Genomic DNA, 144179 nt, shown 5'->3' with positions numbered 1-144179 from the left:
CCACCAGAGATGTGTAGTTCTGAAGTAGCCTTCCCACAGGAGCAATGAGAAGAAAAATGCTAAGTAATTTCATAATGGAATTTTTTAGATTTTTAATGAGATTCTATGACATGGTCACCTGAACAGGAAGATGCTTCATAACTTAAGAGATCTCTTCCACTTCTGTATATTTATATCCCTAGATGCCTGTCATAAGTGAAGTTATGTTTCATTAGAAGAAGTGGCAATATTTAAAATGTCGTAGTCTTCTTTCCCCATGTAGGAAGGATACATTGGAGATTTCTCTCCTGGGTCTGTTTGACAAGCAAACTGAGCTCAGCAAGGTTAAAAATAGGTGTTTGTCAGATAGGTCATTTCTGGCTTCTGTGGAAAGAAGCACTCCAAGGAAAAAAAGTAATTGGGAAGAAATATTTTGGTTTAGGAAAAAAACCCCAGAGGTGTGAGTTGCATAGTGGTTTAAGTTGATTTTTTCTTCTTTTCTACTCAATTGTATTAGTGTTTTAGCATGCTAGGCGTGATGGCTTTTGAACTACATTTTAAAATCCCAGAGTTTGAAAGGTGAGAGATTTTCCTCCACCTACAGTCTCCTCTTGTAAAGTGTGGCGGGAAGGTCAAGGGGACTTAATCCAACTGCTGGAAGGTTGGGAATTTATTCTGATAGAAATCTTGGATAGATTTTATCTAAAATACAGATAAAAATTTATTGTTTGTAATCAAGCATAAGAGACCAAGCCTTTATCCTCAGTAACTTAAGTATCGCAGGTTTTCTGCATGTGAAAAGGAAAAGAAGGAAAACAGTATTTCTTGCAAGTATTTTCCTCTATAAGAGTTTCAACTAGCCAGAAGTTCCACAAGGCAATTGCATAAATAAACAATTGCCTTTTAAAATAAGGCTTAAGTAATTCAATTGAGCCATGGGAAATCCAGTCCAAGTTTTGTGCTAATGAGGAGGTGTCATAAATATTCACATTTTCTTACCATTAGCCTTATAATTTACTACCTACAGGTATGGAGATAGATGAAGAATCTCACACTTAAACTTTCACTGCAGAATAATGAAGAAGGAAAGAAAGAAAATTAGCTTACCCAGCTACATTTTTAGTGAGCAGCCAGTAGCAACAATTGTGCAGGAACATCATTGATCTCGGGTGGACAGACCAAGAAAGTCAGAAATAGAGTGATATAAAAAGTAGAACAGTGGAAATACACAGCAAACGGCGTCGCCAGCAGGATATGCTGTTATTGTGATAGCAACTCTAGGGGTGTCTATTTGTTATTTGTATACGATATCTCGGGGACAGAGTTCACAGAAATTAAATTTACCAAGACCAGAAAATATATTCTATTTCTGCATCTGTACTGCTGAGGCCAGCAAGTGAAATAATAATTTTGCCTTGACCCTCTGCAGTCTGCAAATGGTTTATGAATGGGAATTATACAGTCTCCCTGTTTTGCATGAGCATTCACTCCCTTTGTTTGTACACACAAAAAATGGTGATGGACTATCATTATCCAAATTGATAGCAGCTGTGCTTACTAAAAAAATGTTTTCCTCAGATCTGTTGACATGTCAGTGGTAATAAAAAAAATAAAATATGTCATATGGTACACTGAAACTCCTGAATTACTTGTCACAGCCCATTTAAATATGTATTGCATACAATCCAAGAAATCTTCTGTTAAATTAATATATTTGCTAGGCCCCTTAGTAGAGATTCTACTATCCTCAGGGGAAGTATTTTGAAGATATCCTTAAAAATCTAAATATTTAACTTCCTTTCACATTTGCATAATTTAATTGGAAGTTTTCTTTCAGCTCTTTTTTTTTTCTTTCCCAAATTTCAAGTGGCCCACCATTTTGTTGCTTGAAACTAATATACTCTCATATTAACTCACCAGGGACCAACTCAGGAACTCCCTCTGTAGTACCAGAAATTTATTAACAGTGTATTTTGCAGGAGGAAGCAAACAAGCTCTCCTTGCATTCAAAACCAACTGAAACCCATATGAATAAAGTATTGGGTCAAGTCGTAGCTAATAAGCCTTGCTGAGTCACTGGGTGTATGAAGTGTTGCTCACTCATGTGTCCTGCCTGGCTAATCACGGGTGTGGCTTCAATAACACAAGGAAAAAAAAAGAAGCACCCAGCACTGCTTGTAGGCATCTGCAATGAGGAGTTTGTTTACTACAGGTTACTGTGAATCTTTGAGCTTTTAATTTTGAAGCTTGCAGTCATGGTCTATTAAATTGGATGCCTATCTTACTTCCTCCATGGGCACGACCTTGGGTTTCTGGTGAGATGCAGACATGACTAGAGGAAAAAAGCAAATGGGGGAGAGGGCTTTTTGGGGTCATGTTGCAACCTTAAAGAATGTATAATATTCCTTGAAGTTCAAAAAGTATGCATTTTCTGAGGAAACCTTGCTACTACAGGGAGAGTCTTATCTTGTTTGGGTGTCTTTTGATGGCATGTCTGATTTGATTGCATATAGACAGTAAGTGCAATTGAGACCTTTTTTCTAGTGATGCTACAGACACAGGCAGTGGATGTGTGTCCCTGCTTGGTGCAGCTTACGATACCAATTGAACAGACAGGGAGACCTCAGGGAGATGAAATAACTTACCATTGTTCAGGTCCTGAGCTAGAGTTAATTCCAGTCTTCCAAACCTCCATGCAGTGACTTGTTTAGTGCATCACCTGGCCTCCTATTCTTACCAAAAAGCAAAATAAAATGTACGAAACCAAGTAATGTAGATAAGATAGTCTCTAAAACGAGGATATCAGAGAGAGGCAAAAGCCATTGGAAACTTAAGTTCAAAAGAGGGAGCACGGTGGAAATACAGAAGGTCACAAGCAGCAACAGAAAGAAAAGGGAAAGATACTGTAAGAGAGAAAATAGTGTGCAGGTTTCCTATCCTGAGAACAAAATACCTGTTTGCTCACTGTGCCCTCTCAGAGGTTTAAAACCTCAAGTAACAGAAGGCACCATTAAGCCAATTTCACTGGCTGTATCGTGATGGGCTGGCCTAGTCCTCCCTTTACAGGCCTGGAAATTGTGACTCCCTGCTCAGGGACCAAAATCAGGAGATGAGGTCACTCGTTACCTGATTTCTATGGCAACAAAAGGCACTTCAGTCTCTCATCTGTTCCTCCTGCTTCTTCTGTTTTTTTCTGGGAACTGAAACTTCTGGCTGGGGATTTTATGCTCCAGTTGATGCTGACTTCACTTCCAATGTGTGCTGGTATTGGCTGGGACAGAGTTAATTTTCTTCAAAGTAGCTCATATGAGGTGGTGTTTTGGATTTACAGGGAAAAAATAAGAAGTGACTCCCTTAGAAAAACTGATACGAAAAATTCAGAAGAATGACGTTTTCTTTCACTAAGTAATTGAAAAAAGGAAGGAGATGGTTTTGAAGGAAGGGGGCTGGAGACAGAGGCTACCTATTTTTGTCAAGACAACGTAGAGTGCGAAGATATATGGAGAAAGTATAATTGTCAGTCACTTTCCCATGAAGGATATTTTATGCGGTAATAAATGAGACAAACAGGCACTGAATAGGGCTTTATGGGAAGCAGTTTTGGCTCGGTTGTACCTCTGCCTCTCAGGGTGTCTCCCATTAGTCACTCGGCTGATGAATTTGCTCAGCAGTGGTGGCAGTTTCAGGAAAAGAAGAAACAGCTCTCAGAAGATTCAGCAGTTTAGTTTAAATACATTTCGTCTCCCACGCCTGCTCCATGCTGAGCTCCTGTCTCTCTCTCTCTGCAGATGTTGCCTGTTGCACGAATACCCTCTCCCTCCTGTTCATCACCCCCATACTTCCCTGGAGGCATCAGAATCAACCAGCACCATCTTTTCACAGCTATGTCATGGGAAGATATAAAGGTTTTAGAGCCTGCAGACTTTAGTTTAGTCTGAACCAAGAAGAAACTCAGATTTTTCTTGAGGATTCAAAAGTATTCAGTGATTTATTGGGATTCAGAAGTTTTGAGTTCAGGTCTGATGTTTCCCATGAGGTTGTGGTTGCCCTCTGGTGTGGCTGGTGTGGTTAGCTGGTAAATGAAGCCTCATCAACGTGAGCTGGTTCTGCATGAGCTAACGAGAGGCATCTAATGCTAAGGATAATGGTGCAGAAAAATTCAAACTATCTTTGCCCAGAGCTTCCACCTGCAACCTGCAGTGCATGGTGCTTTTCTCAAGTAAGGCAACCTGATCATGAATTCCTTCTTGGCTTGAGCTGACAGCAGTTTGAGAAGCTCTGCACTGCTTTCTATAATTTGTTATAGATGCTGTTTCCCTGTATTTAAAGTAGAGATAATGTTACTTGCAAAACATGCTGAGATGTTTGCTGGGATGTAAATTTGAGGGAATACTGCAGTTTCTTTAATAGCTTCCTTTCAAACTCTGAAGCAGGGCCATGTGAATTGTTTTGTCAGCTGAATTAGGGGATTTAAGTCAATTTTTGTGACTGACAAACACTAATCCCTCATGCTACAATATATATTTTCCCATTTACCCTTTACATTTCATTTGATGAAGTAAGCTATTAAATAATAATTGTTGTAGTGAAGGGCAGTGTATTTGCCCACTCTTAGAGAATTCTGAAATATTAATACATGGAGTTATTGCTGCAGCTGTCTCAGATGTGCCTGCCCTGTTTATGGCATGTACTGGATGCTCTAATTAAACTCATTTTCATTTAGTCAGTGAAAAAAAAAATCAAAATTGCTTTCTGCACCTTGTTGGTTATTTAATTGGGATGGGGAAAATAAGGAAGCAGAGGAAGAACAAGCGAGTTATCCACAGCAGGTGACTGAGAATAAACAATTTTGCTCGGACAATCATAGATATCAGTCATTATATCAAAATTAGCCCTTTACTGTTACTCACTGAATTTTGGTCACAAGCTGGTAGTGGTATCTGAAGATGCTGCAGGAGTTACACAGCTGAGGTAAGATGAAGTAATTTCTTCAAGGATAGTGGCTTCCACTGGGACTTGGATAGCTAATGCGATTGAAGAGTTTTCCCTAGAGGCCATCAGTTGTGACTGAACACATTAAAATAAGAAAACAGTTCAGTGGCTTATGTAAAATGAGATGGTGGCATGAGTCCAACTATTCAGTTCACAGGTATCTCCATCTACATGCTAATACTGGAGGTTTAGGCTTAGTGTGCCGTGAAAACAATTCACGGTGCAGAAAGACCACCTATTATCAGGGACTGCAAGACTCCAGCTTTCTGATTCCTGCTGCAGGGAGGACCTTATTTTTATACAATTGGCTCCATTTGTATAAAAATATTGATATGCTAATAAAGAAGAGGCAGGAAAATATACATCTCTCCCAGAAAATGATTTCCACATTGAGTCTTAGAGTCACCTTCATTTATGTTGTTCCAGGGAAACCCAAGTTCTATTCCGGGTAAAACAGTTTCAAGAAATGGGGCTGAGAGAATATTCTATATGCATTATAGTATATGACATCACTACAGAAGCTCCTGAAAACCAGAGTCACAAGTGCTATCACAATCACTTTTAATTCCAGGTGCAACCTTACTTAAGAGGACAAAATCTAATGTCTTTAGGTAAGAAAATTAAGCTTCTATGGGTTGGTAGTGAAAAAAAGATATTATTACAGTTCTGTCTGGAATTCTGTAAAAAGGATGTAATCAGTAATACATGCTTTAAAATGTACCTAATGATAAGGGTATTCTTTAAATTTCTGAGTTTTCTATAAGTGCTTGTCTGGAGTTTGGAAATGTTAAATCACCTCACTTGTGAAATGCCTCCTTCACTGCATGTATGGATGCTTGGGGAAATATTTTCTACTGAACCTGCTGTGCAGATACATAGACCTCACTCATTCGCTTGGTTAAAATAACAGTGTCATCATAGGCATGATGATTTAAGGCTATAATCAATTAAGAAAGATAACATTGTTTGTTAGGAGAAACTTTCAAGCTAAATGCAAGTTCAGGAACCACTCTTCTGAATATGTAGTGTTCAGTAGCTATTATGCCTCCTTTTTCTGCTCCACAGGTACCAACTGTTTTTCTCTCAATGGTTTTAACTGGTTAATAAAATCAAATTAAATGCAAAACAGTTGTTCTTTACCTGTATTTAGCTGGAAGGCTGGTGTCTCTGGTTCAAAACTGGAAAAGTGTACTTAAAACATGTTTGTTTTTTCCGACTACTGCAGTTAGTTGATAAATTTAACACATCAACAAAAAAACCCTCTTCTTGCAAACCATACCTAAATTTTTTTTTTCTTTTTTCCCTTTTTTTGCTTAAACTGTTCCCATATACCACTTTATAAAGAATAAAAATGCATTTTACTGCTCTCAGATTAAGGTCAAAAGCAGCTTCACACTTACTTCATTGACAGAATCATCTTTCTGACTCTGACCCTCTAGAGGCAAACTATTTCTGAAATGTATTGTGTTTACAGGGCTTTTGGAGAAGAGATGAGACCTACTGTGTAAGTGCAATTTTGTTGGAACATGCAACTGTCATGTAATGCAGCAAACGAATTATGAAACATATTACAGGCAAGGCTTTGAGATTTTTTTAAAGTCCAAATACAACTTTTTTTTTGCCTTTTGCTTTCTAGGTGATTGTCAGTAGAGCAAAGCAGTTTAGCAAGTTGTAGAAACACTGAATTTTATATGATCTCAACAGAGACTCAGTCCCGTTATTATTAATTCTCTCCTTTCAAAACATTGATTAAAACCTCATCCATTCCATTTGACCTACTAGCTATAAATTCACTATCTCACACCCATTCTGAATCTGTGTATGTATATGTATATATATATATATACATACATATATAATTTCTAAAACCTGTAGATTGGGCATATGGCTCTAATTTTAAGGGGGATATATTACTCCTTTAAAACATAGGTAGTATTCTACAATGAAATGAGCTGTATTTCAGTTCAGTGCTTAAAACAAACCAAAACAATACATTTTAATGTTTGCATTGATCTGAATTGATTATATGGGAAAAGGAACAGTGAAAAGGGGAGAATTGCTCCATTCCTTGCTTCACTGAATAAATACTTTACAGTAAATAGAATTGGAGAGATAGAGAAAATCCTAATCTCTATTTTGACTTGCATTTAATCATGAAGGTGGTAAAAGGGAAAGCTCATTGATTCGAGTTGGGAGGCAGCTTAAATGGGTGCCTTAATAGTATAGTAGAGCATATAAAGACTTATCCAGTCCTTACTGGCCTTGTGAAAGGCATCTAAAGCCTATGGCTAATCTGGCCTGAAAAAGCAAAATGTTTAGAGAACATTAAAATGAATCATATTGACATTTTCAGAAAACAGTGCCTGTTTTCAGTTGAGTTGGAACCATTTGCTAAATTAATCTTTAGTTTCAGCATAGTCCAAACCTGCAATTTTTTATGACTAATCTACCCAAACTACTGCCCAGACATTTTTGCAAGTGTAAGGGAGAAACATTTTTCCTTAACTCAATCTAGCACTGTTGATTGCTTGTGTCATTAATGCACTCTTACTCACCAATGATCCAAATCAAGGAATTAGGAATGTGTAATTCTAGCCAATATGCGTGGGAAAGGTGACATCTTCCCCAAAGGACCTTATGATTTTGTCTGTGAGTTGAGGAACAAGATAGATACAACAGAGAGATAAAGGAATAAGAAGGCAACAGAATGTGATTAACATTAGTGTAGTAAGCAGTGATTAAAGCACAGGAGGTTTTTCCACATGTCAGAACATATCCCAGCAGAGGTGACTTTTAAAGGCCTCAGCAAAATTACCCTGTAGATGTCCCACAGCTCTGCTCAAAGACAAAGCTGTGACTCTGATGTCCACATTCCCTGGCTATGACTAAGCCAGATTTGTCATCTCTCCAGCTGCAGGGATGGACAGAGAAGAGGGCCCTTTACAGGGCAGTGGATCAGGACTGGGGGCTGCACTGGGGGCTCCCCATAGTGTGTGGGGCTCCCCAGTACAGACAGAAGATGGAATAGGAAGCTCAGTGTGCTTCTCTCTGTTTCTGAGACCACTATTAAAAGTGTGGTACCTCATCAATCATTGGCCTCGACAGAGTAGAAAATAAGCCATTATGAACCTTTTATGGTCTGTATTAGCTCCAAAGCACTACGTAGGTGTAGGATGTGATTATAAAATCATAAAATAAATGTATGTTCCTAGATGTTAGGCTTTTTTTTTTTTTTTTTTTTTTTGAATAACAGTGCAAAACTATATTTCCCAACATAAAATTTTTATTTGTTTTTAAATTATATCCATAGGAAACAAGCTTGTTTCCAGCTTCATGAAGGGACAGGAATGGCATAGGAAAAAAGAAAATATTTCAGTGAAATACTATGATTCTAGTGTACTTGCTGCTGACCTATTATTTTGTGGTTTTGGCCACTATAGTATAAGAATTTTGTATACTTCAAAACAAGGATAAGGAAACCAATTCTATTACTACTGAGAAATGAACTACTGTATGAATGCAGGATAAAAACCCCATAAACCTATGGTAGCCTAGAATTAGGAAGAGTGTGGGGGGAGTTTAAATTCTAAATGGTACAGACTATATCAAGCCAAGTTAATATTTTCAGTCATGCACAGATAACAAAGCTAAGGAAGTAAAAATGGAAATTAAAAAGGAAATAAACCTCAACATTTGGAGGAGATGTAAGGCAACACTTTTTTATTTAAAAGAACATAAATGTGTGAAGTGGCCTACCAGGCAACACTGTTGAACTTAAACACTAAGGCTATTCAAGACACTACAAGGTAGTGTCTCAGAGGGATCATGGTATTGGAAATGTAATGAGGCGTAACTTATCCCCAGAGATCTCTGATCTTATATTATATATGAAAGCTATTCTTACAAAACAGTAGCTGAGCCTGCATGCAGCCTTGCAGGAGCATGCAAAGGCAAATCCACACTCTCTGTTTGTGTTGGTTTTTTTTAATGCTGCTTATTTGTATCCTGAGACTTTCCCTGCTAGCTCTGCAGAGAAATTGTATGCAGATTTTGTCTCTGGTGCAGCTTCATGTGCAGTTTTGGCAGGAGGTTCAACAGGTTAAGGAGAACAGATGAAATCTTAAAAGGGAAGGTTCAGGCAATGCACATCTACATCTTTCTGATCATACTTCTGCTGAGGTTAGAGACAGGATTTTGTGCTAAGAAAAGTTCTGATCTGTTTAAATGTAAAGACGAGTGGGAGATATGATGGTAAAACACTGTTCTTGTTAATGTGGCCCCCTATGATCTCAATGCTGATTCTTCTTATGCTCTGACATTGTGAAAAACGTGTAGCCTGTTTAGGTTTCCTTTTGTTTGTTTGTTTGGTTTTGTTCAAGTTGGCTTTTTTCCCCTCTTAGATCTGGAGTTGGCTGAGCTAGTACAGGAGGGGACAATTTTCCATGTATTGAGTAAGGTTAAGTTGAAGGCAGGGAGTCAGATGGGGCAGAGGGAGGGCAGGGAGAAGAGGTGAAAAGGGATCTGGGAGCACAACATAATTTTATCCAGAAAAAACAGAGGGCTCTGCTTCCTGACATTCCTCTGCTTTGCTGTTAGAAAACAGGGCAAGGAGATGGATGTTGTGTTGTCTATTAGCTGAGGAACATATAGGACAGCAGCCCACTTCTGCTACCTGGATTAAATCAAAAGAAGGATGTCTGTGCTCTGGTGTATTTCATTTATCTATGGATTGCAACACTGTCCCCAAAAATGAAAGGTAAAATGCAGATAGCCTGCTGGCAGAGATGGTATCCAAACCCCAGGTAGCAATGTGGGCTGCCTTTTCTTCAGCAATTTCTACACTTCTAAGACTCAGTGGGTTCCTTGTAAACATCCTTTATGGACAGTGGAGAAAAGGCACCACTTTATTATCTGTGTTTAGTTGTAGCCCAGATTTAGGAGCATCACTAAGTTCCATTTCTGCACAAAGGAGGCCAAACAGTGCTCAGTTCTTTTGATGTCCCTTCTGGCAAAGGTGGATGTGTTTGGTCCTGTACCTGGGAACCTGCAGTCTGGACCTTTCTCTCCTTTGTGGGTTTTCAACCCACAATTTCTAATTTCCAGTACAGTGTCTTAACCACCACATTGCAGACCAAGCCTTGGGGGAAACATTTTCTGTCTCCTCTTATGTAAGAGTGATTCAGACTCAGATCAATGGTCCATTAAGCTGTTTTTCCTATTTGCAACATTACCCTGTAGTGACTGCTCAGGGATGACCATAGGAACTCAACACATCTGTGAAGCAGTTCATTCCCTAATATATCACCTGCCTGTACAGCAATATGTGTAATGGGGTTTTTGAAGTGGAGTTTTCTTTCAGACCACTGGATTTGTTAATGTTTCAAATATATTTAAAAAATATGTATTTATATTAATTGCTTCTCAACCTCATCTCGTGACAAAGAGGCCAATATTTATTTGCATGCCATATATAAAAAAGCAACTTTTTTTGCTTAAACTTGTTGCTTATTCATTTCACTGGTGCCTCTGTAATATGTATGTTACCCTGTTCACCTACTCGATAACTGCCTCATTTCTTATCCACATCTAAGTCATCTCAGTCTGTTCTCGTGGAAAAGACAGACCATACTTGTAATTGACTTTCTTTTTGCCTTTTTCTGTATCTTTTCAAGCCCTGATGTAATCTTTTTTAGTTGGGTGGCTGAAACTGTGCACAGCATTTGAGACGCAAGCATGGCAAGTATTTGCATAGAAACATAAAAATGATTTCTGTTTTGTCCTCTTTTCCCAATAACTCCTACTATTCTGTTGCATTTTTTGACTGCTGCTGACCACTGAGTTGATGTTCTCAGAGAACTATCCACAGTAACTCTAAGATCTCTTTCCTGAGTGGTAATGGTTTGTTTACAGCCCATCATTGTGTATGTATAGTTAGGACTATTTTTTCCTATGGGCACTTATCAACATTGAATTTCATCTTCCATTTTATTGCTTATTCACTCAGTGTGTTCTTCAAGTCCTTGCAGTCAGCTTTAGATTTAAGTATCCTACATAATTTTGTATCGTCTCCAGCCTTTTTTCCTCCTTGTTTACCTCCTTTTCCAGATAATTTTTTAATATGCTGAACAGCACAGGTTCTCTAGTAATCTTTCTCCATTGTGAGGACTAACCATTTATTCCTACCTTTTGTTTCTTGTCTTATGCTGGATATTAATTTGTAAGAGGACCTTCCCTCTAACTCAGGCAGCTCAGTTTCTCTAAGAGGCTTTTGTGAAGGATCCCATTAATAGCTTTTGGAAATCGAAGAGTGCTGCACATATTGAATCATTGTTTTCCATGTTCTTTTAGGCATCCACAAAGAACTCCTTCTGAAACACAGCTTCTCTACACAGGAATTATGTTGACATTTCCCAGGCATGTCATATTTATCATTGTCATGATTTTTGTTTTTCTTTTTAGTTTTCCCAAAACTCCAGGATACTTGTTACTTGTCAGTTTTTCACCTGATCACTCTGAAACCTCTGTTAAAGGCTGAGCCACCTCCTGTTTCTCTGCTATGGAAACAATTAATGGATGGGATAGAACTGCTATTAGTTCAGTAAATCCACATTGAGGACCCTAGCAAACTGTTGCTTTTCAATTTATTATTTTGTTTGTTTTTGTTTTTGTTTTGTTTTTTTTCTCTGACACATCTGACATTGTCCACTTGGAGACAGTTCTTTAAGGTGATTTCTCATACAGGCCATCTGACCCTGTGCTTCCTAAATGGTATTTGATGCACATTGATCACCCATTGGCAATCACTAGTAAACTTCCCACTTCTGATGTCTTATGATTAGCTTCTATGCCTTTAACAAGTTGTTCTTCAAAAATCTTTTCTGCCTGTCTTATTACAATTCTATATTCAGCTTCCCAAGGTTTACATACTTTTCTTTTTTTCTTAAGTAGATACAAATCCAATTTTTCTGAGGGATTTTTACTTCCAATAAACTCCTTTACTGTTTATCCATACAAAGGTTTTTTTCTGATCCCTTTGGAGTCGGATTTTTTGTTTGTTTATCTTGCACTTCTAGTATATTGTTTTTAAATACTCCTTAGTGCCACTTGCAAACAATTTATGTTGTTACATATTTCTAATGTTTTTCCAACTATTTTTTTTAATTCCCTTTTAAAGTAAATATGACTGTTGTAGATTTTTCTCTTCTTTTTTTTTTTTTTCCATTACTTTTTGTCGTTAATTTTTATTACTGACTGATTTTTTTCTGTAGTGTTATTTTGAAGCAGGTCCTGAAAACACATGGGGATACTTACTGTCATCTGGGTTTCTGGCTCCAGAAAGCTGTTGTTTATGATTATTGCAAATGTAGTCTTCCAGTAACATGGGAGTTTTGTGTTGTTTTTCTATGGGATTTTGTTTGTTTATCTGTTTAGGGTTGGTTTTATTTTTGTTTTGTTTTGGTTTATGTTTGTTTTGGGGTTTTGTTTGTTTGTTTGTGTTTCGTTTTTTTTTTTTGGTCTCCTCAGTGGAATCTATTGGTCTTTGCTATCAAACTAATGCAGCCAATACTACAGGTCTGGCAATCTCCTTATCTGAGCAGAGAAATTCTGTCCTGTGATTTCTAGGGTGTGGTTTGGTCTCACTACCTTATTTTGCTTCTGATCTTGTTAACTTATTGACTTTTTGGGTGTAAGCATATCCCCTCCACTACCTGCACATTTGTCATTCCTGTCCTGCAAGCCATGAGCTGCCTTTACCATCAACACAGAAAACCTTCAGTGTGACCATTTGGGCACCCACCACTGTCTTGTGGCTTTTGGCACTATTTAGTTTTACTTCTCTCACCTTTGCTTTCTATGTATTAATTTATTGTACTTTCATTCAAAGAGTTTCTTTAGTTGACCTCTCCCAGATATTGAACTCCCAGTGTGCCCAAACCTTCCTGGTCTTGATGATTGTCTTAGTCCTTAAGCAGTCGAGAATGCAGGAGTAGTGAGGCTAGAAGGACATCAGCTAAAAGAAAGACTTGAAACTTTGTTCAGGTTTTCTAGGATGCTCATTTCACATTAGACAACTCTCAGGAAGACTGAACCCCAAACCCTTTCTTCTAAGGTTCACAATTCTCTTTCCAGATAAATAAGAAGTCAGAGTTACATTGTTGAGGCAACAAAACAGGCAACAAAAGTTTTAAGCATCGCGCTGCCTGCTGCCTGGGATTTTACTCTTGCTTTAAAAATTATATAGAATCTCACTGTCAGAAACAGTTTCCTGAAATTTATTTTAAGTTTCCTTTTTTTTAACTTTGACCCACTATTTCTTGTAAATTTCTCTGGTAACATAGGAAGTAATTTCTTTCATGCCTAAGGGGAACACAAAAATCTTTCAAATGTTTGCAGATGGTTTCATGCCCCCTAGTCATTCCTCTGCACGCTACATATGATATTTTTTTAATCCTAAGGCACAGGTTGTGCTACAAAGATGAAAACTCATAACAGCACTAAGGTATGTGTCTGTTTTTGTTTTATTTTCCCTTTTCCTTCTTTTCTGCACAACCTCAGCTGGTTTCATTGACATTGGCAAATATGCATCCACAGGCAGAACCTGTCCCTCTGAATATGAAGGAGGCTCTGGGCCAAATGAAGCTTTTAGTCACACCAGTGGGACCCTGTTGACTTCACTTTTACCTTCAGGTGGTGGCCTTTCATGTGTGCTGGATGAAAAGACACAGCTCAGAAAGTTCTTAGAAATATTCTGCTCTGTTGAGGGCAAAGTGCCACTAAAGCTAAATCCCAGACAATCCCCTAAATTGTCCATCTGGAACAGGTGTTTACAGTCATATAAATGAAATAAAATTAGTTTCTTTGCAGATGTACAGTCAGCCCTCTACTAAAATGTCTGGCACCTACTTGAAAACCTAGCAAACAGCAAGAAACAACCTGACAACCAATCTGAAAAAATGAGAGGAGGAAAAGATTGAGGGAAGGAAGGCAGTACTGAGAAAAGAAATAAAAAGACCTTCAAAGATACAAAGGGGGAAAAATATCCTCATCAGACTTATTAGAAAATTTATGTTAATAGTATCATTATTTCTAACTTTCCTACAAATTTTTACCTCATGGCAGTAAGTACAATTGTTAAACTGAATGTGAAGTTATCCCCCATAAGATAAGCCACAGAAGTGGGATATCCCTATTTTGGGCAGGTAAAAATTTGTTGTGGGGGCAAAGGAGGTTAGAATAAAGACTTAGATCAGAAGAAATTATTTTTTTCTGTTTTTGCCTGACCTAACAACCTGTATTTTTGGAAAGCTCCTATTGCCTTCAGTGGATCAAGCTCTTAAACTGGTCTCTTTAAACTAACTTAAACACTATTGTCTTGACCATTCCTCTTGCTAATTGTTAAAAGACTACATGCTACTTGATGACATAAACCACAGAATACAAGCAAAAGAAAAATAATATTATGTTCCATATTTGGAATGTTTTAGCACCCTGAAACAAAAGAGTAACAGATTTGGATGTCCAGATGTCTGAGATTTTATAACTTATCCATGGCTACAGGTTTCCAAGGGATTTTGGAAGGGAAAACTAGAAGTGGGAAAGAAAAAGGGAAGAGGTGAGAGACAAATAATGGCCTTAAAGGCTGAATAGAAAGAGGAGAGAGTTTTCTGAAGAAGCGTGAACACAGTCACAACCCGCAGACAATGACAGTCTAGAGCTGGTAGACTGAGGATTCAGCGTGTCTCAATGCCTTATTTCAGTTTTGGGAATACAGTTCTCATGATTTCTGTTTTACAAGTTTACATTTACAGACAAAAGAGGATTTAAGTACAGTTGAATTTCTTTTTAAGCTTCAAAGGATTCACCAAATTGAAAAGATTGAGGACCCGTAGTCTAGGAACACGTCTGCAGATACCACTGCTTTTACAGGCTCACCTCAGCTAGCTTTATACTAGTTAATCCTGGTTGGGGTAATGCAGTTGTGATAACAGTTGATTGTAGAAAGGATCAGGCTGAACTGTTTACCTGGATGTCAGTCAACCTGAGTCCAGCTCAGTGGTGCCTGACTGCACTGGTAGTCGTAAATAGCTTAGCTAGTTTAGAGCTATTATGGTTTGATCTATTTACACGAGATTGTAATGTAGATGTAACTACAGTAGCCAAGCTCTTCGAATGTCTTTAACCACAGGGATAAATTACTGCATCTTTCCCTTTTAGCCTTTATATATTTTTTTCTGTAATGTTGCACTTCTAAAATAGATCTACTTTGGCAACCTTTAAGGCAATGTCCAGCTGAATTGAAAATATTTACTCCCATCTCTTCATACCGTAGTTTATACAGGGTATTCTGTTGCCTTTTTTAGCACCTTGACAACTGTATGAACAAGATCAATCTATCCACTGCAGTCTACAACTCCCACAACATGCTGAAGTGTTGCGCAGATTTCTCATGATTTTTCCCATTACCTGTATTAAATTTTACATTAAAATTACTTCAACATGGTCCCTTAGCAATATTTTCAATATCTTTTTCTCAACTGAAATGAGACTTAGAGGACTTGTCCCCTGAATCTTCCCTTGATTCTTTCTTGAATCTGGGAATAGCTTTAGTACCCTTTAAGTCCTTGGTATGACTGAACTCCTTAGTGGCCTGTCAAAAACCTTTGCTGAAGGCTTTCTTATTTCCTTTGTTACTTCCTTCAGGATTCTGGGACACAATTCATCTGAGCCTGGTGCTTTGTCAAATGTAACAGTCCTAATTGCCTTATTATCTTCTCCAGTGGAATAGCAAAGCCTTTTAACATTTTACTTTCCCCTCCAGGAGAATGTCTCTCAGTCATGGTGATGCTACCTTCCTATTTTTTAAAATTTTTCTCCCCACCTCCCCATAATGAATAATGAGGTAAGAATTCATTTAGGCCTGCAGCAGAATCAAGCCCATCTGTCACTGACTTACCACTTATGTTCTTCAATGTCTCTACTGTCTCACAGCCTCTTGTTGAATTCTGAAAATGTATTTAGAATCACAGAATCATGGATGTAAGGAATGGAAAAGAGTTATTAGGTCATCTAGTTCATTGCCCTGCCACTGGAGGATTGTTCTGTGAAATATTTTTCTCACTTTTTTGTTCAATCATTTTTTTAACATCCCAAATGTTTCTTTTGGAGTCACTTTAATGTCTCTCACAAGCAGAAAGTTTTCCCTGATGGTTAGCTGTTCCCTCTTCCTTGATATTAAGAATCTTGTCTAAATTAAATGGTCTTATTTCACTTACATTTTTTTGTTTATCTTTTGTTTCATGTTTTTTAGTATTTCAGACAGATAAAGATGACCCTCCTCTTTTGGGGAGACATTTTGGCCTTACCTTCATACTAACCCTCTGGAGCCTGAATTTCTCATAGATTTATAGTGATATAAAGATGACAATGATTTAAAAGATCCTAGAATAGGTGGAAACTGTTTCTTGAGTGGTATGCCATTTCCAGCCTGTGTGAAGGCACCGTGAGTGCATTTAGAATATCCTGCACTGTAGGTGTTCCCTGCTTCCTACAGACAGCATGAACCTCACTGAACGCAGTCTGCTACATCAGTCCTGAGCCAGGCAATGTGTTTTACATCACATTCCAATCCTTCTTCCAAAGCCCTGAACTATAAGGTTATGTGGATATCAATTGGCATAGATTTTGTATTTATCCGTCCCAGTATCATGGCTCCTGGTGTCCAGCAATGGGCAGATATCTAATGCAGAGCAATAGAGAGCTCACCTGTGAGCCAGAAGGAAATTGCTTTCTTTCTGCAAAAGGGATGAACACAAACTATCCCAGACAATCACAACAGAACTTGTGCCTGAGTTATGGCACCTTCTTTATGAACGGGGTGACTGGCTCAGATTTCCCAGTATCTGAGGCTGCCAGGAACAGGCTTCTCACACAGAGACCACCAAGTGTAATATCTGACACAAACAGCCATAATTTGCTACCTACATACCAGTTCTTCACTACAAATGTAATAATGGACTCTCTAAACTTCCCACTTGAATTTGAATACCATAGCATAGAAATTTATTGTAGGGATGGGACCGCATCCCTAAATGCCTTTGGCCTGTCTTTGTCTAGGTCAGACTCAAGTTATTTAAAGGTGAACACAACATTCTAGATTCCGGTTATTAGAACCATTTTGTCAGCTTTCTGTAGGTCATGAGGTTTTGCTAGTTATAGATTGTTTATCTTTCTTTGATATTACGTATAATTTATTACTCTACTGAACCTTATTCCTTTTTACATTTCATAACTTTTTCATGCTTTTTCCCATTTATCTTCTGTTCTTTGATATTTTCAGGTGTTCAGCATGGTTCAGCAAGGTTTTAATTTTCCTCATCAAGCTGTGAACCTCTTCCTTTTTCTTCCTGGACAGCTTAATATGGTTTGACATTTCCTCACATTTCCAACAGTCTGTAGCTGCTTCTACTTGTAGCCACTGTGATTGGAAATGACTGCCTAAGATTATTGTTACACATATTATTGTGATTGTACTGCTGCTGGGCATTGCTTTGAAAGAATGGAAGCCCAAAAGAAAACATATTCTTCTCACAAATATTTTATTCCTAAAACCAAGGCCAAATCATGAGCCAAGTAAGCTTACAATGGCGCATCAGTGAAAAAATACTGAACTGTTAAAAAGCAAGCAGCCAGGATTACAAACATCTTTAAGAGCATTAGGGTCAACCTAGTATACTTTTAAAGGAGGAAACTATGAAAAGCATATATTCTGCATTATATTTTGTATCTTTTCCACTATTCCCATCCCAGGACTTTAATCATTCTCTTTAGGACATGTCCCAGTCTGCACTGTATGTGAGGAAATGCGTGGTATTCACCCTCATAGTATTTGCATTGCCTCTTACATGAGAACAAAGAATGTTACCTGCATCACACATTTCTCATTTTTATTTCTTCTTTATGTGGTAGAAATTTAGATAAGGTATGACCCAGCAGCAAACATGTTTGCAATTTCCAAAATTATTTGCACATTTCCTGTAGTCAGTTCTAGTATAAATGATAGGGTTTTTTTTCTGAAAACACTGTGAGAAAGTAATGTCTTGCTATAACAAAGTGGCTTACAACTTAACTGTGTACTTAATGTAGAAATAACTAAACCTGAAACCTCTGAGAGTCAGTTAGCATTCCCTGGCTCGTGTCAAGAACACATAGTGAAATACTGTTTCTTGCTCACCTTTTTCATAATTTTTATGTATTTGTACACCTCTGAAATGTATCTCCATAACCATGTGTTAATGTTTCTGGGTAAAAAGCATTTCTTATTAAATCAGAGATCTTTCGGTCAGGGATGGGTTTAAGTATAACTGAACTGCGTTGGAACAAAGGGATGTGCTGGATGGTCAGACTCCTTACCTGCATGACAGCTGGGCTGAGCTGTACTGGGATGGGCTTTTACACCACCTGGGCAGTGGTGTCTGAGTGTAGATGATGCTGTGAAATCAGGGATTACAGTTACTTTGTGCCAATCAAATAGCACAGAGAAGCTGAGTTAACCTACTTCTGACTGGAATCAGAGACAACTTACAAAACCTGCAAAAGTCAGTTCCCTTCTAAAATCTGTGAGCTTAATTTACACTGGTGGGATATGTGAGGGAATTGATAAGAACACACAGGTGCAGATGCTTGGTGCTGAGAAAAGGTATTATCCTGGAAAGCCATTGGCAGGGATTTGAAGGCAGTGAGAGGGTGTCTGGTGTATGAAGAGAGCAAAAGGAAAAGACAAAATGAGGTTTGTCAAGAGGAGGAGTTATCAAAAGGGGTTCCCAGCTATAAGAAGCCTTTTTGTTTAAAAGAAGCCCCATATTTATCATGATTTCAGAAGAATCTGCCCAAGAAGGAAAGGCACTTCATGATGACAAAGCGATGAGGCAAACCCAAGCTACTCTTTTAGAAATTTAATATCCGTTTTACTTGGTGGTTTCTGTTAAGAATGGAGATAAGCACACACAGCTGCAGATCAAAAAAAGACTTGAAGCTAGACATGCTTACTCTGTGCTGTGCCAGACTATTTACTGGAGAAGCTGCCAACACTGTGAGTAAAATACATCCACTTTGCACATACTAGTCAATTTAGGATCAAACCCATTTAACATCCTCTGCAACAGGGACTCAATGCACCTGCACAACATTTGGTTTTATCAGAACTATTTAGCCCATTTAAGCTAAGAAGGTGGGAAAAACTCTGAGACCTGGTGTTGAGACTCATTGCTTTTTATTATGGATACGCTGTCAATTAGCCTTGCCCTCATCAGCATCAAAATTAACCAGGTAGTGCTAAAATGATGGAGTTGAAAAAATAATTGGCACTTACCTGTCATTTTCATATAAGTGAAGCCAAAGACAAAAAATCATCGTCACAAATCTTTCAGTGTAACTTGGCAAAGGTTTAGCTAGATTTGTTTTCAGAAAGCACTTCCTCTATTAAAAAAACCCCACCAGAAACCAAACAAAATCAAACGAAAAAAACCCCAAACCAAAACAAAAACCCCTACCTTCACCAAAAAACACTGACAGAGGAGAGATAATCCAAATATAGCTATTTAGCTCTAATTTCCAACCACTGAATGCAAAACAATTCAAATTTAATCTGAGTGCACTTACGCCAAATTCAAATCCTTTTCTTTCCTCTACATTTGACAATTTCTGTTCTAAATGTCTCTAAGTGTTCTCTCACCACAAATTCTTGCCACAATGGCAGCTGTTTAGCAAATAAACTCAAAAATAAAAATGTTGTCATTGTGAAATAAGATATATTTAATTAAATAAAATAGAGAAGTGCTATTACAAGAACATAAAACTGTAAGGCACAAGATAAAACTAAATTACTACATGGCTGCTCAATTCAATCTAATCCTTGAAGATAAAGATGGAGCCAGAAAATTGCATGTATTGTGAAATCAACATAAGCCCTAAGCAAATATTAACTAGGGATATATAAACTGATTTATTATAAGTACATGTGTGAATGCTAGGATTAGTTAAGGAAATGCAAACTGAGACACAATAAAGCATAAAATATTCTAGTATTTCTCAAAAATATTGGGAAGTGTACACAAAAAAATATGCAGTGCCCTGGACATAAGTTTTGTTTACCTGATTTGACACACTGTGGAAGGGAAATTATGGGATAGAGGGGAAAATGGTGCATTTGTTTCTAACAATTTTTGATAGTACTTAATTCATAGTATTTCCTTAATAGGGTATGATTTAAAAAAAGGATTCTGCTTTGGTTTTTTAATTGCCTTTTTTTATTGTTCTACTTACTAAGTTATTGGGAGAGCATATTAGACATTGCAGACTGTATCAGATGCTTCTCAGTATCAGAGAATTCGTATTTTTGCATGGTATGGACAGAAGACTATCTCAAGTAGTTTTACTTCTACATCTTTCCTGACAACGCAGAAAGAATCGTGCCTTGCAGAATATCCCATCTAAAGAGTCTTTCTTCTGTACCTTTTGCAACCGGACATGCCTGTCTCTATTGGCCTTTTCAGCCACCAACGCGCTTGCAACAAACGTGGGTAGAGCCCTTCCCAAATCTTCGTTCGCGAAGCCCAGCCATGACATCTTTCCTGAGAAGTCTGCAGAATATGCATGAGAGATAATGGTCATTTTTGTCCATGATAATAACATTTGTATACTGCAAATATTTATATGTACTTACTTTAAGCTTAGGTTTTATCTTTTGGGAAGGTAAAGATGCAAAATCCTTAAGGCCTGACTCATCTCAATCACAAAATGCTGTCAGTGAACCTTACTGCTTACATTATACTGATCCTCAAGGCAGATTAATGCCCGTTAGACTGACCTTACTGTATCTATAGTGAGAGAATTTTATGTAGTTTGCAGTGGATCTTTCCTGCCCCATTTGTTTATTTTTATGACAATCTTTTCATGGAAGGATAAAAATGATAAATTGGAAGCTTTAATGGTGTATCTTGGTATCTCATTTCATATTACAGAAGAATATCCTGAACTATTCTGAAAGATCACTGCTTTGTTTGTGAAGTTGAGACCCCAGAAGTGATTGCCACAGGCAATGACCAGAGATCAAACAGGCATGATCTGGGCACTGTCTATTCTCTTCCTTGAGCAAAGCAAAGGTTACAGTGTACCTGAGAGCAGGAGGCAATGAGGCAAGCAGGCATCATGCCTTACACACCTGCTTTATAGCAGGGCTGGACCCTGCAGGCTTTCTCTGCTTCCTAAGTGGAACCAATAGCAAAACCAGCTTTTCATTGTTTGTCCTCCCAAGCTCCATCCCTCCCTGTTTAACTCTGCTGTCCCGGCCCCTCACTTGTGTACAGTATTGATCTGTTAAATCACATGCGGCCTCTGAACCGCATTAGGGAACTATTTTTCCCACTTTGTCAGTGGAATTTGGCAGTGGGCAGTACACTACCCTGAGAGCCAACTCGAGCCAATATTCAAGCCAGGTTTCTGGTGTGGGCAACCAGAACTGTGACTTTCAGGTGCACAGCAGCAACTACATGCCCCAGGCTAGCATACCTCTCTGATTGCTCCTAAACTTTTCTTAGAAAGTCTTGTTCCTTTTTCTGATTTCCATTTATTCTTTTTCTTGTTCCGATTATGAAGCTTTCGACATTATTTTCTAGGCAAGGACTCTTTCCTTAGGAGTCTTAGTCTTCAATCTCTCTGCTTTTTGCACCAGCTCTTAATCCAAAGGACTCTGATCCCTCTAGTGAAGTCTATCCCAAGACTGCTATTTCTTTATCCAATTCTGGCCTGTCTCTTTTCTACACTGATGTTCAATGCTTGTCTCCTTTCACAATCACTCCTGGCCAGGAGTTGTCTTCTATCCTCCTTATTTCTACTTCCTTGCATGGCTGGTCCATCCTGTCCCCAAATCCCAGTGACCTGTCCCCAAATCCCAGTCCTCTCTTTCATTCCCTCTACCCTCTATCCTTTCCTTCTTGATTTGAAAACAGATCCCTGAGCGCTCAGAGAGCACTTCCTTGGGTTCCAGTTGGAAGGAGACTAAGGAAGTCATATTTTCTGTTCTTTTCAATCCTATTCAGCTTTATGCAGTCTCCAGAGGGAAAACTATGATTTCCTGGAAACTTGAGAGTATTCAGCCATTTCATGACATCAAGGTGTCTATGATATGGAAAACTGGAAAAAGGCAAAAGCAGTCACCAAAGAGTGAATAGAGCCTTTTGCTGTTAAAATTGCAGAAATCCTTTATATTGTTATGAAAACTAAGTTATTTATTTTAATTTTTTTAAATATAATTTGACATCTACTTTGAGCAAATTCCAGCAGCTTTTCCACAGAAGTGTCAAGAAGCATGTCAGACATGAGAGACAGCCTTTTCCTGTTTAAATTATTTACCTCCATCCCAGAGGATGATGAGCGTTTCAAAGAGGAGTTGCCATGTGTGTTGATATGTTGATAAAAGATATATGTACTTACACTAATCTCATTCTCACTGTTAATTTAAATTTGAATAAAAATTAATATGCATGTGGAATAGCATAGATGATGACACCATGACAGCTGATATTTATATAGATTTGAAAAGAGAATTTTAATGTGAAATTTTGGGCAATTTTACTTTTAATGCTGGCATGGATTTTAAATACTTATTTTTCTGAATTTATTTAGGACAGGTGAATTCCACTTTCTACACACAACACATCCCGTCCTTCTCTGCTTAGCATGTCCTGAATATTATCCATGAGGTTAGTCTGAACGTTCTCTCTGCAGCACAAAACCTGATGAAGCTCTTCAATCTTTCCTCTGGAGACTTTGGTTCACCCTGGTTTCACGTATGAACGATTTGCTGCTCTAGGGCAGAAAAATAAAAAAAGAAAAGACAAGGAAAAAAAAGGGAAGTAATGCCAGATGGAAAATGAGAACACTAAGTGACTAAGTGAATGGATGCCGATCTCTTGTCTGACAACATTTTCATTTCTTTTGACTGCTACTCCAAAATCCTGATATCCCCATGCAGTAAGCCGTTAATGCTTTTTGGATTCTCAAGTTCACTCACACTGACACATCTTTTTTTTCTTTCCCTCTTTCTCTCTTTCCAACTGCCTGTCTGCTGATAACTTATACTTTCAGGATTTCTTACGAGGCCCCTAAATCTTTTTCCCAGTCAGTTCAGAGCATGATTTTTTTATTCAGCATTGCTCTGGAAGACATCCCTTTTCCATTATTATGCTTGTTATGATGAAGATAAGGCAGAATAATCTACTAACAAAAGTTAGAATTAATAGATGACTTTTAGTTCAGTTTTTTAGAACAAAACAGAAGTAACTGAAGAACAACAAACACCTAGGAAACTTCACAACTGGGAGAAAAAAATGAAGCTTCTATTGTTTCATTCATCTAGGAAGTTATTATATCTGCACCTTTGATGTTACAGGAAGATTACCTGGGTTGTTTTGTCCCAATTATTGAGAGTAAAGTTGAAGAACTTCAATGATGCATTAAGTCTACCAACTTTGATGTTATGCTGAACATCCCTGACTCAAATATGAGTTGTCAGAATTGGCTTAGAATAACTGGATTCACATCAAAATACTTGGAATATAAACAGTGCAACATCAAAGTATATATTTTGATGTTATTTTCAAGACCAAATAAAACAAGTTAGAAATGTTGATCAGGTGGTTACCACTGGATTTTGTGACAAATTGAAGAAACCACCCCTTTGCTTCTGTCTCAGGCATTGAGCTGGATTGTTACCACCAATCATTGCTTTCAAAATACAGCCAGGTAACTGTGAAGTATACTGTGAAGGCAGGATACAGGAACGGACTTGGGCACTGGGACATAAATACTGAGATGCCTCAAATTTAGATTTCCAGTTGTGGGAATGGAATTTACGATACTCATTTGAGTTCAACACTCAGTTGAACGGAGAGGTGAGGCCTCCAATTTGCATTCCCAGCAACCAGCACAGTGAGGGGTGGAATTTAATTTCTTAATTTCTTCCTCTGTTTACTAGGGTATGAAACCTGGATCCAGAACCTGGAAAGTTTTCCAGTACCTGTGTCATCATCACCTTGGGTGGTGTCAAGACTTCTCGTGCCTGGTAGTGCCTGTAAGGTGACATGTTGTTTCTTTTAAATTATTGCATGCTTTGGAATATTCAATAACTTCTGATTTACCTTCTGATTGCAATCAACTTTAGAATCCAAAGCTCCAACTGAGTGAAAAAGAAATAACTCCTTAGTTTCTTTCCTTGAGCATTCTGTTATGCCAGAACAAATGTTCCAGCTTTCATATATACATTCTGCTTGATTTCAGCCTTCTGTGTGATTTTCTTTCTTTTTAACTTTAGATATTTACTGTGAATCTTGCACCAAGGAAAATAAATCTTGTAAAATCTTAGAAAATTCAAAATTTAACTTTCCAGAGCCTGGTAATTATTTTCTGAAGCAGAGTTTTGAAGATGAGCGCTTAGGGACATGATTTAGTGGTGGACTTGGCAGTGCTTGGTTAATGTTTGGACATGATGATTTTAAGGGCCTTTTCCAACCTAAATGATTCTATGATCAATTTCTTAAGCAAGGTAAGTTACCCCTTTTCAATCAAAAGCTGAAAAATGGTAGAGTTAATGAAAAAAAAAATGGTAAAAATGTAGTGTCTTGTGCTCATAAAATTGTATTTTGCATCAAAAATAGTTTCAAATTTTGGAACCTTGCAATCTAACCTTTAAGACATGTATGTACTTCAAAGAAGGTTGATTACAGCTGAGGATTATTTGTATTGCAAGATGGACTCCTAATGTCTGGCTGTAAATGGAAGAAAATCATGAGGACCCTAAAATGACATTATAATATGTCTTATGTAGCCATTTTCTTTTTCATTCAAATTCTGTCTAATAACCAGCATTTCTCTGAGACCGGGTATTTAGAATTACAAAAACTGGCACATGAGATTAAAGTGGTTTAGTCTTGTGTCCTGTTTCTGATACTGGACTGTATCATCTTCCTGAGAGAAGCACAGAAGGAATCTTCTACAAAATTATAGAAATTTTCTCTCTATGCATTTTTATTGTATTTGTCCTGCTCAGTTAGAATTTAGCTTTTGAGCGAAATCATAAAGATTTTGAAAATCTTAAAATTTTAAGAATAAAAAATTCTTATAAATGCCTTCATCTGCTTCACTTTCTAAGCTCTCTGAAGTGCCACCGAAGGTCTTTTTGCTCTGCTTGTCTGGACTTTTCCTGTGCTTACTTGCATCCAAAATAGTTGACACAGATCTGATGGGTTTGCTGCTTCAAACCAATGCTGTTGTCATTAGCTCTTCCCCCAGATTTCTTTAGAAAAGAATAATAATCAGATAGTGAAAAAGTTTATGTCTAACCTTATAATTTTGTCTCAGTATTAGTAAGCTTGTTCTATCTTACTGTAGTTTTACTCACACTTCTGCACTCTGCTCCGTCTATAATGCAGCTTCTAAAATTAGAACAGAAGAGTAATTTAGTTTTTTAATCACAGAATCATAGAATGGCTTGGATTGCAAAGGACCCTTAAAGATCATGAAGTTCCAAACTCCCTACAACAGACAGGGATACCTTCCACTAGACCAAGTTGCTCAAAGCCCCATCCAACCTGGCCTTGAACACTTCCAGGGATGGGGCATCCACAGCTTTGAGCAACCTGTTCCAGTGCCTCACTGCCCTCACGGTAAAGATTTTCTTCCTAATATCCAGTTTAACCTACCTTTTTTCCAGTTTAAAGGCATTACCCATGTCTTGTCACTATATGCCTTTATAAAATGTCCCTCTCCAGCCTTTTTGTAGCTCCCTTCAGATGCTGAAAGACTTCACTAAGTTCTCCCTGGAGCCTTCTCTTTGCCAGGCTGAACAGTGCCAATTTTCTTAGCCTTTCCTGAAAAGCCTTCAGGAAGTTGTTTAACCCAACCTCCTGCTCAAAACATGGCTTCAATGTTATATCTCGTTTCTCAGGCCTGCATCCAGCTGAGGGTTGAACATTTGCGAGGATGGAGGTCCCATAGCCAGTGACTGACCACTCCCTTTTTGGAATTTTAAAAATAAAAATTTAATATATTTACTCTTTGGCCTAACTATCTCATATACACATCAGCTCTTTGATGGAAATTAATGTGGCCTAAATTCTGTCTCTGTCCCCATTCACAGTATTTGCTATTGTCTGACTGCAGACCTTTAGAGGCACACTGTCAATAGGGAACAGCAGGGGCTGGTCCTCGTTTGAAATGTAGGGCATCCGAATCCAGACTTTTGACTCTGTCATACCCAGCTGCAACTTTCCACCTTCCTGCTAAATACCAAGCACTTTGTCTCCTGTCACATAAATCAGCCAGAGCCAGATTTTTCTATTCTAGCTGGGTTTGTGTGCCTTACTCCTCACTGGGTGCCTTCCAGGAGTACATTAATCAATATGACTCAGAGCTGTCTCTGGCGTTTTTGTTGTTTTAGTCAGCTTCTCCTCAAAGGCTACTGCCTGGACACCTTACAAGGAGTACTGCTTTTCTCAGCCTTTTCCAGTTGCAGGAAGGAGGGAGCACTGGGAGAGAGGATGTATTTGGTTTGTGAGAGATGAGACTTTTTTATTTGAATGAGAGATGGCATTTTTTATTTGAGAAATCTCTTTCTTTTGATCTAGTGCTGTCACTTTCAGTATGAGTTTCTGATTTTGCATTATCTGCTAGAATGTCAGATCATTGTGATGGAAGCCATATATTGAGAGAGATAGATACACATATGCAGAAGGAAAGGCATTTAATTGAGACCAGTGGAAAACTAATATTGTGGTAATATTTAAAAATGGTAAATGGGACAACCCAGGTAATTATAGTCTTGTCAGGCTGACATCGATCCTTGGTGAAATAAGGGAACATCTGATATAGGGCTGAGTTAGTAAAGAGCTGAAGGATGGAATTAATGCCAATCAACATGAGTTTATGGAAAATAGATCCTGTCAAACTAACCTGATATCTTTTTTTTTCAGATTGCAAGCTATTTTTTAAAGTAATAGTATTGATGTACCCTACCCTGCAAGCTATTTGACTTGATAGTGCATAACAGTTTCATTAAGAAACTAGAAAGACATAAAATGCACATGACACACATTAAATGGATTCTAACCTTTTCTTACTGATGGATGATATGATCTAATTGTAAATGCACTGTCATCCTATGGTAAAATTTTTCAGAATATTTATTCCTCAGTCACATGCAATTTAACACTTTTTCAGCATCTAGGAAGGAGTACAAGATTATCACTGATGAAGTTTACAGATGATCAAAGCAGAATTTACTGGTGAGGGGCATAGTTCACTTTTCCAGTGAGTCTGTGGATGTTTGATGAGCTAAACATAAATCCCATCTAAGACCAACTGCGAAGTCCTACAGCTTAGAAGAAAGAGTTTACAGTAATACTATTTTTGTATGTTTAACGGTCAAAGGCTTTAGAGAAAGAAAAAGGTAGAAGTAATATCCTTTAGTAGGTCGAAGACTGCAGTTAAAAATGTGGACTATCTTCCTGGCTATGTGTGTGACTTCATTTCTCCATCTATATCATCCATTTTAATAATGAAATTTGCTTTAACTCTAAACCTTTCCTTGAAAAGAATGCTGGCCATACAAGGTTGAAGATTATCTTGGAGCACATTATCTTTGAAAAAGCCAGGAGGTTAATCAGTAGTTAATCTGTGGTTAATTAATCTATCACAGTCTGGTTAAGTGAGTTAATCTAATTCTCAAGTATATAAGCAAGGGACTCATGTGATGCCATTCCAGCAGTTAATTTTTATTGGTTTTAAAAATATATTGGAAATTTAGGGAGAAAAAAGGTGCAGGAGCAACTGGGGCTAGGATGACAGTTTTTCAGCCAACACTGGATGATTTTCTAAAACAGATCCCTGAGAAACAATGCAGAAACACACTCAGGGCAGTTATGGACTTCTCTCACCGTACACCTGCTTACAAACCCTTCTCAGCCTTCATGAAATCCCGGTATCTCAAACTGTTTTCCATCCTTTCCCAGGAGGGAATGTTACAGGTAATACTGGTATTACGTTTTCTTCCTTCTTTTTTTTACCCACTCTCCCAAAGTTTTGTACTGTGATTTCCATCAAAACAATCCCTGAGTAGCACATTCTCCCCTTTCCTCCTCAAAAGTACATGCTGTTTGGTAGTCTCTATCATAGTATTTTGTCTCCCCCTCACTACATCCCTTCATCTTTCACTAAGGTTTTACCTGTAGCACCTGAAACCCTTCACAGGCATCTTGTAACCTGACGTGACATGACTCTTGGAGCACAAACTGGCGTTTATGCAGCATGACAATGAAGTAATCAGAATAAATTGCAATGTCTGATTGTAATAGACACTACCACATGTGTGTCCCAATGTGACAAACTTTGAAGAAACATTTAAAAAAAAATATCTCCATTTAAAGACCTGAATGAATCAATTGACTACAGGATATTTCTATTACTTTGGCATTTTATCAATGTTTCTCTTAGGACTTGTCAGCAGTTGCAAGTTAATTCAAGCGAAGGTGGGCTGTGAATTTAAAATGAAACAACTACTCCTGAGTAAATTCACATACTGTTCTGCTGGAAAAACAGTGATCTACTCTTATTTAGTAAAATCATCCAGAAAGTTTCCTCTTTTGCATCTGAAAAAAATCGAAAAAGCATTTCAGCACCTGTGTAGTTTTGCAGCAATAAAATAATTTCTGTATAATTTCATCAGTAAAAAGCACTTTTCCTTCTTCAAAGTCCAAACTTAAGCAGGACCTACTCTGTGCCTACTCCTCCTCACTTCCACCTTGTCTACCAGTCCCACTGAAGGTTGCTGCACAGCCACTGGTTTTTTTTTTCAAGTAAATTTGTCCTACAGTAAACAGCAAGTGCTCCAAGAAATACCTTAATACCTTAATACCTCCAAGAAATACCCTAAGTCCCTTTTGTTTCTTTAGAAGCTGTTGCCATTGACATCCAGTGAGCTCCTGCTTTATGCCATCTAGGCATTCATTTCCTGTTATAAACATATTTCCCCTAGGAGAATTTCCCAGTTTTCTGTTACACTGAGTTTTCATGTCCTTCAAGACCTCCTTTTGGGGGAACTTTCCACAGAGTAGTGGATACTATTTTACCTCCTCTCATTTGTGTATTTGAAGTTCCTCTGACAGTTTATTCTCGTGCTCATCATCTTCTACACTTCCTTGGGGCTAATTTGCTTTTGAAGTTTATGGACTGGAGTTAGTTCTCTTTTGCTGCACATGGACTAGTTTTGAACTCAAAATTTTTCTTGTTAAAATTGCCCCATGGAGCAAGTTTTCATCATGAAGTACATGTGTGTCAGATATCAAGCTTTCATAACTAAGAGTAATATTGTATAAATTGTGTCTAAGTACTATAATTGTGCCCAAAGGCCAAAGTGATAAAAACCAGATTGGTGTTGTGTAAATGAATAGATAATAATTGCTTGTGTCCCAGAGGTCTTACAATCCAAATTTTTTTTTGTCTTTTAACTTAATTGGAAATAATTAATATTTATCACTTTTAACATCAAAATCCCAGACTGGGATCTGTTTTCTCCACCCCACTTCCCATTCTATATTCCTGTCTGCTTATTCAGTCCACCTGAGAAATAGTAGATAGAAATACTGCTTTAATCAGCCATTTTAGGGCACATTAAGAATACTCCTGACTGGGAATGGTAATGACTATCAGATTCAAATATCTATTACCTGCTACAGAGCAATGAGGGCGATGAAGCTTGTGCAGGTACTGCAGATGTGCTTGAGATTATCCAAGTTCAATTGAGTGAAAGTAGCTATGGGTGATTTGCCTACTTAAGCAAAGAAGTGATCTTTGCCTTTTCTGCGCTTAAGGACTCTTTAGAACCGAATTAACACTTCTATTTTGTGTTGAATTAAAAGTAATGTTTTTAGTAACATGATTTCTTCTGTATCCATCCCACAGTATAGGAGTTATAATAATGATAAGAACTTCTACTCAGCAAGCTGTACTTTCACTGTTCTGTAGTAGCCAACATCTAATGTTTTAAAGAGCTTTGCCTTTTCTTTTGTGTGTGTGTGTTGCAAAGCACTATCTATCTAGAGAGAAAACATCCTAAAAGATCCATACTAAGAGGCATCATCCATGATGATGACTGGATCAGACCAGAACAAGGTTTGCTAGAAGTTAAACCAGAGCTATGCTAATGTAAAGCAAAAATTAGGGGACCACTTATCTGACACTGTTGCAATTACTTTCACGTATCCCTGTCCTGATAGAGCAGGTCACAGGCCTATATTTCACTAATGAGGTTAATCAAGACCCTGGGAAATGGGTACAGACACTGCTTTCGGGGTTAGGTTATACACATGGGGTCTGGTATCAAATCTCTGCAGTGATACTTGTAAAACTCCCCTGGCAAATCATAAATCACAGACCATTTATTTCTATACCTTGTTATTAATCTGTGAAGGACTTAGATTCTTTAAGAAATATTTTAGTGGAGAAAATATTGTACTTCTATTTCTACAATAATAGGTTGCAGTCCTCAAACATGCTATTTGATTTTTCCCATTCTAGCTAACTCATCATCAAATTATTTTAATAATGATAAAATTATTCAGCCTTTAAAGAAATGAGAAAACAAATAATCAATGCTGAACCATATTGGTTGACTGTGTTCCTTTCTTTAATAATAATTACTTAAAATGAAGCACATATTCTTTTTTTCCTTCATCCTTACAATTTTGACCTGTTTTAGAAATTGCTTACTTTTCTACTGTAAGGAATTAATGGAAGAGATGCAGTTTTGAAGATGTCACCTGTGTTCTGAGTTTTCAGTGAAGGCTAATATAAATTTTATTTGTTAGATTAGGATTTTTGTTTTTATCCTACTCTGTAAATGACTGATACCCTGATGTGTAGCAATCTAGGTCTTTCAAGCTGCTAGAGAAACAAAATACTAAAAATCCAATGGTGTAATGTAGAAATTCTGCCTCATGAAGATTTTCTTTTACATGCTCCTATGGAGCAGCCAAAGTTTCTATGGGGTCAAGAACTTTGAACTAAAGGTGCAAACTGTGAAGTATGTTTGTCCTTATGCTGGAGCAGGAATATTGGTAGAAGAATATTTCATCTGTGGGTTGGAAAATGTGATTTGTCAAGTGAGGACCATCAAAAAAAGGTATTGGGTACGAGAAAATCCACCCCAATTACAAATGCAAGATGTAAAAACTTTGCTATGTAAACCCAACAGAGGAGGACAGCAGAAACAATCTGCTACGGGGTTCTAAGAGGCCTTCATTGTGCAGATGTGGAAGGATGGATGAGAGATCAAGTGACATTGATATGGTTTCTCTTACTCTTGCTAAGGAACAGCCTGAATGGTCCAGTCCTCAGCTGGCAAACATTTATGTTGCTTCTTGGTGCAGATGATGTCAGCCCAGCTGAATGCAGCCTTGCTCTGGCAACATGGGGTGCATCTACACTGTAAGTAAAACAGGCTAAAGATCACCAACCACCAGACAGTTTGCACACGCACAGATAAATTCTGTGAACCCCTTCGATAGGGTGGCTGCGGCCACACTTCATTTTGGGGATGTTCCCTGGGCTCCACGATATCTAGGCACAGTGCCTAGATGTTGTCCTTCTGGAGGGAAAACACACCAGAGATTGTGCTGGCAATGAAATAATATCAACTACTGTGTAATTCTTGGGCTGTGCCCAGACTATGCTGGTTGACTGTCATGGACACAGCTCCAGGTGCTAAGTACAGCCTGTATACCTGCCTGGGCCAGAGAGAGTCTTGCTCTGGATGCAGCAGAAACACTGCACTGTGGTACATGGACCTGCTTCTCAGCCTGGGCACAGCTCTGAGCCCACATACGTGGGTGACCTCTGCTTCTGGAGGTACCTGTGGTGGGTTGTAAATGTGACTGCTGCCTTACCTGAGAAGGTCCAACAAGCTCTTGAGTTTGCGGCAGTGAATAGTTCAGTGAGGCATCCATGGAGTGAAGTTGGTTTTGCATTTAAGCACTTCCCAGCCCATTTTCAAATTCAGACAAATTCACGATAAGCAGAGTTTGTCAGAAGGTAAGTTATAAACAGAGGAAAGGATTACATTTGTCAAATTGGTGATTTTCTACCAATTTCTCACTCAGCTTCAATTCTCAACTATATCCCAGCTGTCTTGAGGATTAATTAGTTAATATTTATGGAGCACTGTGAAGATGAAGACTGCTAGAATGGTGCTAAATATTTTATTTACATGGTTTATAAACAGCAGCTTGTTGGTCCCACATGGGGTTCAGCCCATCACCATGTTCACAAATTTCCACTGCAGGTTGAATCAGGATGGCTTTTATCATGATGTAATGTATTTTTATTGCTGTAGTAGAGCAAATGTATCCTTTAAATTATGTGATTAGTTTCAGTACAGCTCACTCTCCAGAATAGCTATCATAAAGTGTGAGACTTTGAAAGCATTGCCAAATTTAAATTTAGACTTCAGTCTATGATTTCATGTCAAAAATTTATGCACAGCCTCATTTGTCAGGCAGCATTATTGATTTTATAATGTGTAATGTTTTTCTTATTGAAAAAGTGTTCCCGGGCCTGAGCTTATTAACACAGTGTTGATTACTCTTTGGGGGCAAGCAAACGGTTTTTCCATTTATTAAAGATGATAAGAAATGGGAAATCATGGTTTTTTATATACACATTATGTGAATGAAAATTATAGTTACTGATTAAATAATATGAGACTTGAAAATTAAAGTATAACACAATGTTTTCCCTTTTCAAAGTCGCATAAGTTGCTAGAAAGTCTACCTGTATTTAACAGACATATTAGGAACGTTATTTTTTCCTCTTTTTTTTTTTTTTACTACTTACAAAGTTTACATCAAAGGACAATATTATATAAGTTCTTTCATCAATGCCTGCATCATCTAAAGTGATAACTCCCTGCCAGGGTCATCATCATCATGGCCATAGTGAGCAGACAAACACACCAGAGGATTATAGCTTTTGTAATGAATAAACAGCAAGAAAGTAGTGAAGGGTTTGGGGGTGGGAGGAGGGTATTGTGTTGTGTTTGGGGTTTTGTTTCTTTGCTTGTTTTGTTTTTTTTTTCTTTTTCATTTGTGTGATGATGGCCTGCGGAAATCTCAGTTATAGCTCTTACTAACTAAACAAAGAAGGAAGCAGCCTTCTCTCTTTACCAGAACTTCCTGTAGGATTATAAAGATATAAACTGTATAAAGCTGCAGTAGTGCAACATGGCATATTAAATCAATGAGGCACAGATAGAGCTTCTGGCCCTACTAGAGTCTTTCTAAACACCTCTGGTTTCAGTATGGCCAAGATTTCATTAGTTATTTCCCGTGACACTGCTCAGCAGGTACTCAGTCCTGTGTACCCTGACACGTGCTCAGTTCTCAGTTCCTCAAATGAAGATTCAGATAGAAGAGATGCTCAGCTCATGTTTTTCCCTAAAAGCTGTCTTATTTGCACATTCTGGTTTTCACCAGGGATGTTGCTGGCAGGAGCTCCTCTTATGTTGTGTAAACACATAAATAAGCTTTGCAGCAATTAATATTGGTCCACTTTCAAGACTATCCCCACATCTCCACTCCTTTGGAATCCATTATCAACTTTTTCATTATTAACACACCACTCAATTTGGCTTTATAGATTGCCTATAAACTCCTTCTATTACGCCATGTTCATGTTTATATCCCAAGTCTTTCTCTACCTCCCAGAGGAGCCTAGGGAAATACCTGTTACTTTCAAAATATGTAGCACTGGGCTATTATGTTGCAGGATAGATAGTGGCTGAATAGGCAACTTCATAGAAGTAATTCTTCATGTCCTCTCCTCCTTGATAGCTCAGAGTCTTGGTCTCCTCTGGAGACTCAGTGGCAGATGGTGGTAAAGTTGAAATTAGCTGAAATCTTGTACTCTTCCAATGATTATCTTCCTCCCTGGAATGCAAAGCAAGAGTAGATATATACCTTAAAGGAAGCCGATATGGGTCTTGGGCAGGCACATCAGGGAATTCATTGGAGGATATTCCTGTGAGTTTTCAGCCTTCTCTCCTCCTTAAGTCCACTTGGATTTTTAATTATCTTTCAGATCCGCTTTTCATTTTGCTTGCTCAGAAATACAGAATAAAGCCTACCCCCTGTTTTCCATCCATTTCGCTCAGTCTTCTGTCACAATTATTGTACTATAATCCTCTCTCTCTGTTTTAATCTTTTTTCATAGTCAGTTTATTTCAGAATTAGGGTTCTTATCCTTTGATCTATTAATTTACAGTTTAACCTTATGCTCTCTTTCTGCTTTTTATTTTGGGCATTACTGAGGATTGCCTAAGTGACGAGAAGGCAGAGCAGGGCCTTCTTATTACACATTAAGGATCTCTAAAAGGAAGGCATTAGGGGAGTTCTCCTAAGGGATGGCTACTGAGAGAAAAATGCAATTTGGATCTGGATTTGAAAGCTAAGCAAGAGTAGGGAAGCTAGAAATGAAAGAAAAGAACTGGGCAACATTACTCTGATGTTCATTCATTGAATGAAACAACTTATGGTTTAATTTGCTGACTATCTTCAAATAAAATGCAGCTGATATATTTTAAAAAGCAAATTCCCCCTTCTCAACACACACGCCACATCCTGTAAAGTATTTTGATTTTTTTCCAAAGTGAATAGCCTGGCTTTGGTATCAAATGCTTGAGAATGAAAATAAACCCCCACACCTGTTATTTTTTTTTTCCCAAAAAGTCAAGAAATACTTGGGAATGAAGTGAAACTTTAAATTGAATGAAACTTTTTCTTTCAAGTTGAAAAATCTATTCGTTGCAGGAGCCTGTTCATGTATCGGAGGTAGCAAGCTTAACAGCAATATTGTTTAATAGAAAATGGGGGAACACACAGAAAGGGAAAGACAGAATGGTTGCCTGAGTAGACAAGACAGAGAGAGCACTGTACAGTTAAATAGGTGGACCTAGCACAAGTACTGACCCATTCCAGGAGTTCATAGCTTTTTTTTCCTCATTTTCTTTTAGGTGCTGCTTTTTGGGGTAGAAGGCTAAAGGAGAGAGGTTGGAATCAATGAACTGATTCATATTTTTATTGGCAGAGATGTCCATTGGGAAAGAGTTTCAGGAACCCTGAGGTGAAATAGTTCTTTAGATACCTACTTTCCAAGTAACTACAAGGAAGCAATCCCATGATTCAATCCCCCTCCCACAAAATGGGAATAATACATCTCTTGCTCAGAGAGGTGCTGGAAAAGGATAAACCCAACAGCAGAAATAAGGCATTGCAGTTAGAGACACCACTGAAAGAATCTACTCAGTATTCTTAACTCCACCTGGCCTCAACCACAACCTCAGCCCTGTGTGGGCTCTTCTCACAGCAGCATATACATACAACTTAGAAGAACCAACAATGTCAATGCAGGAATTTTAAAGTAGATAATAAAATAGAAAAGAAAAAAAAAAGAGGAAAGTTGGAAAGATTGCGTGAAAATGAGAGTAACATCATTTTCAGAGTCTCTGTGATCTGTGATGTAAATAGAAAAGATACAGACATCTGCAAAGAACTTTTAGTACATATGGGGACACATTTCAGATTGTTTATCCTGCACCCAAAACATTGCACTGTGCTCCTTTGCAGCAAGGCAAGGTGAGAAAAGCTGCAGTCACCACCCTCAATTTGTCTGCACAAATCATGTGTACTTCAAAGTCTGTCCTTAATGACTTAATTATTTGTTCCCCTGACACACAGCACTCTAAAAGTATGTGCCTAGAGGTGAGCAACAGTCACACCTCTCTACAGGAAGAAACCAGTGTGACAAAATATCAGACAGAGAAAAAAAATCTGCTTCAAAACCAACTCTTTGCAGGCTGTGACTTTTGCCGAGGGGAAAAATAAAAAATCATGCATTTGCTTATCCAGATAAAAATAGTGCAATTTCCAAAAATATAAAATCCCTAAACCTGAGAGTATAAGAAGTGGATCAGCTCCTTTTAAGTCACATCTTCAAATTTGAACAATGTTGTGGCTCAATCTTAAAAAACCTTGTCTGTAGTGACTTGTATTTTAAATAACTGACGATTCCAGTGGTATCTCTTTATTTATCTGATGCATTTTTACAAATCATTGTAATGTCTGAAAATCCTGATGTTATAATGAATTCTGATTCTAAAATAGATATATAAATCCGTATGTGAATATTTATTATCAGTTTGGAACCTTGGTCTCTCTGGTGTGATATTCTGCTGTAGTGATGCCAGTGGCCAAAACAGTAAGAGTGACCTCTCTTTATCTGGACACAAACTGCACATAGTTTTATATATTTTTTTCAAAGTTTTTATAAAAATTAGAGCAAGTCCCAAGATTTTTAAAGTAGCTGAAAACTGATATCAAAGAAAGAACTCTGCTGAGTTGTGAAGCTGGCTGTGGCTTCTAGTTCTGGGCCAAGAGGTCTTTGTGAGCACAAGGAGGCATTTTTCTGAGTAGCATTTGCTTTTTCTGCTCTGAAAAGGTTGGTGGTCTGCTGCTTTTTACTGCATATTTTTCTGTGGCAACTAGAGAAATATTAGTGGTGCATATACCTCTGCTTTATAGCATATAGACACTCAAGGAGATGGGAAAAGTTGCCCTGTAGTCTAGACCGTTATTAATGTGTCTGCTTCTTTAAAAGGTCAACCTATTTTAACGATCAATTCTGTGCGAGAAATGTTTTTTGGAATGAGTGCTCTGATATTCTTCTGATTTTGATTCTCTTAAACCACCTGTAAAGTAATAGAGGTATAAATATTAAATATCCCATTTCCTTTACAGCTTGGATTGATTGGGGGTGGAATTCTGATGGCCAATATGATTCATTCTCCAAAACCAAAGAAAATCACTCAGAATAATAGAGTACAACAGAACAGATTAGAACATGCCTCACCAGTGGTGCCAGCCCAAAACCTAAATTGCTATGGTGTTAGAATTCAGACAGCTGTTCTGCTTAAGGCAGAGCTGTGGATTTGTCCCCACAGATCATCCTTTCTTCCACCTTTCTCTGTTTGACTTTCCACTGGTACCTTCTACTTGGACTTTAGTTTTGCATTTGAACTCCACATGAACAAAATTTCTCAGTAGAGATCTTTGTAGGCTCAAAACTTCATTGTGTGAGTTTGTTGTGCAGGAGCTAATACTGAAAAGAGTGTATTTGACAGTGACTGTAAACCTGCATGCCGAGTTGATTCATTCTTTGATAAAGGACATATTTGGTCAAAAAAGGGAATGGTGCATTTTTCAGCAAGTACAAACACTTTTTGATCTTTTTTTGTGCTTGTTTGTTGAAAAAAAAAAGGGCTTTGATAGCTTAGAGTCTTTGAGTAGAGTGTAATTTAACAGTATTTGTCCTATCAGCTATGAGAATCTCAGGATCAGGTTGCGTGCCAGGGCAGCAGTGAAATTGTTCTAATAAATATACTCATTCAGCTGTGGGCTTTATTGTACAACCAAATGGTAATTGTCTGACTTCCAGAAACTGTCTCACAGACTGAGCCGCTTGAAAATGTGCTCTTTCCTCTTTTATTTCCAAATTCCTGCTCACAAATACCTTTTTTCTTTTTAACTGCTTGTTTGACAAAGGCTGAAGAAAGGCTAAGATACTTAATGTCTGCTTTGCTTTGGTTTAAAAGTGTTGTTCTTCAGGTACCCAGCCTCTGAGCTGGAAGAGAGGGATAGGGAGCAGTATGAAGCTTCATAATCCAAACAGAAATGCTCCACCACTTAGGCACAAACAAGTGTATGGTCCCAGATGGGATTCACCCAAGGGCACTGAGGGAGCTAGTGAAAGAGCTTGCCAATCCTCTCTGCATCATTTACCAGCAGTCCTGGTTAACCAGGGAGGTCCCAATTGACTGGAGTTTGGCCAATGTGATGCCCATCTACAAGAAGGGACTACAGACCTGTCAGCCTGACCTTGGTGCTGGAAAAGGTCATGGAGCAGATTATCCTGTCATCATGTGAGATGTACAGGACTATCAGGAGATCAGGCCCAGACAGCATGGGTTTCTGAAAGACAAATCCTACTTGACCAGCCTGATCTTCTATTACAAGGTGACTCTCTTGGTGCCTGAGAGACAGGCTGTGCATGTTGTTTACCTGAACTTTAGTGAAGCCTTTTACACCACTTCCCGCAGCAGTCTCCTCGAGAAACTGGCTGTTGATGCAATGTACACTGGGTAAAAAATTGTCTAGATGGTTGGGCCCAGAGAGTGGTGGTGAATAGAGTTCAATGCAGCTGGTGGCTGGTGACTACTGGTGAGTAGTGCTCTGCTCTGCAGAGGGATCTGGATAGGCTGCATGGATGGGCCAAGGCCAATTGTGTGAGTTTCAACAAGGCAAAGTGCTGGATCCTGCTCTTTGGTCACAACAACCCCCTGAAGTGCTACAGGCTTGGGGAGGAGCAACTGAAAAGCAGCTTGGTGGAAAAGGACCCGGGGTGCTGGTCAGCAGTGGCTGAACATGAGCCAGAGTGTGCCCAAGTGGCTGAGAATGCCAAAGGCATCCTGGCCTGTATCATGACCAGTAGAGCTAGGGCAGTGATTGTCCTCTGTATCTCAAGGGACACCTTATCACTCTTTACAACTGTCTGAAAAGGTATTGTAGTGAGGTGGGGCATGGTCTCTTTTCCCAAGTAACAAGCTATATGTTGAGGGGAAATAGCCTCGAGTTGCGCCAAGGGAGGTTTAGATTGGACATTAGAAAAAAAAAATTGTCAGGTATTGGAACAATCTGCCCATGAAAGTGGTTGTCACCATCCCTGGAGGTATTTAAAAGATGTGTTGATGTGGGACAAAGTTTAGTGGTGGACTTGGCAGTGTTGGATTAATTGTTGAGTTCAGTGATCCTAAAGGTCTCCCAACCTAAACAATTCTATGGTCTATGTCCCTAAATCTCAGTGACCTGGAAACCTTTTGTTACTGTAGGTGAGTATATTTTGAATATTTATTTACTTGAGACATCTGAAAGTGATGTACAGTGATAAACAGATATTCTTCATACTTCAGGAAAAAAGCAATCTTTGTAAATGCTGAATGGTTTCATGTAATACAGCTTATCTGCTAAAAAAAAAAAATAAATTCCTCTGACTAAAAGTCATCAGGGAAGAATTAAAATAACAATTACACATACAACATTTTTCACTATTGCTCATTTTGTGAGTTTATGTGACTGAGATATGTTTAAAACAAACAAAACTAAAGATGCTTTAAGTGTTATTCTGCCTACCATCCTAGTGCTGAAGTTATATTCCTGTGGAAATACATGAATGGTCACCTTCACCTGAACTAAAGGGAAAAACACATAAAAAATCACAATTTGGATACCTCTAAGGTTTACCTGTGTGCATGTATATGAATGATACAGAAGATATATAGTATCTCTCTATCTCATGTGCCTATAAAACACACACAAATGCATATACTTAGATATATATGCATACAGGGCTTCCTACAGAAGATAATTTACCTTTCATGAAAACTTTTTCAGTACTTTTTCTATTAAGAAATATGGTAAAATATGGTTATAAATTATATGATACAACAGTGCAAGGTTGGTGGCCCTTGGCAGTTTTTCATTCCAGTTATCCCTGTGTCTGGTGAATAGTTTGTCCTCCTTAAAGACTTAGTGTCCCTGGCTAGCCTATCAAGGAGGAAATTGCATGTTGATTATGTGGTTTGGGGGCTGTGATTATTTGTTTAGAAATTGGATTAAAGTCATCAGCTTTTTTCCTGTTATTGCTCATTCAGAAAGTTGTTAGCATAATACCTTTAAATCACATGAAAATAATTACTAAGATGGAAATGAAAGATTTCATATTTCAGCACATCTCTACCATTCTTTACTCTTCCTTACTTCTACACAGTATTTATAAGTATTTAAAGCTAATTAAAATGAGGATTGAACTGAGTGATCTGAGAAAAAAAGAAAGAGTTTCATTTACATTCTTTTTTATGATTTCTCAGTGAATCTCTGCAAGGTCTGTCTTCCCTAGAAATACAATGGAGGGGTAGCTGGATTGCTCTGGGATTGGTAATATGATGTAGGGTCTTTTATTTCTGCATTGTCAGTACAATACCAGTCTATGTCTGTGACTAAAAGTTGTTACCATCTGATGGCTCTTCAGTGGGCTATAGGAAATGAGTTTCATGGTTCCAGTTTCCAGCAGTGAGGCATCCACATCAGAAGAGCCATCATTGCACTTGGCAGTACTAATTGGCACCCTTGTCACCAGCCAAGGACTCTAATGGGCTGATGGTAGTCCCTTCTGATCAGAGCTTAGGAACATTGCTGTTGAAGCTTTTATTCCTGCTCCCTGTGCAGTACCTTTTTTTGTGGACAGACAGAGACATTTCCAGAACTGTCAGTCTGGTACTTTTTTTCCACAAGTTACTATACTCTAATAAAAAATATTTTTGTCAAAAATTTTTTGTAGAAAGTTACAATGTGCTTATTTTGCTTTACTTTTAAATACTGCCTTTCAACAAAGGTGTTTAGAGTGTATTAGGACTTCCTATATTGTACGCTTGTATGTTGTTAATAATTTTGGGGAACATAATTAAAATCATGAACTATCTTAGGTACCCATGTGGCTTCTACAGTGTCACTGAATTTTATCTTCTTAATGTATTCTTGCTGCATCCTTTTGAGGCTAGAACACCTAGTCTTGTCATTTTAGAAAAGTGGAATAAGGGATGTGGACAGATATCTTCTTCCAATTCCAAATGCGCTGGTTTGTAGAAATCTCTGTCCTCCGCTGCCCTTCTCCGAGAAGTTATTGACTCCACTGCTGCTCTGGAAGAGCAGGTTATATGAATGTCCCCCATGTTGCTCCAGGGAAAATCAGACTAACTCTTTCAGACCACCCAATTATTCTACTAGAAGTAGCCTTGCAAATTTTGCCTGAAGGCAGTTGGAGAAATTTCATATATGCTTTCACCAGCGTTTACATGAGCTCAGCAAATTCTTGTAGTGTGTAACAATGAGGCCTTAATTCCTCTTCTGATAAAGATATGACCAAAAGAGAAAGTTTTTCCATACTGGAGGCACAAGAAATCTTATTAGATCTTTAGGGCAAAAAAATAAACTTAGGCAAGTGCTAGGCTAGCCAAGTGACATTAGCACTTAAAAAAGAATTAATGCTACTAAACAGAATTCATTCCAGAGACAAAATAAGGCTCAATTCAGAAGAGTACACATTTTTTCTTTAGAGATATGAATATTTCTTTAAGGTCAATGAGATCATTTACATATTGAATATCATATACTTGCTTACACACCTTACTAAACTGAGATTTATGATAATAGCAACATTTAAAAAACCATTAAAAGGGTTAAAGAAAGTTGGGGTGGTGAAAGACAGAGGGCAAGAGGAAAAAGCAAGAAACAACATGAAAGAGAAAGATGGAGATAAGTAAGGAAAAAGAAAAAAAGGAAAAAGAAAGAGAAAACCTTACATTTCTATTCTGTTGTTTTAAAAATTGCTTTTTACTTTCAGTATTTTGCCTGTGATCAGAGCTGAAAGTGCTAAAATGCTATGAAAAAGCTGTTTTATTGTTAATTTTGACCATGGACAGAAGAAGAAGTGTGAAAAATCTCACCGGCAACAATCTTTCACATTACATTTCCTTCCAGTTTGAAGTTTCAAGCAGTTCGGATTAACACTTGATTTTGGATCCTAATCGCAATCAAACTTCAACCTTTTCAGGTACTGTTATCATTAATTAGGAGAGCTGAGTTTGTGTTTACATAATAATAAATAGATATTGAGAGCTACCTCTGAGAGGATGTGAGTTCCAATGAACTTCCATTATATCACTCGTTCAGCAAGGTATGATAAATTAACTGGTGGAAGTCAATACCATGAGCTCTGATCAGAGTGAAAATTTTCTGGTTATAATAAAGGTCTTTTACACTCAAACTGCTTAGGTCCTTTTGCACTGTTTATAACTGTGACAGTCGAACAATACCCATGATCTCTGTAAATCTACTTTTCCAGTCACTGACATTCATTAAGAATGAATCTGACAGTTTGTATTCTAATAATTATGATGCAGTAAAGACTAATTATGTATTTTTCTTATTAAGCAGTCTATATTATTGATGAGAATAGTAGTCATGACAAAACTTATGAATTATCTGCACATTTACTTTGAAGAAAAGAAGAAAAAGGATAACAAGTAACTTCTTGAAAGAGGAGGAGCTTTCTGGTTTCCATGGTTTTAAAAAATTGCCAATTTTGAATTTTGATACTTCCTCCAGTGCATGTGCCATAGACCACTATATGAACCAGAATAATGAACTAGACGTAGGCTTGAAATGCTAGATATATGTTTGAATCTAATATTTGTAAAGAAAGCAAAATCTGTAATGATACAAAGCACTCTAGCAAATGAAGTTCCCTCTCACACATAACAAGGCTAAAGGAAACAATTAAAAAGAGACTTTTTCCAAAAGGGGATAATCAAGATTGTAATTTCTTTCTGTAACTAGAGATTAGAAAATGATCAAAATTTGTCTCTCACATTTAATAAGGAGTATATAAAGCACATTGCATGCCAAAATAACTATCCATGTACCTAGACCTGTTTTCCCTGAAAATTCACCAATTGAAATAAAATCAATCATATTTTGTCATTTTGAGTCAGATTCACTGCTGTTGCTGACCAGCTTTATTGAGGTTAGGGAAAGGATGGTGTCCCATAGCACCTGATGATCCATCTCCTTTTGTAGGTCCCGTAATTATACATGGTGGGCTGTGAGATTGGTGGTTTTGCTGTCATCTGCCACTCCTTTTCAATATCTTGCCTCCAACAAATATATTTTTCTTCCACTGGAGTGGTCACTGGAACTAAGTTCAACAGCATATTTTTTGCACTATCTAGACTTATGATGCAGTAAACCCTTGTCTATGAGGTAGTAAAAGAGATTTATTTACCTCTGATTTATTTACTTCTACTGACCATAACTAAGTGAAAAACTGTCTTCAGAACAATTCAATATTAGATTCATTATAGAGTCATGAAGCCCCAGTGAAGCCTCATAGAGACCTTAAAGGATAATTATGTCTAGAAAAAGTTTTGTTTATGCATAATGCATTAATTTATTTATACATATATATATATATACATACATCCACTGGTCAGATTATGTGACCAATACATCTGTTCTAGAACAAGCAGCTGTCACAAGTATTGAGGCCATGTTGCTGAGAACGCAGCTGCACTGGGCAGGGCACGTCTCAAGGATGAAGGACCACCGCCTCCCTAAGATCTTGCTTTATGGTGAACTTGCTACTGGCTGCCGCATGAGAGGAGCCCCGAAGAGAAGATACAAGGACTCCCTGAAACAACATCTTAGCCTTGGCCATACTGATCAACATAACTGGTCTACTCTGGCCTCCAATCGGGAGGTCTGGAGACACGCCATCTATAACGCTGCTGATGCCTTTGAGAAAGCACGCAGGATCACTCTTGAGGAGAAAAGACAATGCAGAAAGAATCGTGTCTTGCCGATACCACCTAAGGAGTCTTTCTGCTGTGCCTTTTGCAACTGGACTTGTCTGTCTTGCATTGGCCTTTTTAGCCACCAGCGTGCTTGTAGCAAATGTGGGTAGAGTCCTTCCCAAATCTTTGTTCGGGAAGCCTAGCCATGAATGAGTGAATGAATGAAAATGAATATATATGTGTAAGTGTATGAGAGAGGAGATCTTCAGCTAAGTGGTTGCATGCATGGGAAAATTGATAGGAACACATTGGAGGGACTTTTGTGATATATCAAATCCAAAAAGAGAGAAATGAAAGAAAGGATAGCTGCTTCTGGAGGAAACACTCCTTTCTTGGTTTTCAGTCCATGTACAATACTGAAATGCTGATTCAATTTGAGGGCTTTTTAAAGTTACCACACTAAAAGAAATGGAACATCTCTGAGGGATATTTTTGGACTACAGAGTAAAGTAAAAATTCAAGCAGTATTTAGAAGACTACATTTCCAATCTATGCTGTGTGTTTTGATAGTCGCTTCCACTAAAATTAAACATTTTCTACTAATATTTTCTTTCTAATCCAAGGCTCTTGGATGGTACTGGAATATTGTCTGTCCTCATGTTGTGATCTAGTTGCATGCCAACACAGTTGTTGCTGAGGGATGAAAATGGGATATCACACATCCTTCATCACTAATTCAGATGTCACTCCTACGTAATATCTAAGACTTTGCCATTAAAATAACACCATCTGAAATTAAAGTTTCAAGAGTTATTGGTACCATATTGATTGTCCTTCATCAATGAAACCTTTGTAATAGAATTGAATCATAAAATTGTTAAGGTTTGGAAAGACCTCTAAAGTCATTGAGTTCAAACCATTATACAGTTGAAGTTATGTGACAGAGAGTTTATCTTCACATACACAAAGAGCCCCAGACTTACAGGAAAATAATAAAGCCAAACGTATGGACTTCATGTCTTTTAAGGTATTTTTTTTCTGAATGCTATGTGCTTTCTCATTCTTTATGTCTTTATGGAACAAGTATTTTACTGTAGAACATGCTGCAAAATTGCACATGTAGAATGTGTGCAAAACACAAGACTTGTGTTTTGAATAGGATTCTAGAGAGTGTGATAGGACTGAAGAAGCTGGGTTGATGGCAGTCATTTTGAATACTGTGGTCACAGCTGCTGCATGTTCTCTTACTGTGTAGTTAATGTAAGACAATTCAAGGTAATTTATCTCTCAAGAAGATTATTTACCTTGAGTACTTAATTTTAACAGCATAGCAAGAATAGTTATTGTGAGAAGTGGATACTCCTGAGTAAGGTGGTTTTTTGTGTCGAAAGTCTCAGCAAATTTCTGGTGGTTATTCACAAGAAAGATTTAGCAAGCTCACATGTAATGACACTCTTCAGGGGTACGTCTTCAAATGAAATCAAATGTTGAAAGCCATGACCTAAATGTGTAATATGGATATGTGTCTCATATAATGACTGACACAGAATTAGGCAAAGCCATCCATGTTTGAGGGTATCAAAGAAATTGCACTATTAGCATAAGATCTGGTAAGCATTCCTCTAGAATGGGGAAAGAACAGACATTTACAGTGGAGTACAGACAATCTCCCTCCTTCAGATACTGCTCTGGTTGTGAGGATTAGATTCTCCACATTTTCAGCACAAAAAAATGCAGAGGAATGAGTGTCATGATGTTTTGTGTTGTCCCAGAAGAGCTAAAGATGTGGAGGCACAAAACAGCTCTTTTGAGTATTGAACATCTGAAAACTGTAAAAGGAGAAATTCAGAGCAATGTCTTTTCCCCTTATTTCTGGAGCTCATAAAATTGCTCTGAGAAAGAAATATATACTTTATAATAGACTAGATAGTGATAAGCAGAAAGTTTTTGAAGAAAATAGCCTATTGGGAAGAAAGCCTGAGATAACTTCAAAAGGTTTTTGTCGACCATCTTCTCTTTCCCACACAAATAGAATACTGAGTCAAGGATGAACCATATTTTCAGAATAAAATATAACCACTTCTAGAGAGTGCAATTCCTATCTCTCTGTTTACCAAAGATTGTCCTCCTTCTTTATTTTGCTTATAACCACCTCACCTCTTTACTCCTTGTATTTGAACAGTACCATAAGCCGATAGATTTCTTGAACTGTGTTCTGCAAGTGTGTCCTCTGGGGCCACTGTGTGGACCTGTCACATGCTGAGGTGGTGTTCTGGGTAGAAGATGACTTTTTCTACTCTGATAAAACATTTCTGGTGCTAAAACATTTAATGACTCGGGCCACAATGTCAGATAAGACAGAATGGAAATATTCTGTCTTACCTGACCCTGTGGCCCAAGTCATGAACCGATCGTGCTTGCTATTGGGCACTTGCCATCTCTTAGGACTTCTTTTATTATTATAAGATATCACAGTTTTCCACACCGTGTTCCATCAAATTGTTCCCGAAGTCCTTTCTGGCTTGGATTGATCCACTTCTTTATGAAAATAAGAGAATCCTCTTCTTAAGCAGCTGCCATTTATCAGTGTTTCTCAATGTGTGTTCTGTAGTCTGCCATTAGTTTGTAATACCTGAGATGGAGGCTAAAAAATGACATTAGAATCTTACATTTTTTCCCTATATAAAAGTACTCTTACATAACTGGGTGAGCAAGCAAACAAAAACACAAACAAAATAATAATTAAAAAATAAAAAAAAAATGGAAAATACAAACAAGGATTCAGAAACTAGTCAACTAAAAATTTGACTAATAGAAAATGATAAAAGATGATGTATGAGTATTTTTTTTAATAATACATGATGTTTTGGTTTAAAAAAAAATGGGGAAGTACTGATCTGGATCATACTGAGTATAGTAAGCCATGTCATGTAGATTCAAGCCAGAAAAAAGAATGATTTTCTACAATGATCTCTGACTTCATGTGTCTGTGGCTTTTCTGAGACGTCTTAAAAGATAGCTACTAAAAGCAAATCTTCAGTCAGTTACATTCCCTGACTCAGAGGTTACACACTGAGCTATACATAATCATGCAATGGTTCCAAAACCAGCAATTTGCCTTAATTCTCCTGTTCTATTATCCTGTGTGTATTTGTCTTTTGTTGCAGTTTTTGTTTTAAATCCATAGTGATTGCCACTACCTGCCAAAAGCCTGGCATGGCTACATCACCAACTTCTGTGAGGTAAACCATCAATATGAAACATCTGCCATTGTGCTGCATTACCCACTGAAAAATGAATCGTTCCTGCAAGGATCTCAGGAGTATTGTGTTTATTTCAATAACTATTTCACAAGTTTTTTTCCATTGTGTGAGAACAGTTCAGCCCCGTTGGCTGTTCTCTCATTTTAAGCTGAGAATGCTGCATATATGCTATTACTGTTCCATCTGCAGTGCTCCAGCCACACACAACTAGTTTGACTAAGGACAGGGTCAAAGGGACCTACCAGGGAGAAAGCCAGGAACAGAATTAAGACACAACATGGTTTGTTTTAGTTCTCATTGCTCTGATTTTTTTCTTCCTTTCCTTGGTGAACAGTTTCTCCTCTTTCCTGTTATCTACAATTTCCCCCTGCATTTCTCCAGTGATGCTCACCACCCTGGGCTCATGGAGTTCATTCAATCTGGAGAGCTGATTTCTTTTTTTTTTTTTTTCTGGGAGCTTGCTTGCCAAGCAAGTCTTCCAATTTCTCAGAGCTCTGCATGCAACTGAAGTAATTACAGGATTAAACTCATTAATAATATACATAGGAAAATCACTCTTACAGAGGGAGCTCTGAAAAAGGGAGAGGTATTTAAATGTCATTGATGCAAATTTCTGTGTATAACTCTGTATGTATGTGGACATCCCTAGAACAGGCTGCCCAGAGAAGTTGTGGATGCCCTGTTCCTGGAAGTGTTCGGGAACCCACCAGGTTGGGTGGGTCTTTAAGCAATATGGTCTAGTGGAAGGTGTCCCTGCCCATGGCAGGGGTCATTGGAACTTGATGAGCTTTCAGGTCTCTTCCAACCCAAACAATTCTATGACTCTATGATTCTATGATTTATAACATATGTATGCACTTTTGTCTGTGTATGTCTTATGTACATATCCACTGTTATAGATAGTGTTACAAAGTGTTGTTTCAGATGGAGCACTTTCTGATAACAAATCTAAACCTCACTTTATATACAGCAAATTCTTTTAACACCCTGTACTTACATAGTACAGCAGATTGCACATTTGTTACCTGATGACACATGAAATAAGACACAGATAACAAGACTCAATTCTCTGTACATTTATGCTGGTTTTTTTCTTTATTTTTTTTTTATAATTTTTTTTTGTGTGGCTTTACTATATTTTTTACTGTACTGTATTCAGAATAAACAGTGAGGAAATTCAAGTAATCTCAAAACAAGGAGGGGTGGGAAGTAAAAAACTAATAGCTATAGAGTGCTGTACAGGCAGGGGCGAGGGGTAGGATTCCACAGTGTGTGTTGAAAATTGCATATCACTTTGGGTGTGCATGAGTGCACACATGCAGACAACATTCTTTATCATTGATGCGGCCATAGTAATTATTACAATGAATTTTAATAGTGAAGTAAAAATTAGACCTTTGCTGCCATAATAATAGTTCTTAATGTAACAAAATCAACCCAGCAAGATTGGATTTTAGTTATTCATCTGCTCTGTTGATAATATACCACTGCATAGAGTGATGCTTCAAAAAGGGTTTTGTGTCACAAGTCTATTTTGGTCTGTTCTCACCATGGTACCTCATGGTGCCTTCTTATTAAGTCAATTTTTTTTCTTTTTTTAATCTCAGACTAAATGTGATTTAAATATTCCTCACAGGTGTTATCTGAATTAAAAGGGATGACTACTGCTAGTAGTGTGCTTTCTTCTTAATAGCACAATGCACACAGCTTCTTCTTCTCTCCATCCTTATGCTGCATGCTGCTTAACTGTGGCTTTTAAGGTTTCATCAATTCCTACTGACACTTTACTGATAAATAGGTCGTTCAGAAATTCAACCACGTCCTAGTCTGAAGGGTTATGATGCTGACAGGGTACTGAATCATTTCCTTGGTCTTTCTTTCACCTCCCACAGCAGGCAAATCCCACCCAGTAAATCTTCAATGAATGGATTATAAATATTAGGGAATTCACAGAAGTAGATTAAAATTCCCATGAGTAGTGGAAAGAGGCACAGATGGATGTTCTCCCTATCTGAACTCAGATTCAACAACTGAATGGGGTGACTGCCCACCATCCCTGAAATGCAAAGCATGAAGATCCTCACTTGCCTGAGCCACGTGTTCTACAGTTGAGCCAACACTTTCTGGGACTACTCTACAAACACAGTGGAAGCCAAACACCTGGTCAGTGCGTACCCTAAAACAGGCTCTGCCTTGAGCATGTGAGCTAAGAGAGCGGTGATGCTTCTCACAGTGTGGTCTGATGTCCAAATGGATGGGAAATGAGGGAATAGGAGGACTGCCACAGCCTTGGTGTGATGTCAACCTCACATCCTGCTCCTTTCTGCTATCTCCATTTTTTTGGGGAGGGGGGAAGGGGCAGGGGGAAATTATATTTCTCTCGAAACCTCTCTTACAGCAACAAATGAGAGAGGATGCACGAGTCCATAGTGCCACACTGTCAATACTTCCTACTTCTCAGAGAAGGTTCACAACTGAGCAAAACCACTATCAGTAGAATAATTTACATTTATGCAATTCATAGAATCATAGAATCATTAAGGTTGGAAAAGACCTTTAAGATCATTGAGACCAACCATTAACCCAACACTGCCAGGTTCACCACTAAACCACGTCCCCACGTGCTACATCTAGATATTTTTTCAACAGTTCCAGGGATAGTGATTCCACCACTTCCCCGGGCAGCCTGTTCCAACGCCTCAACACTCTTTCAGTGAAGAAATTTTTCCTAATAGCCAATTTAAACCTTCACTGGTGAAACTTGAAGCCATTTCCTCTTGTGCTGCCACTTGTTACTTGGGAGAAGGTTTCATCTACCGATAAGACTTGGATCAGAGTAGCAACAGAAAAAATTGAAACTTATGTTGTCTCACTGGTCAAGAAAGTCCAATTTCCTTTGTCCTCTTTGTCTTCCTATGGTGTTACATGATGTTTCTTGCCACAACGTAGTCCTCAGGGGATGGTCTAGACTACATTATGCCAGTATTATACTTTTTACCAACTGGGTCATAAATTGTACTGAAGCCTTCTAACTTCAGATTTTTAATACCCTTTAAAATTAGTTATTGGACTTCTACTTTTAGGGAATCCAAGTGTCTTTTTACAAGCAGACCTAAGGTGATAAGAGCTCACTTGGCTAAACATATGTATAGTCCAGTATATTGTAACTTTTAATCAGCTACATAGATTTATTGCCTTTATTGGTTCACTGATGTACACAGAATGATGTGATTTCTTAGACTTCCTTGTGGGGAGGGAGAGAGGGGGGTAAAGAGAGGCTTTTTTTTAGTATCAATTTTTCTATGAAGCTATAAATGGTGAAATGCCAGAATGCAATGTGTTCTGGTGATATATTGGACACAATTAGTTTGAACAATGACTTGCTTATAAATCAAAGCAAAGGAGAAATCATAAACCATTCCTAACCAAGTGACCATAGAGATTTTGAGATGAAAGGAGGAGCACAGTTGTTTTTCCCATGACTGATACTCAATTTTTTGTGCTTTGTTGTGCATAGATAACAAACATCTCTAAATTATTTCACTTTAATGTGTTCCTTGTTTAATAGTTTTAGCATTGGTTCTTTTTAAATTTTATTTTATTAAGTAGTGGTATATATTTAAACCTAAATCATACACTAAAAACCAATAGAAGCCTGAAAAATAAGTTTTGATTTTTTTTTAAATGCCCTGAGACAAAAACCTAAGTAAGGTTGGGAGGGTTTTGTTTGTTTGGTTGGGTTTTGTTGTTGTTGTTGTTGTTTGTTTGGGTTTTGTTTATTTGTTTTTGTTTTTTTATTTAGTTTTATTTTGTTTGTTTGTAGGGGGGGTTTTTTGTCCTATTTTTTTCTTGTTTTCTTTTCTTTTCTTTTGGTTCTCTTTCAAACACAGGCAAAAGAAGAGAAATTCATATTTATTACTTATTCAGCAAATTTGATTCCAAGGGACAATGTGTCTTAATGCAAGTCCTAATAATAAATTTTGGCCTCCCTCTCTCATAAGCAGGGCATTGTGCTGTGATATAGCACAATAAACTGGTAAAAAATAAAGGACTTTGCTAGAAATAATCTATTTTCAAGACAGGATATTATTGAACCATGTGTCATATGCTGCTATATAGACTTTGTAAACCTTAAGGGGGATAATGTTGACAATGTAACACATCTGCTTGTTCTATGAATTCCCTGTTTTATTAATTCAAGACTTTTTAGCATACGTTAAAAGAACAATCAAAAATTTGTGATTAAACATCAAAAATAATGTCAGTCAGAGGACCTGGGCTCTATTTATGATTCTACTGAAGATTTACTGCAGGAATATTACCTAAGCCACTATCTTCAAAGTTCGTAGACATTAAGTTTGGATCACTTTTATGATCATCTCATCCAATCTTCTATATAACATAGGCAAATAATTTTTTCAGGGATTTCTACTTCAAGCCTATATTGTACTTGAGCTGGAGAAAATTAGGCACTTAAATCTCAGGCAGAAGGAGCCAAGGATTTGAATCCTCTTTGCCAAAGTGATGAACATCTTCCATTTTCTTCTTGAAGTTAAAGACAGCTGTGTGTGTTCAATACATCTAAAAATAAGGCCATCTTGAACAACCTTTACCATCTTTCAGTAAGGTTATTTATATTTCTCTACCTCTCATCGGTGTTATGAATTCACTGATATTTGTAAGGCTCTTGATGGGAGGTGTTGTAGAAATTGAAAATATAGCAATACATCATTTGCATTGACTTGAAAGCACTCTGTGTGTGTATGTGTGTGTGTGAGAGAGAGAGAGAGAGAGAGACCGGGGGAGAGAAGGGGAGAGACGGAGAGATATCTTTCTAGATATGGAGACAGTGTCTGTGAAAAAGGCTGCTTTTCCTTTCTCCTCTTCATGTACTCTTATCTGTACACACAAAATGTTTAGAGGTATCAATGTCATATACAGAGGAAACGAAGATTTTGACACTGGGTAGAAGACAGAGAATAGGTTAATAAGAAGTCAGAAAGGTAAAGTAAAATAAATGAACTCGAAAATAGGAAGGACAGTGTTGAAATGGATTTACACGGGGCACCTTTTTTCTTTTGAGCAGAGGTAAAGCAAGAGAGAATACTTAGATGATTTAAAATGCAGTGTTGAAACAGGCTTGCTTCTTTTATAGGACTTCTGAATGGGATTTGGTTCTGTATGAAATTAAATGCATTGCATTTCTAACACCTGGGACATAGTAGAAAGTGATATGCCTTGCCTTGGGATTTTTAGCCCATGCACGATTTAAGTATATTACCACAACAATTAAAAGGCAAGCATCCTTTCTCAAATAAATGCTTAGTTTAATCTTCCATCAGGACATTAGCATTTTTATATCTATAACATATATGTATATAAATATTTGGATTTTTGTTTTTGTTTTGACGGGGGGTATTGAGCTGATTATATGAAAAATAGCTTTCCTTAACAATGCAGTACAAGTAAATCCCCACAGAAAACATGCCAGAATTGTCAGGCATTGCTTGGAATATCTTTAGTACAGAGCAGGACACATAACAAGATTTACCCACTGCCTTGGAGACAGAGAAGGGGCTGTCACGAGGACAGTTCTTAAGAGTTTTTACAGAAATGCATGGCTCCATCTGTCTTCTCTCTTTTCCTTGGCTACGAGAACAGCCTAGCAATTTCAATAACCCAACAAGGGACCTCATGCACCAGGAGAAGTGAGGAACAGATTTTTCAATTTGGCACCATTCTGATTTTTTTTTTTTAAGTGGCAGTTGAAATAATTATCCACAACTACAGGCAGCTGATGGATAGCATGTTTAATCTGTGCATCTAGCTTCATGCTCTGCAGTGTGTACTGAGGATAAACAGGGATGTTATGAGTGAGAGAATTGTATGAAATAGTTCAAATACAAATCAAAGCTAGAATGATTTGTCTTTTTACTGACTCCACAGAAAGGGAACTACTAGAGCTGTGTCACAGGCATCACCTGATCTTCACAGTGTCTAGAAGAATAAATAATAAGATGTTGATGTCCTGACCCTAAACACTCATGTTCAAAGCCCCCACTGCCATATATATAAACATATATACGCAATCAAAACATATACATATAATCAAAGGCCAGCTATATCTTAGCAAGAACATATACAAAAGCTCTGCCTACCTGCAGCCTAGGACATATCCCACTGTAAATTTCAAAACTCACGATGATACTTTTTTTTCTGACAGAGAAAACTGAGATGTTTCATTAACACTGAATTCAGTAAGCCAGTTAATACTTTTTAGCAGGTTTTGTAGCCATGGGATTGTGTTCAGAGATTTAACATGTTGCAGGATCAACTACTTTTTGATATTCAGGTACTGCAGGATTTTATGGAGTGTTTGATTGGGTTGGTTATATGGGAAACATCCCCAAACTTAAAATCACAGGTGACTTGTTTGAGGCTTATAAATAAAAGTAATGCAAGAAGTCTTCTTTCTCTCTCTGATTGATCTCACTAGTTAGTTTGGTTTTTTTTTCTACTTCACTGAGGGTGTTTTGTAGTCATAGGTTTACAGGACAGACTTCCCCAATGGCTACAGTTTTCTGATAGTGAATTTCCAGGTAGTTTTGAAATTACTTTCCAGAAACTATGCGTTTTGCAGACAGTTCTTTGAACACAGGGCAGAAGATGCAGTCGCACAAATTTTGGCTGAATTTTGACCTCCAGGTAGATTTCCTTTATATTGTACTGCTGCTGTTATTACGATTTCAGCTACAGCAATACCTAGAAGATCTAGACATGGACCAGAAAAAGACCTAGCAGTTATTGTACTATGAGCTGTACAAACAAAGAACAAAATTAAGTCTTTGTCTCTAAGCTTACAGGCCATATATCAGACGAGAACTGTAAAGGACGAGTGAGCAGAAAAATATATTAAAAAATTCTGGCTAACATCATAGGATCTTGGTAAATCAAAATCTTAATTATTGCAACTGTTTTCATAGAGATCAGAGAGAGGCAGAGTTATAAGCATAGATTTAAAGGAAGGTAACAAAATAACTCTGTTTATGGGGAAGTCCTCTTAAACATGAAAATAATAGAAATCATGCTTAAAATCCAGCTCCAGGAGATGACGGAAGTTGGTTTGATGAATTGATCGAAATAAACATTTTGTCACTTCAAGATGATGGCCAGGAGACAAGTGTACTTTGAAAATGGAAACAATTAGGTGTTATTGGATGCAATATTGAAGGAGTTAAAAAGAAAAGTGGGATGAAAAAGAAGAGAGTGAACGGGGCATGGATAAATCCCGGGGGCTGTGAAAATGATGTTTACATCAGCCTTAACAACTGTTTGCTATGGGACAAAGCTGTTTACAGTGAGAGAAAAGATGGACTTTGCAGGAGCTGTATTTTAGAAGGGGAGTATCTTAAAAGGTTGAAGAGGAAATTTGTGACTTGGCTGTGTTACCTAGAAAGCATCTGAAGACCTGGAGAGGTGCTTCATTAGTCTCATGCCTGCACTGCAGTGCAAACATAGCTGTGTACGAGCCTAGGCATGTCCACTGATGCTGAGGAAAACTAGCTCTCGCCCCTCCTTACAGCACAGCAGGGTTTGTACAGGCAGAAAGGTGAGAGCCACCCCTGGGGATGGTGGGTGCTCGCTGAGGGCGCTGGCAGTCTGGCTGCATTTGCCTTTTAAAGGCTTCACATCTGTGCCCCTGGCATCACTGCTTTTAATTATCCTATTAAGCTCTCCCTCTACCCACTTTAGTCAGGAGAGTACAAGGAGAGATTTTCTTTCCTCCTCTTCAGTGTCAAGATAGGTTGCTTTATTTTTTCTTTCCCTTGAATATACTGGTCTCTGAGACACTTCATAATTATCACCTGTTCCAACCTCAGCTGATCTTTTTTTTTCTCTTTTCCCTTTTGGTTACTGATTTTATTTGTATGAATTTTATCAAGAGTCCTTTATAATTATGTTTTCTGTTGCATTTTAATCATGGTTTTATTGTCCCTTGCTGCACCTTGAGCATAGTATAAATATTATCATAGCTTTTCAATGTTTAAATGATAATATGTCTGTTATGATAAAATATGTCATTACTAAATGTGTCAGAAACAGCCACCTTTTTTATCACGTGGTCTTTTATCACATGGTTCTGTAGCAAATATGCTTAACAGCCCTCAGCTTAGCTCTTCTGTGTGAAGAACTAGAATAACACCATTTCAGTTGTTTTTAAGAAGAAAGAAAAATCACAGCCTCTGGCTTGGTTGCTCAGCTAATGTAAAATGGCACAGTGTTATTAAAATCAATGAGACCTGGGCCAGGTTGGTCTACCTACGCTATCTAGTGATACTAACATATCATACAGTATATTACATTTCTAGAGTAATAATATAGCTAGAAAATTCCAATGACCTCCCAAATTTTAGGCTGATTCACTTACAAATTACAGTGCTGGATGAAGGGCATCACAAACAACAGTTCTGGTACTTCTTTCAGGGTAAATGCATATTATTTTTCCCTGGGTGAAATTCTGGCAAATTTTTATCTTTGTTGGGTCCAGCAGGGCTTCAAACAATGTTTTTTTGATATGTGAGTTTTCTTTTGAAAAAACATATTGATACCATATTCTTGGTGCCTTTTGCACTTCAAGATAATATTTTCAGAGTCATTCCTCCAATTAAAGCATGGAGGAACCCATAACAGAGTTTTGATTTGGTAGCTGAGAGCAACTGGGCAGAGTGTGATCTGCACGTATAATCTCATGAAAGGGTACACTGACTGTGACAGAACTTTACGCAAGAGCAGGAAATTTGTAGGGGGTCTGGGTGGCCTCAACAGCTTGTACACTTCTATATTGCAGGATCAGGGCCTTACTGTATCCTACACGTAATAAATTCCTCTGAGTGGGTAAGATGAGGGCCATCACAATGGAAGCATTTTGATCAACAGCACAAAAAGTAACTGCCTGCACAGAACCACATGAACACCTGAGACCGCAGCATGATAATGGCAACTCCCTGCTGCATGAAAGACAAATTACAGGCACACTTTCTGGAAAATATGTCCCTGATGTTGTGCAGTTTTTTTGATACTTGTGTTTGGAAATTGAGATTTTTTTTGAAATTAAGAACAAAAAAATTAAAAAAAGGCTTGATTCCAAAGAATGGATATTTTCTAAGAGAAGAGGTGCAGCACTGGGGTATTTGTCATCTGTTTTTAGTAGCTGAAGTTTGCCTGTCTTCTGTTTTAAAATGAAGAGAGCTGTGAAAACTTTTGAACACTCCTTGCCTTTCACTTGTTTTCAGAGGATTCACCATCAGTTGGGTCTATATACACACTGCACTCTGTCTCTGATGAGGTTTGTTTTAATGAAGGAAAAGAGATAATGACTCATGGGTGAATACTGTTCTTCAGGAATATTGCTTGTAATGATAAATGTCATAATTTGCCTAATTCCCTGTGTACCACTCTTCCAATCTCACTGTAAGAGTCATTTGATCTAAGGAACCTCCATGATAATTTAAAAATACAGTTTCAAATGGCATAAAAAGTTAAATTCCTTTTGAAATTAAAATTAAAAGCATTTAGCAAGCAATTATAACTCAATTTCAGTTAATAATTATGTAAGATAATCAAACATCATGCTCTAAAACTCTGGCACTGGGAAGTAAAGAAGGATTTCCTTGATTTTGCATTTTACATAATTATCTATCTTTGTTACAGATGGATTTTTAAAACCTCTTCTCGACTTAAAATACCAAATACTAGTTTCAGGGTAGCAGAGGGGTGGCCAATCCTGTGTGCTTTCATATGTCTGTAAACCATAGGACACATGGTGAATCAATGGGAGAGATGATTGAAGAGGAATTCACAGACGGGAGATGACAATGGCTCATCATGGATCCTATTTTGGGAATTGGTGGGTCTGTTCATATAGTCTTTCAAGGTCACCCAGTGGTATCAGCTTCATTAGCCCCTTCTGGCTTGGTACTTGCTGTTAGCAGGAGAGTCTGATTATACCCACGGTCCCTGTGCCAGCATGGCCCATTACTTCTCTTCCTGTGATGTGTTTTAGCCCTGGCATGGAAACCTTACTCCAGCAGCTCAAGAGGTGCATATGGCTCAAGAGCCACATGTTGCTCACTTCTGGTCTAAGCCAATGAAAAAAACATTGTTTTGATTGTCTCAATATTCCTTCATTAACATGTATCTGCAGATTGCTTTTTAGCACATTTTTGATGGAAATTATTTTTCAGTAAAATCAACAGTTGTGCAGAACAAATCCCGTATGAGAAGACTTGATTTCCTTTTTATGTGCTACAGATCACAGGCTCTTTAGGGTAAGATAGTTTTTAACTGCTCTTGGTATAAGTGAGCCCAGAGCCTAGTGACTTTAGCAAGGAGGTGATGAACACATGCAGAAACCTTTCACTGTTTGTTGTTGTTTGTTTGTTTGTTTGTTTGTTTTTAATAGGAGTTTAAAAAAGAAAGTTTCTCTAATCTATGTAATTCACGTGGTGAACTTTAGAAATCTTATCTTATTGGTAGGAGAGGCTTAGATGCTCACATAGAACAGCTTTATCCTTCTCTTGAAGCCATTTGGTCATATAACAATTGTGTTATCAGTTCATTGCCCAGTAGACAATGCATATGCAAGTGTGTGCTCTTAAATTGTACTGACAAAAATAACATTTGTCTAAAAAATAACTTGCAAAATTACTTATTCTGAATATGGCTTGTTGCTGTACACACTTGAGGATGCTTGACTATCTCTGTTCTGCTGTTGGCTGTTAAACCAAACCTGTGTACTCCATGACTGAATTACTAAAGTGTCTTTGGTTTCCAGAGGGACAGACTTAAATACTACCCGTCCAAGAAATCCTCAGTTGAATAGTAAAGCATGGAAGCTCAAGTTGCAGTGAAATCATCTCTTTTCTTTTGCATGATAGTCACTAGCAGAGTGGAACAGCGATAATCTCTTTTGGTAACACTACTGCAACTATTGCATCAGGAAGACTGATATTAAGGATGGACACAAGAATCTCTGAACTTCCAGGGGATGTGTGAATATAGCACAATAGATATGACTATGACTCTGTTGGCTATCCAGGATTAGGAGACAGAAGGCACAATGTCACCAGTATGGGCCAGACTGTTACGCTACCATAAAATACGTTGGCATTGCTGCTTCCAACTGCGATGTTGCTGATGACATGTTGCTGTTCAATGAGATTATTCAGTTGTTCATTTAAAGCTGCAGGACATATTTTCAGTTCGTGTAAGCTGGCCAGGTGCCCATCAATTGATCTCTACTATTAGAAGTTTGTTGGTGGCATGGTTCTGTATTGTCTGCTCTGGTCTTAAATTTCTATGAGTTATACTTTTGACAAAGCAATTTAGTTGGGAAAGCTAATTAAAGACCACATGACTTTCACTGATGACTTGGAGATATCATGCTGAATACACCTGTTCAGAGATGTTGAGAAGTTTTAGGTTCGTTCTCTATTTTTATGGGAAAAGAACCTTGGTAAAAGCCAAGGACACCTAGGTAAACAGTTCCTTACAAAATCCAGAAACTCATTTTGGCACCCTCAGTGATCTGACAGATAGGAAGGAAGATCTTGATAGGCACCACTCACTGTTGGGTCATCTGCTTTGATGTATCTAAAGGAAATAAATATTTGTTCTTGAACGGTTTGAGGCAGAACTGTTCAGCAGTCTACTTTTGAAACAATGACTAAAAGCAAAAATCAAAGATAAAACCAGGTAAGCAAGCAAGGAATTAGCTGTAGCAGGCTGCCAGATTTAAGTCACAGCAGTGAAGTCCTGCAAGGAGCAGGATTGCTTCTTTTAATCTCAGGAGCAACCATATGCCTAACTGTATAGTCAATACAGCATAGCATTGGATCTGCTAGAAGCAGACATGCCAAGTTCTGTGTCTTGCCTGGGGTGAAGTATGCTGTTTACCAAATGAACACACATATTCACACTCATGCATACTGAAAGCTGGAAACACTGGCCAATGCAGCCAGTGGAGGTAAGGAATAACCATGGAAATGCACAGAAGGTGGTCAATGAGTAATGTGGAGACTGTTCTGAGCAGAGGAAAGGATATACAGAGGGTATGAGGACGTCTGGTACGGATAAATGTTAATGTCTCAGAAATATCTGAGAATGAGCTGGACAGAAGATTACTGGCTGAAATGATTTAAAACTTGCTGAAAGGAGTTTCAGGCAAGTGTGGGGAACCTGCTAAATGTTGAAGAAACTTCTGGAAAATGTCTCTGTCACCTTTAAGGTCTTTCACTTTTTCTGCTTGATGGTACTGCCATCTACTCCTTCTTTCTTGCTTTGAAGTAAAAAGGGACAACTTCCTTACATCTTTTTCAATAGACATCGTAACAGTCCCTAATGGCCAGAAACCTTAATTGTAAGCAATTATTGTAGATGAACTGAATATAAAGATGAACTGAATATAAACCTAAAAAGAAATGTTACCAAATGCATATGTGTCCTGGGCAGTCTTTAAGGCAAAGTTTTACTGTTGATGCTTTCTTCCTTTAAAGTTCTAGTTCTTTAAGTTTTATAACTTCAAATATCTATCTTGCAGTAGGCATTCTCTTTAAATGACTATTATTTTTAATTAAATGCTGAAATCCTGCCTAGGAATCAACACATGTTTTTGAATTTTCAGGCTTTTTTTAAGGGTGTTTAAGCAAGATCTCAGAATTGTAATTTCTGACAGATCTTTTTGAAAATCTCCGTGTGGATAGTGTTATTTCAGCCAAATTAATTCCTGGAGTAATTCAGTTTGATTCATTAAGGATTTAGCTCTTTTGAGATTTTTTTTTTGGCATGCCCATTGCCTTAGAGACATAACTGTAGAATTAAGTGTATGTAGACTTTTGATCGCCTCAAATTAAATTTTATCATTACTATTGGCATTGTTGTTTTCCAAGCATTTGATGATTGGTGTAATAGTGTCACTGTGCTTTAGAGAGATGGAAATTTCATGTATGTGCCTTTAAAGAAGTTGGGTCTTTTTCACTTTAATCTCTGTAGCAGCAATTTTTGAGCCCTGAACATAGCATACATCCTAAATTTACCTACTGATGTTTTTGAAATACTAGATGTTAGAAAATTTTTTTGCCACGAGTCCTTATTTACTTTTCTCTCTCTTCTTCATCGGGCTGGGGGCAAGGACAGAAGGTGAAAACCAGCTCTGCAGAGGGATGGGTAGGCAAGCTCCCATCCTACTAAACTCAGTGGGAGGGCTGCTACTGATGTGAGTAGAGCTCTTCTAATGCATGCAGATCTTCTGTGACATTCAACAGCGATCCCAGCAAGTCAGTGCAAGCTTAGGGCAGAAATGCATAATAGGGGGAGAATGCATTTCTAAAATATTCCTTTCTTTTTACTCTTTTAAAATTACATTGCTTATAGAAAGCATCAGAGAGAATTTACAGTCTGTTCTATATGTCTCTGTGAATAACTGCTGTGATTCCTGCTAGAAGCACACACAACAGCAGAAAAGCAAGAATGCCTTGATAAAAGTCCTTTAATTTCCCTTTTCCCTCATTTTTCCTCAGAGTGCCTTTTTCTTTTCATAGAAGCAAACTGTAATTAAATATTAAAAAGAGTTAAAAAATGGGAAACCTCTTTTTTTCAGATTCAGAAAAGAGATTTCAAATCTGTGAGGGGTGATTTTGACCATCTAGTTTGACCTCCTGCAAAGTTCAGGACGCAGTGTTATCCATCTAAAGGTACTAGTAACCTGTGCTGGACTAAGGTAAAGCTTCCAGAAATACATCTTGAATTTATTGGGAGACATCAGACAGTGTAGGATCCACTACTTTGTTTGACAGCTTATTTCATTATTCATAATTTTAGAAAGTGGTGCTATGCTGCGAATAACATCAGATCCACCCATTGCTTTGGAAGCAGGTGCTGCTAATATATACTTTGCTATGTGACTCTCTTCCCTCCGAGTCTGAAGCCTTAATTTGAAAATTTCTGTGCCATGGATAATCCATTCAGGGCAGGATTTATGGAGATCCTGTGGGGTGCCAGTTTCTGTTAATTAGCATGGGAGTTAGAAGACAGAGAAAACCGCAGGATCTGCCTGTCCGGCTGCTGGAGTAGAGAATATCCTTTTCCTCACACTGATGCTGAGCATCTCCACTCCTGGAGACTCTGTCATTACCAAATTACAAAAAACTGGTGCTTCTTCCCTCATAGCCTGAAATCTTGTGCAAACAGTTCCTTTGGTATATTTGCAGCCCAGTGAAAGAACTTTCTTGTGCAACTGCCTGCTGCCCTGCAGTGCCGGGGGAGAGGGGGTAAAAATGAGGTTATGGTTGGGCCACAAACAATAGAGTTTTGAAAGACACATCTACCTGATTCCTAGAACCAGTATTTAAGAGCTCCAATGGGGAAAATACATTTTGCAAAGCAAAGGAGAAAAAAATATTTTATAGGCAGCTGTGCATGGCTCAAGATCCCAAAGGGAACAATTGACTTCTACATATCAGAGAAGAAATGCATTTTTCAGACTATAGTTTAGAAGCAAAAGGGGGAGAGGAAATAACTTTTTCCACAGCTGAAAAGCAATACACCTTTTAGGTAGCTCTTTGGAGTATAGGGAAAAACAATTATTTTCATAAAAAAAAACAGGAAGCAAAGCAGATATACTAGGAAAGTTCCATGGCAAAGGAGTGGGAAAAGACTTCATGCTGAACTGGTCTATGAAGACTGACCTGACCACAGCAGAGGTGATGGGGATGCTAGGCAGCAATAGGTCAGGGAAAATCAGAGAGACCTCTTATCTCTCACGGTCTGTCACAACTCAGCATAGCACAGGAGCTGTTCTGTACGTACTCTGCTTCAGGTTGCCTTAGGCACAGAACGGAGAGGAAGGTTTCTTGGTTTCACTGTGCTTTTCCGTGGAGTGAGAGCACATGAGACAGTAAAGTATAATCCATTACGTGCATTGTGTGGAGGAGGAAGCCATCCTCCCAAAGGGAAGATGGAAGGTAATTTTGGTCTGTTTGCCTAAAACATAAAAGTTTCTGCAGCATTTCAGGTGCATCCTCTGAGCTCTGTGTTGCCATATCAGTATTACTTCCAGCCTGTTTTCTAGTATGCATGTGAGCTCCTTCCCTGTTAAAACCTGAACTATCTAATGACATTTTCAGGTGGAAGATGAGAGATGTGTGACTTTGAGACTTCTCACTGTTGCTGCCCTCAAAATGGCAAGAGGTGTGGTCAGCATCTGCCGATGGTCACTCTTCCTCCATACAGTCATTAGGGGGCTCTTCAGCCAGGTCCTTTGGCAGTCATTTTTCAGAGTCTCGGGTTCAAAGGTACTCAAAGGGATTTGTCTCTTTGCTGGTAGGAGTCAGCTCTTGGTTCCACCCATAGCTAGATGAAATCCTCCTTTCTCATCCTCGTGCTTCCACTAGTTGCTTCACCATTGCTCTTGGCAAGAGGCATGGAACCTGCAGGGAAGATATTCCTTGCTGGTGTGGTGCTAAAGCACTAACTGGCAATGGAAGCAATTGCTGCCATGGTGTGATTTACACTTTGTTTTTGGTAATTTCTCCTGGTGTGACCTTGGTCTATGACCATCGGGGGTGACCCTTTGTCATGACTAGCCCTTGAAATAGTGCTGAGACTTACTTAATCATGAGTTCCTTTCCTGCCACAGCAGCTGCTGCACTGCGGTCCTAATAAAACTGCTCTGTAGTGATATATGTATGTCCAAGACATAATCAGGGCTCCTACTATGTGTATTGTCATTGCCAAAGATTTCTTCAGTAGAATACTCTTGTGATGGCTGGGATTATGCTCACCATTCGTGGCACCTGTCAGGGATATTTCAGCAGCTCCTGCTGATGAGACAAAAGTCAGGTCCAAGACAATTAATAACAGGGCCACTGCAGCAGCAATGGAGTGGGCATGGCAGAAGAGGCAGACCTACAAGAGTACAGAAAAAAGAAATCAGTCTATCCAGTGGCTGAGCAGGAATTGGATAACTTGGTGCTTGGCATTAGTCAAGCATGTATGAGACACTAACAGCTAGAATAACCTACACTCTTTTTATCTGCATTTACCACTAAACCAGCCTTTACTATTGTATTACCTTAAAGGCTCTTCATTAGAACCTTTCTGTGTTCTGCAAGGCTTTTCAAGTTTGAGCAGTACCTCAGTGGTTGTTAATGGTTATCATTTTATAACCATCAGTGTGTTATCACACCATATAGTAGTTTAAATGGAAAGAAAAAGTAAGTGAATTGTAGTAATGAGTCACAGAACTGATTAGGAAAGTTGATATGGGAAGGCAGAAGGTGGAGTGAATGCCTCATCAATGGCACACTGTCAGTAAGGCAGTACTTGGACCCTGCAGATACTGGCACAGATCATTTCTTTACAGAGTCTGGGATTTCAGGTGAATTGTATCTTGCGTAACTACAGTTTATTGCTGTCTTCACTTCTGAGGTCTTGAAATGCTGTCCCCCAGTTTCTACAGACCATATGTCCCATTGCAGGTGGGAACATGGTTTTGAGTCAGTATTGCACACGCAGCCTGGGAGATGGTTTGTACTCCTTCTGTGGTCTGTGCTGAGTTGCTCCTCTTGCTGCTTTTGCAGCTTGTAAAAGGGAAAATCACCAACCACCCCTTCACACTGAAATTGTCATAATCATTCTTGAAAAAGTGCCCCAAATACAGCAAAGTAACCTTTATCCTCCTTCCTCCCTGACTATCTGTACTCACTAGATTTAATGAGATTTAATATTTCTGCCACTACTCCTTGCAGAACAGAACAAGAAAGCAGCATAATACTATCCAAGCATGATGCAAACAGAACACATTTATTTATGTCTGTTCATTAATTAGACTGTTGTAATGCAGCCAGTTTCTCCTCCAGCTTTTGAATAGGAGTGGGTTTTCATTCATCTAATAATGATTTTACGACTTGCAGAATGGCACAGAGTAAAAACTCACATGATAAACGTGTCTGTCTGTCTTTGGTGGCTTGAGTTTCTGGACACACAGAGGAAGAGAGAGCCCGGCGGAAAAATAAACTTGAATTATTTGGGTCTTGGCTATAAACACGGAGCTGGGAGCTTATTCTGTCTGGCTTTGTGTGCTGGCAGCACTCTTTCTGGTGCCCATTGGATAGTGAAATCAAAGCAAAATTACAGCAATCCAGAGAAAGGAGAATGAATAGAGAATGGAGATCAACAGAAGAGCTATTAACATTTCTTTGTATATTTTAAGGGTAAATGACATTGGTCTGACTTCTGTATTACAGTTGCATTTCAGTCAAGTATTTCACAATTGAATTCAGGAGCTACCAGTTTAAACCACCTTGAAAGCATATTTTCCACAAAGGAAACAAGAGGTGTAAATCTGGTACCCTTCATAGTCTGTTCCAATGGCTAATCACACTCTCTGTGCTTTATTTCTCATTTGAATTCATCTGGGTTTAACTCCCATCCACTGATTCCTGTTATTACTCTCTGCTAGATTGGTTTAATTTTACTTCCCACACCCTGTTCCTTTCAGATTTATTGGCCAAGTTCTTCTAAAAATAGAATAAATTTAACAACAGTCAGCAGAGGGATGGTTAAAGAGAAGGAAGGAAGGAAGGAAGGAAAGAAGGAACGAATGAAGGAAAAGGAAGGAAGGCAGGCGAGCACTCTCTCTTTATGTTTTCCTGATGTAGAATTCATTGAACTGTCACGACAGTATTCAGGGCAGTCAAAACTAGAGTTAGTGTCATTAGTCAACAATTAGCCATGCCATAGAAAGTCTCATAAGAGTCTGTCACAACTGTCACTTCTGCCACTAGTCCTTAGAGTGCCCATTTTAAGGTAGCTCAGAATGACTGGCTTCCAGGCACTCATAAGGTCAAAGTATAAAAAATATAATAATAATAACTATAGAGATTTTTGAGATTGGCTCATTATATCCTTGCCTTCATAAATATTTTTCAAAGTCTCTGAATTTTTCCTAAAAGCTGATTACTTTTTAAAACATGACTTTATGCAGGGCAGATTAAGAACTCATGAAGTTTCAAACAACTGTCCTACACTGTCCAAGTTATGTTCACTACCCTGCTTCCCCCTTATATGATAGGTTTGCAACATGATGTGCTTTCCTTGTGTAACTAGGGCTCAATATACCCTATGGAACACAGCTCTTCTGCCAGATCTTTTCTCCAACTCTTTGTGGATTCTCTCGATCCCTGACCTGAGGGCAGTGATGGAAGGGCATAGCTGTAGAAGAATCCTTCAGCACCTCTGTTTATAACAATTTTTGTTGTTCAGGTACTGGAAGAGACTGTGAGATAAGCTGTGTATTTTGCTACTGTTATGTACATAAGCAACCATATGCACTTGAAACAAGAGTCCAATGACAATGGCTCTGTTATCTTTGAAAGCCTTTAATGAGCTCCATATGTCTAGCAATCTGCAGCACAAATTTGAGGCACAAATTAAAATGTGGCTTTTTATCTCAAGGACTCATTGGCTTATTACTATGGACCATGTTCTGACACTGGGAGGTGGATGTCTCTGGATACTGTGACTGGTTCCTGATCCGAAGCCTGTAGCAAGCCAAGGTTTGCAGGGATAGGTAACAGCTTTTATTAAACCAACTGTTGGAGAAAGTAGAGGAGTTGTCAGGAGCACAGATTTTGCTGCCAAAACTTGACTATTTTTTCCCCTGCTTGTATTAATTGCCTTAATAAGGCCTCCCTTTCCAAAATTTTCTAGTCCTATACCTTCAGATCATTATGGCTTCAGTAATAAGGGTCTTTGTGAAAAGAACTGAGGTCACATTGTCATTTTCATAATGCTGTAAACATCTAGTTTTACATAAAAATACACCAAGTGTCATTACTAGAGACTAGCTTAGACCAATGGCTGTTTTCTTTGTGCATTTTTGCAAGACTACGTTTGGAAGAGAATTTTGTTTCTTGAGCTCATCTACAATCACAACAAGGTGGAATTCTGTTTTGCATATCTTACAGCACTGTCATGAACAGCCACAAGCTGTGCATGATTGCTAGCTTAGCACAGGTTATTTTAGCAATCTACCAATTTCACCAATCTACCTGGAATTTGATACAACAGTTACTGGCAAAGTCTTCCCTGCTGGTAGCACAGGTTCATTGTTGCTTCAGCCACTTCCAGTCACAGCATCCTAATCTCAAACTTTGGGAATATTAAAGGGTTCTCACAAGAGAAGACATTGATGAATTCAGTGATGCATTAAGGACAGGCTGATGCCTTCCTCAAAAAATGAACTGTAGCTCTGCAGCTGAGAAGTGATGAAAGAGAAGGATCAAACTCTCTTTGTGAGGTTGTGCCCTTGCAACACTGCTCTATTTAAGGTTCCTCATCCTCATGGCTTAGCCAAAGGCACAAACAATGAGGAGTTAGCCAAGGATGTCCATCAGTCTGGAATAATCTTTGATTTCTTTAGGCACAAAAAAAGGCCACAGATATTCAAGCAACTGGCTTCCTTGCAGTGGTAGTAACAGCAGATTTTTTCCAGTATTTTTCACAGTAAAGAAACTGGTGAAATCTGGCTATTTTGCTTGGGCATTTAGCTTCAGCCAAAGGCTAAGTGACCTCTCCTGCTTCTTGTTGATAGGGTGAAATAACCTCAATTTGCTTTATAGAAGAAATTGCCTTGAGATTATCTAATGAAGGTATTATTATCATTATTATGAAGTGAATGGGAAAAGTGTTTGGATAATTGGCAGAAGAGAAAATGAGAACAGTGAACAGTTACAACTCTGAGGCCCCTTGGCAACAGATACCTTCTTAAGTGTATCTGAAACAGGCAGCTCCCTTGATCAGCACAGACCTCTCTGCTGGAGAGGCAGCTTCCTCTAGAAGCGTAATTGTGAATTTAAATGCACAGGAACTGAGAAATAGAAATAACAAGGTTCTTTATTTCCACCCCTCCCACTAACTAAATATGCATTTACTGCTAATTAACTTAGAGGTGTAGACCGCGTTCCCTGGCAGAAATATTTCTCCTACTATTCGTTAGGCTGAATAGCAAAAGAACCACTTTTTCCATTTGAATTAACATGTCCCTGTTTTGTTTTGCTGTGTTTTTTTTTTTTTTTTTAAAAACTCACTTGTTTTACTGCTAGAAAAATATGTCCAGATTCCTCTACAGAGGGATTATCTTTGTGCTGCTCCGCTGAAACACAGGAGTAAAAGATGAAGCAAATATTTTAGGATAAATGCTTGAAGCAACCTCAGGCCCTGTCTGCAACTGCTTCTCCATTCTCAGAAGTAATTGCACCAGGCAGGAAAGAGCATTTCAGTGCTGCTCTGCCCAAGGATGGTGATGTCTGGTGTGAGATCAGTCAGCATCCCAGGATGCTGAGATTGCGTCCCTGCTATGACTTGTGATGCTTTTTTTCATCCTGGGAAGCTCCAGGTGTGACACTGTGGAGGCACATCCAGTGTTTTTTGCTTGACTATTTTTAAAATTTTATTTGTTTATTTATTCTGACTTTCCAACACAGGGCTCAGGTGTCATTTTTTTGGCAATAATGTATTCCACCTGGATTCTGACTCTTGTGCCAGGAGGTTACAGAACTCCCCATGGTGCAATGTCATGTCAGCCAGCCTGGTACAGGTCTCTCCAGCCCTATCCCAAGACCAAGAGAGAACCAAAGGCACCCATTTAGATAACTGATTTTCTTTCTCTAAGCGTTGTCCTGGTATCATATGTTTATTCTCTCCAAAATAGTCCTGTTAGTTCTCTCATTGGCCTAGTTTTCAGGGAGCAAAGTCTTCTGTAGAAAATAAAAGAAACAGCAACCTGAGCTCAATAATTCTTTTTTATAGGAAAATTTATATTCTTATTCTTGGTAGGGGCATTGTTTATATGGGGGATGGGGAGTGACATAGCATGCAAACTAATTATACATTCCTTTCCTTCTCTTTGCACTTTCTAGTGATTTTTTTTTATTCAGAGTGCCATTGTTGTCCAAAGTTACATGTTATTATGCTCCTAGCTGAAGCCTTGGAATGAAGGACAGTAATTTTTGACTCATCTAATGAGATGGGAAGCATGATGGAATGCGTAGGGACTGAGGCGCTGCATGGTAGCTGCTGAAATGACTGCTAGGGAAAGCAATTTTCTACTGCATGTCCCTTTTCTCCATTCCTTCTCATTTATATAAGTTCTAAGTTCTTAACATGTTCTGATGAATCTACACAATGCCTCATATAATGTCACTTCAGTTGGAGCCTGTAGAGCCCCTTGTCAGAACATATAATATATACTTAAAAACAAATGATAATAAATTCTAATAGCAGTTAGTGCCGCATGAGGATATCACAGAGGCACTGATTGGTCTTTCATTACACTGAGAAACAGAAGCATTCAGGCAATCAACACAGTGAGTTCAAGGCCTGGCTATCAGCACTAATAATGTTGCTTGTTGCCAAACATAAGCACAAACCTGTCAGAGGAGGAAAGGGCGAATAGCTACAACCCACCTCTAAAGCCACCCAGCATGACACAGCCCAGATAATTTTTCCACATGAGATTTTCACAGTGCTTTTTTTTCATAAGAATAAACCACTGTTAAAATAAACCACAAATGCCACAACCATAGCTCTCATTTGCCTCCTGCAGCCTGATCACAGGAATAAAGTATGAGAGCATGAAGCACCTCTCTAGTCAAGCTGAAAGAGAGGGAGCTGACAAGCCAGGGAAATGTTCTCCTGTAACCTTGAACTTGTATTCACTTCCCTCTGAAAACAAGATGTCTCAAGGCAGACAGGGGTGGAGGTGAAGTACTTCACAACATCAATACCATGTTATAAATACTTCAGAACTGTGGTAGCCTGAAGGTTTTGTGGACTCTATGGAATTTAAAATCAACCTACCACAGAGTGTTTTTTAACACTGAAAAAAAAAATATCCAAGTTCAGCTTGTTGCAATTATAAATCGGTGGAAAAAGAGGGCTGAACAAAGGAATAACTCCTGTTCACTGATTCAGTACTTCAGCTGACGGAGAGCTGAGCCAATAATCCTGGTGATACTCTGAAGAACTAGGGTAGAGCTGAGGAGCTACACTCAATTCCTGGCACATCCACAAACTGTATAATACCGGACAAGTCGGTAAGTCTCATTTGTTCCTCCATATATCCTTTCTGAAATGGACGCACTCCTTCTGTATTTTACAACACAGTTCTGGGAATAGAAATCTTTAAACTCTGCTACAAATGATTTGCACAGACAGGAGGACTTCTCACTGTTCACGACACTCAGGCATCCTGTCGGTTACCAGATAGAGGGAAAGGAGATGTGACCCCCAAACTTGGTCTCTCTGTCCTTTACATGCTGAGCACATTATAAAGTGCCTGGAAAATCAGGGTAATTGTGGAAATCTTGTGGAGAGTCTGTGAGTGAAGGTGAATACACTTTCTGTAAGAGATTGAATCTTGGTCTTTTTTCCGTCAGCTTTTGTCTGGACCATCCTGAGAGAAAGAGGGTTAAAACAAATGTAAATAAATACATAATTTCTCAACTTTGCTGTTAGGAAAAAGAACATAGAGAGAGACAAATAGAATTCATGAGAACTCAGAAAACATAATGTGGGTGAGAGCCATACAAAGGTAGGGAGGTAGCAAAAAAATCTGAAAAACCTTCCTGTCTCTGGTGCTGTAAAGAGCAGATGGGCTCCAGCAGACTTGCTGCTTGGTTTCGTTGCTGCTGTTGTACACAGAGCCATGCCCCAGTAGGGTTAGTAATTGAAGTCCAACAGAAGAATGAATAGGAATATGGTTTAATGCAAAACATCAGGAAAAAATAACAAAGTAAAAATTTTTTTGTGACCCACACTGCAGTGGAGTTCATTACTGTTTTTGTCCCAAGCAAGAGCAATGAGAATTACAAGGCTTGTTGGGAAAGACTGAAAACAGACACGATAAAGGTTTTGGAGATGAGTCATGTGTGGCAATGACTTTATAAATCTTAGATGTATCATTGGAAAACAGAGAAATGAGATGACAAAAATAAAAAAGTAATTAGTCATGTGATTTAGTCAAATCTCTGTTGGAAGAACAAGACAGAAACATTGAAGGTGATAGGATCTTATTTTAAGAGAGGGTAAATAGTACCCTGCAGGTACTTACCTTTTTTCCAAAACTACTTTTAGACAACAAAATTCAGTGAATTGAATCTTACCTATGGGACAGGACAGAAAAGTACTGTGCTCAAATCTCTTAAACCCAAAATCTATATCTGTCCATTAAGATATAATGTCCTTTTACATATTTATAAATTCCTCCTGCTTTTATCATCATGACCTCAAATGATGTTTCTAAACATGCTATCTGATGATATAACTTTAGAAGAAGTGCTTTCTAAACAGAGGTCACAACAGGCATTTTCACAATGGAAATGTAGTGAACAAGTCACTTTCCTTGCCTGCTGAGGCTTCATAGAATCAAGGAATGGGCACTAGAGTATTATCAGTGGCTGATCACCTTAGGAGCGTTCTCAAAATATTTAGAACTGATCTAAAAGTCAAAGTTGGATTTTAGGAAATTCATATAAACCTTCATTAACAGGGGAAAGAACGATGAGGGTAAGAATAAAAGACAATACAGCGTCTTTTGTCTATGTTTAGCTCCTTTAATAAAGATCCCTGAAAAATATGGGTTGATGTCTGTCTGCTGTTCCTATGACAGTGCTGCACAGAAGGCATATGATGGGGAAATTGAGACAGGTGTCTACCACAGACCTGCTGCAGATGAAGAGTGGTTAATAAGCAGGGTGCTAACACGCGTCATTCAGATCCATGTAATCAGACCAGACACATTATTGAAACCAGGATGAAGCTAAAGGCTTCACTTTTCTAGGCATCAAAAAAAGAGATGTGTGAATGAGAATATATGCACAAAATCAAAATACGTGCACCCCCCTGTTGACATGAAAGGGACTAATTAATTATCTAACTTGTCACATCCCCAGCTAGTCTGCATTCTGTCACTCATCACAGGTTGTTTTTTTCTAGGGATATAAAGCAAACTTTAAATTAAACACCTATAATGCTATGTCTGATAGTAGTGATCACATCATTTTAAACACAATGAAAGAAAGAAGGAAATATACATTCAGAGACAAAAAACCTCCAGAATATGAAACCAAACCTATAGAGGGAAAAGTCAGGGAGATTTATAAAATCTCACAAAACCACAGAGTAACAGGGGAAACAAATAGGTAACCTGCATGTGTGCAGACACATGCACACAACTCAAAAATCTCCTCTTGGGTTAATAGTGCTTTACAGATGCATCTAATATTTCTGGCAAACAGCTACTCACTACTAATTATCTTTCTCTAACTTCTAGACTATTGTTTCTGAAATAAATAGAGCATCAGGCAGCTGACCTGTCTGATTATTCATGTTTGACTATAGACTGAAAATCAGTCACTTCTAAAAATAAATAACTAATCTTTTCCACTCATTTTAGCTCTGGAATTTTATTCTGATGTAGCAATGTTTTCTGTATCTCATCATATTTCTGCGTTACTGTCTTTATCCTGTCCTTATTTTATGTCTTGCCCACTGTTTGTTATAGTTTATTGGACTCATGAACAGCATCAGCACAGACACACGGCAGAGTCCAACAGTTTGTATTTCCCACTGACTAATGCACAAGGATTTACTGCTTTGAGATGAAATGAAACTGAGATAGAAACCAACCCAGGATTTGCTTTGCAAAATCCCAAACTTCCTTCTTCATCCTTTAGTTTGTACTCACTCCAGAACAAAGAGTACTTCTGTTTCTGTCATGGGAGAGGAACACTTGGATAAAATACATGCTAAAATTAGTAAATTTTGTGCAGTTTTTTAAAATGAAAAAACAGAAATTACAGTGCAGAATATGAGGAAATCCAATTGAAATTTTCAAAATTCAAATAAAAATACAAATAAACACTCTCTCCTGATTTTAGTGTGTCAGCTTCTTTTTAAAATATTATTAATAAAAAGGAAGTTTATGAAAAACTGAGATATAGTAACGTAAAAAAAAAAAGGAAAAATAAAACCAAAATATTTTTGTCATAACCAGATTTTAACTATTTTTAAACAAGCTCTGATGTTTCATAGGTCTTAAAAAGCAACTGTGACCACTCAGCCTAACAGCCTTCAAAACACTGAACCATTAATTTGGCTTCCTAATTGCTGTCTCAAGCCAAATAACTTGAAGATGAACTAAACTATGTGTCACAGAAAAATATTGATTTTTTAAGGTTTCCAGAGACAGGAGGTCTATAGCATATGATTTGGCATTTGTTTGCTGGAATCATTAAAAACGAGTACCTTTTTTTCCACTTTGATATTCCTGTTGACTGTCTTCCAGTCCCTGGTTCTGATTATACCTGTTGGTGAGATTAAACCTCTCAGCTAGATTTGGAAGTTATCTTCTCTTGTAAACATTCTCCCCTTTTTGATATACATGGATGAAATATGATATAGCTTCAAGGCAAAACCAGATGTCTTGGGGACAATTTTTCACAGTGTCTACAGCTGAAGACAATAACACAATTAAAAAAAAAAAAGGTTGGAAAGTGAAAGTTAGCCAACAGTAAAAGAAATTGGAAATTGGAAAGAAACTTGTAACCGTATTACAAAAAAAAGAAAAAAACCCTCAAACACATNAAAAAAAAGAAAAAAACCCTCAAACACATATACCCATGCTCATTCCAGGGTCCCTGCATGCTGTCCTGGCTGTCCCTTGGTGGCTGGCTGCCATTTCCCTGCAGCATTCCAGGGGATGCTCAGCCCAGACTGGGCAGAGTAGTGATGCCATGAGGCAGCTTCTGGCAGCCCCAAACTAGACTCAAACTGCTGCCTCTCTTGCTCCAATATTGCTCTCTACTGTTAAAAAATTTTATGCTACATCAATGTGCTCTTTCGGGTTGGCTGTTATATTTCAAAAGTAACTTTGAAATTCCCTACTCAATGTCCAGCCAATGCTTATTTATTTACTGTGATGGGTTTTGGCAAACACACTCCAGAGACTGCTGTGTGTTTTATCTGTCTGCTTTTGCATTTTCATCTTAACAGGGATTGTTGCTCAGGCCATTTGCCAGGATATTTGGTTGCAGGGAATGAGCAGGCACCTGGATGTGGCCAGGTGTCATCTGCAGCCTGGCTGTGCACAGGTGGTCCATGGGCCTTTAACCATGTTAAAATACAGATGCAGTAGGCATGAGGCTGTTGGTATGGACAATATTGATCTGCAGTCAAAGGGTATTAGTGGAGTATAGTTAGGATAGGTTTTGGCTTCCCTAATATCAGATGCCAAAAAATAGGTTGTTTGGGTCTAGGCAAGACATTTTTTATAGCTAATGGAGGGGAATCAGCAATACTGGAAGCTGATTAATCTCAATTCTCTTAGAGAGTAATTTTAGGATGGGAAATATTTCTTTCTGTTGGCTCTAAAAGAGACCTATAATGACTTACTTTGATTTTGACCAAAAGCTGTTAAATGTCTCAATTACAGAACAGTAATACAAGGTTGTGAGCAAAGATATTTAGAACTGTCCCGTTTGGTTCCTTTTTCATCACCTGTTTTGTTAACCTTCCTTTTTCAGAAATTCTCAAGTTTTCTAGATCTACTGAAAGAAAAACTCTCAAAACCAGGCAAATAAGAAGGCTTGGTAGGTTTCATCATGAGGTAGGAATACCTTTGGATTAAGGAAAAAGGGGAAAAGGAAAGATGGAACAGAGTAGATAAGTATTAATCATAAGGTTGTTGAACTGAAAAAGAGATAAGTTTTTACTGGGAATAGCAGGGACTGCCTCAGATGTAAGCTTCATCATAGATCAGAACTAGGAATAGGGGTCATAGCACTGCCCCATGACCAGTTAAAGATTTACAGGGTATGATGACTTTCCCTAATTTGCCTATGAAATTGCTGAATCTCTGTTCAAAAAGTGATTCTTTAAGTGTATGTAAGCATCTTTGTTGCTTTCCACCAGATATTTTGCATATAATTGAGGTTTAAAACTAGATTGAAATACATTTTGTATGCCACATACTTTTTGTATTGGAACAGCCAAGAAGGAAAAAATAGATATTTGAGCAGGCACTGACACACACACAGAGCCATGCATACACAGAAAATGAACGAAATACTTGTTATAAGGCAGAAGGCCCATGCTTTTTAAACAATCATCAGCCTGGCTTTAGGTTTACATCAGAGCAAGAGAACAAAAGACAGGGGGATCATAACAGTACACTAATCTGATTTTATTCTGGCTCTTTCTCTGCAAAAAAGACTGTTTCATAAGATCAGAGAGGCACTTTTTTCACATCTATCTAAGCACTCTTTATCCCAAGCCATGCGGTTCAATTCTGGCTTGAGATGAGAAGTCAGGCAAACAGGGGACAGTAACATATAAGGGATTCACACCTGGGAGAACAGCCTGCTTCAACTCTAATTGTAAGACACACACACACACATGCACACAGAGTTTTGAATGGCTTGGGTATCCCTTAGCCATCAAATGCTGCCTGTACTGCAGGTGGTTTTTTGTTTATTTGTTTTCCCTGCTTCTGGATTATGAAAATGTTCTTTACAACTCATCTGAAACATAATCCTTGCTTTCCTGTTTATTCAGAGGAAAAAGCCTCAAACCAAACCATAGCAAAACACAACACTGTTTTCACCGGTTGTATGACGCATTTAGAGACTTGGAAAGGTGTTGAATCCTACTTTATAGTAAAGCACTGCAAACCAGCTGACCGAAACAGAGCCCAGTCTGAACAGAGAGAAATTTCCAGGCTTTTCTCTTGTAGGATGGATGGAAAGGATCCTACTGCTCCATACACCTCCTCCAGAGGTGTAGAGCTGTCCAAACAGAGATATCTCCCCTGGAACAACTGAAGGATACAGTCATCTAACCTGATGAAGGTCTTCTGTTTCTCACCTGCTTGGAGCTGTCCCAAGCCTCAAGAAGTATAGAACCTTCCTTTGAATGATTGGTTATTTACTGCCTTGGATACACATCTCCAGAGGACACCCACCCTTCCTCAAATCAGTGAGTGCAAACCCCAACAGTGTGTATAGCGGTCTGCAATTCTGGCTTAGCTTGACTTCATTTGCAGACTGACATCGCTCTTTTGCAATAGGTGGACATCTAAAACCATAGGAACTGACATCTGAGGGGCAACTTCTCTTTCAGACAGAATAATTTTCTCTGTAGACCGAGATCTTTGAATTAAACATTCATATTTTTCTTTTAGCAGTATATGCCACATGGAATGGTAGTGGCATCCTCGGTAACATGAGTGAGTAGGGAGTAATGTTCATTTTTCTCCCTCCTAGTTACTAGACAGTCTGCGTAGGGGCAAACCCCATGTATTTTGCTAAGCAATCATCACTGAGAAAGAAGTGAGCTTTTGTGTAGAAAGAGGACTGAAAGAGCGAAAACCCCCACAATTGCATCTTATATATTCTTTAGGTGTGGTTTTATAGTAGACTGACTAGCAGCTTCAAGAAAAAAGAGATTATAAACTCTTGGTTTAATTCTTAAAATGGAGGCTGAGAATTTCTTGCCACCTCTAGAAAAGCATCATTCTCTTCAGAAAGGATGAATTTGTTTCTTCCTAAACTGCCTAATGAGATGAACGATTATCGCACAACAATAATTTCTTCTAATTACAGGAAGTCTAGAATAAATTAAAGCAGAGAAATATCCATTTGTCTTTCTCTTTTTTTTTTTTTTTTTGTACAGAAGCATTTCCAATGTTCATCAACGTTACCCCTAAGGCAGAAACAGAGTCATGCATGATCAATTTGTCTTACAAGTCTTCCAAAATAGTTCCCTGTCTCCATTTAGCATTGTCAAGGTTTGTTCTTATCTGCCATTTCAGACAAGATTTAGAGCTTCCACACTTTGATTCTTTGGATGAAGGAGGATTAAAGTTTTCATCGCTTGTTTGTAATGAGGCAAGTTGTAACTCTAATTATGTAACCAATTTGCTGCAGTTAACACTTCAAAAGAACAGCCATGGTCCAGCTAGAGGTTCATTTTGTGTTCATGAGGTCTGTAGTCAGCACACAGACTGTAAGCTGAAAGGCAATAGAATCTGGGTGCCTAAAATTGACATGGTTTTGAAAAATCCAATGATAATCATTGAATGTCTGGAAAAATAGATGCAGATAGCAGTGACTGCTTAGGGCTAATGTAAGGAATTCCAAATCTCCATATGTTTTCTTTCACATGAATCCTGTTCCGAGATCAGAAGAATTTCATTAAAAGACCCAAGCTAGTTAAGATCTAGCCTCCAAGTGATGCATTAATCAATTTTAAGGGAAAAGAAACCTTTCTGATCACTGACATTACACAGGAGGTGGACATACACACTTCACTTTTTATTAGAACCAATAACTTTATACCAAATTCATAACTTCTAAAAAGATAACTTGTCTTCTTCAAAGGACTCCTAAATACGAAAAGTTCATTGGTAAAATTGGTAAAATTGCCCTAGTTTTTAATTCTTCTATTACTAAAAATGAACAGCTTGCTTTTCATTGATTGTTGTTTGCTTCAGCCTTCAGACTTGGAATTTTCTTCTGTCTTTAATGATACAGCATTAAAAAGACATGCATCTTCTTGGTATCTTCTTAGGTCAGTATTCTTATATCAAGATACAATTGCTTCTCTACACTATCTGTAACTAGGTAAACGTAGACTGAATTTTTTTTCAGATTCTCATTAGAAGATTATTTTTTCAGGTCCTAGGAGAGAATTTTGGACACATCAGAGCAGCTGGCAGGTCTTGGTACTTCTTTGGATCAATATTATTGTCAGTTTGTTATCTCCATATACCTGTCATGACGTTTTTGGAAATCACCACTCTTTTAAGGTGTGGTCCCACAGTTCACATGTGCAGTCCTCACTTCTGAATCCCAGATGGATTATGCTTTGCTGTAATACAGTACAGGTTCTTTGATCACAGTAGACTTATAACATCATTGACTCAGTACTGATGGCTGAATACTACTACTAGTCAATACTCAGCTCTTTATATTATCAACAAAACTTCTTGCAGTTATATCTTCTTTCTGTTCATTGACAAAAACTATCTGTGAACAATGTGTTATAAATGCTGTAAATAATTTGTTCTACCTGACTTAGTGTGCCAGGCATCGATGTGTTTTTCTGTACCTGTGAGCACTTTCTAAAAATACACATTATTTTACTGTTGCTGTTTGAGTTTAGATGTGCAGAATCAAGTGCTTTGTTAAAGTACTGTGCAACGTGTAATGGGCTTCTTGTCTTGTGGAAAAAAAGACAATGGCACAGCTAGGTTTGCTACTAGTTAAGAGATACTCTCTTTTAATTCAAGTAGTTGGATGGTGGTAAATAGTCCAATGCTGTGAGGGAAAGGCTTTTGAAGTATACTTGGGACACCCTTGAGAGTACAGTAAAGGAATAAAAGATTTCAGAAAGCAGTGTAATTGCTTACATTTCTTCTGCTTGTTGGCAGCAACTGCAAAGATGACAGCCACTTTTGCATTTTTACAGAGTTCCTGTGTGCTTCAGAAATTTTTACTGAGACAGACAAATTAATTGTATAAATATATTTTAGTCCAAAATAAAACCAAATTACACATTGGAGTTATTTTTTCTGTTCTCATTGATACTTCATAGATAACACTTTTACTGACAGAAAGAGTTTAGCCATTTGCATAGAGAGAGTTGTGACATATTTTGAGATCCAGATCCTCTTTACTCTTGCTTTGGACATGCTGTGGGGCACAACAACAGATATGGATGAGAAATCTATTCCCTAAAAAAAAAATTTTAAAAGGAATCATGAGAGATTTTAAGTAGTTTATCGTGGAGGAGTTGGGCAACACTGCCTGTGGTTTGTAAACTGAATGACTGTGTTCTGGCAGTAAACACATGGAAAAAATAAGAAAAAAAAATGTTTCCATGCTCGGTTAGAAAAGTACTTATTAATATCCAGAAAGCTTCACTCATTTAAGATAATTTGATAGGGGATCAGAAAAATCAAGCCAAAAAATAGGAGCCTAAAGTGCCCTTTGAATAACATATAGGCACTCACATTTAGGAAAGTGAGTCAAGTGATCCTGCACGGCAGCAGGGGTGCTGGAAGTTTCTTCATCAGATTTTTGGGATTCAGAAAAAAAAGGCATCCTTTTTTATGCTAATTTTTCCTGTGCTCATTGGACTACACTGAATTCAACTGAGACTGGGGAGGTGATGTTACAATATGCCTTGTTATAATTGACTAATGGATCATGAGGTCTTCGGGGAAGTGGGAATCTCAAGATTCAAACTTTTAGTTCTAGATTATTTCTAACATTTACTGACAGAGTGTGTAAATACCCTTGAGACTATCAAAGAAGATTTTTTGTCAGCCTGCTTTATAATGCTCTGATTTTAATTTCTTTCTTGCAAAGTGTCTCTTCTCCTACTAGACAGGCAGAATGGCTCTTCTTCAGTATTTGTCACAATTATAACAGTTTCCTGGACTTTGGAAATGGTGGGTTCAGAATGTCTCCAACATGCAGTTTTCCCCTTCCTGCTCAGGTGTGTCTTACCCATGACAAGCAAAAGGAGTTTTCTTATGAATTTTGTCCCATCTTCCTTTGAGAAAACAGTAGCCCTGAGCTATATTTCACAAGGTGCCTTTTGGTAGCCTCCACACCTAACTTAGAAAAACATTTTCAACCATCCTTTTGCTTTGACACTTCCTGGAGTTGCCAGCTCTGAGCTGCTGTTTGTTGTAGCTCTGGGTTTAGGAGCAAAGCCCTCCACCATACACAGAAAACAGACTTGCTTCAGCACAGCCAGCTCCACCACAAGACATGAAAGTTTAATGATCTGGACCATACCTCTTAAGTGTCCAGAAAACAAACAGTAGCAAAATAAGATGATTCCATGGATCTCATTGACAGCTGTAAAAAGTAAGTCTGAAAGCAGGAACACAAGGCATAGAGGAAAATTGTCTCAAATTCAGTGCTGGTATTTGTGAGAGCAGCTTCTCAGTATGGTCGTGCCTGTTTATACCAGAAGTGTATTCGTCCTGCTCTGTGCACTGAATAGGACAACAGGGATTAGCATTTAGAATAGAGTGAAGACCTTTTCAGCTCTTCCCAGATGACTCTGTTGATTTTGGAGCTGCTGTATTGCTATGTCGTGTTCCCATATATTGTATTTTATTCACTGGTACTGAATGGTTGTCTATGTCAGTTCAAGTTACAAAAGCAAGTGGAATCTTTTCTGGCAGATTTTCAGGATGTAAAGTGCTAAACCATAAAGAGCATATGAAATAGTGAATGTGAAATTTGAATTCTCACTATTTCTTTTTAAGGGATGATTTTCTCCCCATAGAAACCTTGCCATGCAAAACAGTGAATAACAAGTAAGATTCCCATTACACTGTGCATAATAAAACAATGATCACCTGTGGCACTGGCAGGCTGCATTGGTGAGCAAGCAGTGTGGCAAAGGAATGCTTTCAGAGTCATTGGCAGAAAATAGGAAATAATGATTACTTATTTGTCATCAGTTCTCTCCTTTATGGATGCCAGTCACTGGGAGAATATTCACTAGCTGCTTGACATGAGCCTGCTTTGTTTACCTAAAGTTTTTTCAGATAACATTACAGTCTATGTTTTATTGGCTGGTAATATTCCTCTTGAGCAGAGTTTATTATTTGTCTTACTGTTGAAATTAATTATTTGTTGTGGCATTACTCCTCAAGACCAATAGCATATTAGTTGTGAATGCCCCAGAGCTGGAAGTGTACAAGGTCAGGTTGAATGGGCTTTTGCATAACCTGATCTAGTGAAAGATGCCCTTGCCAATGGCAGGGGCAGTGGACAAAATGATATTTAAAAGGCTGCTTTCAACCAAACCTTTGTATGATTCTATGATTCTTTGATGTGTCTGCAAGACAACGTTAAGAGAGCAATCATGAGTTTGCTGTCTCATATCATTGGTCCATATTTCTGCTTATAGCCTGTCTACAAAACCAGCTGTAGCTCAAATAATTAATGCTGTATTGTGGAAGAATGGAGCTCAGTTTCTGCTGGTTGGGTGTTGTCTTACCAGGATGCACCTATTCCACTCTTACTGTGAATGAAGGACAAGTGCAGTTTTGACCTGATCTGTGGACCTAGATTTGACTGTGTAAGTAGATTGGATAGTACGCCTCTCCCATGAAGCTCCACGCTTCATGCTGCTTAAAGTTTATGTGAAATTTTCTGATACCTATGGTGTGTGGGTCTGACCATGCTCTGAACAACACTAAGCTGAAAATGTAGATCTATCTATCAAAAGACCAAGTAGAACTTGTGCACACTTTTGGAAAGTGGAAGCTGAACAAGGTTAAATATCCCTTCTGAAAATGTACCTCATTTGTAATAGTTTCTCTTTGATGAATTTCAAGAATTGCAGTGGAGTTGAAAGGTAATGGCTGTTATCAGTCCACAAACACATCTAAAACCTAGAAATGTTGACAGTGGATACATTTCCTTCAGCCACTGCCTTTTGGCAGCAGATCAGATTATCTGTGTGAGCCACCCAAATAACACAGTTTCCCAGGTGGGTATTAGCAGAATTATCTGGCAATTAGAAGTCTCTGGGGCAGACAATCCAACTTTGAGCTGGATTAACTTGGAAGTTTCAAACACTGTCATGCTTTTTGATAATCAGAGATGTTTTTGGCCCTCATGAATAAGACAACCATTTTATCGGGGACAGAAAGGATTATTCATTTATTTATCTTCAGCCCTGTTCAGCTTTCCATGAGGTCAGTCTAAATCATCTCTCTTAGAGCACATATATAGGACAAGTGTATATGCATGGCTCAAATCCAGCCAATTTTGGGGATGAGTAAATTGGCTGAGCATGCAGAGAAGATCTGTAGCAATCTTAGAGCTTTATGTGGTGTGGCAGACTGTGGGTAATTTTGGACGGAGAGTACCCAGTGCTGTTATTTCACAGAAATGGTTTAGCTTTTGCTGTATTTCAGCAGTGACAAAAGCTCCCACAGCCTCACCATAGGCCTTCTCAATAACAACTGACAAAATCTGTATCTTCCAAATACGTTATATCATTAGATGAAGTGGACAAAAACAAAATGAGTATGTTTATGACTTAGCCTGAGGAGATAATTAACTTCTGAATGCTGAGATCCTTGATTGCATTCCTAGTATGATCTTAATTGGAAGTCTGAACTTGTAAGTGGAGGATATCTGAAATAGTTTGTTGAGAAATTATTTGTTCATAAATTTCAAAGGTAATCCAGACAAATACTTTTTACTTTGCCTTTGTTGTAATTGTTGTGGGTGATTATGAGGATAAAAATAATCTATTACAGCAGCAGAAAAAGCACCAGACTATTCAAAAAGAACATGTATCAAACTGTATTAAGCCACTTCAGGGGATTTCAAAAGAAAGAAATTTTACAAAAAGGGCTGAATACGCACCAAATGATATTACTTTGAAATCTGTATTGCTGCTCCAGAGTGTGGTACAGTACTTTTCTCTGTTGAAGCTTTTGACCCCTTGTGTGTTCTCAGTGAGAATTCTCATGAACTAAGTTTTTTGCATGGAACTGTGTTATGTTGTGCATGCACTACAGTAGGTTGCCACTATAAGATGAAAATGCAATCCTGTTCTGCTGATTTATCCTGCTGTTAGAGGTGGGAGGCCCTGGACAGAGATTAAGTTAGCTTAAAAAAATTAAATGCTGACTTTATGGTTGGGCAATTACATTTTTGATATTTTAGAACCAGCTGTAGTCTTTCTGTTGACCTGCTGGACTGGCTGAATCCTATTAGGCACTGGCACTGACAGCCAGGTGCACATGGCACAATGTATTTCCATAGAGGGACACTAAAACTAGTCTAGTAAGGATACCAGCAGCAAAACCACTGGGACATGGTGCTCCAGTCACAGAAGGACTAATTAGCTCTGCTGAGACACAGGTTGTAATGGCCTGGAATGATCCAGCACTGCTTCCCATCCATGCACTAGATTGTACATTGTGCTTTGGGGATCTAGCCTCAGAAATCTGAAATATATATTAAAGGGTGGACTGATGAGGAGAAATAAGACATCTTCAAGATAACTCCAACAACAAGAAAAGCTACAGAAAAAAAATAAAATCAGCAGCACTTTTGTTATGCTGTTTTTCAGAGGTCAGTAAAAATCTCTGCCCTTTACCTGTCCCAGCTATAGGCACTTAGCTACCAGATGTGAGTGTCCCAGCTCTCTGTGATCAGAGAAGGCCACAAAGCGCATCCTTCATTCTGTACAAGGGTGAATCCATACAGTATCAGAGATCATGTCCATCTCACCTAAGGTTAGTTGTTCAGAGGTTGGGAATAGAAGAAGACAGTCCTAGGTGCTCCCTAAAGTCAGTGTTGAAAAACGGATTGCAGGTGATTTAACACATCTAATTTAAATTGGTCAGGGAGACCTTACTGTGGTCTTTCTATACTTAGAGGGGACCTATAAGAAAGATAGGGACATACTTCTGAGTAGGGTCTGTAGCAATAGGATAAGGGGTGATGGTTTTAAACTAAAAGAACATAGATTCAGTCTAGATATAAGGAAGAAGTTTTTTAAAATAATGGTGGTGAAACACTAGCACAGGTTGCCCAGAGAGATGGCGGATGCCCCATTCCTGGAAACATTTAAGGTAAGAGACCTCTTGGCCAGCCTAGACTAAAAAACTGACTTTGAGATGTTTGAAAATTTTGGTGAGATTAGGATAATGTAACATGACAAAGGTATTTGATAATTCCTTGTGATTCCTGAGGACTAATGGCAGCAGAAATGTGGGCAATCTGGGTCATCAAGCCTAACACTTGACACAGCAGTCTGCTGTAAGCATGTTTGCTCCTGTTATCTTGCAGAAATCACAGAATCACAGAATATGCTGAGTTTGAAGGTTCCCACAGGGGTCATTGAATCCTACCCTTAGCCCTGCACAGGACTATGCCCAAGAATCACACCATATGCCCAAGAGAATTGTCCAAAAGCTTCTTGAACACTGTTGGGCTTGGTGCTGTGACCAGTGCCCCGGGGAGTCTGCTCCAGTGCCCAATCACCCTCTGGGTGAAGAACCTTTTTCTAATATCCAACCTAAACCTCCCCTGGCACAAATTCAGGCCATTCCCACAGGTCCTGTCATTGGTCACCACAGAGAAGAGATCAGTGCCTATCCCTCTTCTTCCCCTCAGGAGGAAGTTGTACCTGCAATGAGGTCTCCCCTCAGTCTCCTCTTCTCTAGGCTGGACAGACCAGAAAGATAACACTGAGCTTTCAGATGAAACAAATTAGCACAAGTGATAAAGAGCGAACTGGAAGGATGAAAGCTACTGGAGCAGAAAATAAACTGTGGAGCTCTCAAGAGAACAAAGATGCTGTGAGGGTTAGCACAACATTGCATTGTTTTATAGAAATCTTAAAACTGAAAAACTTGTGTATCTCTCCGAATGGAGTAAGTGCTTATTGTCACAAGGATGTGCTACAAGGGAGTGTCCTTACACAGATAAATGAGATGGGACACAGATGTAGACTTAACTGAATTAGATTAGCCTAAGTATAATAAATGAACTGTAGTATCGATAAACAGAAAAATAATCCATGGTTTGAAATGTGATCAATTCAGCAATTCAGAATGATTGTTATCCAGAAAACAAACAAAAAAAAAATAAAGAGACTGGGACATATACAGAATAGAATACTGGGATAAAACAACCAACTTTAAGATAAGAGTTGAAGAAATAATTTTATAGGGGAAAAAAATGCCACACAAATAAATTTAAATGACAGATACAGAAAGTACCTTTCTGCCCTACAAATATGGGAGATGCAGAGAATAGCAGATGTTTTAAAATGTTACAGAACTATACATTCCGGGGTAAGAAAGATCCTTTGAGAAGAGTCTCTAATGAATATACAAGTTTAACCTTCACTTGTTGCTGCTGCTGCCGCCATCAAGGCTGACGGGATGAGGGGAATGCTGCTGGCTGGAAAATACCTCAGGGAAAGAAAAGAGGTGAAAAGACATGGTTGCTATATTTATTTACCTTTCCTATTTATTTCTCCATATCATGTCTCTCTGTTAAATTCAAGTCCATAGCCTAGACTTCAAATTAAATAGCTTTGTTTCCAGTGATGATATTGGGGTTTATTAAATTCAGGTTTTGTTGCAATGGATAGTATTTATACAATTTTCCTGGAGGAAGTTAAAAATAGCTTTCTGCTCCTTAGGGTTGCAGTGGCTGCTTTTGCCTATGCTTTAGCTTGGCATGATGTATTTTTTAAACACAGTAAGCAAAAAAATAAATAGAAAAGGGAAAGTTGGGCCTCTCTCTCTCCTGTACCTTTTTTGTAATTGAACATGAAATAAAAAAGAGTCAAATTGGCAGATAGCATTGTGTTCTGGATGGTGGTAAGTGCCAGCAACTGTGTTTTGCCTGCACACAACTTGTTCTTTAATAGTCCTTTTTATTTTCCACTCATAACAACAAAAATGAACTATTAAAAATCAAATGTTGAGATGAATTGAACTAAACAAAAACATGCCGAAGGCGACAGGCAGGGTTTAACATTCTGTAACTTTTATCTCTCTGGTGTCTCTCTTTGATGGTTGGCATGGCAAAAGAATTCTCACAACACTTCTGAATCCTGATCACTTTGCTAATAACAGCAAGACTGCCACTGTGCATCCGTTCTATTCTTGAATCCCTCTAGATAGGATTCCTTGCTTACCCAGCTGATATTCATATAGCACTGTTCAGTAAAGATTTAGTAAAGAAAATGAGGAAATTCCTTTGGAATCAGCAGATGATTTGGGTGCATTATTATTATTACTATTACTTATTTGATTGTCATTGGTGCTAAGGGAAACTAATCAAGGATCAGTGCTTTGACCTAAGATGTGGCAGACAGATCCTTGGTGGGGTACAGTACCATGTAAATTAATGGAACTGGGATAATTTAAACCAATTAAGATTCTATACTTACAACAAGCCCCAAGCAGTGGTGTGAGGTGCGGACAAGTAAATGAAAAATTGAGCATGTTTCTATAACCATTAATATAGTCTTTGCTCCACAGGCTCCCTAGCCACTATCAGTCCAATAGATTTCAGGGACTTACAGAGGAGTAATGAAGTCAGGGCTAAAGAGATTTCAGATGTGCTAGTAATATTCTTAAAGGTTTTGTCAGTTTTCTCTCTGTGGGGAAAAGGTCTTTTGTGAAGGCACTGAGCTGAGGCTCAAAAGATTTGCACTTCGTTCCTAGTTCATCATGGACTTCCTCTTTGATCTTGGAAAATAACCTGTTTTGCTCATGTGAAAATAGGAATGCTAATGATAAGCCTTTGCCTGTCCTGCAGGTTAGGTAATATGAACACTTTGGGCCACAAACAGAAAGGGGTATGCATTTAACATCAATCTTCACTGATTGCTGTAACACAACTCTTCATCTGAAAATTAAAATCATAGAATAATAGAATATCAATGAAGGATTTTTTTTTCTACTACCTATGTTATATCCATTCAGTCCAAAAGCAGAGAGTTTTGCTCCTGTATCTGGACTTCTTTTCTAAATGTAGAAGTGAAATAATGGGCAAAGGTAAATGGTTTTTACAATACAAGGTGAGCTGATGTTTTCAGACTTCTAAGAAATTATTTGTTTTCTGATTTAATTGAGTGCTAATGATTGCAAGGGAAATAATGTGCAGCTTTGAAAGCTTGTGTTAGAACTTTGCAAGCTTTTTATACAAGGAAAATCAGATTTTATCTTTTCAGATTGCCACTGTGGTAATATCTAGTCATATAGGTATGATCCACAACCTTCACATAAAAATCTTCCCTGTTTTACTTATGTTTGGGCTTGTGTGTCTGTTTACTATGGAGTAAGGTTTCCAGTTTTCCTATCCCTATCTCTCTTCTAGAACTCTGCCTCCATTTCTAGGCAGGGAAAACAAATCATGGACTATATCTTTACTGGCAAGTTAAACTGAACAAGTCACAGACTTGAGAGCTTGTGTATGAACAGCCACCCTGCTAAATTCTGAGCCAACTGAAAGCACTGAAATGCTGGTCAGGCATTGGAACAGGCTGTTCAGGGAAGTGGTAGAATTACCATCCCTGGAAGTGTTCAAAAAGTGTGTAGATGTGACACTTATGGACATGGCACTGCTGGGTTAATGGTTGGACTCATGATCTTAGAGGTCTTTTCTAACCTTAATGATTCTGTGATTCTAAACTCCAAGACATGGATTCAGACGATGTCTGGCAGCTCGACAGCAAACTGTGAGGGGTTTGTGTAAGTACAGTGAGGGTTTAGCACAAGCCAAGAATCGTTCCAAGTATCTACTTTAGGGGTAATCCCTTCCTTTTTGGTCAGGATTGGAAAGTCTAGCTGTTTGAAGGTGAGCTGTGCCACACTATATCTCAGTTAGAGCACTGTCCTTAGTCTGTTTTGTTCACTGGTACAGAAACAAGAAGTTGTTCTCTAGTGTTTGAGGAGAAGAAGCTCCTGAGAGATTTCGGTTGGGGGATTTGTCATCTGAGAATCCATCAACCTGTAATGAAGTCAGATTAAATATTTGTGTAATAGAATCATAAACCATAGCTGTGGAAGAGATATAGTTCCACTTCTTAATCAAAATCAAATAAAGTGAAACTTGTCTTGACAGACGCTTCCTTAGGTGCTGCCAGATATTTTAAAATATCTTCAATGGTGAAGAAAGCACAGACTTCCTGAGTAACCTATGCTAGAGCTGAATTAACCTTTGAGATGGACATTTTTTCTTGTAATTAGCAGTTGATAATCTTTTTCATTCTTCATGTGAAGAAGAAAGTTCTTGGAGTTAAAAAGGTCAGGACTCTACTGCCAGTCATGTGTGCAACCAGGATCCCTTCATTATTGCTCCTTCTTACTATGGCAAGATTTCAGAAGAATAAGGTAACTGGAAAGTGAAAAAGAGTTAAAAGAAGGAATTGGAAGGATGGCAGCTTGTAATTTGTTGTAGGAACCATGCATTATATAAGATAAAAATGAAACTTGGACAAGGATATATTTTGGGGTCCTAGTGCCATCATAAAATACTCTTGATTTTTGCTTTTATGGCTTATTTTGGTGTCAGCAGAGCCCTGAGATATTTATGTAGCCTTGAAACTCAAAACAATCCTCTCTTTAAAGCATTTGGGTTTAAAAGGAGCGCATTTGTAAGTGGTAAAAAAACCCTCTCCATTGTGAAATATCAATTATTTGTAAGTGCTTGGATTAATTTATTGGATTTTATGGGTAAAAGAAATGGGAATTGTTTCTTACATTAAAAATTAATATTTTACATCCAGCTGTGTCTGGCTGGGCAATAAATCAGCTCCTTACAATTACTTATTTGTCAGTCAGCATGTTAGTTCAAAAAGCTGGGGAGCTTGCCTGTGGATCCTACTCTACTTGAAAGGCAGAGAGAGTTCAGATCAAATCAATTCTGAGACACAGTAATTAAGAACAAGATTGAAGATCCTTCCCCACCTATATAGTAAGCATCTGGAGTTGCTTTTTAGAATAGATCCACTTCTTGGCAGCAGCACAAAAGATTGAAGGCAGACAACAATACTTAGGAAAAGCTTTTTCTTAAATGCTTGAGAAGGTTATATATGAACCAAATACTCAGACTTTTCTCTGAATAAATCTGTGTTCTTCATATTTGCTTAGCAGGGAAACATTTATCTTTTCAGCCTGTCTATTTACAGCTGAATAACACGTTACCTCCAGAGGATGTATTTACAGAGTCTCTCTACATATGAGCAAATTAAACAAGGCCAGGGTAAGGGACTGTCTCATGATCACCAGAGAACTCAACTGTTGATATGGTACCTGAATAATTTTTGGCCAGTACTCTGCCTAAACATGCTTTAGGAGTTATACCAGAGACCATCCTCAATACAGACTTTGTGGACCCTTATTTTGTCAGGTAAAAAAAGGTCATCTGCAGCTTTTAAACCCAGGGTCAGAAAATAGACATGAGCTCTTTTCACTGGTGTAGGTATAGCCAGAACATTTGAATTGATGCCAACGGAATGAAAACCTGATAGAAAACTAATATCTTTATCACATGAGTGATGAATGAGGCACAAAGTTACACTAAAATTAAAAAAAAGAGAGTGACTCATAGCTACTGACGTAAATAAAAATTTCCCCTCAAATATTTCTTTAGGGTTTTTTGATTTGGCAAGGCAACAGAAACTCTTGTTTAATTTTGATAGAACGTAAGGTTGTGAAGTTTTTCCTTTGCCATCAAGATGAAAAATTAACTTTAACCACAGTTCTAGTTGTACAGTGTTCCTAGTAAAGAATTCTGTCATGACAGGGAAACTAAATTAAGTCAATCATATCCAAGGAAGATAATTAGTTGCACAATTCTCACACATGCAAAATCGTATTCAATTAGAAGTAAATTAAATAACTGTGGAAATACGGTCACTTGAACTTCTATTATATAGAGGAATCTCAGACCTTTTGAAATTGCAGGAAGTGAAGAGAAAGCTCAGACTTCTGGCTTGCCAGACAACCTCATGTGTTAGCATTACTCTCTTATTTCCGGCCTGGGATTCTGCTGTGGAAGTGCATGGGGCTGGAGATTGAGGGAGAAATAGAGGCATGATGTCCAAACCAGGGGGTGCACATTTCCTACCAGCTGCACTGCAGAAATTCCCAAGTCAACTCACCCTATATCCCATGTCTTATACCTGAAAAACTTGTCTGCTATGAGTGAAGCTTTTGTATGTCTCTACAGCCATCCCTCTCATGCAGCCACTTGTCTCACAAAGTAGCATTTCTCTGACTAAAACTAGAAATAATATTTGGCACATAATGAAGTTTTACTGCTCCTATAAAACCTACGTATTTCTGAGTGTCAGTTACTGGCATCATTTGGTCTCATATTTATGTGTGCACAGACAGTCATTTACTGAGCCTGGTGTAATGAGAAAAAGGCTGGCTGGTGAAACCACATCATCCCATCACCCACCTGTAAAATATATTTAACTTGAATGCATTTGAATGATTATATATATGAACTAATTAAAGACTGAGTGAATGATTTGTGAAGCTGTGGATAAATAGTTCAAAACAAGGTGGTCACAATAAATTGGCAGTGGTTATCTCAAGGTCATATCAAAGCTACGCTGTCCAAATGATAGTACTAGCTAGCAATGATCTAATTAAAAACTGTATACCAAGTTATAAAAAGAGAGTACAAAAGCAAACAAGTGGCAGAGTCTAGATTTATTTGCCATGAAAAGAAAGCAATCACAGCATGATGTTGAGGTGTCCAGCACAAGGAATGAGGATTCATAAATAAAAAGCAGCTTCTGTAAGCCTGTGCATTTCAGTATAAATGACAAAGCAATAGCAAGCACACTTCAGAAAGTGCAGCCACAGATCTAAAGGCCTGTTGACGAAGATGATTAAGAGGTACAGTTCTTTGAGAGCCCCTTATCAATTTACAAAGTTATGTTCTGCACTGGATTGGTTTGTGAGTCCGAAGACAAATGGCTGAATCAAAGAGAATTTCATCAGGGGCAAAGGGTGTATGCGGTGGGATCACAGGAAGTGTAAGCAGCTGGAGCAAGGCAGTGGACACCACTGTGTCACATATCCTGTGAGCAAGAAACAGTGACCCTTGGCCACATCTCAGAAGATTATGGCACATGTACTGTGGCATGTCAGCATCATAAGCAACCATAGCACAGAAAGGAGACAATTCTGCAGTGGAAATGGTAAAAGGCATCATCCCATTGACTTCAGCAGAGATTGGATGATTTCCAGCAATCCAGCTACAGAGAAGCTCTGATTTTTTCCCGATATATAGCCAATTAAACTGACCCAAGAAGATGTTAAGTTATGATGGTTTTGTGTTCCTTTTTTTTTAACTATATCTGCTTGGAAATGATTTATTTAAGCCCTAAAAGCTAATTCATTTTTTTGAAATTGAGAATAAAACCACCTAGACAGAAAAGAAGAAAAGGACTATTTTCTTTCTGATATAAATGTACAACTTTTATTGACATTTTAGTGCTGCATTCTCTCCTGCATACATATGACCATGCACAATATGATTTTCTATAAAATATCACTCTTTCAAATTTTCTAATCTGCCATGTTACATGAAACTTTCCATTTCCCTATTTCTTCCTCCCAACCAAGCAAGTAAGTCAAACTATTTTAAACCAAATACCAACCTTTCCTGAAGTCCTCCTGTGGTATAACTATTTTAATCTTCAATGGGCACTGAAAACAGTATTTCAGGTTAGGGCTGATCAGCATTAACTTTACCCACACTGGTTTTTTTTATTATTCTTTGGTAATAAAACCAAATGTAACATATAACTTTTGCTGATTTTGGAGGTTTTCTTTTCTTCATTCACCCCAAATACCATTTTTGTCATTGCACTGAACAAGTGAGCCATTTCTTCCAGTATCCTACAGACTTTTTCTTTGGCTCAAGAATAATTATTTCTCCATATTCCTATATGGTACTTTTGTCCCCTACAGGTCCAGTCATCCAAACCATCCAGATCTTGCTGAATCTGAACACTTTTTTTTCATTATTTTTCTACACCTCCAAGGGAGCAAATGACGTTCTAGGGCTTGTTATTTTTGTGCACTTTTTACTGTGTCACAAAGTATTGGTTTTTTTTGGTTTTTATTAAAGGTTCTTAACATTCTTTTTTTTTTAATTAGCTGGTAACTTTTGTGTTCTTTAATGGTTTTGACTGAAATAGTCCACATTTAATCAGATTTTCTTTTTCAAATTAGAGTGAAAATAGAGCAGTCAATTTGGAGAAATTATGTCATATATACTCTATTAAGACTTTTTTTAATTTGTCCTTTGCAGAAGATATTTTCAATTAAACAAGGGTTAAACTAGAGGTCTGTTGGGATTTTTCCATATATCTTCAGATTTGACTAAATTGAAAATTATGGGAATACCAACACTGGAAAATAATACTTTTATAGAGGCTTCTTCATGTTTTGAGTGTTCTCTCAGGATCTGAACACGTTTTCAGAGACTGCACAGCTGACCCGAAAAAGAGAGATGCAAGACAAAACAGGTTGGTGCTTTCTGTGCCCTCTTTAAATCTCCTTTTGTCTAAGGCTGAGACACAGGAAAAGTTTGAGCTTTTTTGACATGTATTAAGAACCTGACTTCCAGTTCAACTAATTCTTCCCTCAATTCTCTCTTACAAGTGAGTGATAACATAGTGTAATACTCAAGCTTTTTTTTAGTGAGGTGAGTGGGTTTGAAAGAAAGCTTAAAAATATGGTAAATTGAAATTCATGATTTTTGGAACCAGTAAAATTCCCCAAGAGGTTACAAAAGTATAAGGGAAAATAAAGTTGGAAGCTGGAGGCAAGAACAGTAGTTTTTTGAGCATTTAGAGCATGAAAAAAGTTAGTTATATTTTAAGACAGCTAGAGAAAACAGTTTCTAAAGGGAATTTAGCAGTGGGAACTAAAAGAGATAGCTGAGGTAGCCAGGAAAGATGCCTGAAGGCCATAGCAGGATAGGGGCAGCTGCCTAAGTAATTCCAGCTCATCTCAATAGAAGCCCTGCATAAAGAAGTAAAGGAAGAAAAGGCACTGACAGTGGCACGGGGACAGCAAGACCTGACTGATGAAAGGGCTCCGTAATTCACTGAAACACTGAACATTCTTTGCTTCAATTTTCATATCTTAGTGCAGGCAGGCTCAAAACCTTGTGTTAAGGTGGCAGAGGGGACCTGAGTGAACTGACCAGACTGAGGTGCTCCCCAGCTGAGAGGCAAAGTGTGTGAAGTGTAGATATTCCTCATCCCTGTTTCCTCCTTTAAATGATGTTGATATTAGGGGCTGGATGTTACCTGCATTCTTAGAAAGATCTTTGACTCTGAATGCTACACAGGTATTTGAAAGTATTTTAAAGCAGTATATTTAATGATGGGAGATACCACCCGGGAGCCTAAGTGAGACTTCAAACTGCCTGAGCTAATTGGATTTCTATTATTTGAGATAATCTTATTTGGATGCTTGGAAATGAGTTTTATTCTTCATTAAAAGGACAAAGGGCTGTATTTTTAAAGGGCAACACTAATGTATGCACAGAGGGCAAAAAAATAGTGTTCTCTAAAGCTCTCTATGGGTTCCTGCCAGTTGTGACTAATGTTGGAGCAGGTATTAGGAAAACACAGGCCAATGAGATGATGAAGAGAGAAGACTGGAGATTAAAAGAAAAGTGGTTTGAAAGCTCTACTCATACTACTGTATGAAGAATAATATATAATGTGGGTGCAATAAAAATGATAACGTGTTCTGTCATTCTATTTCAGATAATTAGACTGTGATCCTCGAAGCTGTTTCTTGTGGCTGAAGCACTGCATCTGGTTAGAGTAGCCCTGCATTTAGATTTTATGTTTAGATTGGATATTAGGAAAGGGTTGTCAAGTATTGGAACAGGCTGTTCGGGACAGCAGTGGAGTTACCATACCTGGAGGTATTTAAATGATGTATAGATATAGTCCTTAGGGAATGGCTTCAAATGGAAAGAGAGCAGGCTTAGACTACATATTAGGAAGAAATTCTTTATTGTGAGGGTGGTAAGGCACTGCCACAGGTATCCCAGAGAAGCTGTGACTGCTCCATCCCTGGAAGTGTTCAAGGCCAGTTTATATCACGCTTTAAGCAACCTGGTCTAGTGGAAGGTGCCCATGTCCTTGGCGGGGTAAGTAGAATGAGATGATCTTTAAGGTCCCTTCCAATCCAATCCATTCTATGATTCTATGTTTTAGTGGTAGCCTTGGCAGTGCTGGGTTAATAGTTGGACTCAATTATCTTAAAGGTCCTTTCCAGCCTAAATGATTCTATGATTTTATGATTTCCTGTGTTTTCAGTCTGGAATCTTTTCCTACTGCCCAGTTTGAGATGCAATGAGTCCAGGTCTGAGGAGATGTAATGTCGTCATGGGACACAAAGAAAAAAATCCAGGTAAGGTCCCCTGATGGTTCCCCATCATGTCAGTGTGTGGAGCATTCATGTTAAGCCTGGGATCTGCAAGGAACCAAATGGCTTACCATGGAGGAATACTCAAGCATAGAGGAAGGGGAAAATGAGGCTGGATCCAGTTAGAAAACATCATCTCTAATGGCCAGCACAAAATTGCTGCTGAAAGTCATGACAGATTCTGGTAGAAAATCACGGCAGTATCCTGCTTCCTTCCTTTTGCAATGCCTTTACTCTAACAGTTCCACTTTGCTTGGCTGTCTGCACAAAAGAAACTGAAGTGGATGCAGGAACCGGGGTCTCTAGTGGTCTAGTGGTTAGGGTGCAGGACTCTCACCGCTGCGACCTGGGTTTGATTCCCGGCCCCCCAGGCAGATGGAGCTCGTCAGCCCTGTAAGGCAATCCATCTAAGAGAAGGTCACTCTAAACAAACCTACGTTCTGAGACCCTCACTGCCACTGTCCAAGCGTGCTCGGCCCTGGCAGATGAACCTCAGGATTAAAGGGTGGGCTCAGTTCAGCGCACGCTGTGTCTCACCTAAAAAATCCACTGCGCAGGCTCGAAGGGTTAATGACCTTTCCCAAATCTTCGCTCGCGAAGACTGGCCATTATAGGATGCAGGAACCATACAGGAGGTCTAACTTCTGTGCAAATGTTTGTCAAAATAATTCTCTATAAACAAAGAGCTTCTTTCAATGATTCTTTGGAGGCTCTTTTCCTCCACAGTAAAATCTGTTGATCTGCTCATTTGTGTTTTTAAGTGCTTTCCAAGCATCTTCAGCAGAAGTAAACAGGATACTGTAACCCTGAGTATCTGAAGACATGTAACTTAATTCTCCTCAAAGAAAACAAAGGTAGGGAGCGTGTGATCTACCCTCACCATCCAAACAAAGGACTCAGCTCGCAAAAAGTCTAGTGACACTGTGTGCAGACAGAGAACTGCTTGATGAATAACTGTGAAGAGCAAATACAGGAGATTTTAAGTCAGCCTGTGGGAAATGCCTGCAAAGACAAAGTGGGTGCCTTTAACTGCCAAAGTATTTGCTAACATGCCTTGCTTAGTTTTTCTTTCTGTCAGATGCCACACCCAGCTGTGTCTGAACTGCTGACACCAGCGAGAACTGTTTCTATCCTTCTACTAAGATCTATGGGGCATAGTTTGGCTGCTTGGCTTGATATAGTAGTGTCTTAGACAATATATAGACTACTAGTCGTGGTAGGTGATGAATATAGGCGAGAAGAATTTCAGTCTACAGGTTCAATATAATTAATGAAGTGTTACTAAAGCATTTTAAGAGAAACTGGTTCCTGCATTTACAATGTGCTGTAATGATTTATTTAGAAGTCTCCCTTTAGACTCAGTATACAAGTTACAAATGATGCAAAATGTTGCTGATCAGAGATATTGACAATCGCTCATTGGTATTGACATATGCAAGATTTTCCACTGGTTGCCAGTGCAATTATGAACTGACTTTAAAGACTTGCTTTTGGCCAAACGCTAAAAGAGGACCTTATTTCTCATCTTATTTCAAAGTTTCTCCTATCTTACTCTTCAGTTGTTTCCTCCAAAATAACAACAATAATAATAACTTATTATTATTATTATTATTATTATTATTATTATTATTATTATTATGTGTTCTTATACTTTATCTTCTGTCTGTTTAGGACTGTTAATTCAGGTGGAAGAGGTGGTGATGATTTCTAAGAGATATTTCCAACATCACCCTGTGGTGGGGGGAAACAGTTTTCCCCCTGAAGTTATAAAATGGTAAAACCCCAGGGGGTGGTGACCCTTGAGGTTTTACCCAATGAGTGCTTCTGCAAAATATAAACATGTCACAAGCAGACCGGAGGAGAAGGTAGTTGTAGTTGTAGTAGAAGAAGTAGCCATGTTGTAGAGCCATGAGGAGAAGGGGGAGGGGCCCCCTGGGGGGCTCTGGCCCCCCAGCCCTGGCTGGGGTCATAGAAACTCGGAAAGAGTGTTAAACTGGACTGAGGTCTGTGACTGAGAGGCTGGAATTTTTTTTTCCTCCACTGTAAGCAGCAGAAGCGGTGGCGAAAACAACACCAACCAAAGAAACGGTGGCAAAGAGCCAGAAGATAAGGGAGAAGCAGCAACAAGCATACAGCCGAGCAAGAGAGACACAGAGTTGTCCGAGAGATGAGAGCCAGCAGCAGAGAGAGAGCTAAGCTCTACAGAGACAAAGTTTGGGTAAGAACTGAAACCAAAAACCCCCAAACCCCTCTGACCCCTCCTAGAAAGGAGGAGGATGATGAACTCTTATTTGAAAGAGTCTTGAAGTGCTACAGCACTGCAGAAAGGAGCTGAAAAGCTCCGAGAAGGAATGCGGAGGGGGTGACCTTGGCCCCCCTGCTGCCTTACGAAGGAGCACAGAAGCTCTGTAGGGGAACTTGAATCCCCTGAAGATTGGGACCGTCACGAAGACCCCTGTACTTCGTGATATGACGTAGTGAAGTGACCCTTGTCCCGGTGAACACAGCCTATGGAAGAGAAGACCCGCTCTTGGAGATGATGGGCCGAGGGGCTTGGATACCCCCTCGTGTGTACTGGCAGAGATCCAGCTACAGCTGCTGCATGGAAGAGAGAGAGATAGACTGCTATTCTGAAGAGAATGCTGCTCTGAAAGTGGAAAGGATCTTTCCTTCTTCCCTCTTGGACTTTTATTTGGAGGAGAGAAGAGATTTGATCCATTGTAAATACTTTTATGTCATGGTAGAAATAGTTAAGATTGTATATAATGTATTGTAGTATTTATTTTGTACAGTCAGTGTAATATATATCCCTTTCCCCCATTTTGAGTCTCGTGTGGTGTCTGGAAAACCCATATCACACCAGGTTGAGATGTGGGAGGGGGTTTGGACTAGGAAATTGGATTTTTGGGGCTCTCAAACCATGACACATCCCAGTAAAAGTCTTTTTCTCTAAATGAGATATTTGGAAATAGGGTTCAAAATTCACATTTTGAATATGTTCTTCAAAAGAACAAATTTGTAGAAATCAAACCTCTCCACTTAGCTAAGATCTAAAAAATTTAGCTCGTGAATACCAATAGGTCAGAGAACCACGCGAAAGCATCTCTGAAATGTACTGAATTATAGAATTATTAAGGTCAGAAAAGACCTCCAAGATCATTGAGTCCAACCGTTATGAAGGTGAATCAGGGAAAGGAAGACTGGTAAAAATATTTTAGTTAAACTGCAGCCTCTCAGCTGTGTTCTTGCCTGAACTTCAGGGCTCAAACTCACTGAATTTTGCTTCTGAGATCTATTTCCTTTTGTTTCATATGAATATCAAGAGGGGACTCGATTAGCTGAGACATGTTATTCTTGACACAGCCTGAAAGAAAGAATTTTCTCCTCGAGAGTGTGTGACACCCAGCATGTAGGCTTCTGCTTTAGAAACTCTGTTGCTCATTATGGAAATGTTAAGTTTACTCTCTACTCTGGCAACTCTGTTTCTGCGGAAAAGAATAATACATCCAGCAAGTTATCGTATTGCCTATGGACTAGCACCAATAAACAAATCTCTGTCTCCTTGTGCTTGAAACAGCTGCCGGTGATTACCCTCCTCCCGTGGAGACAGAAACACATCTGGTGTCTGTAGAACAGCAAAGAAACAGAGAGGAGATGAGCCAAAGCAGCCATCCTTGGTGTGCACAGCTGCAGCATCCTAACACTGCTGCTCCACCTGAGAGCCATGGCTCATGTAAGTAGCACCCCAGGATGGTCATTAGGAGAAGGAGGAAAATACAAAGGGGACTTTTCCTCCTTCATATTTTTCACTTTGGCTGAACCACTCGGCTTTGTCCTCAGATCTCTACGTGGTTTTCACTGTTCCCATTCTTTTATGTTCCTCATGGTCATGTTAAAAAGATGACCAAGATGGCCTAAATTATCACTTTTGTAATCTTTGATGAAAATTTCCCTATGTGAAAAAAAATACAACATCTGCCACTCTTCAGTTCCTATAATGGCTTATATTCTGACCTGTAGAAAAAAATTATTGAGAAATTTTCTATCTGAAGCATCATCATTTCGATATTGTCCACCAGCAAAACACATCAAACCAGAAGCCTAGATCCTGTAGTTATGAGGTGAGTTTTAAAGAACTGTAAGATTAAAAAAAAAGAAAATAATATGAAAGGTATGAAGCGCAAACGTGTGTTGCTTCGCATGTTTTTATCTTTTTGTGGCAGAATTAAGGTTTAAAACATATGGAAATATATGAAAATGAAAGGTGAGATTCTCATATGTTGCCTCATATTCATGTTGAGTTTCATAAGAAAAATATAAAAATATTAAATATTGTGAAAAAGTTGGCAACAAGTTTGTGTACTGCAGGGTATGGGGGAATATGTCCATATATTTGTTTGAAATGTTTATTCTCTTACACTTATGAATTAAAAGTAACTTTCAAAATTGCCCCTCCACCCTTTTTAATCACCAGCGCAAAAGGAAGATTTAATTAAAAATAAAAAAAAAAAGTCCAACTAAAAAAATCCAAGTTTTGGTTTATTTCTTTTTTGACAATTAGGCCTTTGATATAGAAAACAGCTGCATGAAAAAACCTTCAATGTTTATTCAAAAATCTAATTTCTATGCCAATAGCTTTGTTGAGAAGCCATTTTCTGTCATGTGAAGGGAAGATCTGACACAAATTGTGCCATATTAAAACATATTCTATCTGGAGCAAAATCAATACAGGCTGGATGCTGGCAAAGCTGCTGTAATCTGGTATCAGCTATCATCAGGGTGAACTGACTTGACTTTACATCTTCATATGTATCTGTTTTCTCCACTTCTTCCTTTTCTCTCTTTCGTTCCTGTCAGCGTACCTTGCTTTGCAGTTGGGCAACATTTATTGTTGTTGTTCTCACTCTTCTATGCCTAGCTGCTATTCCCATTAGGAAAACCTTTTTCCTTTTCTTTTTTTATTTTTCACTTGGGTGGTAGACAGCTTTAATTTTAGTTTAATAACATTTGTTATTATGCCAAACAAAGTGATAAAGTTAGAGAAAAAAACTGTTTTTCAGTTAATGTCAACTGTGAGAGTGATAAGGAGAGGAGTATTCCTGTATGTCCAAAAGATCATGACTACAGAGTGTTGAACACTACCAATTATACTTCTGTATTTTCCTTTGCTTATTTAAAGAACAAAGTGAATAGTGTGTGTTGCTAAGCCATATCCAACAGAATAATATTTTGTTTTCATCAGGTTTGACTTTGGTTCCAATAGTTCTCATTTTAGTTTATAGTTTCTTTCTTTTTTATACTTTAACTTTTCATTTCTTCATTAATGGCATGAGGAAGAAATGTCTGGCACCATGGGAGAGGAAGAGCTACCTCTGTCTCTGAGCACAGTGAGTTGGTAAAGATTTATTTTACTTTATTTATTTAAATGACTGTTTTCTCTCCAAGTGAATTGCCCAAAGTCCCTCTGCTGAAAATGTGATAACTGTCGAGGCTGAATGCTTGTAAAAGAGAGGAATACAGTAGGCTCATACATTTTCTGGAGAATTTTTATGAGAATCACTTTTTACAAAATTTCCCAATTGATTTCCTACGTTATTACTCCTCTGGCTCCCAATAATGTTATTTAGACAGAGAAATATTCTGACAGCATATCTTCCCATTTATACTTTGCTTACAGCACTGGCCTATAAATAGGCCATTATAGTCTGGAAAAAAATTACAAAGAGTAAAACTTTTCCTTCATGTTTCTTAAAAAATACAGTCTAACTAATAGTTGTCCAACATGCATTAGCTATTATAATTTATAATTTTTCTACCATGCTAAGCATGCAGAGATGGACTAACTTGTTTAATAAATAGGTACGAATAGTAACCAGGTAATTTTATATCCACAATGCAGACCTGATTATATGGAATATCTATGTTTTCAGGGAAAGAACTATGATAAAGCCACGCAGCAGTAGCAGCAAGCCTAGCAGACCTATTACCATGGCATGAGTGACTTTTAGGTCAGTGAGGTTAAAAAATACTTACTCCAGACTAGTTCAAATCCAGCTAATCAGTTTAGATAAGGCAGTCAGTATGTGCTAATATGACGCCCACAATAAGACTAATGTGGTAGTTCTGCGCCAAATTCTGCCTCTCATGCCTGTGGAAAGTAGTGCCATTAGCTTCAGTCTTTATGCATATGCAGGAGGTGAATACATTAGTAAATTAATCAGAAGAGCTCCTTGGAGGAGGCAGCAGGTGGCAGATGCCTTGAGGGGCTGCTCTGGTTAGCAGATTGCCCCACTTCTTCTATGCAGAGCGTTAGTTTCTACGGCACCAGAAAATACTGGAGCCAGGGACACCTGCTGGTGTAAAAAAAGACAAGGTTTAGATAATTGCAAATATTCCATTGATGAAAAGGTCTCCTTCTACTATTTGTGGCGAGGGAGGAGTCCTGGGTGTTGGTTGTCTACAGTGGACCCATATTCTGGTTCTGAACCTGTGGTGCCTCAGTGTGAAGTCTTTGGGCACAGCAAATTTTAGTTCCAGGTTTATCATCAGTATCTTTATATCAATATCTTTATATCAATATCATCATATCAGTAGGGGAAAGCTTATCTAGAATATTACATCTATTCTTGTCACAAATCACAGAATATTGTAATAGAAATCCTGAATCTGCTCTAACATCCAAAGGTTTGTTTATCTGCAGTTACATCATTTTATAGCAACAGCAATGAAACGATGTAGGTCTGCTGGCTTTTGGAAAATTAGCGGATTTACTTCAGTGTTAGAAAAACTCAGCATGTTCTATGGTGCTTGACTAAGACTTAAATGGAATGGTTTTCTCTGGGCATTTGTATTCAAAATGTCAAATTCACAGCATGAATGACAGAATTTCACCAAAATTTCACTCCCTACAGAATTTTGTTATGTGGTAGACTGCCAAAAGGATGTGTCTTCTGTGGGGTCCTACTAAACAAAACCAGTTAGGGTCTAATCCTGCTCACTTATTTAATCCTACTCACTTACTCCTGCTCCTTCTGAACCTATGCCTTATTGCATGACTTGGAAGGGAATGGTAGGGCAATGGCAGTCACCAGAAGGCAGTGACTCCTTTTCTGAGGGATGGAGGTACAGGATGTGAGTACACTGAAAAAATTGAGAAGGGCTGTGCCAATGAGCCAAGGAAATGTCTCAGGGGCTCAGATACAAGGAGCTTTTGAAGGAGAGGAAAAATGACTGAGCAATGACTGAGCAACAGCAGCGAACAGTTGGCCTCTCAAAAGAAAGTATGTGTTCAGATTGAAGACAAAGATAAAGGCACTGATTGTTAAACACAGGGTTATAGTAGATATAAAGAGGTGAAACGTCTGTATAAACCGATATTGTCACAACAACAAAATTGTATAAACTTGCCATGAGCAAATTAAGTTGCATATTAAAGTGTTCCCAACCACCAATGCAATGCCTGAGCAGCCATCTCATAAAAGTAGTTGAAGCGAGAAACCATTTTCAGAGGGAACTAGATAACAGGATTATGTGATGAGGTTACAAGATAAGACTGGCAAGATGCAATTATCTACATCCCTTCCAGGCCTATTTCTCCTGGAGAAAAAAAGGAAATCAAAAGCAGTGGCTTACAATGTACTGCAGGTGTGCATGTGAACCAACCTATTCCCTCAATTTGCCAAGGCTGGATACTAATTTGACCAGTCTAGGAGTGTTATAATTATCTATTCTCCTCAATAGCCCCTAGATAAGTATGCTGATGTTGAATGGACTGTTCAAAGGTATGGAATAATATGCAGTTGATGCATCTAACTACTTGTCCTTCACTGTAGCAATGTTCCTAACCTCCAAAACAGTCTCTTGCTTAAAATACACCAGCAAGTAATAAATACTAAAAACTCAAGTAAGATGGCACTGATGCTACTAGAGAGAAGAAAATATTCAGGAAATTTTGCAACTCCTTGGCCTTTTTCAGATTTTCGTTTGCAGGTACTTATCAGCAATTCATCAGCTTGTCAGTTTGCCCCATAATCTCTGAGTGCTCTAGCGAAGTTCCAGCCTAGCACAAGCAAAACTTTCTCTCCAGTTGCTAGGTAACTCCTGTGTCTCTTCATCTGTGGTACCTGTTATTGGCTGTTCATATCTTTATTTACTTTTCATCTTGACTATAATAATCTAATATAACTGGACATAGAGCCTCCAACATTTAAAAGACTTAGCACAGTTACCAGTGCTGCAATCTATCTGTGTCTTCCCTTCAGCTCAAGTTAAAGGGAAGTTTAAGTTCTCAGTATTGGTTGGTTCTATGTGTATTTTAAGACTACTTTGAAGTTATGAATGGGAACCATTCTATAAGAGATTTGATCCTCTAGTCCAATGGATCACCTTGCAATATGTAAATTCTGCTGTCAAATTCTGGGGAGGGAAATAAATAAGGAAGTAACAAATAGAAAAAACTCCTTCCTTAGGAACTAGGGATGACAAACCTGTCAGCATCTGCTATAAGAAACAGCAAAGCAACCTAAGTATTTTCTAAACTCCTCCTTTGGGAGATAATGAAAAGACAGAAAAAAATATGCATACTCATGTTACTTACTTCATTGTTAGGATTACCAGTGAGAAAAGTGGCATAAAATTATATGCAAATCAAAGGAATAGAAGAATAACTGTCTTTATTTTGCTGAATTGCAGTAGCCTCTAACAGCCTTATTCTGTTCTTCTAACAGAAGAGAACACCCGTCATATTACATACAACCGTGGAAGATGGACTAGGAAATGATCAGAATGTATCAGCTGCCTAACTAAGATTCTAAGGTTTGGGGGAATCAGTTTTGACACATCTTTGCTCATGTTATTGTCTGCCACAGGAGAGTTCGGTTGATAGTGTCTTTCACATAGAGGGATCTATATACATCCAGCTGTCTATATCTGTCTCTCTACAGAGAGACATTTATCAACTAAATACATTCAGAATTTATTTAATTATTTATTAAGGAAGAAATAAGGAAGCAAGCCCAGAATGTGTCTGGCTGGAAAGAAAAACAATCCCGTATCTCCCCAGTCACCAGCAGATAACCCTTCTTTGCCTTAGAGAGAGAATGTACCGTATTCGACAGATTTCCTTCACAGAATGTCTTGGCAACCAAGAAAACACTATGAACTTCAGAAGGATTCATCAAAATATTTTTAAAATCAATGAACCATTGATCTAAATATACAAATAATATAGAAAAAATTTCGAGTGGTTTCTTACAACATGTTCTGACAGACTCTTCAAGTGCTTCATCAATTACTTACTATAGGCAATTGGCTGAATTTTCAACTTAAACAGACAGCTTTCTCAATGGAAAATGGACAAATAAAAAGCTCTAGATAAATGAACACCCCAGGATGCTGTGTACAGTCAGACCCTGTTGGCTGGTGCTGGTAGTAATCTATATCTTTTGATATTTAGATGTCCCCAACTTTCCCTTTTTACACTACTTTGCTTGGAAAGCTAGAATGTTCATAAGTTTCTCGCTCAAGATGCTGCACAATAGGATACCTTGAATTTTTGCTTATGTCATGGTCTTGGAGCTATATTCATAATTCACAATACATTTGAAAATTATTTCCACACAATATTATTTCCTTCCTGATGGGAAAAACTGATGTTTTGGAGAAAATACGTATGTTTGACTTTTAGACTATCCATCCATGAAATCCAGGTCTGCCCTCTGAGAAGCTGGTATATGTAATATCTGTTTTTATTTATGATATGTAAGATATGCCTGGAACACTGGATATGTAATAGAAATCATGGTATTTTATAATCTTGAATCATGATTTTATCAGGTGTTTGAGGCTTCTCTGGAAGAAGTCATGTCCACTACATCTACTGGAGTTGTTCTTCAACCAATAGTTTCTTTCATTCTCCATTCTTTCATCTGTTTCCATCCACCTTGCACAATGAAAGTGATTCTGTGAAAAATAAATCAACATCAATGACAAAAATCAGAATTAAGTTGTACCAACAACTTTAGAAATAGTTTCATATTGCTAGGATATTTGGCTTTGTATCCTTGGCATACTGTTAGTCCAGTCTTCTTTTACTCATGCACATACTTGAACACACATGTAGAGTGTATCAAAGGGCAAAGAAGACAAGGCACATCTTAGACACTTTAGGAGATTGTGGAGAAATATTAAGTTTCTCTGTTCTTTGAATGAATATCATATTCATTTAGACAGCATGGTGGGATTGATAAATCATATTCAAACTATCTTCTGTAGCTGCCCAATTTAAGTGTTGTACCATAAATTTTGTTTGATCTAAGCCTCCTTTCCACTGCTTTATAGAATAATGATCCACCATTGCTGCTCCTTTTATTCCCCATGACTCATTTTTAGCAAGAGGGCAAACCTGTGTTTGAGATTGTTATTCATTTGGGAGATAAGAGCCCCCAGAGGCTGAGGAAGGNTTCATTTATTCCCCATGACTCATTTTTAGCAAGAGGGCAAACCTGTGTTTGAGATTGTTATTCATTTGGGAGATAAGAGCCCCCAGAGGCTGAGGAAGGACTAGAGTTTAGCTCTTATATGTTGTTGAATGCTTTAATAATCAGAAAATTACATGGAAGAGTCTTTGCTTGGCTGATTTTGAGTTGAACTCAGTGCTCTGTTGATGTATTAAGAATAATTTGTGCAGGATTAGGTAGTGCCTTTAAGCTGCATTACAACACAGGCACCACTACAGCTCAAACTGGAGAAAGAGGTTGAGGTTTAGATGTCTTGTGGAAGACATAATCTAATATAGCTGGTTAAGTACCACTAGAGCCAGGTTATCTCTGACAGTAAGTGAGCAAAAACTGTTCTCTATAACTAATGTGCTTAAAAATCAATTTAAGATTATTTAGATAGTGGAAGGTATGAAGAGAGATACAGGTAGAAAAAAAAACCAAACCAAACCATGACAGAGATTAGGTGGTAATTCAGAGGTTGAGGCATCCAGTCCAGGAGGATAAGAAAGAATATTCTAAGTGAGAAAAAATGAGATGGAGAACAGTTTCGTTTTATCAGAAAAAAAAATAAGAATAAATTACTTGCACCTGTACTTTTACACTACTGAATGACATGCCTTTAGTGAAAAGGAGTGGGTTGCAGTCAGGCTAAACATGGGCTTCGAAGTTTTTAATATCACAAAAAGGAAAGAAGTAAAGAAGACATGTCTGGTCAGTATCTTTCCTAGTAATACATAGGAGGAAGTGGTGCTTTCCCTTGTGTGAACCCACAGCAGTGTTTGTCACACCCACCTTCATGGAAAAGTAATACATTGTGAGCAAATAAATACAAAAGCACTGTCTCTGTCTCATGAGTTCTCTGAGCTCCAAATCACTGGAGGCCAGGAGAATTTTGGGTGGGTGTTATTGCATGTGTTTTGTGGCTTCTCTACCGTTTGCTTGTCTTTTCAAGTTAATATGAACCATCTAAACTGGTGTAGTCTATACTACTCTTCTGGATTGTTTGCTTAAAAGGGGAAGACATGATTCTCCAGATTTATTCTACCTTAGCACTTTGTTAAGGACAAAAGAGTAATTCTCTGGTATTGCCTATCTTACCCTATTGACCTGTAAAGGAAACAAATAGCTACTTTAAATTGGTCATTTAACTTCCAGGTAGATAAATTCAGGTGAAGTGATTTCTGTTTATAGTGACTGGAAAGTTTGGTTCACCAGTCTAATTTTTATCTTGCCAGAAACAAGAGAAAAAGGCTAAGCAAGACTATTTCTTCTCCCTTTAACATCTAATGCTCAGATTCTCACAATGATGCCCTGATACAAATCACTTTGCTTTTCTTTCACAGACAGACACTTATCTTCATTGAATACACATTAGCTACTTCTCTGGGTTTATCTGCTCATTCTCCTGAGGACCAGCATTGCACCTGCTTGTTTGTTTGTTGGTTGTTTTTTTTTTTTTTCTTTTGCACTGGCTGTCTTCTCTTTAAGAGCCTTAATGGGTATTTTATTAAAAATCACTCTCCTTTGTTCTGGGGAGTGGGATTTTTTTTTTTAATGGCTGAGCATGTGGTTTGGGTTTTTTTTTTTCTTTTAATGGCCGAGCAAACTCTCATAAAAAACATACACACTTTGGGCAGAGGAATCTCAGCAAGCCAATATTCTGGGCTGTTATTGGCAGTAGAACTTTGTAAAATTGGATCGCCAAATTTTCACAACTTTGGGTATAAGATGGTCTTTTTCACTTTCATTGCAAGTCCCAACAAGAAATATTTTTAGGCTTTAAAGGATGATGAATAGTTTTACAAGTCATATCCTTGAAAGAATCTTTGTATCTGGAACTGTAAATAAAACAATGCAAATAATGTAATGTCACTACTTCACTTTATCAATTCGATCAGAACAAAATATACCTGAAGAGAAGACTTATAAAAAAAATGATGCTTTGAACTTTGTGCACCACAATAAAAGATGCAATTTCGTGTATATTCTCTAAATGATTAATTGACCTTACATCAATTTTCTTCTTTTCTCACCAGCCACATGTTTCTTCAAATGTGTAATAAAAGTTAGTGAAGATTCCTAAACTCAAATTCACCATGGGCTGACTCTTGGGTTTTAAATAAGATACTTGAATGCTACAGTTCTTTGGTGAATCTGAAGCACATATTCACACTGATATTTCTTCTGTAACTTGCTTGAGACTTTATGCAGGAATCAGAAATGGATTCAGAGGGCAAGACCATTTACAAGCCTTGCCCTCCTCCTCATAAGGCTTAACAATCCCATGTCACCAACTTCTTCCTGCAGGTAGCATAAGGTCCTAACTACTTGTCAGCCCTGCACAGACTTTCTCTAGATTTTTACAGTCTTCTTGAACTGAGGGGGCCCAAACCAGGACTAACTCTGCTGTCTACCTTCCAGCCTTCCTCTTGATCCAAAACTCAGGCTTCCAAAGTTTTCCTCCACAACTCTGGGCACAATAGCAAGTTAAGCGCTGGCATACAGTAATTGCCACTGTTGCTCTCCCCTTTTTCCTCCCTAGACTTGAGTTTCTGGCATTTGGCAGAGATGCACTGCAGTGTTTTTGAGGAACTCTCACTGCCACAGTCTTGGCTCAAATGTGTTGAGTTTACAATATCTGACTCCTGAAAACTTTCTGGAAGTCCTCCACCAGATCTACACTGCTGAGCAAGGCTGAGATTCTTTTTTGGCACAAAAAATTTTTAGTGGTATAGAATAATTTTGTTAAAAAAAATTTCCCCTCCTTTAGTAAAGAATGAAAAAACTGTGTCCAATTGCATTTCATTTGCTTATCTTTGCTACTATGGAGTTTGAATTGCTGCGGGTTTGAGCACCAGTGTTTTGTCTTCTGCTTTTCTCTTTTAAAAGGTTGACAAGGAAAAACACAAACTTTTGGAAACTCTCTATTTCCTCAAGTAAAGTACTAATTGTACCATTATTCTCAACAAAGCATCTTGATAACTATGCTTATACAGTGTAGGAGCTTGGAAACACTGTACATCACACAACATTTTCCAGGAATCTCATTAGAACTTTTAAGTTAACTTTATAGTAACTGTGTGAAATAGGTGGAGTGCAAATGTGTTAAAATAAGTCATGGATACAACCTGAATGACTTTACATGACTTTACAGTGATTTAAGACCCTCCAGACCTGACAGTGAGGAAATCTGGAATTTCTTGGTAAGCATAAGCGATTTTTGCAGACTAATATACCCTGAACTTTCTACCTTTCAGGTATATTTGATCCTGGCTTAAAAGTGGTGACATTGCTAGGACACCAAGTGTCTAATCTCTTCAGGCTCAGTCTGAGATGTACCTGGACCTTCCTCATATTTACCAGCTTCCTTCAGAGCATCTTATGGATCTGTATGCTATCATTATATATACAAATATGCTGAATAGTTCCACAAATTAGTTTTTCTCAGGGTTAAAAATATGCAATCTGACCAAATGTAAAAGGTTATTGGCAAGAATACTTCTGACAACCAAACAAAAGGGAATATTACAGCACTTTTAGAAATGCAGTTGCTAATAGAGAGGGTCCACAGCCCCACAGGTTTTGCTGTTCTCTACATAACAATGACACTCAGCTTCATCTTCTTTCAAGAAACATATTTCTGAAATACATAAATTGAAATTTATATTAATGTTAATTCATAATTAGTCCATGATTGTTCTGTTTTGATGAAGTTAAAGGAGTGTTAATTTGGCAATGTGTTGGTTTTGTGGGCAAGATTTTGATAGCGGAGAGGATATAAGGTGGCTTCTGTGAGAAGCTGCTGAAAGCTTCCCCCATGTCCAACAGAGCCAATGCCAGCCAGCTCCAAGAGGGATGTCATTGACCAAGGCCGAGCCCATCAGTGACAGTAGTAGACCATACAGTAGTAAACCATAACAGGTTTAAGAAGAGAAAAAAGTTATTGCACAGCAGCAATTGCAGCCAGAAGAGAGAGGAGTGTCAATGTGTGGGAGAAACAGCCCTGTGGACACCTAGGTCTACAGTGAAAAAGAGAAGGAGGTGCTCCAGTCACAGGAGCTGAGATTCCCATGAGATGTCCATGGAGGTCCACAGGGGAGCAAATGTCCACCTGCGGCCCACAGTGAAGTCCATGCAGGGGGATGCCTGAAGGAGGCTGTGACTGTGTGAGAAGCCTGTGCTGGAGTAGGCTCCTGGCAGGACCTGTGGGCCCATGGAGAGAGGAGTCCACGCTGGAGCAGGTTTGCTGGCAGAACTTGTGATCCTATGGAGGACCCACACTGGAGCAGTCTATTCTTGAAGGACTGTCTCCTGTGGGAGGGACCCACAGCAGGGCAGAAGAAGAGTGTGAGAAGTCCTCCCCCTCTGGAGGAAGGAGTGGCAGAGACAACATGTGATGAACTGATCATAGCTCCGTTTCCCATCCCCCTGTGCCTCTAGGGGAAATAGGTGGAGAAAACTGGGAGGGAAGTTGAGTCTTGGAAGATGGAAGAAATACAGGTAAGATAAGATATAGTTTCATTTCTCATTGCCGTACTCTGATTTGATTGGTGGTAAATTAAACTAATTTCCCCAAACAGATTCTTCTTTGCCCATGATGGGCACTGGTGAGGGATCTTCTCTCCCTGTCCTTATGTCGAGTCACTTTCATTATATTTTCTCTGGCCTGTCCAGCTGAGGAGGACAGGGACAGAACAGCTTTGATGGGCACCTGGCATACAGCCAGGATCAACCCACCACAGGCAGCTAAAGAAAAAAATCTTCTGATTCCTGAAAAAAAGATTTTTCAGTATGAATGTATTTAGTCATTCTGTAAATAAGAAATGTCTTTGTTATGTGTACACTGTGTATATCTATTCATTAATTTAATCAAATTTATATGGAACAGAACCCAATTTAATCAGAATACACTGTTTTCTCAATTTTCAGTATCTATTTGTTAAATAGTTGCTAAGATTAATCACTAATACAGTATTATAATGAACAAAATAATCAAAGATTCTAACAAGATAGGGATTGTTTATAAGAGTTTTAATAAGTTACATTCCGTGTCAAGACTGACCCACCTGGATATACTCCTTTTTGCTTCATTTCTTATAAGATGTAATATTTTATATTCATATTTTACATTTTTATAAAGATTTTAAATTTTAATGAAATACAAGAAGACGAAATGAGCCAAATATGCTTCTTAAGGTCACTCAGTTGTCTTTTCTTGAGATAAATGTATTTTGACCTTATTTATTTGTTCATATTAATGTACCTTGTATTTATAGTTTAGCTCTCTGGTTTACCAAGGTCTTTTTTTTCTGCTTCCTGAGTTCCAGCTGTTGTCAGGGGATTGATCTCACCAACAGCTAAAATTTTCTTCTTTTAATGATAAATAGATGTGACATTTTACCTTGAAAAGGCCTGAAACATTTTAAAGCTTTTGAACTCGTTTAGGTTGTTGAAAGCCCTCAGTTACCAATCAATGAGAGGTGAGAGTGACTAGCTGAAAGTAAAAAGCTCTTAGAAGAGTTTTTGTCCTGTTGTGCCCATATGTGTAAGTGGCTTTGTTTAAGTGTGGCTTAGTGTATCTCAGATTCACCTAGTGAACAACTAAAGATTAATTGCAGGTGTCAAGGTCTTCAGAGAAAAATAGCTGATACAGCCTCATTGTCTTCAGATGAGTAGAACTGTACCTAGTAAATGATAGCTTTTCCTACGTATTTTTTCTTAGAATACCTTTTGAGGCTTATCATTATATATTCCATTTTCGAGATCTTATTTTGTCCTTTGAAAATACTTTTAATGTTGGATGCTATGTGACAGAGCCTTTTGCAGGCTGCAGTAGTTTCAAAACTCCTCCTTTTGCCCAGACACCAGATGGAAAAAAAAAAAAAAGAGCAAGCCTGTAGAGAAAGTTCTGCTAGGAGATAGAAGAGAAATAACCCAGCATCATGAAATAACTGTGCAGGTAGGAAACTGGGAACAGGAATATGCAGGGTGGAGCACATAGAACTTTGCACGCCATTCCAGCTGATCCACTGGGAACCACCTGCATGATTACTCCCAAACTTAGAAACAATCTGGGCAGGACTGGACATAAACAAAACACAGGGTCCTGCCTTTCCAGATTCTTTTCATCAGATAGGTTCATTACCTAACTGTATTTGTTGTTCTAGCCTTTATGATCATACTTTTGGCAGGTTAACATCATAAAAATAGAGCACATTTTTAATACCAGTAAAATATTTTACTGGCTTATATTTATAAAGATGCAAAATTGTGTTGATAAACATGCATGCAAGTTTCAGATTGCAATTCTTTAAATGAGTTTTACCTTAAGAAAGACTTTGTAACTGAGTGCTTTAAGATCATTGAGTCCTACTCTAAACCTTACACTGTCAAGTCCACTCCTAAAATATGACCCTAAGTGCCATATCTAGATGTGTGCTAAACAGCTCCAGGGCTGGCGACAACCACTTGCCTGTGCAGCCTGTCCCTTAAACATGGGCACCTAGCAGCAGTTGAGACACTTAAAGATCCTTCTCCTGAATTCCAGCTGCATTTCCACATCTACACAGGTCTCCTACAATCCTGTATTCTATCTGCCAGGATAGGAAAGATGTCTCCGTGTAGACATCTCAGATACTGCTGAAGGATTCAAATGTCTTTGAATGCCCTTGTTTAAACAAGTAAATTGAACTCTGTGTGAAAATTTACTGTCTACTCTGAAGTATTTAGTTAAGCTCTTTCAATGAATGATGGACAGAAATAGGGTACTTGTAAGATAATTTTCTCATGCCATCCTGAGTGGAGTCCAAAATAGGGGGAATTATTATCTGTGGGTATTTGTCTTTACTGTTGATAGGAGACAGCCTTACACTCATTGTCACCTCAACCCCAGCCATCTCCAGTGCCAGACATGTTCATCTGAGCTGGTCACTCCAGGGTCCATAAATTGCCATTAAAGAGAAATGGGCATTCTTAAGAAGAGATTGGTTTTACCTACTTTTTATTGTCTAAATGACATGAAGCAATAAATCCCACCCTAGATCCTTAACTTTTAAAAACCTTGAAAGTTAGGTGAAAAGAATCCTAGATATAGTGTTCTTCAGAGAAAAAACTTCCCTTTATTTGTGCATACATCTCAAAATGGTTGAGCTTGGTGCAGAAAAAATGCAGATACAAGACCACAAATTACACTGACTACAGAATAGGCACATAATGATGTGGTAATAATACAATTATTGAATATAAATTATGAAGGTGTAAGTAGGATGCTTTTGTTCTATGGTCTGTGTTCCAGCTTTTTCTACTGGGGTGAATATTTCACTTTGTGGATGAAATCTTGATTAGACAGCTCCACACAGCTGTGGGACGAGAATTATACAATTAACAGTGAGTGCTCAAATCCCAACATGTGGCCATGGATGCACACCTGCCATGCAGTAATGGGAGTGAATTTTCTTTTAGCATGCACGTATGGGCTAATGTGGACCATACTGTGGTATTTTTTTCTTTTCCATTGGCAATGGGAAAAAAGTGAAGTCTTTATTACAATTTTTGCTTACACTAGTCTTCATCTGCCTTCTTAATTAGCCCTGCTGTGTGGTTGAGACTCCACATAGGCTGTCATGCCACAGTGAAGACCTATATATTATAATATAGCAATTATATTATTTAACCTCACTTTCCTGCATGAATGACTAATTCTATCTCACGTCCTGCAAAGCATTTGTATTTAGTAAATATGTGGCTGCTGTTTTTAATGACTGAAACTTACTTGTTTCGATAGGGTTGGTCCACTCTGTTATCCAGTCCCTCCAGCCATGAGTGGAATAACAAAGATGAAAGGAGAGCAGTCACTGAACTAAAAATCTTTTATATCCTTTTTATGCCATACACTTTCAGGATTCAAGTTCCTGGTGGGTGGGGAAACTATTATGAAATAGAATTGAATTTTTGAAGTTGGGGTTTTATTTCTAAAATACAGAAGATCCTGTTGGGATTATTAGGCATGCTTTTTGGGATATGTCTTCTGAACTCTATCACTTCCAGTGGTCTCAAATATGCATAAGATAATTAACATTAATTGCTATTATTTCTGATTTTCATCTACTGTATTTTTGGCACTGAAATTACTAATTTTGGGGTCCATTTTTGCCATAGAGAGTAGAGATTTTCTTTCTTATCTGACCTATTGTGGTATATAGTTTCTGATTTACAGTCTCATACTCATTGTCCGCATGCTGAGCAAATCTCTTCCATGAACTTCAGCATTTGGCTTCTGACAGCATGGGAAGATCTTCATGATTGAGTAGACTGTGAACAGCCAATAAAAAATTATGCACATCAAGAATTCATAAAGCTATGCAATAAAGTTTATCAGAAAATCATGGTTAACACTTTTTTTATTGAAACTGGCTATATAAAGATTTCAACCTGAGAAATATTCTAACGGCATCAGTGAAGTGTTTTACTGATCTCAGAAAGTCAGGTTTAGTTTGGGTGACTGTCACTCACATGTATCCACGTATGTTAGCACAGGATTTGTGTTTTTATTTTAAATTACTTTTCTGCCCACTAGGAGAAACCAGGATATCACATTTCATCTTCCTAAAACCCAGTCTGAGGCAAGAGAGCAAGCTCCATTTCATATACGTGGCAGCCATGCACTGAGAGCTTCTGCTTCAGAGTATTATATGTTTCTGTCCTTTTTCATTTCTTTTAAAACTATTCATTAATTTTCTGATTCTCCAGATTCCTTGAGATTAGGTATGAAGCTCTGTTTTATTGCATCTGTAACAGTATACTGCAAGAGGATGAAGGTTGTCAATTCAATGTTAAATACCATCTTGGGTTACAAATATTCTTTCCTCATTTTCTTCCCAGACCTAAGCTTTCCTCTGTGCTTTTTGAGCTATTCAAGTTACACTACTCTTTTATTTGGTTGCATGCTCAACATGCCATCCTTCTACTGGAAATGGTATTAATGTGACATAAAATACAAGATTTTTATCATATCAGCAAGATGTACAAAAGTCTAAATTGATAAATCATGTTTTCTTATCATGTCATCTTACATCATGACATCTGTCTGTATTTACGTGTAAGAATTCATTGAATAATTTCTAAAATGGAGAAAGTAAATTTGAAAACTATTGAAATAACACTATCTCCCTGTAGGAGAATAATTCAATATCAAACTTCACTGAATTTAATTTAAATACTATTTTAAAAGAAAGGATGTTACTTTTAAAAACATTTGAATACTTGATGTTTTTTCCCCACCTTTCTAAATATTTTAAATAAGATGTTTATTTTTCTTTGGTTTACTATCTTTGGCTTAATTAGTTTCTTGTACTATATCTTTCAATTTAGAATACTCTTTAAAAATAAATCTATTTCACTTTTATAATAGCATAAACTAATTCATTTTTCTACAAATTGACCTCCTATGGATGTTTCAGTTTATGTAAAATTTCAAACTTTTGGTTTGATTCTGAATAAAAATGACAGTTTTTCAACTTTTAAAAAGCACATCGAGACTGTAAATTTATTTTTCCATCTCACTTCTTTTTTGTGCATTGTGATTAAAGTGTTATCATCTATTCAGTGGGTTTCTTCTTCTTTATTGTTTCCTACTGTAAAGTAGTCCAGAATGACGGGTAGGTATTAAACGTTCATCTACTGGGTGTCTGTAGTCAGGTGAGATGAAATTTGTCCCATCCCTTCAGGAACTGGAAAATGTCAGGTCTTCTGCTGTCTTACATGGAGGTGACGGATAAACCTGTGGTATGACAGAGCAGAATGTGGTCAGGGAGTTTGGTTTCTGTACTCTCTTAGACAGAATTCACAGATTTGGGATAGGTCCTAAGAAGGCACAAGGAATTGTGCTGAATCCAGGTCAGCAAATGACAGGCAGAAAGGGACTGTGTAAAGTTACAGAGCAGTGGCAAACATAGCAAGGAATTCTCTGAAAAGTCATCAAAGGACCTCTCTTTGGTTTTGTGACCATGTGCTAAATTACACAGTCTTAACCTGTTACTATGGATACTGACAGATATTAACAGGTGATCCAGCACCCAGGAATCCACGTGGAGGCATCAGACTTTCCCACAAGGTCACCGTTTTATCCACCAGATATCCTCAGTGTATTTGGTGATTAATTCACTCATTTGACCCCAAAGGAGTCAGCAAAAGTCTCTTTCATTCCTTCAGTGTCTCCACCTGTGGAGCATCTTTCAGGCACCTGCATTTAGAGATGAAAAATCTCTTGAAAGGAACTTTATTTTGACTCTTTACCATTTCAATGTGCTTTTTTTCTAAAGAAAGGAATGAACTGATTTTATATGAATCATAAGGATGAAAAATAGACAGTGTCTTTGTGTGTGTATGTGTGTGCATGAGCTACAGAGGACTGAATACTAAATGGATATATATGCAACACTACGGTGAGATCTGATTGATATTTCTGCAAATTAATTCCAAGTCAGTGGTACACTGTTCCATGTCATGGGTTAGTGATGTACACACTCTTCCATAGGCATAACATTCTGTTCATACAACTCCCATTTGCTATGGGTAGCAACCAGTTGATCATCCAGCAAAGACTGCTGTTTAAATTGCTGATTTCTTTTGCTGGTTAGTGGGCCCTAATGACCTAAGGACAAAGGACTTACAGAGTGCTCTGTAGTTTTTGCTGTAATTGTAATATACAAAAGCCTGATGTTAACAAGAACCATTTCACTTCCTCTGTGTAAGACGACAGGCAGTCTTCAGTGGCACAAAAAAATAATTGCTTCAGGGGCCTGATCCTGCAAATGTGAACCTTTCCTGGGATGAGTTCAGTGTATTTCATTCCCCTTTATCTCCAGCAGCCCTAAAAGTCAGTTGCTGGCACTGTGAGGAACACTGAGCATCGCTTTTCAAACCCGAAAAGGATGAAGTTATTTACCAGATTCCTAGCAGTGGATGATATTGCTTAATGTGATATCCATTCCAACTGCTGAGAAAATTTAGATAGGCAGAATGCAATTTCTCAAATTGGCATTTGGCCAGGACAGTGAGAGTACACTCTTGTTACAAGGGCAATGACATCTTTAATCCTGCCTGAAGACAGCAATCCTTTGTAATAACTGCTCCCTAACATTTTTTTCCCAACACTGGTTTTGAAAACACTCCTGAGTAGTGCCCCAATTAAAAAAGAAACCACAAAAAAACCAACAACACAAGATCAAAATGAAAAACAAAACTAAACTAAAAGAAAATTGGAGATTTAAAATTTCTCATCTTAGTTACATGATTATATGTTTCTGACAAAGCGTTCAGGTACTGTTGTGTTCCCTACCCTTTTTTAAGACAGTAGCTATGCAGTAGTTTGAAACTCAGAATTTCCAGTATGTGAGAAATCATGGTATTTCCGTATTTTCTCTTCTGAAGTAAAGACAACACATAGAGCCCTCTAATGGAATGAGGAGGTCAAAGTAAAAAGACTTTCCAAGGTATCTGGATCAAAGCAAAAAATGGGACATTTTTGAATCAAATGTAGCATTTTTGTTTTTTGATGAAAATTGAATATATTGTTCAGACCATTCTCTGTGTCTGCCTGAATCTGCTGAACTATATGAGAATACAAACTCTGAATCACTTGTATTTCCATTTTTTTGCGGGTTTTGAGTTAGTGCCGAGCAACATTTCTGAAAATAATTTTCGTTTTTGCCTGCTGGCACGAGAGATCAAACTTGGATTGGCTCAGCCATAACCTGTGAGCTCCAGGTCTCCCCTCTCCAGCCTGTCGTGGCTCCTGTTTCACCTTAGGCTTAGACAGGAGCAGAAAGGAATTACTGTTGCCACAATGATATTTTTGTATAATTATATCACTTCCATTCCTTCTTTCATACTCTTTTTGGACACTGAAAGCACAACAGGACCTTTTCAGACTACAAGAATTTGGGCAGTCACCTATATTGGTAGAATGAAGATAAAAAGGACCAAATACATCAATGTTCTTCAGTGTTTAACTATTCAATATATTGATGTCCCCTTACAAAAGGCTGTGAGCCAAAAAAACACAAACCCAACCATAATGAATTTCAGTTCTAGCTGAAAAAACAATTGGACAGCTATGATGAATCATCTCCTATAAAAAGAGAAAAATACTGTAACTTTTGGTTTGTTTCCAGATCAGACACAACACTGCTGCTCCGAGAAATCTCTGAGCTGGAGAGGTATTTTGGGGGTACTGACATGTAAATAAATCCACTGACTATTTTCCTCTGCTCTGGACTTCTCAGGTTGGAATTGCCATGCAACGGAACTCTCCAAGCAGAGACAGAGAAATAAAAAACCCCACTGGTGCGTTTCAAACTGCTCAGTATATTCAGGATGGAGTCAGGCCTAAAGAAACCAAGTCCTGCATCCTGTGTCCGTCACCCACCTGACTGACGAAAAAACAATCCTTGTGCACTTTTTTCTCTTGAAAGCTCTCTCATTAGTGCTGTGGGCAAAGTCTGCAGCTGGAATTGCTTTGCAGTGTCGCTCGGTTTGATTACAGCATGACACTTAGAGCTGCTGGGATGTGAGGAGAGATCTGATTGATATCTTGAGTCCACCTCTGTTGTCATTTGATCTCGGTGATGCTACTGTGGAAGTGGAATAAAGCTGGAGAATCTAATCAGCAGAAAGTCACAAAGTGTGAAGGCATGTGGGTAAACTTTAGATATTCTGGTTTGTGAATCTGGACGCCGGGCTCTAATGATGGGGAATAAACTTTAGTTTAGTCTCTCAGTGATTCTTACCCTTTTCTAAGAGGACAGGATTGATTTTTATTGCTACTTCAGATGTATGCAATTCAGAAGCAACTTCAGTAAAGCCAAACAGATAAGCTTTTAAGCACTGAAGTCAGTATAAAGCTGGCTAAAGGAAGGGAATATTAAATCTGTAACTCTATACTGTGCTTACAAAGTCATACATACACAGATTTACTACTTTTTGACAAGGTAATGCTAATGCAAAGAGATGATATTGCACTTTTAAGTTAAACTTGACTTTTACATAAGCCATTAACTTATATAAGCTTATCAACCTGACTTCTTTTGAACTATTTGAACAGTGGAATTATCTTCTGTAAGAAATTTTGAAATTACTTACTTTTCTGAACTCACTTCAAAAAAATCAAACAGTTAAAAATTTATCAAATAAAAAAGCTAAACAACCCTTCTAACTTGAAATCTTCAGGTGAAAAAGGCAGTATTTTTACCAAATTGAATTTGTTGTATTAAACTGGACTTTAAAAAAAATATATGCATTGATTCTCTCAAAAGGAAAATAGAAGAATGTTACTGAATCCTGTTGGAATACCATATTTTATAAAACATCTGCAGGTGGGAAAAAATATTGATCTCTGACATTTATAATTCTTTAACATTTTTATTTATACAGACTTTTATAATTGCTGGAGAGATTCTATACTTGTTGGAAGCCCAATGCAGGTATGAAATGATGCTTGTAAGACAGCTTAGCACTATTATACACATATAAATACTACTAATAAATACTAAACCACCCAATTAATCTACTTAAAGTAGCTCAGTAAACAAATGGGAATTCTTGAATTAGAAACTCCAGAAATACTAGTTCCCACATGTTTTTCCATGCTTTTCTCTGTGTGTGCATGAAGATACGAGTGAGTTTTTATGTTGATGATAGCTAAAAGCTATAGGAATAAATCTCTTATGAGTAGAGCTTCATCTGCCATGTTAGCAACTTCAGTCTACCATTTCTTTGTTTTCAATCAGATTATTAAATCTCTGCCAAACAAAGATGGATGATTTTGTTTGGATGTCTAATTATTTGGAAAGGAGGATGATAAACAGGGAGTTTAAATGGAAGTGGAAGGAACTTCTGAAGGTTCAGAAATTTAAGAAAAATGGTATTATATACAGTGCCACTCCCAAGTTTCTGTGCTATTTATTAATATTTTAAAAGTGTGAAATAACCACAGAAATGGAATAAGAAAGGAACAAGAAGCATTTATTCCACATACCACTCACTTCTGTACAGCAGACGTACCCTTGAATTTGATGTGTAAAAATGGATGGATGAACAAATATATTTTCAGGACTAAAGGGACCCATTTTCTTCCATAGTTCTATATAGAGCTCATACAATGTATTTTTGTTCACGAAGAATTCAATTATTCAATAAATATTTTAAATAAAATTAGATATTCATTTATTTAGAATTCTACCTAGACAAGTGGCTATTTACACAGTGTACCTGGTACAAAGCAGTACATCCATTTAATAAGTGTAAGAAAATCAGTTAAATCCTCTTAATATTAAATTCTTCTAGTCGTTCTGCTTATGGAGTAAGTCAGTTTTTCAAAAGTTCAAAAGGGTCTATTTTGCTATTGGGTGAGATTACCTGCTCAGTATTGATCTTCCTTTTTTCTTTGGAGTAGTAGCAAATCAAAATTACCGTAAAATGCTAGGAATTGCCTGAATGTCACTTTTGTCTTTGACCACCTATCATAAGGTCAGACTCTCTTTTGCTGTTCAGCATGTTCCTTGAGGATTTATTTGGAATCATATCTTCATTGAAAAATCTTGTCTTGTTGGCACAGCAGTACTTCCTATAATGAAGATTAGGTTTATTTTCTATTTAGCTTCTCAGGGTATTTTCAGTGGTGAAAAATACCTCTCCTTAGCTGAGAAAAAGTTACCTTGCAAGATAGTAAAGGGAATAAAAATGTATAATGGCAAGACCTTGCATGGGTAAGAGGCCACTGAAATGCCCAGTTATTACTCCTGCAAGTGAAAAAGAAGCTGCACTTAGCAACCTGCTCAAGTCAGGAAACTTATTGAGTGTTGCACTAAGTTCTGATTTGGAAAGGCATTGATCAGACTCAGTGCTAATTCTTTCACCGTGCTTTATGGGAGTGGGATAAGTTCTCTTCCCATCGAGCTGATGGTAGCTCTGCCATTGATTTCATTTGGAGTAATAGCATCAGCCCAAGTGTCTGTTGCAGGACAATAAAGTACAGTTTATTTAAGTGCATGAGAGGATTTTATGAGACAACAAAGCACATGGGCTGCAGAGAGTAGAAGCAACAAATAAAACAGACAAGTAAGACAAACATTCCAGGCTTTGTTCTTTGGAATTCACCAGTTTTCTGTATCTGTTGGTTAAAAATCCCAAATTTTTCATCTCTTCAACTGTTAACTGCCCACACAGGTGCTTTATTTAATCCATACTCCTTGTCTAAATACTGTTTTACTTCCTGAAGAACTTTGCCATGGTTTTCCATCTTTCTTTTTTGCCTATTGCATTGTTCCACCTTCCAATTTATTGGGCCATACTACCCTGAGTTTTTGAAATAATAAGGATGTTCTTGTAGCAGTGTTCCCTCTGAGCTCACCCCATTTTTAGAAAGGGAAAAGGCAAGATCATGAGGTAGATCCTTCAGGAAACCATGCCAAGGCACAGGATCTTCTGCAACAAGCTTACAGTGTAGGTGGATAAGGGAAGAGCAACTGACAATCTACCACAGCTACATTGAGTAGCTTTTAAAATCCTCTCCCCCACTTATTGGACAGTTCATGAAAAATAGAAACAAGATAATACTTAATAAAATAAGTAGTAACATAATTAAATAAATGAAACCCCATCTTTTAGAATTTTCAGTTGTAAGGAAACTGAGAAATACAGTGTAGCAGAAGATGTAGAGTTGTCTAATGGTATCATAGATATTAGAAATGGATACAGATATGCAAGAAATGCACATTACTTTTCCCTGCAATATGTTTAGATTACCAAAATACCTTTAATTAGCATTAGAGTTGTTCCTATTTTTTGTGAAATTCTGAAAAAGAATTATGGGAACCTCAAAGTTGCTCTTGGTGAGATGACAATCCCTTTTCTAGGAAGTTACATTTTTCATGGTCATTAGCAACAAAAAGAAAGGAAAACTGAAATAGGGAGTAAATTTCCCCTTTGGTCTTTCCTGCTTTCCTGATTTTAATTTGAATAATATTTTTTCTTACAGCCTTCGGGGATTTAATGTTTTTGTTTGGTTGGTTTTAGGTTGGTTTTTTTTTTTTAATTTATTATACTTAATGTGATTAATTCAGGTAATTCTTCAGAATTTATATTCCTAATCATGTTGTGCATTTTAATTCTTCCACTATTCTTGTTTTCAGTTATACTCACATAATTTCTCTTTCAAATATGCATTTTTTTGTTCTGAAAAATGTTTAAATTATGACTTTATGCACTTCTTATGAAGAAGTGTAAAATATTACTCCAATAAAAAACAACCCAACAAACAAAAAAAACATCAAAAAAGCCCTAAAAAACCTGAAGATCCAGGAAATAATCAATTTGTATTACTTTATTTTAAAAGATTTTTTTATTTTATGTTCCATAAATATTTTCCTACTGTGGAAAATAGCATGAAGTAGTAAGGAACAAGGAAAATACCACTCCTCATATTATCTCATTGAAAGCTTTCAGTGTCAGACAGTGATAGAATCATAATGGGAACAATAGCGGGTGGCGTTGGTGGAAACATGAACAGATATAGATAATTAATTGCAATAGCAGTAACACAATTATTTTCAGCCAACTTAGTTATTGCAAATATGGCCCAACATTTATGTTCTTCACTATTGCTGAAAACTTTAAGTTATATTCGGTAGAATATAATAAGAAAGCTATAGATCATTAAGCTGTTTTGCCTTCACTCATGTTGAGATATCAGCAGAGGTCACTCCGAACATCTTTAAGCCAAAATTGTGATATAATTTCACAACATCATATAGGTTACTTTGAATTCCGGAAGTAGGGAACTGTCATTAAAATTATGATACTTTTACAACAGCTTAATTTTTATATGACTCATTTATATAGTAATGGTGGTAAATTTTAAAAGAAAAGCTCTGGGGGAATGCAGGTATCTGCTTTAAGAAAGATGTATTTTAACCAGACAATCTGTACTACATTAAATCAGTCCACTCTACTCTTCAGAAATGATCATCAGCTACAAATGGTTTTGCAAAAAATATTTTATCCTCTTCCATAGACTTTGGACACAGAGTTTGAGAACATCAGAGCTCCAGCTTCTTCTGTCTTAATAAGGTATCAGTTAATACATCACTGAGGCCTTTTGCAGTGATCTAGAAGTAGTTCCCTGAAGAGCCCTGGGAGAATGGTACTCATGCAGTTGCATAAGTAGTGATACCTTCGAGCACATTTCACTACGGGACATTATTAACATATTGAAGGAGCTGAAGAATTGAACAAAGTGTTCTGACACAAATCAGCATGCTGTAATCTTCTTTTCAGAGTCGCAAAGAGGGCCATGAGCTATTTACCTTAGTGTCTTGATGTGTTTATTAAGTTCATGCTCCATAACTGTAAAATTATTAGAAGGAACCATGAGATATCACCATCATAAAAGCAAGCAATTTGAATGCATGTAATGATTGATATTCCTTATGTTATGTGCCAATGAAACCAGTCCCCTGTTGTAATAGAGAACATGTTTGAAGGAACTGTCCAAAGATGAATCAAGATAAGGCAGAAATAAAATTAGTGTGAAGGAGGAAATACTACAAAGAACTAGAAAAATTTACAATATGTCCTTCAATACAGGGAGTCTTCTTTTTATTCTCAAGAACACTCTTAACCTTCAGGGTATCCATTTTTGTCTCCGATTTCTGTCGTCCTTGCTTTATTTAGCAACCAGCCAAAAGGCTTTGCCTCAGTTACATTAATTATTGGAGAACAGCAGTCGTAGTAGTTGTGTAAAGGATGATGGAGATGATAGCTGGAGAACTGTAGCTGGATTGAGATGTGGCAGTCTCCTGCTAAGGAGCCAAGAAGAACAAGAGTATGTCAAGCAACTGCTTCATTTTCTGCAGTGGCTCCATAATTAATCTCAGTTAGGATCAAGTGCAAGGGTTTCAGAACCTGTTTCCATGCAACTGTAAAATAGAAACAGTAAAGTTTTCCTGACTTTAAAAGTATCAGTGAGCAACAATGTCCAAGACTGTGTTTGAACTCTGTAATATGGCAGAGGAAGGTCATGTAGCACTGCTTGGACTGAAATTTAAACAGCCCATCACTTGGAAATCCTTTCATGTAACACTTCCATCCTGGGAATCATTAAAAAAAAAACTTGACACTAACAGTGTTGAAGCTGCAATTGAGTCAGTTTCAATAGATTTTAAAAATAATTTCTTAAATAATGCACATGCAATAATAATTTAAATTTTCTCTATGGAGCATTCTACTAGTTTAAAACTAAAATAACTTGTCAATATTTATGATATTCATACATGTCATGAAGAATTCTTTTAACTGTAATTGTCCATTCTGAAAATAAAACCAAAATCAAGTCTAAAAATAGTGAAAATTGTTTTTCTTATTATGTGACTTCTCCTTTTCAATATATTCTAGTTCTTTATTATATTTAAGGCAGAAGCAATACTTCAAAATTTTATTCATGAAAATAATGCCCAGGAGATGGTTTAAAAGCTACATAATTTCAAGAAACACACATCTTCAGTTTGGCTTAAATCCTGTACAGCTTGCAGATATTTACTTGATTTGACTTTACTGCTAATATGCTTAAATGAGGTGTGTGCATGTGTGTGCATGTGTATGTGTGTGTAACATTTTCTACTAATGAACAGGGACTTTTCTACTGCAACATTTGATTATAGACAGCAATTACACAAAAAGCACATCAGAAATATTTTATATTTTTAGTGTGAATATACAGTAATTTGAAGGGCAAACATTTTCCCTGTGCTGGGTTCTGAATGGATATATTTTGAGGCATTCTGAAAATAGATAAATGGACCAATTATGAGGAAAGGAATGGAAAATAACATTTGAAGGTAAGAGAGTTATCCATTTGTATATGGGACAAGGCACCACCTTGTCCAGATAAATCAGCAGTACTTTACAAAGGACTAACCTTTTGAAGAATCTATGGATTCAGACAGATTTCTGATACAATTTTTAAAATCTTGTAAATATTTGACTCTCACTGATGTTAGTTGGAGCAGGTACCTGAATTTCTTTCAAGAATCCTGCACATTGCATGCCAGTGCTTTTAAATGCTCTTTAAAATCTACCACTGGATAAAGAATTTTGCACAATTTTCTTCAAATGAGAAAATGATGTGAGTAGGTCATATAAATATATACACATTCATTTTTTCATAGCTGGGGCCAAGAGTGTAATGTACACTACATTTAATTAAATGAGGTAATATACAATTTGCATTGAAATTCAGTAGATATACACTTGATCCATAGCTCTTAGTAGAAAATTTGAAAGTTTTCTTCTGTATATTGCTTTATTAGTTGATCAGACAGAAATAAAATAGGAAAAGATATATTTTTTATCTAATAGAATTTAAATTTTAACCAACATTAGGAAAAATTAGTTCAAATGTCTTAAGGTTTTATTATAAATAATTTAAGAGTCTTTAGTTCTGGCCCGATTCTGTCTGGTCAAGTTAGGAAATAAATAACACTAAGATTTGGATTCATCTTAGTACATGTAAACACTGACAACTGTGCATTGCTGCCTCTGAAATCAGTAGAGATGTGGACAAAACATCTTACTAGAACTGAGGACATAATTCCTTTAATCCTGAATGGACATCTAAAACAGACTGTAGAAAATTTCTGCCTATGTCTCTTCACTGACTGCAAAGTGACTTCCATATGAGAAGGGTTGAAAAAGGGCTAGAAAAGATAACTGATGGCAGCCTCTGAAAGGAGTGGGCTACATATCGTTAAAATCAATCTGACATGCATAATTAACAGTTCTTCATGGAAGCTATAATTTTACCATTTCTTTGCCTGCTTGGTAGGCATACCACTTCCATAGTAAAACTGGACTGGACTGTTTGATTTTTGGTAATTTACATATAGAAACACCTTTTAACTAAGTTTCTGGTGATGTGAGATAGAACTCAGTTTATTAATTTTAGGGTTTTTTTAGGAATAAAAGAGAATTTAGGAATAAAGATAAGATATTATGGCATTATATTTCAGAGAATTTTATAAAAACAGACACTAGCATTTGGGCCTAAAGTACTGTGTTTCATATTTTCTCTTTTAACTTAAAGGGTACCTTTACCAAGCAAGAAAAATCACTCACTTCCAGATCCCAGTCAATTACTTCAAGAACTGCTGGAGACTTTCACTTCTGAAGAATTAACTTTTTGGCTACCAGAGTTCTCAAAAGTGACAAATTGCTTAATGCATAACTTGAAAGATCATGTGGGAAAGTGAAATTTAGCATTATTTATGATTTCCTTCTTGAAAAGAATTTTTTCATTGCCATAGAAGCTGAACTGAACCCCAGTTTCATGTTCCAGGTTCAGCATTCACCACATGCTCTTGTTATTAGCTCTGAGAGTTGCATCAGACATTCCCATTGGAGCTTGGAGAGGTTTTTGTGGATTAGCCCTACCTTTTCATTGGTTCTAGATTAGACACATAAAGGATAACTCTTTTATGTCATTCCCCTGGAGTTCCTGATGACATTTATAAAGGTAAATGAATCAGACTATGTTCTTCAGGGAAAGGACCGAGGTCCTCTCAGGTATTTGCAGGTACTTCCTACAGTGTTGATGGATATTCCAAACCCGATCACAGTAGTAACCAAAAAACCAACATCATATATTGCTCAGTTTAATTAATCACAAAATATTCTAACATAAATGGTGTCTAAAAAAAAAAAAAAGTCCCAAACCTGGGAAAAACAAAGTCAAGCACTTAAACAATGTCTCATAATCAAGCAATTGGTGATTTAACTTCTTAAAAATACCCGGTTTAACATGTTTTTGACTATACAGCAGCCCTCTCTTAAGTGTAAATATTATAGACTGACTCGTCTCATGTTAACTCCCACTAACATGGGATGCACTATGTTCAGAAACAGGCTTGATGATGAAGACGGTGATGAGGATAGGTTGGCATTTTGAAATAATTCTACTGAATGTTGTCTGAAAAAAATTGCCCTTATTTTGTACATAGAGTTGGCTTTTTCATAGATGAAGCGAACACCTGCATGCACAAGCAGTCCTAGCGCATAGAAATGTAAAGTTTATGAGTTTGGACATCTGTGTTTGCTAACAGTTGTCACCATAATTTAGAGGGTCTTGGGAAGCGAAGGGTTATGGAATTAATCTTGACATATATTTCTGAAGATGAGGTTTTTTCTGTAGGCTGTCTGCTATATGTCACTGTGTGTGTATATATTTTATTAAAATGTACAATATATTAAGGCATAAACTATTATACATGAATTTTATTTTGCTATTTGTACAGGTCCTAATTTAGTTAGACATTTAAATATTTATCTCTCACGCTTCCAACTACTTCATTTGGCATATTTTAAATAATTTTCCAAAGCAAGGAAACTTTTTTTGAATCATGGCCAAAGAGATACTGTCACTGGCTCTGCAGTTATTTCTTTCTATCAGTTTATACAATAAAGCATACATATTTCCCCGAGGTCACACAAATGTTTTTCTGTAAAATCCAGTGATTTCATTGGCTTTTTAATTGATTTTCAGAGGAGAATCAAGAAATTACCACCTCATTAGCAAGCAGAGCTTAGCAGCCAGGATCCACTAGTTTGGGCAGAGGGACAGAAAAAATCACAGATGGAAAAATAAAAACCAAGTAAACTGAACAGCCAACGGCTCCTCCAGTCATTGTTCAGTTTTCTCCAACCTGCACTTTAAAGCCTTAAAGAAGGATTTTTAATCTCATCTCTTTTTGTTTACAGTGGCAGGTAAAGCAAATATATAAAATGCTACATTGGTAGTAGAACAGGTTGTTTTGTTTATTAAGTCAAAGTGAAATGTTGATTTACAGTAAGAACATAAAAAAAGCAAAGGGGAAATGATTACAGCTTCACTTTGGCTGCTCAGTTTCTAATAATCTTCTACATGTAATGAGACTGGGGAATGGAGAAACCTTTTCCTGACAATGCTGGCAGCAGGATAACTTCTACACGCTATTGATTTTTCTTCATTGATTGTAATCTTCCTCTTCCTGAGCGTCTGTCTTTGCTTCTCTGACATATTGAACACTGAATAGTCCCTGAGTAATTCTTGAGCAGTTTGGGATCATTTTTATTTTCACAGGACAGTTGAGACCAATGGAGTGATTTATGTGTACTTTGGAAGGCAAAACAAAACAGTACTTCTCCAGGAATAAATACGAACACAAAGATTATATTTTTTTTAAGCATACCCATCTTCCCTCCTATCCAACCCTCCTTTACTTCCACACTCCAATAATTTTACAAGTATCTGCCAAATCATGTAGAGGAGAACAGTAAAGCATAAACAGCTCTCACAGCTGTGATTTCAGCCATGATTGATGATGAAATACCACTAGAGGGATAGAGGGAAAATGAATATTTATTAATGATATAAAGTGCCGCTGGTTTAAAATCCAACAAGATCCATCATTTTATATCCATGGGATGTATGCATTGAAAGCTGAATGTTCAATAAAAGGAGCCAAATACCTTAGTCAAAACATAAGTAATTCCAGTGGGCTGCTGATTGAATTCCTATCTTAAAGTGAGCTAACCATAGTGGTTTTCATAAAGATTTTATTCCCACTTTAGCTACCATTAAGATTACATGAATAGCAGATCTTGTAGATCTAGTCTAGAAAAAAATTGCAGTAGCAATAGCTTTAGCATATTATAAAAGCACATAGCTATGCACAACTATCATCTATATACTAACATGCAATTTACAATCATTTTCTGCAAAGACTCCACAATTGTTTGATGTGTAACAGTTGGCTTTTTCTGCCATGACTTCATTAGCTTTCATTTTATGAAGCTGATAGGTCAGATAACCTGTACCACATCGCTACAGGCAGCTTTGCATATTTTTTATTCAGAGCAGAATTTTGCTCTGAATGATCCCAGTCTTTCAGAAGTTAAATAAGGCAATTTCTGGCTTATCTGATATGCAAAAGAGATTTTTTTTTTAAATTTTGTTTTTGCAAAAGAAAAAAGAAATACAAAGCAATCCTTGTGTCTTTCTCTTTTTAATGTAGGCCTGATTAGGAAGTATTGTCCTGTGTTGATTCTTTTTTTTCTCTGATGTTTTTGCAGCCTGTTATATGGGATGAGCTCGTTCAGACAGTAAAAAATGTAGCTGATCTGTTGACAGCAAAGGAGAAATTGACTGATGGAATTCAGCTGCATAATTTAACATACAGCTTTCAAGTCAGGCTGGAAGTTCCAGAATGTTAAACTTTGGCTAATGGATAGTGCTGAGAAAGACAGGGTTCAGAGGAAGTCTAAAAATGGATCAAAACCATAGTCATGGCTAAAAATGTAAGAAAAATACTTATTTACCTTGTTTGAGTTAAAGAAAGGAAAAAAATAATATACCAAGCATCTAATTCATACTATTGGCATTTGGACAGTAAGAAACAATGCACACAAGAGGAGAATCATTACATTGAATGAAATTAAGAGCAAGCAACTGGTCAGCAAGTCATCTCTCCCTTTGTATCAACATTTCCCTTACACAAATTAAACAAAGCTTCACCAGATCAGTGGGTTCATTGTCATTTCATATGTTCACAACCCTCAGTGGAACCTGCCTGTCTTTCTCACTGTGTTTATTATTGTGTTACCTGGGCTTTACAGTTGCCTAAATACTGAGGTCAAAAGACAGAGTGAGGACTGGGACAAAAATCCAGAAGAAGGGAAAGAGCTTTGGTAACTAAATCCCTGGGCAACCAGATGATGTCTTGCTGCTCAGTGAAAGGATTAGCAGGTCCCACTACCAAGATTTGTGAAGAAAGGGCTCGTGCCTCTTTTTGGATCACAGCTGGAGAAAGAGTGCAAAAGTCATGTTTTTTTTTAATTAGACCTTCTATTTAATAACCTTTTGCCATTTTAAAAAAAAATAAATTTAGGAGTTAAAAGGTTAAAAAGAATAGATTGTTGTAGCACAACGAATTATTGTAAAAGCAAATGAGCCGTACACAGCTTTGCTTGTCCTGAGTGCTGAGCAAGCATTTTGCCACTTCTGCTTTCCCCAGGTATTCCCAGTAGCTGCACTCTGTGGGGAAGGTTAAAAGTACCTTTTCTGAAAAACACCCACTCCTGTGTGAAATACAGTACTAAGGTAGCAGTTGTTTGGGGAACAGTAATGATGGTGCTCTGTGTTCTCATGTAAGGAGATCAGATTTCCTTTGGGTAAGTAAACACATAGCAAGTGCAGGTGAACTGAAAGAGACAGAAATCAATTAATATTCATAATGACAAGGTTTCTGATTAACTTTATCTAATGCTACTGTAGGATTCAGGTTCTTCAAACATCTGAGTCTCAGTCTGCCCATATGGACATCTGCTGCCATGTGAAATGCTCTAGAGTATCCTTTCTGCTTTCCCCCTGCTTATCTGGATGGATATATATCCTTTGGGAGCTCTAGTGGCTCTGGATGCCCAAGTGGGGCTCTTAGAGGCAGTTTCATCAGGTAGCTATGCACCCCAGGGGCATTCCTCCTTCCTGGCCTGATAGCTGTAGGGTTTCTACAGTTCCATGTCCCCAGGTAGCGCAAGTAGAGAGGGACACGTACACACACCTACAGAAAATATAAACAGGATGGACCACACATGTCAACACAGAGAGGAAAGAGAACATCCACTGCCACACTCATGATGGCACTCAGCACTCACAGTGCCCCATCCTGCTCATCTTCTCCAGCCAATGAGGGTTGAATTCTGCTGGTGGGATATAGACACACACAGTGTGGGCCTCTCCCTGTCTAAGTGGCAAGTGACTCCCAAACCCCAATGCTCTCCAGCTGCTCATACCTGAACTGAATCCCTGAGGCATGTGGTTTGTGGTCAAGACATCTCACTTGCCCACCTTTTGTCCTTTGCCTGTATGCCCCATAAGAGGTTTCGAAGCTTCCCACAGTCCCTTAAGCACCCCAGGACAATTTCTTTGCAGACCAAAAGTCGTCTTTCCCTGCCTCCCATTCTCAGTCCTGTAGAAAATCATCTCTTTTAGTATGCAAAGTCCTCATGGGAGAATTGCAAAGCTTATTCCATCTCTGGAGGACTTTGGCACGTATCTGAATATTCCATCAGTTTAAATCAAATTCAACACTCATCACTCTGCAGCTGTCTAATCCTGGAAGTACATAGTCACAAAGAAGTCTTCCTGATCAGGTAGAATTTCCTTCAACTCCCTTACTGAAAGGTAATTTAGAAAATGTGTTGAGTCCCACCCCTATGTGCATCTCAGATGAGGAACTTGGGGAACTTGTACTCCCCAAGAAAGCCTGAACCCAAGACAAGAAAACTGTTCTCAGTTTGATTTTACAGTCATGTGTCTCACGTTATTTTTTTTTTTCTGGTGAGACATTGGTCTGGATCGTTGTGTATTTACAGACATATATGTAAGGAAGTTCAAGTCCCTCTAATTCTCTCATCTTACCCGTCTCTTCAAAGTTTATAGAACAATTTGCTGCAGATTTCAACAGGCAAGATGAAGAGGGAGCCAGTCATTGGGCTCTCCGGGACAGATAATTATTTCCTGTCAGGATATTCTTATGAGACCAGAGTTTTTTAAAATAAGAGACAAGAAGGTATAGACACCTAAAGAGCATGTATTGCTGCAAGAGGGCCCCTTTCAAGTACCCTCTCATGTACCTGCAAAGAGGTTGAATCTCCTTATTGACACAGATAAGACTTTCAGAAGGACCAGAGGGGTAAATGTTTCAAGCAATTTCAACTCTTCTCAAAATTTAACAGAAAGGGAAATGATCAGTTGAATAGTCTAGAGAAGAAAGATCTGCAGTAGGAAAGCAGAGTGTTTTTTAGCCTGTGCAAAAGATATCCAGCTAACTTGGGATGACTTGCTTTGTTATACCTGTATTTTCTCACCTATTAAAACAACTATAATAGAAATAATAGAAAGACAAGTAGAAAAGAAAATCCAGTAGGATGCAAGGTTTAAAGGCATTAATACCTTTAAAGCTCTAATGAGGAAAATCTGGCAGACTTATTTCTTAAGCTTGCATGTGGGTATGAAATATCAGATTTCAGTAACGCACTAGTTAATAATATAAAAAATAAAGCAGCAGAGAAGAGGAAATAATGAAGTTGGTTAAGATCCTGTTGCTTCTTACAGAGGAAAAAAGGGCTTTATTGTGATTCAAGCAGAGCAGCCAGATTTCAAGTATTTGATACTAGCAGGTAATGGGAAATTACCCAGGTTTTTCCTGTATTTCTGCTACAGCATCTTAACTTGAGCACCCTGTATCATTCTATTTCATGGGCTCTGACACTTGGTAAATGGGTTTAAAAACTTTTTAAAAGTCCTTTTGTTTTGAACTATTATAGTCACAATTTTCAGAAAACAGTATCTGTATCCTGGGCTGAAGGTTTGTTACAATGGCATGTCACATCTGGATAGATCAACCATATAATGTCGTTTGACTGGTGGCAACATTGCCAATTCGAGGAAAGGCACCTCTAACTGAGGCAGCATTTCTGAATGCACTTCTACTTCCAGTCTATAATGTGTACCTTTGTCTCTTTGACTCTGTATTGCTCCTTTAGGCTGGTGGGCTGATGAAAATCAGGCTTCTGCAAGGGAATATCTGTGTTGCTGTAAGGGCCTCCAAGACCAGAGCCTTTATAGAGGTACTTAATTATCTTTGATCCAGATTTCTTGTGTAAAATCCCTGGACTGAATGTATTAAAATAGTCATGTTTGTGCAGTCAGTATTGAAGACACCAGTAAAGCTGCGAAAATTACTCCAACTGAAACCTGTTTGTGGATACTGTGGAATCTCTTCTTCATTCAGTGCATGAGGGTTAAATATTTACACTTCTTCACCAGAAAATCAGTTCGATCTGATCAGTGCAGCTCCCTGTATTTACCAGGTCCCTTTTCTCTAGCACATTTCTTGCTCCACAGTGGCTACCAGTATTTGCTTTGAAGTCAGGTAAGAACCATTTAAGACAACCATTCCTGAAAGAAACCAGACAAATATTCCTATAAACTGCAGAGGTTGCAATTAAGTTTTAATGGGAAAACTTTAAACTTATTTCATTTTTATTTATAAAGTTCACACAGCACATTTAGCTGTTTTGTGCCACATTTTGCCCCACTGCAGCCAAAGCAGGGGTTCCCAATGCCATGCAAAGTTTCTTGAAAAACTGTACCCACAATCTCTTGTTAAATGCACATTTAGTCAATGATTTAAGTATTCAAAAAATAGTCTTCAAGATAATCATATTGTCTTAAAATTTAGCATTTATATTTTGTTTTATTCCTTTATGTGAAAAACTGTTGAATCACTTCTGGAAGCAGAATGAAACAATAATTTAAGTAGAAAGCAGAATTTAAGTGACGGAGACAAATTGCTAAGAGTAAACAGTCATGTTGAAAAGTCTCCACTAATCCAGATGATGACAGATAAACCAGAACATTTGGTGTGTGATGAATAAAGCCTGCATTCCAGCTCTTAATTAACACAGTGAAAATACAGGAAAGGTTGACATCCACTTGGGGTAAGATTCATCTCACTTAACTTAAGGTACCTACAAAGCAGACATCAACATTGAAATGGCTGTCTAGACTCCTCCTTTAGCTGGTGAAGAGGAATAAGAGAAATAGCCACTTCTAGAGCCTTTTTTTTTAAATTTATTTTATCTCCTCTCCAACAAAAGGATGAAATTGGCTGAGCTCTGGTGGCACAATTTTTCTCAATCAGGTATGAGAGGAGTATTTTCACTGGTGTCGTTGATGTGAATATCTTCATTGTAGGCATTTATATTTAGCCAGGTGCATCATGCTGACAGAGAGAATAATCTTAACTCCTCTCCGTTCTTTCTAATGTAGAATTATTTTTATTTGCATTGACACAAAATAAGAGAATTTCACTTCAGAATGGGGTATGCATGGCAGTACACAAGGACCAAGTCAAGCAACACTTAAAATGGGAAGAATCTGCACTATTCAGTGTTAGGCTGTCTTTCTGCTTTGGAGACATCAAAATAAAAGGAACTTGCTATATTTTTTGCCTTTCAGCTCTCCTAATCTATATTACTAACAAATCAGATAGTTGCAATAAGACAGAAATAAAATGTATATGCAACATATTCCCAATCAAATTTGGAAATCTTGACATTTAGGAAAATTACTTTTCATTTCCATGCTACTGTTTTAAAAGTGCAGGTGAAATTTATCTGTTTTATTTTTATATCAGAAGACAACACCTTGAAAATGGGTTTCAAACAAGGTTAGTTTTGCATCTAAACACGTAAAACTACAAAAGCTGATATGAGTTAAGACAGCAAAAAAAATGGGATTCAGAGCTTTGCCCTCAAAAATTAGAAAATGCCTATGCTATTGTTTCTAGATAGACCTTATTTTGACTAACCTATATGTGCATTATAATAGCATCTTCACTAGCATTTTTTTTTAAATTTTTTTTTTTACTTATTTTCTTTCCTTCTCCTTCATGCATTTTATAGGATGGATATTGTGTTTCAAAGAGATTGATAAATCTGCCATTTGCTAACTTCCCTGCCTGGGAAATTTTAAGACAACCTTACTATTTTGTAATTTATAAACATTTTCTGTACATTTTAATGAATAGGGTCCAGGACCCTTAAGTTTCCTTAAGGACCGTGAAGCAGCACATACTCAGCCCACTCCTCTGCTAAGCTCATGTCATATATACCTGTGCCTCAAGGACTATCTGTAGCCATGATCACAGCCCAGCTCAGAAAAGATATTTTGATATGTGCCAGAATCCTCAGATTTAAATTTTTGACTGAATGTGTGAAATTTCAAGGACTTCACTTACAGGTGTTGTTTATGGCAGAGGCTTTTTGCTGCTCAGAAAATGAGATGAGTCTCACCCTGCCCCTTCAGATCAGCAGGGCCAGGCCAAAATGCTGCAGCTTTCTTCTTCCTGTATGATAAGTAGAGGTGGTTAATAGAAAGATGACAATTATAGCTACCTTATGGACAGATATTTTATTTTAATGCTTGTAATGTGGTCAGATGCCATGGTATAAATAACACAACGAACAAGCAGCTATAACAGCACTAATGACCTTGCGAGTCAGTTTGCAAAATGCAAGAAATTTCAGCTTTCTCCTTAGTGAGTCTTTTTGAGAAACTGTACTTACCTTCCTCTTGTGAGGGAAAGGAGACAGCAAGTGTGTTCTTTATAGGCACAGGACCCTCATGGGATGTAAAAAATTATGCATAATGAAGCTGTCAAGAAACTTTTGTATTTAGACAAGACATTGACATAGTTTTGGCTTTTTGCCAGTTCTTAAGAATTCTATCATTCAGAAGGTGAAAAGTATGTGGCTTTTTCATTATATCCAAAGGCTTTCCTTTTTCTTAACTGAACATAACCCTTTAAATTTCAACTCAGCCATGAAAAAAAAAATATTTCAACAGGTAGGACCAAGATATCCAGTAATTTTCCTGAGAAAACATAGAGTAAAACCCTATCCTCCAAACCCTGTTTGAGAACCACAGTAGAAAAAAAGTGTGTCATGCACTTTTTCATTACCAGTATGCTGCAGAAATGATTAATATTTTCAGACTGTTTAGCTCTCACACATCTACTGCAGCTTTAAAGTAAAATATTGCCAGTGCTTTTCATATTGAGGGCCTGCAGGACTACTCCAGACCACCTTGTAGGCATGTTGCTGAAGATTATTATTAATTGTCAGTCTGTTAACATGCTTGTGGTGCTCAGAGATGTCTGATGGCTGGAACTTTATCATGCAAATAGAACGAGTGAAGGAATGTCTTGGTAACTGCAGGACATGATGTTTCCTTATGAAGTTTGAAAACTCAAGGCATTTTCCTTGGGAGGGTGTGCACAGACAACCTGTCATTATGACTGATTGCATTCACAGAGCACTCCTACCCTTGCCTCATTACTGAAGAATATATCCTTGGCTCCACACAATTCCCTTCCATTGGCTGGCATCTTCCTCCTGCAAAGAGATTCAGATTTGGTGAAGGTACTTTAAAGCAGTCTGAAATACTCTTATCTTCCCTTTCACTCTGTATTATTCTGTGGGGAGCAGCAGCTACTGTGCTGTGGTCCAGCGGTCCAGTAGTCCAGTAGTCCTGGATTGTGCCAGAAGACAAAGCTCGCTCTCTGCCTCCCCTGCCGAATAAAGGAAAAGCACTGTAACCATCAGTCCCTTCTCAAATACGATGTTCAGGTTTTAACCGCCAGGTCTGCTCCATGGCTGTTACTTAAGGAACACAGATTTGGGATTGCCTTTACATGAACCTCTTTTATTTTCAAAACAGACACAGAGAAAAGCCTTAACTTGGATCATCACACACTTAGAAGCACCAAACACAGAGCTAGTGGTAGCAACTGCTGAATGAAGGACCTTACTACATTTTAGTTGATTGTCTTTGTGTGAATCACACTGGTCTGTTACTAATTCAACTTCATAACAGTACTTCTTTCATACAAAAAGAAAGGGAGATGTCATACCACAAAATTATCCTTCAGAAAAGACATAGACTTAAAGTCCCATTGATATCATAAGTTTCTATCAAGCTGCTGGAATCAGAAAATAAGACAGACCAATAAGACAAAGTATTACCTAGAAGGAAAAAAGATTGTGGTTAATTTTGTTCAAGGTTATGCCCAGGTTATTTAGGTCTTTCAATAGGATATATATGTTTTTGAACTCTTTACATAATAGTTTATAGTAGAGGCTTTTTCCTATCAGTAAAATTAAATAGTATTTTGCTATGGATTGCTCTTCCTTGCTGAACACATGATCCTAAAGGAGTAAATTTACAGAACTTTTTCTGACTCTTTGAATGATCCTGTGATGATGGGACATGTGGCACTACTGGTTAATGTACTGTTGCTGGAGTGAGAACTCAAAGACTTTGTATGGGAAATTAGGACCCAGTATTTATACTGCCACTGCTCACACCAAGTAGCTGAGAGAGCACAAAAATTTGCAAGCAGATTTGAAACCTATTGCTTTAAGGTATCTGGAAACAATGTTCCTTAAACATGTTCTCTTTTGATGCTTCATTATACACAAGCAATTTAAATTGCTACTATTCATATTTTCTATATAATATTATTCTCTGATCTTTGTCTTCCTTGTGCAGTTGCAATCCTTCCCCTGATAAGGAGGTGTGTGTTATAATTCTGTGTTTAATATATTTGCATTCTTTATAGCTCATGATTGGTAATTATACTTTTTCCTATTAATAGAGTTCTTTCACTTTTCAAACATTATCTTATTTTTTCCAGCAAATCCTTTTAGGCTTACTGCAACTTTCAGGCTTCTGTTACCTAATCTGTTTTCCTGGCTAGTTTTAAAGTACTCTATTTTTTTTTTTTTCTTAATTTTCTTCTTTGCTGTGTTTCTGGAGTGGTGAGGTATTTGAGATTACACTTCCTCTAGGTAAGATAACATATCTAGCTATCGACTTTTACTTAATAATTGAGTTTTCTATATGCATAGCTTGTCGATACCCCATAGCTACAATTTCACATCACATTTTTTTCATACGAACATCCCTTTTCTGTACAATTAAGAAGCCAAAGAAATAAAGGCAGTTGTAGGCAAATATGTGAACTGTTACATGCTTTTCTGAAGGGACTTACGTACTGTTTGGAGCTATTCATATGGTCTGCAGCTGCATGTTCTTGTAGGTTAATACTATAGCAAGAGTTTCTGGAAATAACTGCCATAAATAGATTGTTGGTACAAAGAACTGAACACACTTACTGTTGGGCTGAGAGAAATAACCATTATAATTGGTGCTTTCTGGTCTGTACAACCCCTGGAAGCCAAGGACTTTCTTCTCAAAAGAATTCTCTAACCATTACACCCGGGGGCCTGTGTATATGTCATGACATAAAACACAGTCTGAATTAATTATTTAGTATGGTGCAGCCCACTTTGACTTATAAGCTATAAAAAGCCCGCCTGAGAGAGAATTAATTATTGCTGGAAATAACATATAATTACAATGTTGCAAGGAAAAGATAAGAATTAATGTGCCAGGTGTAAGTAGATTAGACCAGCTTGACAGAAATGAGCAACTAAAAAAGAATTTATAGATGAAAGCTTACAGCCATTGCACCCATAGTGACTGGAAAACATTGCCATGTGATGACTGCTTAGTGGATTATGTGAAATGAGATATTGGCTTTGGACTCATTGCTCAGAGACAGGTCTCTATGTCACAAATCTGACAACAAAATGGAGTGAATTGAACATCTCATCAGAGAAACGAGGAAAGAAAAAGCTTAGAGGCTAAATTAAACTTATTTCCCTTCTTGAAATTATTATCTCCTTGGGTAGGAGTTGATGAGTCCTGTGGCAGAGAAGGGTTCTGTGGGGAAACACTTTTCTTTCTGTGTTTCTGTCTTTGTCCAGTGGAGTAGGACTATGAACTCCAGAGTGGAGACCCAGCTGCTTTTCACAAGAAAAAAATTAAAACAAAACTGCTTTAGTCATGGTCTATCAAGTAGAGGGGAATGAAGATGAAGAAAGAGAAAACAGAAGAAGTTTTCACATGGCTTACCGCTTTTCTTCTTGTTTTAAGAAGGAGCGTTTATAATCTGCTCTTTGACACCTGGGAGGTCTGCTATGTGTAATTTGAAGGCCAGTGCATGAGAAGTGATATTAGCCCACTGTGTAGAGCCTAATCAGGAACACCAATGCCTCGAATGAACATGGAAGGCAATTGTATTGACGGGTTTCTTCTACCTGGGGTTACAATTTGGTTTCACTAAGTCATTACAGAAAACTCAGAACTACATGAAACCAAAATTTGGAAGAATTTAAAGAACTGTTGTGAAAGATGAAAGAAGAGTGTCTCAATGCAACATTATAATAGAAATCCATATCTCATTTGAATGGGATAAACATCCCTCTAAACATGCCTGATTACATCTGATGGGTGCAGGAATTGGGCAGAATTGCACATAATTTGTGTTCTCAAATTGTTCAATTATTGACAGTCAATAGGCTCTGCACCTGGGTCCATCTCCAGGATAAAATAAAATTGAAGAACTTAGTCTGTCTTCATTTTCTTTCCTAACTTATCTGCAACACTGATTTTTTTTCTTTTGGTGCTGTAATAATGTAATATCAGACGCATGGTTGACTCAGCAGCTGATCACAGCGACTCCAGCTTGCCTATAACTTGCCATCTTCTGCTGTATTAGGAAGTAGGACTAGGAATCATTGCAGATTCTCTAAGAAATCATAGTTTAGTTGGAACTGCTCTAAGATTACCAAATCCCTACATGTTTTTTACCGTTGCTAATAGTTTTTAGATAAATTTTAAGCTTAACCTTAGCTTTTTCAGTAGAGTTCTTAGGTTCAAAATTTGTTAGCCTATTTCCAGGACTTGCTAAAAAAACATCCAAAACCAAAACAATCCACATCCCAAACAAAACCCCCCCCCCCAAATATTATTTAAACAATCCATGTCACTGTTGATAGTAGTTTCTTCCCTTTATTTCAAAATTCCATATTAGTTGTTCAGATGAAGGAGTATCATTTCATTCCATTTACAAAATTTTTCTATTATTCTATTTCTGTAAAATTAAAATGAAGACTTTCAGGAACATGTTTTAATAGAAAAAAATGTACTGATTTTTGGTTTTTTTTTAAGTCTTAATGAAAAGGCGGTCTGGCATTGTGGTTTTGATTATAATTCCTTGGAGTTCTGGGGATATAAGTCTGAAATCAGTTAATCTGCTTATGTGAACCTATGTGAAGAGGACCTCTGGAGATTTGCTTGCTATTGCTTAATACTCAAATAACTAAAATGCTGATATACAGATCTAAATTTTGGTTCATTGCCTCACAGAGATTGCTAGATGTAATGCACTTTACAGCATGAATCGATCCATTGTTTTGATTTCAATTATATTGGGCCATGCATAATTATGATTGACTCTTGTAAGTATTCACAAATTCACATAATGAAGAGTTTAGTATAGCAATAGAATCAATACAAAGTAAAGCTTTGTCAATGTTATTTAAGACTCTACAATTAAGAACAAAAAAATATCTCAGAGAAGTTAATGTTTCAGTGTCCACATTAACATTTCCCAGTTGCTGTTTCACTGGCATTCATTTTATAACAGAAAGAGACAAGAATATAAATAAGAAGAAAACCAATATATGTTCATTCCTATATCCACATGGAAAGTGTCCTTATTGCCCCTCACAAAGAGATGATGAGTTAGTTGTAAAGTTTGCAACAACACTATTGCTCAGGCTTGAAAGGAAAAATATCAGGTAAAAAGGACCCAGAATCCATATGGAAGGTCATAGCTGATCCGTGCTCCATCACCAGTTAAGATCATGCTGATATTCAATAGCTTTCTCCATTGACAGTGACATACTTGCTGTTTGCATTTGTGGTTTGTACAGACTACATGTATGGGCTGTAATAGTATTGTGTCCAAGGGGCAACCCTGGAATTTGATTTTCTGTACTATCAAAAGATTGCAGTAGTCTTTAACATGATTTGGTTTGTGCAATATGCATTTTTCCAAACCTTTCCAAGTCGCTATGCGAGAGTCAGAGCAGGACAGGGATGAGTCACACTGGGTATTTTCCAGTGGCTTTCATATTTGGTAGATTAGGAGAATCCAGTCATTCGATGTCCTGTTGCTGCAATGCCACAAGCATGTTGCTTTGCTAGAATAGCTGTAGAATACTTAAATACCAGCCAGTTTGGCTTTCCCATCCTTATCTGTTGTCTCAAGTGGATTTGAATTTTTTTTCTTTATAGGTTTTTTGAAGGAGGACTTTTTGTTCCCTCAGTACTTTTCTGTTCAAAAAGGGGAAGTTAAAACCAAAGAAGAAAACCAACCAAACAAAAGAAAAATGTAGAAAAAGCCCTGTGTTTAAACACATTTCATTAAAATAGGAATACTGGAAGGTCTTTTTTGATCATCAGTCCCTGCCTCTGCTGCCACTGGCACAGACATCCAATCCCTCCCATAAACTGATCAAGCTTCAGTTACTGCAGTTCGTCTCTGAAGTCCTCAGCTCACGGAGTCAAACAGGTCAGCTTCCCGTCTCGTCACTGTCAATATGTGACAAGACAGTTTTCTGAAAGTTCTCAACATAAAGGAAGGAGGGGAGGGGGGAGTGTAAGAGCATGTTTTAAAATGGAAGATTGATTTTGCAGATTGGCACAATTCTGGGAAGACACGGGGAGGTTTCTTCCGTAACCACAATTAGTTTTTGCTAATCATACAAAGGTATTTAGGGATGGAACTCTTTATACATAATTTTGGTGAATAATAATATGTTCTTTTCACATAAATTATCTAGGCAGAAGGCTAAAAATTATCAGCTCCTATAAAAAGGTATAATTTTGAAATTCTCTAATGACAGTCAAATGAGAGGTAGGACTTCAAAATCTGTGAGCTTCAAATTCTTACTGAGAAGTGATGTAGGTGTGTACATATGGCTTGGATTGATATTGATAATATCTGGCATATTTAGAATGGAATTGTGATCACAACAGTACTGAATATCCTGGTAATACTATGTTTACTTTGTATTTACATTTCCCTTGACATCTGCTCATGGCTACTGTGGGAGGTAGGATACCGGGCTGTATGGACCTTGGACTTGACCTAGTGAAACTATTCTTATATTTCTCCTTACTGTCATTAAATTCTGCTAAAAATCTAATCACATTCTCACTGCACGGTGACATTTTCTCATTTATTACTTAATTTAAAACCGCTTCCAACTTTCAAGAAACATTTATTTCTACTCCTAGTCTCTAAATGAAGTTGATAGGGTGTTTGGTTCAGTTTAAGATTAAGAAGTCTAAATTTTGTTATCTAGCACAGATGTCAATTTTTACACTAGGTGTCTATGATCCTGTTACAATCAATGCAGACCTAGTCAATTCAAATCATAGTCTCTCCAGCTCTCAGGTCTTTATGGATTGCATTGATTGCATCTCCATTAATGATAATGGGAGCTTATACAATGATCTTGATTTAGTTTCCTCAACATAGGTGCCTGATACAGTTTGAAAAGCTGTACTGTATCCCCTGGCAGCTGACTGATACTTCAAAAGGATGCAAACCTCCTCCAGCAGGTCCCTTCTCAGATCCACAAACCCACTTGTGGGTCTCCTGAATAAACCAGAGGGTTTGAAAAAGGCAATGTTGAGGCAGTAGAACTGAGCCTGTTGTGCACAGGTGGACACCTGAGTTTGGTATGGTAATAAGAGTCTCATCTCAGGTTTTATTGCCTATAGGCTGGTATTGCTGCTCACAATTCAGTAGAATTCCTTAATGTTAAATGAAAAATATACCAGGCCTTCTTGGGTGCTGAATGAAATCTGAGATTTCATTTTCTAAGTTCTTTGAGTGTCTGCAGTTCTGTCACAATAGCAAAGTGATAATGAAGATAACTGAAAAATGAAGACTAAGAAGGACTTGGTGAGTATGTCATCTTGCTGCTTCATTTAACTGTTTTGTTTTTCACATATTATGTTTGCCTGGGGGTTTTGACTGACAGGTTAAGCAACAGTTCTCATGCTCGTAGACTTTCCCCAAATACTAGACTCAGAAACTTTTCAAGTAAATTGTTTCAGTATGTGTTCAAGACCATAATAATTTAAATATTACCTTTCAACAGAAGACCACCTAAAGCACTGTGTTGACAACAAGCCCAATATTCAAAGAGAAGTGAAAGTCCGATCGTGGCAGTCTCACTATTCAGGAAATGAGAATCGTGAACAATGGAATTGTGTTGCAAAATCAAGCATCTTATTACTTATCTTATTGTCCATCATCTGCGCTGTGCACCTGTGCCACATTTGCAAGATTCTCTGTAGCCAGAGAACTGAAACTGAAACACACAGACACACACAACAGAAAGGATTCCATATTGCTGGTTTCTACAGGAATGGAGGATTTAAGTCAAAAAAAGAAAATGGCTATTAATATTACATTAAATTTTCAAGCTCTCATGACACCTCTGTTTGCCCAGCTCTGTCCTGAAGAATACAAATGAGTATCCATTCCAGCTGAAACCCCTATGGCTGACTTCAGTGGTCCAGCTGAGAAATTTATATATTTAATCATAGCATATGTCATATGTTTTGTTTCTCAAGTGACCAATGTAGAGACTCTAATGAAGACTTCCCTTTGAAGCCAAGGAACTTCATGCAAATACAACCTCTCTTAATGAGTGGGACTTTAAGGCCAGAAACTGAAGCATTAACAAATAAAATTGGTTTAGCTTTCCCCTGTCATTTTTAAAAACACTTATTTTTCAGAGCATGGCTGACAGAGTCTGAGAAAGCCATCCCAAAGTTTTTGAAAACATTTAAGCCCATAGAATTTTCCCTAAATGTTGGAAGAGTTAATGGCTAGGAAGATGGGTTACATTTTCTATTCCATATTATTACTGAATGGAGGGAAAAACCAAGATATCTTCTAAACAGCAATAGCCTTCAATTGTCAAGATAAGAAGTCAAGCATCAGGAACAGCAATTTTAAAAAGGATGCAAGATTAGGTACTTGTAAATTAAAAATGATTCTGTCAATGTGCAAAAGCTGTGGGGGTTTGCTGCTCTCACAGTAGACAAGTGGATTTTTTTCTTTCCTTTTTTTTTTTTTTTTGAAAATTGACCTTTCAATCTAAAAAAAGGTGGAAAATGTCCACCTCAGAGCCTATTTGCCTTAGTGATGTCTAGTTCTTCATAACCTCTCTAAAATGAAAATCCTTCCTTAACAAAAGCTAAAAGGCAACAGAAGTGGTACTAGACACCTCTAGGATTGATTCTGTGCTATGGAGAAACATGCGTCAGGTACACATTCAGTTGAACAAGGTGAGTCCTTATAACAATCTTCCTCTTGCTATTGGATCATTACAGTGTTTCAAACTAACCCCCATCTTGCCAGTGGAAACAAATCTACCTGTTCAATGACGAAATAAAAATGTAGATAAATCTGCACAGAGTAGGATCATTCAGCAAACTCTGTTTCTGACAATATCTAGTGCCAGCTGTTTCCATGAAGAAGTCAGGATCCAGATAAAAGACAGCTAAAAGCCAGTTTTCCTCAGGACACATTTCTACTTACCTCATGATAATCAAAGACTGTGAACAGATGAATTAGGATTTAAACTCTTAACAAAACTTGCATTTATGGTCATAATAACTAACAGGAAAAATCTGAGTTAGAGTAGGAGAGCAATTATTACATATTTTTCTGCCTTTCCATGCAGAAGGGTTCAAATTTTGCTCCAGGTTGACACAAATAATTACATTTAATACATCTAGTCAGAAGCAGTCAGTCAGTCATTAAGAACTGGGAAATGAATCTATTTTGTTTCATCATTTTCTTGGTTGTGAGGACTGGTACACCCTAGACATCCTAGTCTGCTGTACTGACAAGTGTGGGACAGACTATTGATTGTAACTCTGACCATTCTTATTTTCTAGATGAAATGTCCATTCCTGCTAAGCTCTTAATCTCAATGTGGATATGGCCAGTTTAGCAGTGTAATTGTAAAAAAGTGACAGTGGTATAGACAGGAGAGTTTGATGTCTTAATCAACAGTAGACATAATATTTCTGGGAACTGCTGATCAACGTGGGCTAGTGGTGGAAAACATATTGAGAGGATTGTGGGAAATAATGACTGCAAACTCTCCCATGGATTTAGAAGCACAGGCCAAGAAGAGTGTTAATAGAAACAGAGGTATGATCAGAACGGAAAAGAAATGAGATAAGGGACCTGCTCCTTTCAGAAACTTCTGTACATTCATTAATTTTTTTTAACTAGCTCAGCAAACAAATATGGTATGTAATGTTGCAAAATGCACCTTTGGTAAATAACAAAAAAACCAGCATTAACAGCAATTTAAATCTCCATAACCAGATGCAGCCCCAGTCATTTTTCCAAAGAGGTAGTTGAGGGGGTGACTCTGAAACCCTTATACTGATGATCTCCTACTTCCAGGAGTCAATAGATATTTGCTGATCTTTGCTGGCCCAAACAGGCTGCTCCAAGTAGAAGGGAAGCTGTGACAAACAGCCCTTTCTTTATCCTAGCAGGTCATCTTCTCCATAGCTGAACTGAGATTGTACAGTGGAGTGATTTCTGGTTCAAACTGGAATTGTCTCTGCTGAATTTGAACACATGTTTTTTCTAGAAATGCTACAACTGTGTATAGTAACACACAAATTCATTTGTACAGAAAAAGGAGGAAGCGACAATTACTTAACCAGTGGTTATACATAAGTCTTTAGGTGAACCAAAAGGACAAATTGGGATGGTTTGGGTCACACGTTTTTCCTTGCCTAGATGTCTGTCTGACCTTGTTTTCATCTGAGTATTTCAGCATTTGTCTATACAGTGAATTTAGCACAAGAGGAAGCATATGATGCACAGAGAGGAGCACTGTCTGCTCAATGCCAAGATTTCACCCACAAAAAGGAAACATGGAGCATTTGACAAGTTTGCCCCATGATGCCAGTATCTCTTTGCTATACACTTTTGTGTGAGATATCCTGATGAGGAAGAGATGGAGAGAGGCAATTCTGAAAAGCAATAAACTATGGTGTGATAATGACAGCAGAAAGAAGAGGAGTAGGTGGAGGAGGCTCTTTCACTCTTCAGACTTTAGAGGTCTCCTTTAAGGTGTGTACTACTGCTGGATAGAGACAAACTTGCAGTGATGTGTCTGTCAGCACTGCTTAGCTTGAAGAAGCAAGGTAGAAAGAAATTGCACAAGAATCTATTACTGTTGCCTTCCAGGTAGGCTGTAGAAGAGAAAGAATGCAAAGGAAGAGTTGCAGTTTACAGTCATATTTTGGCAGCTATTCCCTGCCTGTCTTTACATATTTAAAATTCATTTTACTTCAAACATATGAAGGATCACTCTCTCTCTTGCCAACGCGACAGTTCATTTAAGGGGGCAAAAAAAAATTGTAAATAAATGATGTGTTGTGCCCTGTATCCATTTTAAATGCTGGATGTTTTATTCCCTCTTATTTCTGTATGCATACATCTCACACAGTTTTTAAATTTTTATTTTTACGAAGAGAAAAATGGAGGAATTAGTTTATAAACCTGGAATATATTTCTATTAACAACTTTTTTTTTTACTCATTATCCCTGACTTTCTCCTGTTTGTTTCCATCACTGTCAATAATGAATATACCCTTTGAGTTCATCGGAAAGTTAGATCCTGTGCAGCCTCATCTACCTACAAAAGGGTGAAGCTTTCTGCATAAAAGTAATTTTTATTGGCATATGGGTTGCTGTCTGTACTGTAGATCTGAAAGAAGCAATTTCTGTTTAAATTGGGATACTGTGGCCAAGGTGCTGCTCATTCCCAGATTTCCCACTGTTGTTGCTGGAGGAGTGGCTTCCTACCCTCAGCCTACACACAACTCTATGGGGAGGCCACAAGGGATTAGAGACCATGTAATTTGTCAGTTTGGGTCAGATGTAGTCTGGAAAGAGGAAAGAATCTTTAGTTGTCAGCTCTTACTCTTTTGCTCATCAATGTCTGCTGCCATCCGGCCCTTGGAGTGCTTTGGGGAATTTTGTCCTTGGCTCTAGTAGGAGCTGAGTATTCTTTCATTAAGATACTGACAAATGGAAAGACATTATTTTATGCTCTTTAGGCTATTACAAAGGACATTTAAAATAAAGTAATAG

The sequence above is a fragment of the Lepidothrix coronata genome, unplaced genomic scaffold (genome assembly GCF_001604755.1).
Source record: "Lepidothrix coronata isolate B3197 unplaced genomic scaffold, Lepidothrix_coronata-1.0 Scaffold39, whole genome shotgun sequence".
NCBI lineage: Eukaryota > Metazoa > Chordata > Aves > Passeriformes > Pipridae > Lepidothrix > Lepidothrix coronata.
This window is presented reverse-complemented; position numbering follows the sequence as displayed.